Source organism: Lipophrys pholis, assembly GCF_963383615.2.
Source record: "Lipophrys pholis genome assembly, chromosome: 12".
Lineage (NCBI taxonomy): Eukaryota > Metazoa > Chordata > Actinopteri > Blenniiformes > Blenniidae > Lipophrys > Lipophrys pholis.
The window spans coordinates 24,792,169-24,931,888 of NC_137641.1; the positions used below are offsets into that span (position 1 = coordinate 24,792,169).

The 139,720-nt window shown below is 39.5% G+C and overlaps 5 protein-coding genes across 8 annotated transcripts; 1 reads left to right on the forward strand and 4 right to left on the reverse strand.

The window, feature by feature from the left end:
* Window positions 1–5,917: 5,917 nt before the first annotated feature.
* crhbp (corticotropin releasing hormone binding protein) lies at window positions 5,918–12,560 on the reverse strand. Its single transcript, XM_080476388.1, has 7 exons — window positions 12,337–12,560; window positions 12,153–12,246; window positions 11,363–11,520; window positions 10,735–10,945; window positions 10,242–10,387; window positions 7,163–7,280; window positions 5,918–7,085 (listed from the first exon to the last, which is right to left on the reverse strand). Exons 1-7 carry the CDS (start codon window positions 12,436–12,438, stop codon window positions 6,931–6,933), a joined length of 984 nt encoding a protein of 327 aa, XP_080332514.1. The 5' UTR covers window positions 12,439–12,560; the 3' UTR covers window positions 5,918–6,930.
* Window positions 12,561–24,445: 11,885 nt separating this feature from the next.
* On the forward strand, window positions 24,446–80,453 carry pde8b (phosphodiesterase 8B). Of its 4 annotated transcripts, none has more exons than XM_080476910.1 (22): window positions 24,446–24,754; window positions 46,312–46,368; window positions 55,821–56,011; window positions 58,171–58,230; window positions 59,479–59,536; window positions 59,844–59,932; window positions 60,229–60,307; window positions 60,493–60,633; window positions 60,717–60,805; window positions 60,891–60,945; window positions 64,804–64,855; window positions 65,534–65,611; window positions 66,280–66,356; window positions 67,891–68,055; window positions 69,391–69,436; window positions 70,466–70,595; window positions 72,060–72,258; window positions 73,195–73,412; window positions 73,515–73,653; window positions 74,833–75,000; window positions 75,188–75,317; window positions 77,800–80,453. In XM_080476910.1, the coding sequence occupies exons 1-22, from the start codon at window positions 24,707–24,709 to the stop codon at window positions 77,907–77,909; spliced, it is 2,379 nt and encodes a 792-aa protein (XP_080333036.1). In that variant the 5' UTR covers window positions 24,446–24,706; the 3' UTR covers window positions 77,910–80,453. The 4 variants fall into 4 exon arrangements, with proteins under 4 accessions (XP_080333036.1, XP_080333035.1, XP_080333037.1 ...); XM_080476909.1 differs by lacking the exon at window positions 24,446–24,754 and adding an exon at window positions 28,443–29,314; XM_080476911.1 differs by lacking the exon at window positions 24,446–24,754 and adding an exon at window positions 45,773–46,200.
* Window positions 80,454–83,627: 3,174 nt separating this feature from the next.
* wdr41 (WD repeat domain 41) lies at window positions 83,628–92,869 on the reverse strand. The gene is made up of 14 exons (XM_080477707.1): window positions 92,665–92,869; window positions 92,470–92,545; window positions 90,702–90,817; window positions 89,803–89,851; window positions 89,582–89,710; window positions 88,731–88,793; window positions 87,914–88,025; window positions 87,725–87,787; window positions 86,793–86,897; window positions 86,500–86,687; window positions 86,302–86,423; window positions 84,422–84,507; window positions 84,128–84,261; window positions 83,628–83,991 (listed from the first exon to the last, which is right to left on the reverse strand). Exons 2-14 carry the CDS (start codon window positions 92,515–92,517, stop codon window positions 83,851–83,853), a joined length of 1,356 nt encoding a protein of 451 aa, XP_080333833.1. The 5' UTR covers window positions 92,518–92,545; window positions 92,665–92,869; the 3' UTR covers window positions 83,628–83,850.
* A 13,559-nt stretch (window positions 92,870–106,428) lies between these two features.
* Window positions 106,429–110,110, reverse strand: otpa (orthopedia homeobox a; the record flags this gene model as incomplete). The annotated part of the gene is given in 5 exon segments (XM_080477598.1): window positions 106,429–106,555; window positions 106,557–106,686; window positions 106,689–106,926; window positions 109,135–109,538; window positions 110,074–110,110. Coding segments are annotated over 5 exon segments (936 nt in total).
* A 6,182-nt stretch (window positions 110,111–116,292) lies between these two features.
* tbca (tubulin cofactor a) lies at window positions 116,293–129,326 on the reverse strand. The gene is made up of 4 exons (XM_080476645.1): window positions 129,156–129,326; window positions 122,156–122,261; window positions 119,646–119,732; window positions 116,293–117,345 (listed from the first exon to the last, which is right to left on the reverse strand). The coding sequence occupies exons 1-4, from the start codon at window positions 129,206–129,208 to the stop codon at window positions 117,265–117,267; spliced, it is 327 nt and encodes a 108-aa protein (XP_080332771.1). The 5' UTR covers window positions 129,209–129,326; the 3' UTR covers window positions 116,293–117,264.
* Window positions 129,327–139,720: the final 10,394 nt, after the last annotated feature.

Sequence of the window (139,720 nt, forward strand, 5' to 3'; positions counted from 1 at the left end):
GGAAACTCAAAGGTGGTGGCAAGTTGTGCTATTTTGCGAGCAGATGGTGCTTTGCACAAACCATTACAATGCAATTTGTGTGTGATTGGCTGTAATCGAGCATCATAATCACCCCAATCTCCTGTGGTAGGGTGACATGCAGTAATTAGGTTTTTTTATTTATTTATTTTTTCAATTTTTAAAAAGGTTGCAATCAATCCCAAGTGTCATTTGAAATCTTTGACATGTGGATATTTATATTCTAACTTTTGTGATTGGCTTCCACTTCCACACACAGTTGTTCCCACTTATTGTTTCTTTATTTCCTGCGGACGTCATGTTCAGGAACCAAGTTTTCAGCTCCCGGAAAACTTTTCCCAACAGATCGTAAGCATTGAGTCATCATTCGTGACCAGATCGTTGCTTCTCGTGTTGGTACAGTCATGACATCCGGGTAGTGCGGAGAAAAAATTGCCCTAATGAGGCAAAGCAATTAAATAAGACCGGAGTGCCTGCAACTCCAGATCAGGAGTGACTGGTAGATTTACAGCCAACTGGCTTAATCAGAGCATAGATGGGAGGGTAAAGGGACGAAACATCTTGTGTCAGGTTTGTTAGATTAAACCATATTTATGTACATGGCGAGGTTAAACAAATACGCAAAAAAAAGCAAACAGATCACCACTGGTGTGTTTGTGAATGTGTGAGCCTGTTTACGTGACCATCAAAATCGGTTTATTGGGAATAATCAGAAATGGAAGAAACACAAGAATCTGCACAAAGTGAAGATGTAAAACTCGGTGATAAACCAGGGATCATTAACAAATGCTTGACATTGTCAGCTTGAAATAAAATGTATGAAAAGAATGTGCGACAAATTGTAAAGATTCTTGTTGAAATTGGATATGACACACATCAGAAATTCAATAATAGTAAAATACTGTCAGTTCAGCATTTGTTATGCTGTAAGACTGAAACGTCCGGTTACTTTCAAAACATCTCGTCTTGCTGGAAATTGTTCTGCCTAAAGTGTTAACATTTGGTGTGTTCATTTAATGTTAATTTTAAACCTGAAATGTCTTCTTGTCTTTTGTCCGTCTGCTAACATTGGGTATTGTTGCTCACACCAAGCATTCACGGACCAGGACTTTGATTTGATTTGGTTTCTCCTAACACAATAACTCCTAATTCAGATAACTGCTATTACCCAATGAAGCATATCGCATTGCACCGTTTACATGATGACTAGGAAAATCTGACAACTTGGACAATGATTAGAGCTCTGAGGGTTCTGAAGTGGTTGTTGTACATTATGTAAGTACATTTACCTTATCAGATGTCTGATTGTATGTGACCATCTTTTTTCAACTTTTATGTTCTTGACACGATTAATTGCTTTAAGCATTTTTGAAAAGTTTAACTAACCTTTACCTCACCTGCGCCTCAATCTAATTGATTTACAATACGGCCCTATCAGCTCTTACCTTCTTCTTTAATCTTTTCTGATTGTGGACACCTACATTGACAAGCAGTTATGAAGTATACTTGCAGCAACTAGCATTTAATTTTGGGGGCGGGGCTTCTTGGAGACATCCCAAAAAAAGACCCAATATGGAGCTATTCGTCATGATTTGAAGAACATCAGGTTGTGAAAACTATGTGAATGTATTTACTTTCCACTCAACATGTTTTGACAAATAAATCTTATTTAAAGGCATTGTTTAAGAGAGGATTAATACTATATAATAATAATAATATATATGTATATATAGGATCTAAATACATCAGTAGTCAACTGCAGTTGTTTAGGAATAACTCTTCAATAAAAATAGAATCGAGTGAAGGACAGGACAAGGACAAAGGACCAGGCGCCCGGACAGGACATAAATCACGACTCCTATAGGTTGGGTTTGATGTATTTAGAGGTTTTTCAGGACAGTTTCTCCTCTTCACTTCAAGCGTCACCCGTCCAAATCTGTGACGAATGTCTTTAAAAAAAATATATAAAAAAAGTGCCTGGAGCGCTTATCTCCCACATGCTGTCTGCTACCCTTGTTTCGTCACTGTGTGCGTCACTGTCAGTGCCATAAGTCCTCATTAGTGGTGACCTGTGTGTGTGTGTGTGTGTGTGGGGGGGGGGGTTATTTTCTCTGCTTACTTAAAGAGTCAGCGGATGAAAGTTGATATGGACTTAAGTGTGCCTGTATTCATCTGAATTATTGCTCTTTGAGTACAAATATTGCTGATTTCACTCCAAATTTCTAGTTCAGAATGAGAAAACCCCCAATTGTTATTCATTTATTTAAAGCACCTGATTTGGAAAAATAAATAAAGAATTCCAAAGAATTAGTTTATGAAAGTGTTTCATTCCGTAAACATCCATTTTTTTAAGTTGGAGGGTGAAAGTAGCCACATTTCTAACTTTCTCCAGTTGTACAAGGATTTATTAGCAAATATGTTTGGCAAAAGGGAACAAAATGCATTTGGCAGACATTTGCAGGTTACTAGTTTGCTATACACATTGCTATGTACATTTTAATGTTTCAATATATATACCATTAATATTTTTGATTTAAAAAAACATCTTTTTAACACATCTATTGAAAAATATATCTCCATCCAGTGGATTACTTCTACAATGAGATACACATTTGCTTACTATAGTCGTGCATATCTTCTGTAACCATATGTCGTCATATACATGTGTATGTGCATTGAAAAATACATTTATAATTACATGCATTCTACTGATATTTAGTCTATTAATATAAATGTGACTGCCATGATTTGACTTTGAAACAAAAACATCTGCTTCATGTTGGCAACAAATCTGGAGAAAATCCGTTTCAACTTAATTTATCAGAATCTATTGGTTTGGAAAATGCAAACAGGTTTTAAACCACCACTGAGTAATTGACAAATTATTGATAATCTTCCTCTGAGTGACGCTAGATTGAAATGTCAGCCTTAATTCTTCAAGTCTGTGGAGAAACGGAGCGGCTCAGCATTAGCATCGACCAAACCAGACCCGTCAATCCAAAACACACTTCTGTGAGCAATGTTTTAACTGCTTCGTGGCGTAAAATACAGCCCTGTGCACTTTAGCTCATGATTTATAGAAAAGATGTCGTAAACTGTGTGTAATGGTTCGTAGAAAACTATCTAATGTCTCAGATTATTCACGTCAAGGAGCGAATGCGTCACCGGGCTTGTTCATTTATCATATCACTGAGCACATGAGGGACGACATCGGCTGCTTCGGGTTGTTACACAGCACAGCAGGACACTTTTCAAATATAGGACTCAAAAACATATTTTTTACAAATATTTGTATTTTCAACTCGGATCAGTTGAGGTGTACTGTGTCAGTGGATGGCTTTTTTATTGTGTAAAGATAAATGTCAGTTTGTAATCATTCAGAAAGGTCTGAACTAATCATGAAACGTGGTTTCAACCAATCAGAAATGTTCTGATTTGAGTGTTTCTGTGCCATTTACTGAATATAAAACAGTTTGTGAGCATTTTGTTTGATTTGATATTGAGGTCTTGAGCTAATCATAATAAACCTCAGCAGGACATTTGGGAAACATTGTGGGATTTTTACTTTAGTGGGGTTTTTTTTTCATAATGTAAACAAACATCATTAAATACTAATTATAAAAGAAAATCTGATGCAAATTGGCCAATTTAATCACCCATGTTTCATCATTTGTCGTGTAAAAACTCCTCTGAATGGGATAATTGTCTTTGTGGATTCTACCAAAATGTTCTACCAACCTGTTGTAACGTCCCATATGCATATGATGATGATCCACTCACTACAATCAAGTCTATTATACCACACCCATAATGAAAGCATCCTCTAAGGCCAGAATTTGACATATATTTCATCGACATATAGTACTTGAACTAGGTTCACCAGTTGACTGTATTTGATCAAATACTGTGTTGTAATTTTCAATTTTTTTTTAAAACATATTTTCAGACATCAATCATGTACAGTGATGACCTGCCATGAAGTAGTAGATGGAAGTAACTGTAAAGCTGAAGTGTTTTATGTTATTTTCACAATCTTCAGAAATCTGGCTTAAGCAATGTCTTATTGTTATGCACTCTTAAATCAAAGATTCATATTGTCATTAAATTGTTGTTCATTTGGGAGACATAAATAAGCCACTTGGCCTTGGCTCTTCCACCCCAGTTCTAAAAAAAACCCCAAAAAACCCCAATAATGTAGAATTCTGTTATATGACATATCAAATTAAATAGGACTGTGGTTACAACAACATAAAAGCCATTTTGACAATCTGCAACTCCGACCGAGCGATGAGATTGAGTTTCCAAGTGTTAAGATACAGTATATTTAGTGGCATCAGAAATATGATTAACTTAGACTTGCTTCATACAGACCAAACCCATTTTATTTTTTGTGGGGGAGGGGGCACCAATGTATGTCTTATTGGTTGCATCATTGCTTTTTGTCTTATTTATTGTGGTTTTCCCATTTTGTTAATATGTCTTCACGTTTTAACCACACTGCCATCTGTGTGAGAGTTGTGTGTGGGAATTGCTCATAAAAGGATGAATGAGGATCTCAACCGAACAGTTTCACTGGAAGCTCCCTCATATGCACGCCTCCCGCTGCCGTACTATTTGAATTAGATTAGTGAAAGACCACGAGAGGTGTTGATTAACACAACACACATGCACAGTTTTTTTTTTTTTTCCACTGTGAGGATATGAGCAGGTTGTTCATCACCAGGCTGTGGCCACAGGTGTCTATCAGTGATAGTGCACCTACGGGGGCTTTAATCACGGGCCGCCCCATTGGTTTGCTCCCTCCACGTCATTATTTTCAGAGATATCGCCTGCTGTTTTCCTTGTAGCAACAGTGAGGGGCAGTTATGAACACGGTGACGCCGCTGCTCGTCGGAGGGGTTTGGCACAGACGCACAGCTGAAAACCTGCACGGTGTTAACTGGTGTTAACTCCCGAGACTGAAATTTAATAGCAGGTGTTTAGTGGTATGTGACTGCAGAAAGCTTGGAGTACGTTACTGTAAAGGCTTAAAAATGCATCTTTGATGACCTGTGTGACGAGTATGCTTTGTGAAAATTGTCTTTGCAATTGTAAATATTTTATATTTTTAATTCAGGACTGATATATTTTATTAAAACACATGTTAGAATGGACTGTGATGTAAATGTAATGAAGAACTTAGGCTTTATATTACAGTAATAGGCTCTAAAAGACTTCTTTCAGTCCATTTATTCATTTGATTCAAATTAATGTTACTGTTGTGGCCTTAGAGTGAACTATACTTTACAATCTTTACAACCTCATCAGCAAAAACAAGCCGGGGGTTCACAGACTCTGTGCTCGGCTCCACCTCAACACTCTGCCCCTGGAAATCACGAACACGAGTGAAGACGAGGCGCAATCTCTGCGAAGTTTATCATCCACAGCAGCAGGCTGAAGTTCCTAATAACAAGTCAGAGAGCACAGCTCTCACATCAGGCAGATGCCCAGCAGCAAGGACCCCCGACCTCTGACCCCTGCACTGCTCCTCTTTCACAACATCTCGGGGAACGTGGCTGTGGGACATCTCACATTCCACTAAAAACACAACAGGGTTTGATGGCAGCAGCGGTTTGATGGAGGGGATTTGCTGAATGAGTTTATTGCAGGGGGAGAAAACTAGAGGAAGACCACAGTCTATGGTTTTTGTGTGTGTGTGTGTGTGTGTGCTTCATCACACCTTCACTTTAGCCTCATGACGAGCTAAATGTGTTGAAGACTATAGCCTGTTGGATCATTTTAACTTTTGCATTGCAGTTATAAAAATGTGTTTAAATAAAATATAAGTATTAGTTTGTTCTTCATTTCTTTGTTTATATGAAGATTTTTTTTTTTTTTTAAAAATTGAGAAATAAGGTTTGTTGGAGAAAAGACTTTTAGTTTAGTTTATTTTTCACAAGTTGCACGCTTAACAAGAAAATCATTTCAAACACAGGGTCATAGACTTTTCTCCAAAAGATCATTATTCCTGAGATTATGTGCTCTTGACTTCCGGTGCTGATTTTCACTATTCATGGTTGTTGCACAGTGGAGTTGTGGTTAGTGCTCATAGTGAGCGTGTTGTAGGTTCAAATCCAAGCCAGGCCTTTCTGTGCAGAGTTTGAATGTTCTCCCCTCGTGTCTGTGTATTTTCATGAACTGATGACTCCAAATTTCCCTGTAAGATTATGTGCGTATCTGTTTGCCTTGTTAACCAGCATAGAAGATGGATGGATGTAAAAACAACACTTCAATGTGGAATAATGCCTCTAGATTAATATTGGATTTTTCTATACGTAAAGCTTGCATTTAGTGACGATTCAGATTTTTCTTGTCATTGTCAAGAAACTAAAAAAAAAGACAAAAGAAGCCAGTTGAATGCTTTGTCATGCAGTAAATTTTTATTACAAAAGTGATTTTTTATTTATTTTTTAATCAAATTTTACTGCTTCATGACAATATGTATTTTATATTTATCATCTTTCTCCGGGTTCTGCTGTCGATGTCTATAGGCAACGACTCAGGGCATCATGTTTCTTTCATCAAAACACACAGGTGACATTCATTTTAGCACCATCAAGTCTCCTCACAAACCCGTAATGCCACAACCATGAGTCCTGTCCTCATAATTACATGTTGTACACAGAATAAATTAAAACCACAATCCTAGCAAACACTAAAAGAAACTTATTTGGTCCAAAAAGAGATTAAAAGATGAGTAAAAGCAACAAAAAAAACCCTGTCAATTTTGTAATTTTCTTTTATAACAGAACCTTATTTTCCGTGCACATTTGTGTCAGTGTCTCTGGGCTTAGGGTGTTTGCTACAACAGATGGTTCTGCTGCTTTCAGAATATAGTAAACAAACAAACAATGTTGGTGGTCAAATGGAGACTTAGTTGCTAAAGCAGAAATCTTCCACGTTGTTGAGTTTGATGCTCTGGAGCTCCTGACTGTCCAGTAGCCTGTAGCTGAACGACACCCGGCTGACGAACCTGCCGCTCGACACCATCCTCACCACCGTGTTATCACAGCCGATCTTCATGTGGGCTGCGGGAGAGAGGACATTTATAACTGTGACTTTAATGGGGGGGGGGGGGGGGGGGGGGGGTCTGCGATTCACTCACTGGGTCCCGTGAACGTGATGCAGAGGTCGGTGATGGGATACAGCTTTGACGTATCGATGCCGTTTCCTCCCAGGAGCTGCACGAAATCCCCGGACTCGCCACATCCAGGGATGGACCGCTGTGGAAGTCAACCGACATGTAAGCGCCGGGAAAAGTCAACTCTGCTTTATTTACAGCGACCAAGGGTTCAGGGTGAAGTTGATCAATTCTACATAGACGCGTTCACCTATTTCTTTTTGGGTTGTTTTGCTTTTGACAAGGACATTTCCATGCTTTCCAGAGTCATAAAGGACCAGAACAGTGACCAGTAGATCACCATTCCCCCATATTTATAGATAATCATGAGCCCCATGATTATCTATAAATATATATATATACTGCTCTGGTTTTTTTCTACAGTCCAAATATGTAGTGTTTCATTATATTTCTGGGATTAGTTCCTAAAATGGTATAAAATATATGATGGTTTTACTGAATTATTGTTTGTATATATACTAATATATTGTCGGTGTATTTGAAATTATTGAAGGTTGTCATGGAATTCACCAATTCTAAAGGCAAAATGAGCAGATCGGTGTATTGAAATGGATAATCCCTCTGCTGGTGTGAATTATAAGGTCGTCATCATTTGGCTGCTCGTTTCTGGGTTGTTACAGCAGATGAAGTTCCACATGTGAGAAATGGCACAGTGTTAAAGTATTTCCTGATACAACCAGCAGTGGAGTCATACCCTATCTTTGGATTCACTAACTTACTGACTTATTTTGACCTTTCAAGAGGCTCATCGTGTTCTGTAGAGTCATACAGGACAAAGAATGTGCTGTTCGTCCCAGTTTTCTTGGACTGAGAGAGAGAGAGAGAGATCTCCCCAGATCTCCGCCTCATTATGATCTACCGTCATGGACTCATAAGTCACATAAAGTATTATGATTAATTGGAAAAAAAAAATGGAAATTAATTTGAAATCATGTATATTTCTTCTGTTTGTTAGATCTGGGGAATTTAGTGTAAATTTAGAAAAGTCCTTTCTTTTGAACTGTTCATGTTGGACTGTGGACATTGTGCCACGTGACTGCATGTGTTTAAATTCTTAAACAGTCCATAGTTGTGCTCCTTTGTCTGTGGATGTGTTTAACTTTCTCTGATGTGCTCAGCAAAGAAACATTTATGTCATCTTTTTCAAGTGTCAAGAAAGAAAAACAACAATCAAAAAAAAAACCTCTTAAGTCAACAACCCATTAAGACTTAAATGACGTTCAAAGCTGCAGTTTTTAAACCCTGTGATTGTAAAATGGATATGGAGTCGACATATCCATCTCTGCAGGCAGAAGCACTCGATTACACACCTGGAGTGCAGATGTTGCTTCACGTCTTAATGGTTTTTATACTTCAGCCAGCCGGAGCTCCTCGAAGAGTTTAGCAGACCATTTTGATGCACCTGTTTCTTGCCAGTTATGACGTCTGAAAAAAATCTTAGGTCACTGGTATACGAGGTTCTCGTGTCTTTAGAGCTCTATAAAATGGACTGCATCACATATCCTGTGATGACCTTCTTATTGACGAGTGACCAAACCTTTTGACTGGACGTAGAGGTGCTGGTTCTACTTTTTTTAATTTTTTTAAAGACACTTTTTTATTGTTTTTCAGTTAATGTTTAAGTACGGATTTAAATAGCATGGTGCTATGCACAGAAAACGGTGCTCTTTATTTATTTATTTATTTATTTGACATTGTAAAATGAATAGAACAACATATTAGAAATATAATTGATAACAATATTAATAAATACTATGCCCTGATTAGCCAGAAATATACATGAAGCCACATTCTTGGGAATATTGTTTCTTACTTTTCATTTATTCGTCCAGTAAGACTTCAAAGAGAGCGTCTTTGTTCTTATTTAAATTTTGATCTTAAACAGATTCCAGAGATCATTTGTGTACCATTCATTGTCAAAGAATTCATGTCTTTGGTTATAGAAAAATATATTATTATACAACTGAATTTTACACCTATACAAAGACAAAGGAGGCATACTTAAGATAGTCAAATTTTATGGTGGTCATCTTTTATGGGACCTCAACAATATGAATGTAAGCATGAATTAAGATTTTTTTCTATTTTTTTTTTTTTTGTGGTAGCAGAAAGGAGTTCTTTTGTTATCCCAGTCTGACTCTAGGTCCAGTATTAGCTTTCATTTAACTTCTCCAACTCCCGATAGTAATAGGAGCAATGATCTATAATTTGATCAAAACAAATCAGGTTTTTTTTTAGCAGCTTAGCATCCCACTGCATGTACAAACCAATTAAAGCTACGTCCCTCTGACATTTAGTCCAGAACAGTTAGCGTGTGCTGCATTTAAAAGAGCCTTTTCCCCACTAACAGCTGCCAGTTGCTGCATTAGCTGAAATAAAAATGTTAAGTTGTAGGTTATATACAAGCTTATAAAAGCTAAAATCATCTATAAAGCTGAGGGGAACTATGAAGTCATCCATTAATCCATTTATCCATCTTCTATACGGCTATATTGGATTTTATCCAGCTGACTGTTGGGGAAGGGCATCTGCACCCTGGACAGTATAACAGTCCATCACATACAGAGAGACTGACGACACAATCACATCTACGAGTCAACAAAGAACCTCAAACCGATAATTTTACATTGTGGGTATAAACCAGAGTACTCAGAGAAAACCCATGCATGCACATGGAGAACATGGAAACCTATTATTATTATCATTACACTGTTGTTTTTATCAATACTTGCTTAAACAAAAGTTTAAGATTGATTTATTTACGATGTTGCAAACTAATTTATCAAATATGAAACATACATTCAGGTTAAAAAAAATACAAACATGAATCCATGTTTTTACCATTTTATAAAACGGGTCAGCTTGTTAAATAAATGTGGGTTTTATATTTTGCTGATGCATTTAAGTGGGTTTAGATCTCAAACAAATGTAAGTCTATTGTGTTAAATAGGTGAAACATACCTTGGAGAAAAAAAACAACCCATTGTTGTGAGAGTCAATTGGAGCCTGAGGCGGCATTGAAGTGTGTGTAATGACTGTTCACCTTGGGGAAGTTGTTGTAGTGTCCCAGGCTGAACTCCGAGACGTCGATCTCTACTGGATATATGATGGAGAAGCTGCAGTTTCTGTGCTGCTGTGGGCTCACCATTGTGTAACTGCCCTCTGGTGACTGTGAGATGACATTACATGCTGCGGAGAGAGGAGGAGGAGGAGGAGGAGGAGGAGGAGGAGGAGATGTGTTGTGAAGACTTAATGAATAATCACATAGATGCAATATTGAGAGGACACTTACACACAAGCTATAGAAAACAAAAGAGTGGCTTAGAAAATATTGAGCTGCAAAATCTGGTAATCGTGGAATTGAGTGGCCTTCGGATTTTCCTTTCTTTTACGGTCTTTGTAGAGGGGGCACAGTTCCAACTGATAACTGAAGCCCTCCTGCTGGGCTTGTGCTGTCGCCACAGAATCACAGTGTGCATGGTTCAAATCAAATGTGCGTGTCGTTCTTTATCCGTGATCAGGGTGGTCTAACTCACGGAAAGGGTTGATGTGTTTCCTGACTGTCAGGGTGAAGCTGCTGCCGGCGTTGTGAATGCGGAAGAAGACCATGGCCACATTCTGAGAGGAGCGCACGCTCTTCCTCAGCGACCCCGAGTCGCAGTAATCCACGTAGCGCTCGTACACGGGCAGAGGGTGATCCTGGGAGCTGGGGAACTTATCTCCTTTCATCACCCAGCCGTCAAACATCTTCATGAGACACACAAGCCAAAAAGTAGGTCACCAAACACGGGTCTATTGCATGAGAACATGGACAACCTTAACAAGTAGTTTGGGCTGATCAATGAGGACTCTTCTGGTTTAGAATATAAAGATGCACTAAGATGCTTGGAGGCCAGGTCAGCTAAAGTATGAACGTTAAACACAAGTGCTTTAAGTTAAAGGAGCTTTTTGTCTGATCAGGAGGCATTGCTAAGCTTACACAGGCAGGTCAATCAACCCCAGTGGCGGGCAAACAAACACACGCTGTACCACAAAACAAACTGAAGACTAAATAAGCACAGGATGACATAATAAGCTTCAGTACAGCAGATGTTGGGGTTATTTTTCGATTCTACTTTTGTTTAGAGGTTAGAATTGGTGTTTTTGAGGGACTTGTCATCTTACTGTGATGAAGTCTCCCCCTCTGCAGTCAATGTCAACATTGTCGTAATCCACCGTGATCACTTCATTAGGCTCTGCCATGAAGAAGGCGGCACAGCTGAGCTGAGGACGCTCAGCTGTGAAGGTGAACTGACCCTCCACTGCAACCATGTCCAGACAACCTGGGAGACAAACACACCGTCACACATGCATGCTGTTAACACATTATATTCGCTCTCATTCTAAACTCTCAAAGGTCATATATTCATATTTTACTGGCATTTTTGTTTCTTTTCAGGGCAATAATTTATATATATATATATTTTTTTTGTTTTTGTTTTTATTTCAATGTCAATGCTTTTTTGTATTTCAATGAAAACAAATAATAGAAAAAAATTAGCTGAATTCCAACCTCAGACAAAAGAAGAATTACAGAAATCATGGGGAAAACACAGAGCCTGATAGTAAGGCGTTAAGAAATTCAATTTATCATACAAGCATCCACAAAACTAAATACTTCTCTGTTTCATTTTGTACATTCATATAACAGACAGCTGAATATAAAATCTTTCAGTAAGAGTCTGCCACTGTTTTTGCTGGAGCCACGCCAGCAAAGTGAGCACGTTTTTGATAAAAAGAGAAACTTTAGTGACCATATAGTTCAGATAACATTGTGCAGACCATATATTCTTCCTTTGTTGATATATTAAAGTGTAAATGTTCTATTTCGAAGAAACGCTAAATACATGTGAAGTATTTTTTTTTCTCTTCTAAACAATCAAAAGTGCAACGCAAATCTGTTTGCATGACTTACGTAAAGGTCGGCGAAACAATAACTCCTCTGGTATTTCTCTCTTGAGTTCGGCGTTGAAAAATGAGTATAAATCATCTTTTGAGATTTCGTTGGTCTGCAGCAGAAAAACAAAGTGCAAAGTTTTCGACAAATATTTGCGCGCGTGCATCCGTGACGCGGTGATAGAGAGCGAGGCTGACCTTACCTCAATGTACCTGGCGTCTCCCTTCAGCACGGACAGACACATGAGCAAGAAGAAGAGTCGCTCCCGGAACGTGCGCTCCATAACCACGCGCATCTGTGACATGCGAGGCGCACGAGAGCGGACGAGCGGTCTGAGCTGCTTGCGCGGCCGCGCGCCGCTTTTTATAGGAACAAACCCAGGAGCGGAGTCTCCCACCTCCCCGCATCTTTAGCGGGCTGTTGCGTGGCGGTGACGAGAGCAAACATGAAAGATGGGGAGAGGAGGGGGGATGGATGGACAAGGGGGGAGGGGGGGGGGGGGGGGGGGTCTTAACATTAATGACTTATTTTTTTTTATTTTCAGGTCTGCAGCTGATGTGAGCTCACTTGTGCCCTCTGTAATTGACTGATCAACTTTTATGAAGGAATGAATGTAACTCCAAAGATTACACTGAGATCAGTGGGCAGGACAAAGAACCTCAATATCATCTAATGCAACTGGAATTGTTTCAACATACTATTCTGTAAGTTACTTCAAATTAATAAGTGATTAGCGTTGCCAGTCATCTTTTTAAAGTATTTTTTATAATGTTACAGTAAGTCAAAATTAACTAGTTCTGTGTTGATTGTGTTATTGATGTTATGATGTTATGAATGAGTTAGGGCCACAGTGGTGAGCTCGCGCCTCATAGTTAGAAGGTTGTGGGTTCAAATACAGGCCCTTTCCCTTGTGGAGTTTGCATGCTAACCCTGTGTGTTGTATTCCGAGTTCTCTGGTTTCCTCTCACAGTCCAAAAACATGCATGCAAGGTCATTCGATGCTGCTAAAATTGCCCCGAGGCGTGGATGTAAGTGTGTGTGGTTGTTTATCTCTGTGTGTTTGCCATGTGGCAACCTGCCCTCGCCCACTGGGATTGGCTCCAGCAACCCCGAACAGGATAAGTGGTACAGATGGATGATTGTGTTACTCTATTTTGTTTTCCATTATAATAACAATAATAACTAATAATGATATTGTACTATAACAATAATGTAATGTAATGGCCTGTAATAACATGTTAGTAATGATATCATATTTAGTTTCACTCGTGAAGTTCAGTTAGCTGGAGGAAGATGCTACATAACTCGGATACTAAACCAAACATAAATAGAAACAGAACCACTGAGACGATCGACCAACACGCACACAGCAGCAGGCAGCTTTCATAAAAGGGAGATAATGTTTATTGAGGACGTCTAATAAAAAAAAAATCAAATGTTTCTTTATATTGCAGGATGACTGAGTTTGTTTTAACTGTTCCTCCCTCAGTAAACTGGAGTATAGTAAAATAGTAACAGAGCTTCCCTTCAGCTCAGTAGGAATCACAGAGATTCACTCGCCCACTGATATTACTTCAAAAAAAAAAGGTCAAACGATGCCTTTCTTCTACTAATCAGTCAGATTATCGAGAAGTCAACAATACCAGCTGATGCACATAAAAACCAAAGAGGATGAAGATTGTGATAAACATAAAAAAAATTTAAAACATAAAACAAGATTGAAAAACTGTTTAGAATTACAATTATAAAATGAAAATAACATTGATAAATAGCACAAATACAAACTGATATCCTCTAAATTACATTTTTAGAGGGCACAGAAGTGTAACATCGATTTTAAGGCAAACAATGGGGAAAAAAATATGGGATACAGTTTTTTATATGCAAAAATAAACCACACACAGCTGTCCAGTTAAGTGATATAATATCATTTTATAGACATCAGTTCGCCCTTTTTTAAAATTCAATGTAGATCTTGGATTTCTTACAAACTGCATTTGCCTGGTTTAATTTGACTGACAGTGATCACTGATACAGTAAGAGATGGGTCAGGATGTGTGATAACACTCGTATAACAGTTTGTGGTTATAAAATTATACATTTTATCACCACCCTGAAATTTAATTTGCATTTTCTTGAGCTAATTAATAGTGTCTGCAAAAATTCTTGCAACTATTTCATACGTATAAATGAGTCTGTGAAGAATATTTGCAAACAAAAAACAGTAAAACACATTGAATGCAGCGTCTGCAGTTTGACTGAAACGAAAGATGAGATCAGGAGGAGATGAAGATGGGGTATATGGTAATTCCTTGTATATATATATATATATATATATATATATATTGACTATAAAATTGGCTTGGTGAAGAGTTTACGTAAACACAACGGCGACGTCTAACTCGTGTCACAACCTGCTGATTTATTAAGCTTCACTTCACACCAGGAGTTCATTCACTGTGCTGCTTTCACGCCCTCCGTGTGTGATGTGGTCATGACAAACACCCCCCGGGGGTCCGTCAGCACTGGGGTCTGGCTCATTCTCAGAGAGTGAGAAAAGTCTGGTTCAGAGTGGTGAACAGACACTTCCCGTGCAGGGAAATTCTGCACATATCTAGCTTTTTATGATTAACCAAGGAATAAAATACAGCATTAAGAAAACAGGCCATGTCTTTATGTTTTGGTCAATTCTGGCTTAGAGTACTATTTGAGTCCCCACGTGTAAATGTGTAATTAAAACTAATAAAATCAATCAGTGATGATTATTTATTGTTTCCACAGTGATTAAATAAATGGATCAGTGTCATCAACATAACGTTTTATTCTTTAAGCAACGTATTGAAGTCACGCTCCACGCTGTGTAGGCTACTCATTGAAATACTTGATAGAATCACACATATTTCACCATTTGTAGCTTCAGAATCCTCCTTATATAAAACAATCCATGATACAATTCATCTTAAAGTTCTTCCAGAAAAAAAAAATGCACACATTAACAGGGGAAAAGGATATTCCAATGTAGATGCAGGTATAAGGTAATGAACAATAAAGTTATTGACGTTTTTTTTCAAAGTGAGCATGACTTTTTGTAAATACTGGGCATTTTAAAATGGAAATATTGTAACTTGACATGATCAAACATAATGCCACATATATTAATTTTACATTTTAAGGTAAATGCACCCAGTGAGGCCGAGGAAGATACAGTATGCATTACCAATGCAAATAGGGGAATCACTATTTAAATCAACATGAAAAGTGTGTGAACGGTCATAATTGGTGCCGCTGGTCTCAATATGTTTAATCAAGCATTCTGTGATGGTCTTCAATAACCGACAATAATATTGTTAGGAAATGTTGAAGTTACCAAATATAGTCACGTGCTTGATGAAGGGATAATGGAGGGCATGTCTCTTTTCAAGAAGTTGCTTGATTATGAATATTTAACAAACTGATAAAATAATGCACTTTTTCCAATGTTGATGTAAAAATAATCGTGATTAAATATGTACTGTATTTCCAGCTTGGGGGGGGGGGGGGGGGGGGGGGGGTAATTAACAGTCGCAAAAAATAAGTGAAAAGACTGAACAGCTGTAAAGTTCCTTCCTGCATTCACAGACTTTATTGAAAATCAAGGACACAACGTTCCCGTCTGCACCTGTGCTCAGTCCCTGCAGGTCTGCCAGAGCCTCGGCTCTACAAAAGGTCAGTCCATTCAAACGCTGAAATTGGGCCTCGGTGTAATCCACACTCAAAACAACATGTTTGCTTCTGCGAGATAAGCTATATGTCCTGGGCTATTTTTGAAATGAGAGAAATCAGAATGTCCATTAAAATATGACACACACCCAGAAGGCAAATGGCATCTTGTATATATTTTTGGGCAATGTCACAGTAATAAAAAAGCAAGTTTTATTCTACTGGCAGTCGTACAATAGAAAACATTATGCTGGAATAACTGTTACTTTTCATAAACATGGAAATGCAGAAAGAAAACAAACGGATACTGGATTATTAAACGTCTATAAAAAAGTAAATTAGGCCTTACATTGTGTATTTATTCACAATTAGCTTATCATTTCTATGTGTTATATTGATTATAATTAAAACCCTAATGAAACATGCGGTGATGTCTCTGAAATAAATTTATATGGCAGTTGCCTTCAAACTTGGGTGTAAACATACTTAGTATGTAGTTCTCCAGCTATACAGTAGAGGCAGAAGGGACCTCCATCATGTGGCGAGGATGCCGCAACGAATCATCAACAGATTGTCGCTTCTACTCCGGCAAACACAGCCGGCCTTTCTTTTGTAGTTTGCTCGTGAAAATTCCTTTGAGGCATGAAGACTGATCAGTTTATGATATACTCTGCCACCCTCTCCACCCACTGCAGGTCCTTCCTGTTCTCTGCTGTACAGCCGGAGGTGGTGTCATCAGGAGACGCTGGTGTTTCTGCTGTAGATGGTTGACTTGCTGCACAAATACTGACAGGAACAACAAGACGAGATCACATATTGGCTTTTAAATTTTTTTTTATTTTCATTACCTCTCTGGCAAACCCGGAAGAGTGTTGGGTTCAAAGGTTCTTCATAAACTGCTAAATATACTGCTAAAATATCCATTAGTATGTTTCAGATTTAAGACAGAATAAAGCCTCTCTTTGGTCTAAGCTACCTTTTTCCTTATGTGTTATTTATTTCTGTTATGATAGAATCGGATTGTTTGTGATGTACACAGTGTGTTTATAGCAAAAATAACAGCTCTGATATGGGAACCTTTCTATTTAAATCTTACAGATTGTGTTTAATGCAACTCTTTCTGTTGTCTGTGCAGCAGATCGCTTTGGTACACTCAGTGAAAATGCATTCTTGATTAAAGGCCTAAAAACACATTTAAATTAGGTTCCTATCTTAGATCTCATCACTTTAGCTCCTGCAGCATATCACAAAGTCCATTTTCATTTATTTTTGTCTTGTTATATGTGAACAATATATTTTGTGGTGACCACTCACCGTGTTTGGAGAAGCTCCTCTGTCTCGTATAGTAAGAGCATCAAGCAGGAACCATATTTCTCATGAGGACTGATTGTTTTTCATGACAACAAGTAGACTGTTGCTGTTGTATAGGAATTCTCCATTAAATGTAAACGCAGCAATGTTTTGTTTTCAATTACAGACCCTCTTTTCATTTGGCGCCCAGGTTTGAGGTGGTTTGAAATTTCACTTCAAGCTATGATCTTTGAATTTGGCCCTAAAAGGCTGAATAGCTGAAAGCGTTAAGTTCTGTTGAGGGAGCTTCATCAGACTCCCTCACGTCAGGTTGTGTCCTTTCTGGAAACAATCTTTCTGTGGGACGTCTTCTGATATAACTAATGTCTACAATGGCAATGTGACTTCTTCAGATACGTCTTTGTTATTGTAGGGTGAAGGATTCACATCTGTTTGTACTTATTTAAAATGCCTCTAATTCGGTATGCCTGGCACCTACGCATGTTTGACCTAAACTTTACATTACTGCTTTAGGCAAAAGCTGTCAGATAAAATCGATGCAGTTCTCGAAAATTTTGCATGCTGCTGCATTTTTGCATGAAGCCACTTTTCCTGGTGTTCCACAGGGCTCCATCTTGGTCTCTTATTTTTCTCTCTCTTTACATTATTTTCCAAATCTTCTGTGCAAGTGTTGCACAGTTTATTCCTATAATAACTCTCTTGTTTTGAACTTCTGGCACCCTTATGGTCTTCCCCAATCCTGACCTCAACCCCATTGAATGTATGTTTATGGCATCAACTCGAGTGTTTTGTCAGACTTTACAAACTTGGCCAACTTGAAAAACTGGTTGCCGTGTGAGTTCCATTCCATAGAAGTGTGTGAACGGGCTGATGAGCAGCATGAGGAGGAGGTTTAGGCTACCTTTGCATGAGCTTCAAATTAAAAAACACTGGGAGATTCTTAACTTTATCCCTGCGAAGAATAGAATCTTTCTCAGAGATAAAACCTAGTAAACATTGGACTCAGTTTTGCAGATTCAATAATCACGCCTGTCTTTTGGGGATAGCCACCTGTTTCTGTGCAGTGATTTCCCCGAAAAGCAAGCATTTCATTCAAAAATCAGCATTCCTCCAGACTTTAATGAAAAACTGTGAAACACGAATACACATGTAGCAGATAACAGAAGCAATACAAACTCAGATCAAGCTGCCTCACAGGGTCCCGAGCCAAACGCTGTGACTGAGAAGTCGTGACCTGACTGTGAGAATGCCTCGTATCTGCTCCCCTCTGACACTGATGAACAACCCCCAGATCCAGGAGAGAACACTCACGGGAACTTACACCATGTGCTAAGTTTTACTTCCTCCCGTTACGCTATATTTTCATTAATAAAAAAAGAAAAAAATTGGATTTCTTATCTCACTGTAAACTGCCAGACCTTATTGATGGCCTCTAGGTGATACAATTACATGAAACATTTTGAAATTTACTCCAATAAAAATTCTCTCACACACCTGGATGTACCCCCCCCCCCCCCCCCCCCCCCAAAAAAAAAGGAGGTACTTTCTTTTTCTAGAAGACAACTTCCTTTGCTTAATGTGAACATCAGCACATTTCTTAAAATTAAATGTCTTAACATTATTATCACATCACTACTATCCTCATCTACCACCAAGCATACTCCATTCAAACTCAAATAATACACAACATAACATAAGTGTATTTGGTGTGGGGGTTTGTGCAAATTTTAATGGAATCAGGTTCTGACACTTAAGTCTTTACATCCCGCTGCATTTTATCCTGAGAAGGTAAAGATCTGTAACTTCCTGTCGACCTTAGACCTCTCCTGTATCTGTACAAACACACACAGGTTGAAGCCGACATGGTGTGTGTGTGTGAATGTGTGTGTGCGTATGCGTGTGTAAGACGGATTCAGTGCAGCCATGCATAATTCAGATTTGCAGAAACAAAGGCCTGCTTATGCCATAACAGAATTAAGCTACACATTCTTGTGAGTTAAGCAGAAGAGACTGAAATCCAGCTTGTGAGTAAACGGGATGGGAACACATTCAGCATCTTTATTCCTGAAGCGTTTTGCTGCTTCTAAGAAACCGACAAGAATTAATATGGTACACAGTTTACTGCTTTAATGGTAGCGTTTTTATGTCTTTATCTGATTATTATATACAAATTGATGATGATGATGATGATGATGATGATGATGATGATGATGATGATGATGATGATGATGATGATGATGATGATAGGTTCTTTCCAGCCTGGGGCAAAAAGTTTTCGTTTCCTTTTAAAATAAGTGCTTCATTCTATATCCTAACTGTTTCTGATGATATTACAGAGATTGATATTGTCAAGCAGGATGAAAATGCCAAATGTAGATGGCACAAAAGGGATTAGGTGATGAAATCATGAACAATATGTCTAAGCCCTAATGCTGCCCCACTCCATCAAACTGGACTATTATCTGCTGTCTAAATTGCTGCACTATTTAACCCAGATTAGATTTTTTTTTTCTAAATGTATATTTTATTTTTTCATTTTATTCATTTACTCTGTAAACTCTGTGCGCTATTGGTCCTGAATAACACATTTCGTTTACATGGAGAAGCATGGAAATGAATAAGACCATGAAACCTTGAAATCACCTCCTGTACCTCTTACGCCCTCTGCTGGTATAATTATGGACCTGCAAGCGATCCAATCATTTGTGGAGAGGGATCCAACCGAAACTCTTATAACTACTTTGAATTGTTTATATTCTTATCTTCGATATTAATGTACAAAATATTTGCAACAGAAATATTACTCTTACCAGCCACAACAGATTAATTTTTAGCATAAAACTATTAACCGCTTTGTTACAAATTGATGTAGATATCCAGTAAGTGGCGCTAATAAACTGTGTAAATTTTCTCCAACTTTGTTCTGAAGTTGAACTATTATTGTTAATATTTCATGCTTTCACAGGACAGTGCTGGTCAGGTTTGACCCACTCCAAGAATCCATTTGAGCATCACTAAAGCTTAATTTTCTTTTATGTAACCCACACTAATCTGAAAATCAAGTTTGCCCTTTGTAGTTTGTAGTACATTCGTAGTACTTGTGAGCATTATATAGGAAGTATTAGCATTTCAAATATCATTATTTCTATGCATTTAAGGACCCTTTAGGAAAAGTATCAGATTTAATGGTAAAATAATTGTATACATTTTCTGTTGTAATAAGTAAAGCTTGAGGAAGAAGGTCAAAGGTTAAACCTGCAGAAAAAGAAGAAATTACATTAAAAGGTTTGTCTCCAAATAATGTGTTTGCAAACTGAAAGATTACATTATTGCTCTCACTCCTGCAGCTCTGTCGTGTCTCCCTGCAGCTTTCACAAAATAACATATAAATAAATATTTTAATGTATTTTGTTGCATAGCAGACGGCCTTTCAAAGGGACTCCTGTGATCTGAGTTGACAAATGTGACACTCGAATTAAAGAAAGGAACAAAAGTTGTTCAACTAGAATGTGTGTCGCATCCTAACACGTCACCTGGATTTTACTTCAGCTGATAAATGTTGATAGATGTTTCTAACCCCACGTCTTGGTAAGCTTAAAATTTAGGAATGAAACGTGAATAAATCCGAATAAGTAAGTCTCATTCATCCCATCTAACCAAGACAGATTCGTTTGCTTTTCCTGCAAATCGTACAGCTTTACATATATGTTTAATACAACAGCTAAAACAGCTATTAAATCTAAAATGGCTGAAACCGCTAAAAAGGTTTTGTAAAGCTAAAAGGGCTGCGTAAACATTCAAAAATTCAAAAGGGCTAAAAGGGTTAAAAACAACAATAAACTGAAACAGCTAAAATAGCGCATGAAAATGTGGGCAGTTCTTTATTACAGTGTTTCATTTTCCTTCACTGATTTCATGGACATGAAACTCCCGTTATCTTTTTGTTATCCATGTTTTGTAGCTCAAAACCAATGTTATTTGGCGGAAAGGGGACAAAACCGTCTCCTGGGTCGCCGAGGTTTCCAATCTCTGTGCTAATCTTTTTGTCTCGTTCATACAATGTTCCATTCCTAAAAGTCTGTTTGCACACTTTCTGCTTTTCTTGCACTTGTTAAGCACAAATGTGTTTCTCCTCTTGTGTCACAGAGAAGGAAACAAAGCCAATCCACCTCCTCTATTTGGCTGTTCCTCGGTTATGGGCCCAAGTCTTCTGAGCTTTCTGGATTTACACTTGCGCTACATGACCTGTGTGTGTGTGTCTACTTGTGCGACTTCTGTTTTGTTCAGTCTTTATAACCTCCCTCATGTTTTCACTGGCCCGGTCACATCTGGCGTAAATTAGAGGCAAAGTAAGAGAACTGGTCTTTAAGAAAGAAAATCTTGAATTATATAAATGATGTTTAACCAATAAAACTAAAAAAAAAAAAACAGTTTCATTGCTACTACAAGGACGAGGACTTTTAAAGAATGATAGAATCATGTAGTTACAGTTACTGACACCTGACCTAGTTTTGTGTAGAGTGTGACATCATAGGAGACGCGACCTGTGATCGGGTCATTTTTAGCATTATTATTCGACACTCTCTGCTCTGGTCTTCCTGTGTTTCCACTGAGGACAAACCTGTCAGTGTTTTTTTTGCCTTTCGCGCTTGTTGCCTTTGGTGTGCGGACGATTGATTCAGCCTCCATTTGCCGTCAAGCTGGACAATTAATAAACCGGACCACATGTGGTCACGCATCACGCAAATGTCGTGCGCCAGAATCACAGAGCCAGGCTTTTTCTGCATGCAGAAGGAAAAAAAAGAAGCTCTTTGTTGATATAAAAACAACCTCCACGGTGACCCAGTCCTTCCTCTACTTCATCCCCCACTTCTATGAATATGTGTGTATTCCCAGAACACTGTTCCTCGCTGTTTATGCAGGAGAATGACCTGACTGGGCTCCTCTGAGACCAACTAATGCACTCAGTGACCCATCAGGAGATAAATGTCTGTTCTCTGCTGAAACAGATGGATCAATAAGGTTTTCTTCACTGCAGAACCAATCTAATTTCCTCCGCAGGCAGGAAGTTATTCCTTTATGTTCATGTGTTTCATCCTCTGCCTGATTAAAAAATCATTGGATTCGTTTTTTTATTTACATTTCACACGTCGGCGAAACCTTTTTGGAATTGGGGTTCATCTGTAGATGAATGTCAACATGAAGTTTCTGTTTGAATTTTTGATCATTTATACTCACCATCTGTCGAAAGGAGATATTTTATAAAAGTCGTGGAAGAGTACTCTTTAAACACAACTTTTTCACAGCGAAACCTTAACATTCACAATTTTTATTACATACAAATGCAAAAAAAAGGATCAAAGGTGCATTGAAATAATCAAAATTACTGTCAGTTATGAAAGTTACTTTCATGTTATAAGTGGAGAAGATTGATTCCGTTTTTACTGCTGGTTGGTTGTGTAAACTAACAATTTTCTATCCATCCATCTTCTATACCACTTCCTTCTGCTCATCCCAGCTTTACACTTAAAATAGAGTAATAATTATAATGTACAACTATAAAAACTGCCCATAAATGTAATTGTCATTAAACACAGTTTCATCTCCACTGGATAAAACTGGGATATTCTTGCTGTGAGTCCACTGCACAACCTTGATATGCAAAACACTGTAACGTGATACGTCTGACAGCAGGAGGTTCACGTTGTGTAGTAGTTTATTTTTACATTTGGAGATTTAATGTAGTTACTTACTTACATGCAGTATCAAAAATCGGTACGTTTTGACCTTCGGATTATAACAATAGTGCCAAAGAGAGGAATCAAACCCATTTCAGTTCAGTGGCGACTTACAGCTCAGTTTCATTCAGTACGTTCTGAAGAGGTTTTCAATAATAAACAACTGTGAACATACACAACTACGTTTTCAAGTGGAAACGTAAAACTTCCGTTGTGTTTTGGGCGTCCGTTTATGCAACGACGGTGCGTGGACCAACTGAAAATGCGACTTTTTTTTAAAAATGTTCCGACTTCGTCTCTGTGTAAACAAACAAAAACACAACTTTTGTGAAACTCCACCACTGTGTGTGTACTCTATGGCTGAAGTAAACAGTTCTTCTGCACATGCTGGAGGTGGATAAATAATAACAGTGTCGTGATCCTCAGTCCATATCCTCCTGGGACTTGGTAGGTTTACAGTTGACGGTCACTGTAATAGCAATCTGTCCATACGAATGTCCGTGTACTCGCCATAGTTAGAAAAAAACTAAACAAACAAACATCAAAATGTTTCTCGGTGAACATGAAACTTTTCTGAAACGAAAATGCAAAAACGTCACATTTTCACTTGAAACGGGGCAAAAAATGTGCACCTTTGTTATTAATGATATTTCCCCCAGTGGACAAATTCGGAATAGTTTTAACTTTATTGATCAATTGCAACTAAAGCCTGTTTTTGTCATTTTTGTCCCCCCCTCTGCGATGTCATACATGACCGGATTAGGAACTCTGGCAGTCAGGATTTGGCCCACGAGCCTGATGTTTAACACCCCCCCTGTTTCTTTATGGGTCATCTGGCTTGTATAGCAAATAACTTGTACCTTAAATATTCAAGAAAAGTATCAGATCTGAGGATTTTTCTGGCAGAAGTTCATTTCAGTTTTATACCATAGCCTGCCACTTCTATGACCAAAAAAAACTAAACTAAACTAAACTAAACTAAACAGTTTCAATCCAGTTTCCACAAAGTGAAATTCGAGTGGATCTGCACATTTAACGTCTGTATATATAACTTTACTAACTGCAGCCTGTATTGTATAGGCTGTGTGAAATGAAATTCAATTAAGCTTCTTTTTTTTTTTTTTTTTGCTCTTTTAGCTTTTGTTTTCCTGTTTTCAGTCATTTAGGCTATTTTATATTCATGAGCAGTTGGGTTTTTTTGTAATTGGACCAGTTTTACCATTTTTAGCTGTTTCACTGTTTTAGTCTTTCTTTTGATTTCCTCCTCTTTAGCTGTTTTCATCTTCATTAACCGTTTTTACTGCAGTTCAGCCATTAGCACTTACCTCCACTGTATTACTTTTAAATAGAAACGCCTCAACCAGGTTCAGTTTGGTGTTTCTTTATGATTTAGTTAAACTAAATTCACTCTCAATTCGGTTGCCCAAACAAAACATTGTTTATTTACTGATATGCAAATCTCTCTTTAAATAAACACAGTAGCAGTAAACCAAATAAGTTCCAAATCTATTTGAGTTGTAGGCGTGGATATAATATAACATAACTCTTCCTCCAGGTTGTGCTGTAGCACGAGGACGCTAGGGCCGCAGGGACACCGAGCCTGCCCGCAGCGATCTGAACCAAAGGAGGTTATAAAGTTCAGAGGCCGACATCCAACCACCCATCCCGGGCTCCGTACCTGTGGAACGCCGCCAAACCTGGTGCGCACGCGGAGCGTCTCCAAGCGCATTTGTTCGCTGTGCAGAGCGTGAAAAGGTGCGCGCGGTTCTGCTGCACTTACCTGTTCTTCTGTATTTCACACGCAAGGACAAACCATCGTGAGGAATGAGTGGACTGTCAACAGGGGAGTTTTCTCAGAATGGACCTCTAAAGGTAGGAGATGACTGCTGTTCATAAAGTCCTTATTCATAGTGGTGAAGAATAATGGAGGTGGGGTGGGGGGGGGGGGGGGGCTCTTCTGAAGGATCCGGACTCTTTCTGTGCTTCATTTTCATTTCTTCATTTATTAAAGCAATAAGGTGTCCAATCAAGTCCTGCAATGTGCTTTAAACGCAAAATCTAATACTTGAGAATACCAACTTCGAGGAGGAATATAATGATAAGTAAAGATATTTAGACAAATGGCGTCTATATTATTCAATACTGGAGCCATTACTACATAAAAAAAAAATCACTCAAATGTTCTTATTGTTCTATTACTGTTGAGGTTGTGTTGAACAAAACATTACTTTTATCCCGATTTTACACTTTCACCTCATTTAGCATTGAAATTAACCACAAAATAGTTAAATGTTTTGGGAAAAGTACTTTATTTGTTATTAGTTGTGTTAAAAAAAAGAAAGATGTGTTGTTTCTCTGAAATACAAACATGAAAAAAGTGAATTTCTATCAATTGCAACAGTTTAAAGTAGATAATTGAGGTCCAAACTGGAGAAAGAATGACTCTTGGTGCTTCTACTTTATAAATAAGTGAGCAGCTGTGATGGTGACATGCATGTGCATTGTTTACCCTCTGCATTTTTAGCCATCTGGCTTTGGTATTGATTTAGTTACTGTACGTTTGACCCACTTGTTGAATACGGGGCCGACCACCAGAGGGCTGCCTCAACAGAAGATGATTTAATACTGCTGACAAAGTCAAATAAAGCAGTGATGAAGTTTACACTTTGTTGAAAATAGTGAACACCTTCACAAATAATAATGTGACAATATTTTTTAACTGTACTTTTAATAGTTTATTGTAACAATGAATGTACTTTTACAGCAACATTTACTCAAACCTACTGTTTTAAGACAGATGTATAGAGCAATAGGAAAATCTTAAACGGCGCAGCTCTTAACATGGATTCCCTCTTTCTTTCTCTTTAAACGTTGCTGCTATAACAGCTTTAGGCCTGCTCTTCCATCTCTTATTTCCATGGTATCAGTCCCAGGGGATCTCCTGCCCAGTCAATAAATCAAATCGGACTCTTTGCACAGTTATGTGGTTCATGCGGCTGGACTGGAGGAGGTGATGCTGATGGCCTTTTTACTGTCACTCTCTAAAATTACATGCTTTGCCTCAAATCCAGACCGTGATACTACCCAGACCTGCTCCTATAGTGACACACAGTCCTGGAGAGCTTTTCAGAGCTTTGAGGACACTGTCAGATTAAAGTGTGTGTGTGTGTGTGTGATGTGATCTGTTGCTTGAGATGTTAGAGGAATAATTACCTATTATTAGCCGCAAGACTAACACGCATCTGGTCGTTAATAAATAGATTGTAAAAGGTTATTATTTATATGGTCTTTTACTGTTCTGGCCATTCTGAAATTTGAAGAAAACACTAAGCTTTTGGTGAAAACAATGTACAAGGCCACCGTCACGAGGCGTACCCGAGCGTTGCTTTCATTGTAGCTGCGATAAACACCACATTGTGACACAGCAGCTCTACGGATACATATTTGTACATATTCTGGTGGCAGTGTGGAATAGTGGGCAGCACAGAAATAGACAACTAGCAGCCTGTAATCAGGATACAAGGAGGAAGGTGATTTTATGGAAGAAGTGCATGGTAACATTTTGGCACTCCGGTTATGAGGCTGATAACACTAATGTCTCACAGTAAGAACTGATTTATGTAGTTTGCAGGTTCTTTTGCTGCCTGTAAGGGTTTTCCCTGGACATCTTAGCATCTTAGCTTCTCCTCACAATGCAAAGACCTGTTTGTTGGGTCAGGTTGACATTGCCCAGAGCTGTAAATATATCTCTAAGGTCATACTTTACTTTTTACCCAGAGTCGCCTGGGATGGATTCTAACTTGACGAAAGACACCACAGGAGGTTGATGGGTCCGCATCTTCACTGCTCTTGTCATAATTACCACAGTCACAAGAGGTCACACCAAACCTGCTGGCGAGCTGGCATTTTATTGCTTTGTCAATCATGGGCAGTTCCACCTTTTATTTGCATGATGTGGAAAAAAAGAAAAGAAAAACTTCCTGGTTTGTTTTTGACATTTTACACACAATTGACTGATATACGACTGCGACTGGAACATTGGTTTTCCACAGGAAGAATTTTGGAGTGGGTTGTAACTCATGGCTGAAATATTTATACATGATACAACAAATATAGAGTGACATTGTTATGGGTTGGGAGTCGTGTTTCTGCACTCAGCAAACATTTGCTCCGTGCTAAAACTCTGCCGCCGTGTGCAACTAATAAGGAAGTAATAAGAGTCGACGACTTGGGGGGGGGGGGGGGGGGGGGGGGGATCTGTGTTGAAAGACACTAAAATAGACAAAAGAGAGGAGCCATGAGAAATACCAAATTGATGCTTATAATGCAGACAATTATCAACATTATTAATAAACTGGATAGATTGTCCTTTAATCTTTTGCAGGCGTCCATATGTCAATGATTTGTCACAACTGTGGTTGATTTCCATGTTTATTTTGGTTTTTAGATGAATATTCTAAAAATACTCACGATGCATAAAATGAACACCTCTAAATGAAGCTAGTAATTACAAGTCATTTAGATTTCAATATCAAGGTCAGCCTTTATCATATTTAAAGTGATTTTATTTTACTTTTGAACACTTCAAGCATCACTATTTAATCATAATGTTGCAGTAGTTTGTTTAATCACTTTTTTTAAATGGGACATTTATTACATATGTGTTTTCTTTGTGGTCTTATTTTTAGCTTGCAGTGTTACTAGAACTCAATCCTAAGTATTTATACACTAATGTTAGTCAGATTTGACAAAATCTTAAACTAACAGTGGTTTATTGAGTCTTTTTATGTCTGCATCATTTTGTTGAACTATTCATCAATGAGATTCAGCTCATGTATCACGATTTAAACCATTGAAATATATATGTCATAATGAGAATGCTGATATGCCATCAAGAATAAATGTAGGTTTTGTTTTTAAATGTTCCATTATTTGCCCGAAATGATATATTTTTCCATTCTAAGTTGATATATCCCAATTTGTTTCATCATATTATATCATTTTGTGTTTTATCTATTTACTTTTTAGTAATTGTGGAGAAAACATGGCATTTCAACCATTTCTTACCTTGTGATAAACATTTCTATTCATATTTTAGGGTTTGATTGACAATAAATCTTGAAGCCCAATAGCCAACGCTTTGTAACTATAAACTTTCCCCTGCCTTCCATGACTGACCTTTTATTGGTCAAAGGAGTCATTCGTTGATTTAGAAACAATCAGTTGATTATTCATTAGTAAAATCAACTGTTGTTGCTGTTTTACCTTCGTTTGTCACCCATTTATTGCACTGTCAGGTTTGGATAAGGTAAAAATTGAGCCATTATATTTGAAAACGGCCAGAGGTGTGAAGTTGTTCAGGCAGTGGATGTTATTTTTCATATATATATATACATATATATATATATGTATATATATACAGTCCTTCACTTTGTGGTTTTGTGTCTAATTCAGTAGATGGAGGCTGAAAAACCTTTGGAAGACCCCTGGAGTCAGAGCATGGCCTCCTGGGAGATCAGAGGGTCATGCTGGAGAGATAGTCTGGGAGTCATATAACGTTAGTGTGATGGGAGAGAGAGAGAGAGAGAGAGAGAGAGAGAGAGAGAGAGAGAGAGAGAGAGAGAGAGAGAGAGAGAGAGAGAGAGAGATGGACCGTGGCCAATGACCTGAGAGTAGAATAACTGAAGTAGAGAGACAGAGGAGAGATTCCATAAAGCCAGAGAATGGGAGGATGAGCGCAGGAGCAAAGCCGGATGTGAAGCGATGATGAAGAGCAGCAGCCAGGTGGTTTAGTCCATTTTATTAATTTTATCCATTAGTGCGGGTCATTTCATTGACGCACCGGCGGGGTTGGTACAGGCCATCAGGAGACACACGTTGTCCTCAATATGATGTCGACATCCAAGATTCTGCAGTAGCGGAGCGGCCGAGGAGCGGAGGGTCCGGATTCATGGGACGCGCGAGTTAAATAACCATCCACACGCCGCGTTTCCCTCCATTAATGCCCTCACACGGAGGAGTGCGGAGGAGAGAGCGATCCCAGCCCGGAGAGGAGGGCGGACGACAGAGAGGTGGTGGTGGTGGTGGTGGCGGTGGCGGTGGCGGTGGTACCCAAGCGTCGGCGTTTATTCCCCGGGACCTGGCGGAGGCATGGGCTGCGCTCCCAGCATCCACGTCTCCCAGAGCGGCGTGATCTACTGCCGGGACTCCGACGAGTCCAACTCCCCCCACCAGACCACCACCATCTCCCAGGGCACCGCGGCCACGCTGCACGGGCTCTTCATCAAGACCGACGCGGCTGAGACCATCCCCTCCGTCATCACCTACCAGAGCCGCCACTCGCGCAACAACTCGTGCCGCGATCGGAAGGAGAACAGCGCGGGACACGTCCGCATCGAGGCCGAGACGCAGACCAGCCACACCAGCGTCAAGGTACGGTGGAGCGGCACGTGAAAAAAACAAACAAACAACAACAACAAATGTGTATCATCATTATCATCATCATCGTCAGCGGTCGTGAGTGGAGTCGAACCCTTGAAGGGAAGGTTTATCTGTTGTTGTTTGTTTTTGTTTGTTTATCGCCAGAGGAGGCCCGAGCCTGCAGCTTCTGCTCAGATTATAGATGTAATTCATTCAGTCTCCTCTGCGTGCATTAATGATATTCATTCATTGTGTTACACACGTTATGGCAGAGGGCGTGCTTTTTATAGGTCTGGCGCGTGCACGTCCTCGCAGGACGTTTCTCCCGCACGTGCAGGTGATGGGAATCTGCTTCACTGATGAAGATGCACTGCAGCCTACATAACATTGAGCTGACGTACAGAAGTGTCCTCTGCTCAAGACCATATGAACATGTATAATACTTTACCACACTATACTTTGTAGAGCTGAAAGCAGATGTGGTGTTATTTTCTTCATATTTTCATATTTTTTATAATATGTATTTGAATATAACTTGAGTATTTGGTTAATCGTTAACTATTTCAACCTGGCTTTCTTCACATTCCAACTATTGTAACAATTCGAGATCATTTCAATAATCGTGAATAGCAAAGTTAGATAGTTTTATCCAGGTATATGAACAGATGGTGGCCCAGCAGAACACCTATTCAATTCAATTCAACTTTATTTATAGAGCATCCAATACAAGTCATTTTAGTCACCTTTACAGAGAAAACCCAATAATCTAGTTTGCTATGTTAAAATCTTGAATGATTTTACACTATATTGTAGTTGGGAGCAGCTGTAAGCTTTTATTTACGCAACAAAATGCACATTGCACAACACCGGATGCTTTCTTTTCTCTTTTCATTCTTTATCAGTCAGTTTGTTATATGTATATTTACTCTTGAGTGGTGAAAAGTACCATGGCATTTTACTATTGTCAAGCTATCACATTGTGATATTTAACTAGCCTGTTGTAAGCAGAGATTTTGAGCATTTTTTCGAGTGAGTGCAGAAATTTTGCAAGATATTGCAAATACCTTTGCAATATACCTTTGCTTCCTCCAAATTTTGAGCCATGTGATCCAAGTCTGTTGAGATCCTTAAACTAAGTAAAAAGTTGGTACTGGGGACAAAAGAAGTTTTCAAAAGTTTATCACAGTGAGACATCTTTTGTGATAAATGTTGATATTACCTCTGCTTTAAATCTATCCTCATGTTCTGGATGTTATATACTCATTTAAAAATGGTTTGTAACACTATGCTGTAGTTGTGATCAGATGTGATGCTTTTCTCTCACAACTAAATAAAAACCAACTGTACTGTTTTTGTTAAACTTGGAAATGTAAGTAGTTTGACTCATATATGAGTTCCTCAAACTTGATAAATAAGAATGAAAGTTAACAAAACGTTGATGCAGTTATTAGGTGTTTTTATGTGGTGCCCATGCTTGGCATAACTTGAAATAATTTACAACATGTTGATGTAATTGTAAGTTGATGTAAGGATATGTTACAGTTTTTCAGTAGTTAGAGACATTGGACATTATCCTGAGAGCTTGCTTGACTATTCGCTATTATTTTTTTGTTTAATAAAAGTCACTTTTCATTCGATTTTCTTTAGAATCAAGCACACAGGTTCAACTTTAAATGATTTAACCTGCCTTCTAAACAGAAGTAAACTTTATCGAATTCATTATTGCGGCACACACAGGTTAAATGGGTTGTAACACACACAGCACAAACTTAAGTCCAACAAACTTCTATTGTTTTTCATGCACCAATTGTTAATTGTATTAATCAGACATGGTTTAAAATCCATATACAAGGGCATTTTTTATCCAATTAAACTGAGTTGGAAGTGAGTCTGTGCTTTGGAAACAGTCAGATTCTCCTTCATGCTCCTTATGTCAGGACGTCCACTGGAGAAATTAGGATTTTGCTTTAATGCACATTTATATCTTACAAATACACATTGTGCCACTTTATAAATAATTTGGAACGACATACACTGCCTATAAATGGTGGGAATTGTCATCGTGGCCTTTAGAAAAGCCTTGCCCTCTATAGAAGCTTTCTGTTCCGAATGACGTGGCCAAAAAAAAAAAAAACATTCTTCTGATAATGAATATGCCTCTTTCAGGAAAAACACTAATTTTAGGTAATCATGTGTTTCTTTATCACAGAAGAAAGTTATTGAGCTGCTTTGGACTGTCACAGTAGTGTGAACTATGACTGTTTGAATGTCCCATTTAGTTATGCTGAGATCAAGTTCTGAGATTGCTGTTACAAACCCAGTCACAAACACAAAATCATTAATGGAAGTTTTTCAGCTTTATAAACAGCCATAAATCATTTTTGTATTAGTGGAGCAAGAACAACAACAAAAAAAAAGATATTTGAAATACCCTGCTGCCACATGAAGCTTGAAATGTGTTGATGTTGCACCACTATCAGCAATACATTGAGTTTCACTCGTTTTACTTAGTATTTGGAGAAAATGAGTGTCACCTCTCACGTTACTGCACCTAATCGATACATATCCCCCATAGTATTGCAGTTTATAGATCATTGTTTATTATCTTCAAGTACAGGCGTCCAGCCCCAAGGCAAAGCTTCCCAGAAACAGACTACACGCTGTCAAATGAACAGAAAAAAAAAAAAAAAGTGCATCCAATTGGTTAGGCAACACTGAGTGTGCATCAAAGCACCAAAAGTCAAATAATCATCTGTGGTTTGACAAGTCGGGTTGATAACTCACAGCTCTGTTCTTCAAGTTAAGAAGCACTTCTAATGTGGTCGGCCTCCTGGGCGTTTATACAAAAGGAAGAAAGACACCACAGGATATGTAACAAGTTAATAATAAGTTGTGATTATGTCACACAAGTTAAATATGAGCAATTTCCTTTTATTAATTTATTGAGAAGCTGTAGATCTGTTACCTAAATGGATCATCTTTAACACAAATGTCACCAGGAAGTTTTAAACACAACTCAATTGTTTCAGATAAAACTTTGAGTTTTCCCTCTTTACAAAGTCAATAAGAGTTTTTTTTTTTTTTTTCTTAAAATTGACAAATCTCATCACTTCTTGCACCAAGTTGTTTATTTCAGTAGGTTAGATATTAAGTGAGCACGAAACTCTCCAGCTAAACTGGAGATCGTCACGCCTGTTCACATCTTGTCGTATATAGTTTGTGTGCTTTTCACTCGCTGATGGATCCCTCTCATGAGGAAGCATGTGAACAGATACTTCTTCATATTTATGATCGAACCCCAGAGGATATAGCTGTGTTTTGTTAAGAAGTAGTGTAGCAGATGATCATGTCATCAGACTCTCAGAGTACATTAACCCTGTCGTGCCTGGAGGACTTTCACACAGCCTCACGGAATAAAGTCAACAGGGAATCACAGATATTTTGTCAAACATATTTGATTATGCTCAGTATTGCATGCACTTTCAAGCTTGTAGTAACATGCACATGGATTATTTTTTGACCTTTTATAGGTCTGTTTTGTGAAATTTGATCATTTTAATGACTGAACTCTTGGCTTTCCGAAGTCCCATTAAGTCTCATGCACTTTCATCCTAACTTTGTTCATTTTTAAGCAAATTTTTATTCTAACATGGATGGAATTTGCTACAATCTCAGTTTGATCGCTTGACCGCGATGCAGCACCTTTAAATACGCTTTATAGTTTTTGTGTTGGGTTTGTCAGCTGTTCCTCTGTTCACTCTCTCTATCACTCTCTATCACTGAGCACCGAGAGAGGATCAATGATGCCATTTATTATTAAAAGCATCTGCCCTACCTACCCTGCAGGATCCTGATAATCCGCCATGATGTTGATCACGCTCCCGTGTGTGTGTGTGTGTGTGTGTGTGTGTGTGTGTGTGTGTGTGCACATGTTTATATACACAAGTCATCTGTTTACCCCTCTGGTCAGTACAGCAGGGGTGTGAACAGTCACATGTAAAGGAGCTGATACTTGGTCCCAGTACAAATATCCCCGCAGGACTTTACGCAGAGTCACATTCATGGGAATATACAGAAGAGTTCATGAAGTAGCCGCCTTCTCGGCGTCGGCACCGCCGCCGCCAAACATTCGGAACGTCTGCGATCAACAAGGCGTGTTCTGTGTTGTGAGAAAACACCTAAGAGCAGCCAGAGGTGGCAGAAGTGCACGCATTATTTGCTTCATTGAGCTTCTTGTCTCGAGAAGCTGTTCAGTCATGTGACGAATGTGTTGAGGCAGGAAGACCCAAGCGGTGGAGGAGCGTCCCAAGGTGCCACCTTTGACTTCTAGCAAAACGGTCCAGCAACAGGTGGACCGAAAAGAAACTGTAGCCCAGGCAGACTGAAAATGTTTAGACAACTGGCGATAATTCATGCACTTTTGATAAGATGCTGGTGTGTAGACTTAAAAGTGTGTAGTTGGCCCACTGTTGACAGTGGAAACTACTTCTTAGTGTTTAGTTTGAAACCAAGACTGTTTCTTTGCATTGTACATATTGTACATAACAGTGAAACCTATTTGTGTTCTAGATATTATTTGTTTTCTTTAACATCATTGGAGGAAAAAAAAATAAAGAGTTAGATAAAACCCTTAATTTGGCCAGTGGCCACCCTGGTAATCTGTTTTATTAATATATTGGACAGATTTCCAATCCATCACTGTGCTAACAGGGAAAAACAGAGAACCATAAAACACTCATTTTTGCAAGCAATTAGGAGACAGCAGCTGATCTCACATCCATGTGTTTAGATTGTATAAAAAAGCCTGGAGCTGCACACAAACTCCACACGAAAAAAGATAAAAAATAAAATCACAATCCCAGTCACGAACGCACTTCATGTTGCTGTGATGTAAAATTGCGAATCACTAAAGTTTGCTGAATGTTTGAATGGTGGCCCAGTGTTTTGGTGAGTGTGGGAGAGCGGGAAGCATGTTTGCAGTGAGAAGTTAGATCCTTTTTGCCTTTTTTTGCTGAAATAGTGCAGAGATAGATTTAAAAAAATGGGGAAAATACAGGTCAGAATATGCAGTTATGTGGTTCACGCAGCAGCCATTGCACTAAAAAAAAAAAAAATAGCCACGATGCTGTTTTCTGTTCTATTCGTTCAATCAGAGCAGTCCTTTAATATTTCCTGGTTAGGAACTGGTTTGAACTCAGGTGGTTACCACTGAAACCTCACATCAAGTACATCCCTGGTTCAAGTCCGGGCACGAGGCATTTCTCTGCCAAGTTTGCATGTTCTTCCTACGGATGCATTGGCTTCTCCAGATACGCAGACTTCTTCTGTTTATCCGTCAGTGTCAGCTGGAAAGTCTTCGCCTCCATGTCACCTTTACAGACACAAAGCTTGTTTAGAAAGTGGGAGAACGAATGGATCAGAAGTTACACGACCATTTGGGTTCATCTAACTAAAGTACTTCCTTTCAATACTGACACCAGTGCAAATACTTTACCTTACTTAAGTGGAATAGGTATCTATACTTTGCAGCTTGAGCTGATACTTTAACTTCTACTTAAGTATTTTTAAACCCCAGTATTTATACTTCTACTTGAGTAATGAATGCAAATACTTTTGACACGTCTGTGTGTCTGTTTACATGATTTCTTGCTCACAGCTGCAAATCTTTTTCATATCTGATGCCTTCTGATCTGATCAAGCAGGTATAGAAAAGGGAACAGCTGGCGTGTCCAGTGGAGTCACGAAACAAAGAAAGTGTAAAGTAACATCGAGAAATTCCATAAAACTTATTGTGCACGCTCTCCAGGTTGTCGTTTTGGTTTAGACATCAGTTATGTAACTGTTTATACTAAAACTCACCGTGCCCGGATCCTTTATGGTGTTCTCAAAACACGACACGCGTTTACAGACTCGTGATATGTTTACATAATTACTCTCACGGTACACCGTGCCTCCCATTATTGATCGGCCGCACATGCATCAGTGGTGAAAACATGATGTAGCTCTTCATGCTATTTGACAGAAGCCTCGCACACGTTTAGAAAAAATTAAATAGAAATGCCTTGACGATTTAATTTATTTGAGTTTGCTTTTGTGCTTTTGGATGAATGCTGTGACTTCACTTTCTTTCTGCTGCCTTAATAGCAATCAAATGTCCGATACTTAACTTAAACCGTCTTATGAACTCATGAACTTTGAGCTCGGTGTGAGTCCTTGAACCTGAGTGCGCTAACATGGCGGACGGCCGCGGATCAGGTGGTGAAGCAGGTCTGTTTACTGTCACAGTTTTGTTGGCAAGACACTGAAGTTGCTGCCGATGGGCGGCCGGACACTTTGCACAGCAGCTTTGACAAACCAGAGTTGGTGAAAGAAGTTCAAATTGTACGTTGTTTAAAAAATTGTGATAAGTAGAAGCAGCATGATTGAACTATTCTGGACGTTTCTGGACACTTTTAGTTCTTTTGAGTAACTCCTGTTTCAAAAGACGTTGCTCACCACTGAGCTCATCACATTCAAGAAACAACAGGGTCTGTTGCACTTCGTATATGGGTTATATTCCATCAAATGATGAGAACTTCCTATGGGACAGTTAAAAATATAACATCAGGCTGCAGTTGGACACCTCTCCTCGCTCCTCCTCTTGTATGCAACTTAAAATAGTGAGGAATTCTTTTGATTCAGAGATGTTGATTTATGTGTATTTACCACTACCTCCTGAAGAATCTGGCTTTTGTATAGCTATTGTAGTAAACTGCAAACAATTTAGATTTTTATGACATTTGTGACATAGATAGATAGATAGATAGATGATAGATGGACATTCGCCAATACATTTCAAATTAATATGCAGGCAAATCAAACACAGAATACTGTTCAGGGGGTTAATTAGGGGAACTCTCTGGACAAAAAGACATTTTGAGCATTAGAGAGTTTTGCCGAGTTTGGGTTCATCATTACAATCTCAAGATCTGCCGGAATGTCGGTGTTTTCATAATCATTTTCATAGATATGTAACTGCAGCTACTCATCAGACAGTAAAACAGATCGCTCACGACAACATTCAGTCAGTTGTCGTTCTTTACGGACTTGTGATCGCGGCGCCGCTGCGAGCAGGTCTTGCTCTTTGCAGCGTTTTCAGGATGTCCTTCTGTGGCTGCAGTCTACATGTAAGACGCTGAATTTCATCCAGGCTGCGAAGTGGAAAATAGTTTGAATGCTGGACCGAGATGACTGTTTACACACAAGGAAATTCCCGTAGGTGTGTGTTTACAGGCATGTCTTCTCATTGAGACATAGTCTGAATTTTTAGTCTGCACAGTCATGTTTCCGAGCTCCTGGTGGATGGTGACACTGAGATATTTGAAAGGGAAGGGAGCTTTTAGGTTTACAGGACGGGGGGTCTAAAAACTAAAAACCTGGGAGACTTTGTACATCATTGCACATGAAAATGTTGTTCGATGTCTTGAGTTGATTAAAACTAAGTTGGGCTAGTACTGGATTTTCTGGAATTGTACAGTGCAGTTAGTTAAAGCTTGATTGTCCCAGGCTTCTGAGCCTTCTTGGGCAATTCGATACCTGCAGAGCTGCTTTTTACTCCTGTTCTGACTCTTTCAGATTAGCTTTAGGAAAAACTATTGTCGTTGTTAATATTTCAATCAGCCTCTTTTTCCTGAGTAATCTCATTAATAATGATTTATCCCAGTCCTCCTAACAGCAACTTGGAAAATGTCCCACTGTAAGTAATGTTAGCGTGTGATCAATTTGACCTTACTTGTTTAATACATCTGCTCTTGTCCATGTTTGTATTTCACTTTAGCCGTTTTGTTGTTTCTCACAGTCAAAAGTTGAGAAATCTATTTATTTACATCCAGATTATGGCTGCATCTTCCTCCAACTAACTGATGAAGCTTCAGCTGAAGTAAAGACGGGTCAGACAAGGGATTAAACGTAACACAAGAGTTACTCTTCCAACTATCAAGTTACTTGTTTCCAGTTGTATATATAAAGTATCTACTTTAAACTACTAAAGATGCTACCATGGAGGTAACTACACAGGTGTGTCGAGGACAATATGTTGCCATGCCGATACAACAACCTTGTTTTTTTTACACATCCGCTAAAAACGAATGTGTTGGAAAATAGTCATAAAAGTGCTGAAAAACAAAGGTCATGCAAACTCCTCCTGCCAAGCTACACAAATGTATTTATAACTGACATTTTCGTCCACACAGACCTTCATCAAGAGCACACATCCACTTTCCCAGTTATGAATGACTTTGTGTTGCTTGGCAGGAGTAACGTGCCGGACCTCTATTTTTCAACACTTTGAGGTCGGAGTAATGAAGGACGAGGCTGACGTCATGTGACTGTGGTGTAGTTTGTGTTTAGCCTGAAGTTGGCTTTTTATTTCTGCTTGTTAGGTTTAGGCTCTAGAGATCATGAAAGTTGAGCGCAGCTGTTCAGAAGATTAGTTTTTGTGATTGTCAGAGGTCGTCAAACCAACATTTAAACTGAAGAAATCCAGGTGACATAAACGTCACATGTTACGCTTATGTGCATTGGCTGTTTTGTGAACAAATATTACTGGAGAATTTCTACACTCGATAACATTCATTCATTCATTCATTCATTCATTCATTCATTCATTGAAATTAATGTAGTTTTGTAGTGCCTTAATATGATGAACAATTGTCAAAGGTCAAAGGCAAAATTTTCTAAGTTCAGAGAAGCAGCTCGCAAAATTTCCCCCTCAATCATGTAAATTAACAAAAACTGACACGGGGGAAAGTCAGCCTCAAAACAACTCAATGGAAAATATAAACTAAAAGAAGAGCAGTGACGAAGCTCTGCCTGAAGCGTTCCTGCCGTTATAAAGTGAAATGGAGCGATCACACTGCATTGCCTGTCCGATTATATTATCCAATGAATTAATATTGTATAATTTCACAAAGTCAGGCATTAATAAGTTGCGAATTTTACGGCTTTGGCAATAACTGCTCCGCTATGGTAAAGTCAGCTGCACTGCAACTCTGTGTGTGTGATTGGCCAGGCACTGCAAACTCCGCCCCTTTCATGTTCATGTGCGCTGACCCTGAATGGGAGAACTTGGATCTATGTGTCGGGAGCCCACAATAAGCACTTGTGATAAAGTTAAGTCACAACAAAGGATCTGATCATGGCCAGTTTCTGAAAAGATGATATAAGTCCAATCGTTTCTCATTCGATTCATATGGAGGTAAAAGTAGTAGCCAGTTGGTTTCTGCTCGTATTTAGTGTCTGTTTGTGGTAACGTTGTCTTTTTTAGTCGTCAGTAAATTCATAGCAAGAACAGCCCAAAGGGTCAAATTTAGAGGCGAAATGCCCCTTTCTGTAGCTAAAAGATTACATTTCGTGAAGCAAATCTTCCTGTTCTCAATCCATAATGTAAACTAATTCACCATCCAACACATTGAAACACCTTTAGGAGAGCAGATTAAACACACACTAACTTATGTGAAGTTAATTGGATTCTGAAGGATAAATATGCAAAATGTTGCAGGAGACCTTTGCGATGAAAGAAATATTTACTCCAAGCCATAGCAATGCGCACACATCATATGCAATGACATTGCATATGTAGGCGCATGCTGGCAATTCAGGGTATATTTGTACGCCGCCTCTCATAGCCAACATGCACAACAGTTCTACAAAGACAATAGAATTAATTAGCTGAAATGGATTCAACAAGAAAGCAGCAACAAACAAACCAAAAAAAAAAAAATGAAGTCAAGGTGCAAGCAAGAATCCATCCAGGAGAGGAGGGGGAGACATAAAGGGGGGGTATGAGGAGAATATAGCGTGCGGTTAAAAGGAACAGGTGTATGTAGTGAGGTTATTGAAGTCTGCCCGCTCACCTGTGGCAGCAACCGCTGCAGCAGCTGGAGAGAGAATCCATTTTTAGATCCAGGGTGACTTAAACATCCCACATATGGTTGGACGATACCGCCACGATTTGATCATTCGTGTATGAATTGTGGAATAAGGGTCCATCAGTTCTGTACGGATTGACGTAAAACTGAAACGTACTTACTTTATACCAAGCAAGAAGCAAAACGAGGTGATCAGTTGGGAAAATGTAGGATGTGTTTTGGAACTTCACGTTGGGCTCATGCGGCTGGAAACTGCATTTCTGAACTTTTGATTTTTTTTTTCATTTACGGCAAAAATAACAAAACAAGCATCCCGACCCGCTTCCTGCAGTTCTGCTTTGTTGCTGCTGTCAGAGGACAGAAAAGAGCCAGAACACACTCTTCACCACAAACATGGACAAAACTGGGGATAAAATAAAACTCTGGAGTTATAATTTATTTGAACACAGCATTTCTGCACTTTTGCTTTGGTGTCAGAAACTATGTCCAAGAGTGAAAGCAAAAACAAGATCAAAATATCTTATTTGTTCGACAAATGAAGTCAACTTCATGACATTCGCCAAATATGTCTGACAGATCTAGGTACTTTATAGATCTCATGGGGGAATTATTTCTCCATATTGAACCCGTCTTAACTAAACAAACTGGGACCACCCGGAACATCCGAGTGGGAAATTCCAGGTTGGACCTTGTTTAATTGCTTCATGGGTTTTGGAACCTCTGCTACACAATTTCTACTTTCTCTTCACGAAGACTACCTGAACTCTCAAGTGTTGTTTGTCATTTTACAAGTATGTTTGGCCTTTTGCTTCACCTTCCAGCCGAAGGTCTGGTCACTTTGTTATTGTTTTAAGATTTTTATGTTTCCATGTGACCTTGTTGTGTCACTAACTTGTTTTTGTGTTCAATTATTCTGTCTTGCTTTGTTGCAATTTTACATAATTAATTATTGTTTTGCAGATTTCTGTTGTTTTGGGGCTTCTCTTTGATGATTCTGCATCTCCTTATCATTTTGTATCTATTTTTGCTTCTTTTTTTGTTAGTTTGTACGTATTTATGTTCTTATATCATGTTTCACTGTTCTGCTTGGCGTCATAGAGCTTCGCTGTTGACAGGCGGTGTCTCGGTTGTGCTCACGATCTCATTTTAATGTTGCTTTTTGTCTGTTGATTGTTACTGTGAGACTTTCTGTGGTCATTCTGCCTTTCTTAATGATCATTTTGCTTGTCATTGTTGTAATTTTGCCTCTTTTGGTTTTTTTTATCACCCTATATGGTCTTTATGTCTCTTTGTGGTCACTTTTAATCTCTGGGAACATTTAGACTCTTGTTGTGTGTTTGTCTCTGGTGATCTTCATGGTCCTTTTATTATTTATTCATATTATTTTGTGGTAATTTTCCTATCGCGTTGTTCCTATGATTTTGCCATCTCTGTGTACTCATTTGGTGTCGTTGTAGTCATGATATATGTATTTCTAAGTCAATTTGTGCCACATTCAGAATAATTTTGCATTGTTTTACAATCATTTTCTGTCTTGTATTAATTGTTTTGAGGGTTTTTTTAGCCGGTCATTATGTATCTCTCTGATCACATTTTGCTGTGTTTCCTACACTCTTACTCACACTTATGAGTTGTTAGTTAAATCTTTTTTACATATCACTTTCCGGTCGTTATTTCCGATTCAGTAATCTTTGCATTCCAACTCCATCCATGTCACTTCTCTTTAACCAAAGTTAAAGTTAAAGAAAATCCTGGTTTTTAATCTCAAACTTACAGTACAGTTTGTTTTTTGGGTTTTTTGGCAGCTGATTATGGTTGGTTACTTTTACCACCGATTGCTTTGTAAACATAAGAAAGAAATGATGAAAATACGCATCAACACTGACGGTGGATACATGCAACTGAGAATATTGTTTTCGTGACGTGGCAAAAACAGGAATAAGGTTAGTTCTGTCTAAGACAGTTCATACTTCATCTCCTGGGTGGAGATGGAAATAAGAAGTGATTGTAGGTGGCATTATCCCCACCCATTTCAAATTTCTGACACAATAGTTTTAGGAAACCGCATGAGAAGAAACTTCAGTCTCAATGATGTGTTGAGAACAAGCTGTGAGAACTCCCAAACCAGAGCAGAGAAGTATGATGACGCCTTTGTTTTTCTCATAGTCTTGTGGGAGAGAGTCCATATTTCTTTGTTTTTGTGGTGTATATGTAATAACCGTAATTGTTGATCACTATTTAATTCATAACCTTTGAGAATAAAAAAAAAAAAAGAAGAAGAAGCAGGAAATGCTCCTCTTGCGAAAGTACAGCTTTTTGAATGAACATTGCTGCCTTTTTAATGTAACAAATAAGTTTACTCACCATTTAATAATGTAAAGCATTCAGGGTAGTGCCTTGATTAAGTTAAGGTTTTTAGTTTTTCCAGGCCTCTGGCTGTATATTTGGTGTGAGTTAACAATGCCACATGGGAATCAAGTGTACAAATTACTTTCATTCTGCTTTCTTAATTGTCCTTACAGACTCTTTCATTTGATGTCCATTGGTTTAATCACCTCTGCTCAAATATTCTCCTTTCTGCATTTTCTTTCTTTTTTTTTTTACTTGCCTAATGGCTTTCTGAAGATTCATAACTCAAACATACAACGAGCTGTCAACCTTCCTCCTTCCTCTTCATCTCCATCCATCTGCCTTTAACTTTAAGAGGCTTTAGTCCATTTTTTCCTCATCCAGACTCCTTCACTCACTTCCCCCTCCTGTCTCTTTGCAAGTATTTTGTCACCTACTCTAAGAAGTGAAGGCGACCAGTGACGGCTCGCTCCGGCACTTCCTCCATCATCTCCAAACCCCGCGGTCTGATCTCTCTCCAAATAACTTCTCCCAGTGGTGACGCCTGAACTCTGCCCGTTTTCTGCAGCTTTCCTTCCTGTTCTGTTTCACATCTGGTTCTGGCTGCTTCGGCCTCAAAGTAAAACACAATTACTCATGTTCAGCTCTCAGCCCCGCTGATATATTTGGAGCCCATGCCTGCTGTTGTCACCAAAGCACTTAGCAGGGATTTTCTTTTTATTACCAGTCTTTTGCCTTTGACACTGAGCCACCAGACCTTCCTACCATCCCTGGATCCGCTCTTTTCAAGGTTGACCTCAATGTTTTGCTGAGTTAAGCCACAAAATGGTCACTGGCCGTGATTCCTGCTTTTTTTTTTTTAAGACAGTCTTTGTGCTCAGTGGTGTGAGGACCGCATGTCGGCGACAACGCCACACTGTCATCAACAAAACACACCTTGTATAGACGTGCTGGGTTCAGTTTGAGTTGTACTTGTATGTTACTTGCTACTTTTCAAAACAGCAGTGGAGTTCCTTTACTCTTTACTTCGTCCATTTCAGTTGCGTTTTCTCATAGTTGTTTTATTATAGCATGGCTATAACGTGTTACACGGGTTTTTATTCGCATTGTTCGGCTCAGTCTAACGACTGATAATCCATTACATTCGGCTGGAGTCACATCAGTTAGTTAGAGGAAGATGCTCCATATTCTGGCTGTCACTGCACCTTGAGAGAAGCAGATTTATAAACCTACGATGACAACGACAACAAGAAGAAGCAGCAAAACATTCAAGACAAATCACCAAGAGCAAACAGCTCTAATGAAGGGAGGCGAATGTTTATTTAAGGCTGCTGATGCATCACAGCTACCGTGGACCCGCCGTGATGTTAATGTTAACGACAGTGAGACTCAGTGGGACGAAAGCTTCAACTATCACTGAAGCGAACAGCTAAGTTGTTGAGCAGGACAGAGAGACAGCAGCTCCGCAGCTTCCGACCAGTAACAGCTGCTCTTCACTGGCAGGAGCAGCTTTGAATAATGCTGAGGATAAAAGACGCGGGACAGAAGGAGACACACTCAACATTGGCAACATCGTCAATTAATATTCTTTAACTGTAACGGCGTTGCTCATTTCGCAATGTTAAACATTTACCGGGATGTTACTAACAACAGTAATGGTGTAACAACAACTTAACACTTATGAACATCGGTCTCAATGTCATTTGTGTGTATCCAGTCTACTTTTGATCGACTGAGATTCTTGTGTTGTTTTAATGTTCTAACTGTCACAGAACTAATCTCAAAGAGGAATTTGATAGATGGACAGTTTAATTTTGAGATTTAAATACAAGATTTTACTTATTCTCTTTCTATTATGTTTAATGGTTGGCCATTGACAAGCCAAAATTAACTTAATTTTGGCTTGTTATGTTTATTTGTTTTATGTCTTTATGTAAATTAGTTGTTACGGTTTGAATAATTTCATTTGTGACCACATGCCCAACATAAACTTTCAACTCAAATTCAATTCAATAATGTAACAAAAAAATATGTTTATTTCCATTTTCCATGTTTCCAAGTGAAACTCAGATTTATGAAAATTCCTAAATTAGCATCCTAATTTTAAAACAGCCAGTGCAGATAATTTTGTGCTGAAGTAAAATTTCTTATGCCTTCGTGCCTTCTTTTAGTGTCTTCATGAATTAATCAGAAATCAGTCAATATTAGCAGCATTCAATGTTGTATGAGGCTTGAAGGCTCCTTCCTGCATTTCTAATAAATCCAATCTAACCACACACAATGTGTTTTTATATTATTGAACCGGGTTATCCGAGAAGTCCCACTTTACTCATGAGCTTTAAATATCGAGTTTATTCATATGTGTGTGCGCTTATTTGTCTTTTCTTATGTTTTTGTGATTTTTACGAAAATAACATGAGCAGAAAATTCTCAGTCACCTGAACTTCCTCCTGAAAGGTTTGCAAGGCTTTCCGGTGACACCAGAGACTAATAGCGGCTGGCCGAGACCAGATGTGGTCAAAACGTGTCCACCTGTAAGCCTAATTGCCTCTGACAAATAATACTGTAATGATAGGAGGCTGAGTCACCAGCTTCAGCCTACCTCAAGTAGTCATGCAATTTGTCGAGGTTGTGCATCGCACGCATCACTATGGAGCTCATGTCTGCAGTGGAATTAACGGAAATCTTCGTCCTCCTTTTTAAGTCTCACCATTCTCTTTTTGTAATGAGGCATTAAGGTTTGTTTTTAGTGGGAAAGAGACGTTATTGTAGGTCATTAACCCCGCAGTTATTAGCAGCGGTGGCAGAAGTACAGATATTGATCCAGCTTATTTACCTGAGAAAAAGCTTTTTCTTTTTGCTTGTCTTGAATGGTGCTCAAAGTATAAAAGTAATGGGATCCTTTCAAATGATATTTCTACATGGGAAGCCACAGAGCAGATGGAGATTTCAATTTCTAATTCAGGGTGATTTTAAAACTTGTGTTCAGTAGTATAAATGCAGAATAATGGGTTTTAACGTGTTATTAGACTTTGCAGATGAATTATGAAACCTGTGTTAGACGACTTTCTTTTTCCTTTCCTTTGCCTTTGTTAAATAGATAAAGTCCTCTGAGATTAAATCATTTATATTCAAGGGAATTCAAGGCCAAGATTGAACGAAACATTCAGTAACCTTTCTATAAGCCATGCAAATATCCATAATTAATAAGCATGTCTTTTCTATTGTTATTTTCTTTCTTTCGAAACGCTGGTACAACTGGAGTCATCAGTGAATTATTGGAGTGTATATTGAAGATAGTTGGATTCTTCTCCATACACTTAGTGCAACAGTGTTTTCTTTCCACTGGAAGTTCTCCTTTTTTCCTTGAGTACATGCTTGCATTTTTTGCATTTATTTATTCACCTTTGTTGCCTTATCCATGCACAATATCAACTCTAAAGAAGAGGGGATGATTTATATATTGCAAATTAAACTGAAATATGAGATCCTACAAATAATTTTAACCTTACATTTGCTTGCAAAGGATTCTAAATAGAACTGCAAAGTGGTGTAAGGATTAGGTCTCTCGCCTCAAGAAGGTTGAGCTTAGGGGGGGGATTTCCTTTTATTTATTCTTGTTCTCCCTGTGCCTGTTTTTCTCTGGGTGCTTTGACCTCTTCCTGTTGTCCACAAACGTACTTTGAGGTGTGGAGTGTAGGATCGAATCTAGTGCTCCGTTACAACCCTGCTGTAAGAAATAAAGTCATGTAGACGATAAATGGATGGGCATTCAATGGACACATATTTTCAACTGCCATGTGAATTGTTTCTGAAGCATTTTAATTGAATATGAAATTTGAACAATCTTCACGTCATTGCATTCTGTTGTTGGAGTGTTGCATGAAAATCTGCATGTGAACATTGTTACAGCTAAAAACTAAATGGGAAAACAAACAAACACATGAAGCTCATTCTGCAGGACTTTGCACCAGAATGCCTGTACACATGCTGATTAATGGCTGGGCATGGCACTCAGTGCCGTGATGTGCAGTATGAGACAGTGTATTATGCTACACTGCTGATTCATTGTGTGTTTGGACTGCGGTGTAAACACGAGCGTGCATGCATATGCTCAAAGGATGCACATGGAGCTGACTTGCTTATTCACACTGGGATGACGCATGCGGTTAAGTTGAAGCTGCCCAGACGGGCTGCAAAAAAACACACGCACACGGCACACATATATACACAGGACAGTGTACGACGCGCCTGCCATGGGATTATGCAGGTAAACCTGTGAGTTCAATCTGTGGCTGGTGACTAATACCCTGCAAAGAGGTTTTCAGTGGACGGCTCTGCTCCGGGCTGCTAATGCTGCTCAGACATATTTATGTGTACAGTACAGATACAAGAAAGAAGTAGTGTAGAATCCAGATGTGCAGTTCTTTGATGTTTTAAAGGGGTCATTGTCATCTTGTTTGAGTCCAAACATCTACCTTGCAATCGAGGAAATACTCAGACTTAAAACTGGACTTAAAACTGAAAGGAGGTGGCGAGAAAGAAGATTAAAGGTCTTGGAGAAAAAGCAGGGGCGGTCAGGTTGTGCAGGAAACAGGAAAACAATATGCCAATATGCTCCTGGACATCAATGGTAAAATGGTAAGAAGTGTATATTTCTGTTATTATTATTAAGCTATGTGTGTGTGTTTTATGTGAACGGTTTTTGAGGAAACTTTCTAATCTGTTTGTCACTGTTTTCTTTGTCTGCAGGTTTCATCCACAGAAGAATGTGTAGGACCTATGAGATTGACCCAAGAGCCAATTCAGGTAGGAGGAAATATATACAGTATGCATCCTTGGAGTGATTTGTACATTCTCTGTACTTGTGCACCTCTTGAGGCTGACTTTTTCTGAAACAACAATTATAGTCATATGCATCATTTGCTACTTTACGTTACGTAACGTACAAGTTCCGCGTCTTCTTTTTTTTATATATATATTACTGCATGTACTGGCACTGGATCGAAGCATAGGCCAATCTCCAAATATTTCTTAATAGCCTTTCTCTCACACTTTCATCTGCCGTTGTTTATGCAATAGTTATTTATATACACAAATTCCATGTACACTTGTGCTCTTTTGACAAGTTCGGGTCACTTTGGGATTGTATATATCGTCCTACTGGGAAAATCAGTTCCAACAACTTCCTGGGTGAGCAAAGCAGAAATCCTTTCCAAGTATAATGTTTACAAGTGAGTACATGTAAAGAATAGTTAACAAAAAACAGAGCTTTTGAGATAGCAGCCTTTAATAGTCATTGTTGGAAGCATGCTTTTACGTGACTTCAGGTTTTAAGCTTAGATACACAACTACATACTCGCTTTACTTGAGTACAAGATGCTTATATGGATATGAATAAATAAATGATAAAAGCAGGAAAAGGGATGATGCAATGTTACAGAGGGAGCAGATGTTTCTCTGGTTGAGCAGGAGTGAGACTTTAATGTGGGACAACCGCCTCAGAAAGACATTATTACACCTTATTTACATCAATCAAAATTTTTTGACAAAATTCATGCTGTGAAATGAACTTTGAAATTACCTCTTCAAAGGCTCTTCGAGTTGAAAAACTAATATTTGATTCATAAATAAGGCAGTGCCTTTGTTTGAAATACTGAATCTTAATTATGGGCAATAAAATCATTTATATCAAATTTCACATCAAAAATAGGGGATAAATTCATTTTTATAAAGTGATTTTAAGCTGACAAAGGTATTCTTTTGTAATGATTATTCAGAATTCTAGGATATACATTAATTTATATAAAATGGTCATTTATAGTTTTGGGATAAAAGTCGCGATTATTCAATTAACTGAAATACTAAAGCAAAGTCATGTTGGAACTGTCATTTGTATGTATAACTAAGTCAAACATAACCCCAAGAAATATTGAAATGAATTACTGAGTCACGATTATGGGCTATTAGATATTTATGAAATATAATGTCATATTAGCATTCTTCCATTCATTCATCTTCTTTATTGCTTCATCCAACTTAGAGTCTTAGACTGAAGCTAATCCCAAATGAATGTGGGAGGTAGTGGACACGTCACCAGTCCATCTCGCTTCAAATACAGAGAGACAACCAACAGCACACGTTCACACCGACGAGTAATTCAAAGCAGGTTTTCTGGGAGGAAACCGAAGTAACTGGAGAAAACTCACCCGTGCACAGGGAGAACATGCAAACTACACAGAGAGAGGCCTGTCAGCCCGGGCTTCAACGTTTTCGCTGCGAGGTGAGAGTACTAAGTTATACTAACTTATTTAACTGAAAAACGAGATCGTAGTTATTATGGGATATGAAGTCAGTTATGTGGGAAACGACATCAGAATTACAGGCTATTAAGTCAATGATATGGAACTTTAAATCATAGTTATTTGATGTAAAGTTCTCACTTTAAGTTGTAAAATCTCATCGATTAGATACATAAGTTATGGGTATAGAATCAGTTTAACATCTTTTTTTTTTTTTTTTGTCTATATATTGATTACTTGTCTTGAATTGTGATTTTTTTTATGTTTGTGTGGTTTTATTGTGAAAGCACTTCGTGAACAACTGTTCTTGAATGTGCTTTCTAAATATAATTCTAAATTATAATAAAGTTATAATTTACATATTAACATCATACGTCTAACAATGTAGTAATGATAAAGAATATCAAAATTCTGAGATTTCAGAAAATTAAGTGTGAGATATAATTTAATTTAAAAAACATGGTTGTCAGAGATTTCATATCAAGTAATTGTTTTTTTTAATTCACCTCGTTAGTTCACATAGTTATTCTCTTTTTACATCTGCTGTGCATGATTCACTCAAAATAATTTTTTTCTTATTCTCCTATGTTTTGTGGATAGGGAGGCGCCAAATGATGGAAAAAACCTAAAAAATCGGAAATCTTTTCAAATGCAAACTAAAACAATAAAGACAAAGTTGCAGAACGTTTTGGGAAAAATTATCCTCAGGTATAATAACTCCTTCTTCTGGTGTTATCGTAGCATTAAAAAGTTGTGAGGGGGTGTCTTCTTTTTGTTTTGTGTTGCGGGGATTTAAACCATCTGAATTTACATGATTAATAGTTCTGGCTCTGGCTGTAACCTCTTTACTGAGATGTTTTTTGAAGTAACTGCGCCGCGTTTGGTCTGATTTTGGAGGCTGTTCTGCTTGATCCCAGATGCCCTCCAGGCACCTTGTGTGTCCTCTAACATCTCCCCGCCTGGGATTGTGTCTTACCCCCTCAAGACCTTAGTGATGAGGCAAGGGTAGATAGGACTGAGTCAGGGATTGTCTGTGCTCATCCTCTGCTCGGGGATTAGGATGTGCGCTCGTAAGGTTTATCCTTATGTAACAAAGAAAGTAAGAGCTCCTGGACTGGAGGTTACCAGCTGGTAACACAAAGCATTCCTCTGATCTGACGGCTCCCACTCGGAGAATCGGCTACTTTATTAGGTGCTCATTTATTGCTTTGATTTAATTTGCCTGGGTTTCGAGCTGGTTTGACTGAACTCCAGGGGTTTCTGAGTTCAGCCCAGCGAGGTGATGTGAGCGGCCTGGCATGCCACTCGTCTTCATGCCGAGCTGCAGGATCCTGCTCGATCCCGTCGCCCTCCTCCTCTTGGTTCATCTCGCCAAGAAGCATTGAAGCAGGAATCTCTGGCTGCATGCAGGCAGGTGGAGAGGCTGAGGGTTTTTTGTTTTTATTTATTAAAAGAAGTCTTGTAAGATCTCATCTCATGCTCCATAAAACCCTTAAACTGTCGCCCCCCCCCCCTTCAAAAAAGAAAACACAGCCCTCTTTAGACTTGTACCTCCAGACCTCTGCTGGATGCGTGACCGAACCCGCCCCTCTCCTTCCACTGAAACAGAAAGATGAAAAGAGAGATAAAACGCTATGCAGGAGAGAGTTATACATTGGGAGGTTTCTCTGACATTTACTGCAGCCTCGCAGCCCTGGAGAGTTTCAACTTCTCCACAACCCGCCTCCTTCGCCTTATCTAAAGATTCATGCGTTTGAGTCATTACACAGATAAGTAAATGTAAAACAAGTCATATATTATCATAACTCTTATGCATGTACGTGCATCTTTTTTTTTATGTGCTTAAAAGGATTACAAGTTGTGTCGTTATTTTAAAATACTGCATTGCCAATGTGTTTAACCTGCAGGGTGTCTGCAGTACAGCGGAACCTAACAGGATTAGAACAAACAATTACAAATGGAGCGACAAGTCTGTTAATCAATTGGCACATAAAAAGTAATTTAAAGCATGTTTTTCATTTATGGAATTAAATGAAAATCATGCACAAGTAAACTTTAAGTAAACCAGTCTACGTTTTTTTTTTTTTGTTTTTTTTTTTATGTAAATAATTTAGCATTTATTTGCATGACCTCTAAATCCTGGGTGGATGTCCAAATGTTAACAGCTTGATTGAAATTTACAAGGCCTCAGACCGCTTAATGTAATAAAGTCTGTGTGCAACAATGTGCTCACGTGGCTGCTCACTTTTTATGACCCAGTTACATAAAAAAGAAACTAAACAAAACAAAACAAGTTAAGTAAAGTATTGCAATAATAAAGAATGCACATCACAATATCCAAAACAAGCCCGTTTTATTGTAGTGTGATTATGTTGGGTAGTGATGCGTCACTTACTTTTGTCATTCATGAAAACATCATCAATGTCTTTCAAGTTCAAGAGCTTCTTCACCCTTTAATAATACACTTCTGCTCACAGGAAGACAGGCCAGATTGATTCGGCTTTCGTTCACAGCTATAACTACACTTCTTAAAACAGAAGTAAATAATGTTTTAGACCAGTGCACATACATATTGTATGCATGGATAATAAATGTCATTTTTCTTGTGACGAACCTTACATGCAGTGAACATGAGATCACTGACTGACCAATAAAACATCATGTTCATACATGTCCATGAAAACGTTCCAGTCATGGTTCTTCTGTGTTCACGCTTGCATTTTTGGTATTGGACCAGAAGACACAGAAACAGCTCTTATGATGTATAAAGTTGATCTGTGGGATTATTATACTAATATTGTTACCAGGTTAGAGCTCAACAAGAGCTTAATAAATCTCTAAACAGTCACAAGAATTTTAGTGTCACACAGAAAGCAAAGATCTGCTTCACACCTGTTGTCAACATGTCCGATTGGTTGAGGCATCGTATTTACTACATTTATGCTGGAATAAAAATAGAATGTAGTTTGTTAATCATTGGTTTAATTAATTCCTGCCTAGCTGTTATCACAGTTCTCGGAGCTTCATCGGTTAGATGAACTTGCATGCATGTTTTTTTTATTTTGAATAATCTCTGCAAAGTGCCGTAAGGTTTTGTGTTTTCCTTTGCAAATATATTGTATATATGCAACAATTAATTTTTCTTTTTATAAAATAAAATAAAGTAAAATAAAATAAAATAGAAATTTAATTTAATTTAATTTAATTTAATTTAATTTAATTTAATCAACAACTACAAAATCAAGAAATATAACAAAATTAGCACAAATAATAACAACATCCCATAAGCGATGATCAAAATATTAAATACGTATAATTAATTTAAATTAAATTGAATTAAAATAGGCAGGTTGTTTTCACAGAAATGTTTGTAACGTTTTTCAAAGTGGCCACACTACAGCTCCTCCACCGATGGAGCGCTCAGTGTCAGTTCGCGCGGCGACACCTCTCTGTGTTTGGGAGTCTCCCGGTGCAAGACGGCATCTGGCCGGCATGTGCAAAGATGGCAGATTAAGATTTGAACTGTTGCGAATGTGAGTCAGCTCACAGCGGCAGTCAAGGATAAGCCGCGTCAGCTGAACACTAACTGTGTTTTCATACAAACCACAAGGCAGAGGGGACTCTTTGTAAAGACAGATTCTTTCAAAATGGAAAAAAAAAAAAGGTGATCATATGGGCTGCCGTAGCCAGATGATTGTGAATTTCGGCGTGGCGTCTTACAGATATGATGGAGCGCGGCCACGAGTTTAAATCTATTTCACTTGTGTGTACATGAGATGGGGTATTAAGACCAACGGCGCCTCCTACCAGGCTTATCATTGGTGACATGTTTGGGTGGCGGGTCAGAGATGTGTGCGGTCTGTGTCGTCCCAGGGCCCGCTGGGTACGCTGTGTGTGGAATTTCACATGCTAGCACCGTGGTTACACAAGCCAGCGCCGGATCAAAGACTGTAGACCTTTCGCAGGCACTCACCAATGCAACCCCGTTTTCTCCCTCCTCTGTCCTCGTCTTCTTTTTACGTCTTCGTTCGCCACTCTCACCTGTTGTTTTTACACTTTTTCTGCCTTTCGGAACCCCCGAGAGCGTGTTCCAGGAAGGTTAAACTGCAACGACACATGAGCTCTGTGGTGACCAATGCTGACATTCAGAAATGGGACGTTTTGGTTTCAGAACAATCAGTTCGTGGATGTTGAATGAATTCATACTAAAACCAATGCAACAGCTTTGCTTTGCTCCTTTCCTGGACTTTAGATATAAACTCAATCTGGCAATGTGACTATTGACAAAGTCAATCATTTCTGGAACACACCACCTCTTATTTTGAATTTCATTCACTAAAAATATGTAAACATACAGAATTGATTTGGGTGATCACACAGTTATCATTTCACGTGATCTTCACAGATGTAGTGTGTAAGATTTGTATAATGCCACTTGAGGGATTAGTATCTTCCCTCAATTTAGCTCTCATAGTTTCTTTAGTTTGCTGCAAGTTTGTTTTTTTTCTTTGTGTTTGTTATTTCATACAAAAGTGTTTACATTAGCTGAGTCTTTTTATCTTTCTGGAATGAGGAAACACTTGACGGTTGGGGGACTCACAACATCACCTTAATTGTAATGATATATATATATACTGTATATATAAAGTGCAAATACACTGGAGAGGGGGGGTAAGATTTAATGAGCTTTTGCTTTCTCCTACTCCTTTTCGAAAACACATTTTCGTCTGGATTTTCCGACTTCAATGTATTTTGTTTTTTGTTATATCCAAAATAAAAATGAATCAATGAATGAATTCAATTAAACAATAATTGTATAGCAACAAATACAACACAGTCATTTCAAGGTGCTTTTTACAGAGAGAAACCCAACAAATCCACATAAGCAGGCATAAGTGACCGTGGAAAGGAAAAACTCCCTTGAGAAGGAAGTGAATTAATTAATTATTAATTATTGAGTTTAATAACTTCAGTTGATATTGATGTTGTGTAAAGCAAATGCATTTGAGATTCAGTCATGACAGTTTTATAATTATTATTATTTTTTTTCCATCTGTTTAGATTCATTTTTAATGTCTTAATCCAGACGTGTCAAACATGCGGCTCAATGTCCAAAATCTGAATGCAAAAGGTTTAATCTGGTTCCTGGGATGATATTGGAAAATGCATAAGGAAGACTTTTAGTGCAATTTTAAAAATTGTGGTTCTACTAGGGATTGCACTGTCTCATTACGTGGAGGTGAAGAAAGAGTACTAAGAACCAAAACAGAACAGCAGGTGGCAGAACTGATGAGATAAAATACTTGCTAATTAAATAGCATTATCGTCAGTCCTACCATGAAAATCTGCTAAACTTTCAGAAATCCTCTGTTGTGGCAACTGACACACTTTTGACCATATTAATGTCACTGCAGGTAGGATATCATTGCTATTCTGTTCTTAAGGGAATTTCAATTTGTTCATTGTAGATTTTGGAGAATTTGTGGTAAATGTGAACATTTTCAATGATCTATTTCATTTGCACTGAAACTGAGGGGAAAACATTGAATTTGTTGGTTATATCTTTACTGGTCCAGTCCCACGAGATCAAATTAGAGGCTCATGTGGCCTCTGAATTCAGAATAATTTGACACTTCTTTCGGAAGCAAAAAAAATCATGTTGTGCCCGCCCACACACACACACACACACACACACACACACACACATGGCCTGACATGTATGTTTTTGTAGACCCGTGGAGAAAACCGATACAGCCTGAGAAAGAACATGCAATCTCCTCATAGGCCATCATTGTCAGACCAGGTATCTTCTCGCTAACTCTGCACGTTTCACATTTAATCAGTGTTTATAAAGATCCCCTGACGTCAGCTAGTGCAAATGAATTCAACTTTAATGAGCCACGTTAAAGAGGAAAGAAACGACGGAGAAAGTGGGAATAAACTTTAAAGTTTGAGGAGTGAAACCTTCCAGCCAGCAGATGGACTTTACAGATCTTTAGTGAATCTTAACCCAACTACAGTTTGACTTGCCTTGACTTTGTGAAAGTGACTAATTTCTAAGCCAAACTCAAAGTTTTCACTGATCCCGCTCATTGACACAGGCCCCATGCGGACGCCATCCACTGATGTCACTGCACCAGATTTTAAAACCGTGCAGGAAGCCTGCAGTGTCGATGCTTTAGTTTTGATCATACTTGTTTGCACTCACTCATTTTTTTCCCCCCCCTCTCTCTCTCTCTCTCTCTCTCTCTCTCTCTGTCTCTGCTGCACCTCCATGCTCTGCCTCTGCCACTCTACCTTTTGTTGTCCTTAGAGCGAGTCAGGAGGTGATGTTGCTGCGAGGCAGAGCAGAGTGCTATTGCTTCTGGCTGCGGCCCAGCTGCTTGTGTGTGTGTGTGTGTGTGTGTGTGTGTGTGTGTGTGTGTGTGTGTGTGTGTGTGTGTGTGTGTGTGTGTGTGTGTGTGTGTGTGTGTGTGTGTGTGTGTGTGTGTGTGTGTGTGTGTGTGTGTGTGTGTGTGTGTGTGTGTGTGTGTGTGTGTGTTGTGTTTCCTCGCCGCTGTAGCAGAGGTGGCCGGAGTGCTCTGTGGTTAAAATACAGTGTGGGATCAAAAACACCAGCCGGTGCTCTGCAGGCTCCACATGTGAAACACAGAATTTCTTTTTGACTTCTCGGTTTTAGCTTAAAGAATAATACAGCACGAGACGGTGGCGTCACGGTGACGTCTACGTGCTCGTGATAATTTAACTGCTGCTTCCATTCATTTCGAACTCCATTTTTAGAACTGTGCGGGGCGCTTGGAGTCCTCCCAGGCGTGCTCTGTGCAAAGAGTAGAGGTGCAGACTAAAAATGAACAAGCTGTTTGGAATTCCTAATCCGACAACTGCTTTTACATTTTGAGTTAGACAAACTGAAAAACAAGTAATCTGCATGTATATTAGAGTTTTCATTTTCGATTGATAATAACAAAATTAAAGCAGGCAAATCGTCTAAAATTATATGAGATTCCCTAATACTGCATACTAGAAAATATAGATTAGCGATCTCTGTCTGTGTGTATATGTACACACACGTGTGTGGGTGGGGTCTGTATATAGATAATATTCTTACATAGATATACACATATACACACAGACCTTACATACATACACAGACACATACACACAGACAGACACACGCACAAACAGATGGTTAAAATTATGTACAATGCATCCCGCTAAAGTACAGGAATTCATACCTCTTGAACTACAATTTGTCACAATATATCTAGAAATATAATCTGATATAATCTGACCAGACTCCCTGTCCCTCCTGGAGAAAAGCGTCCCTACAGCATGATGCTGCCACCCCCATGTTTCACAGTGGGGATGGTGTGTTCAGGGTAATGTGCTGTGCTGGTTCTCCGCCACACATTGACACGTTTTGATTTACTCTTAACAAGTTCAAGTGCAAATGGGACTTCTTCTGGTTTTGCTTCAACAATGACTTCCTTCTTGCCACTCTTCCATAAAGGCCCAATTTGCGGAGTGCATGACTGACACTTGTCCTGTGGACAGACCTGAGCTGTCGATCTCTGCAGCTCCTCCAGAGTTACCACGGTCCTCTCGGCTGCCTCTCTGGTCAGCGCTCTCCTTGCACAGCCAGTCAGTTTAGGTGGACGGCCACGTCTTGGTAGGTTTGCTGTTGTGCCGTGCTCTTTCCATTTTCGGGTGATGGATTGCACAATGCTTAACGTAATCCTGCTTTAGACTTCTTCACAACTTTGTCCCTGATCTCTCTGGTGTATTTCTTGGTCTTATATATACTGTACGTTGTCAGCCTCGGAACTGTGGAAGGAAATCCACATATAACTTGAAGCCTGGATGGAACAGCTGCTTCTTGTCCAAGCGCTAAATGCAGTGTCGGTCAGTAGTAGTCACAGTAATACAAGCAGCCATGTGTCTTCCTTCACGTTTCCTCAGGTCCTGCTGGTGTTCGCTAAGGAGGACAGCCAAAGCGATGCCTTCTGGTGGGCCTGCGACCGCGCCGGGTTCAGGTGTAACATCGCCCGCACGCCCGAGTCCGCAGTCGAGTGTTTCCTCGACAAGCATCACGAGATAATAGTCATCGATGGGCGTCACTCACGCTACTTCGAGCCTGAGGCGGTCTGCCGGTGAGTCTTGAGAGGCTGCGTTTGTTTGTGTCTTCGTGTCAAATGCCCAGCATGTGCCAGAAAAAAATGTTTTGACAATTTGGGTGTTCAAATTTGCCCACTGTGCTTCAAATAACACACATATTAATATCAGTGTCACATATGTTAAGCCAATCACGATTTAGGATTTTCGATATTATCCGTCATAGCTGCCACGGCCATTAAATTCTTTACTTTGGCCATCAAAGGGTTGACATTACAGATACAGATAGTTCACCCGTCTTCTCCTACACGCGTAATCCAACTTTGGGGGATGGAGTCTAATGGAGAGACACCAACTAACCAATGAAGCATATCATTGGATTGTGGGAGGAAACAAACGCTAATCACTGCCCCAAAAGGCAACCATCGGTAGAGCTCTAATGAGTAGCTGATGTTTTACCAAAATGTACTTGAAAACCCGTCTTAAACCAGCTACTCATGCAGGACCATATTTAGTTATATTTAAGCTTAGTCAGCGTTCTTTCATTTGTTGAAAGTATCGTGTTTTACGCGTTTAGCTGCTTCCAGATTGCGACAGAAGAAGAGACACTGTGACCGTGTGAACACAGATCATTGCCCTGCTTGTCTCCTCGAACGCTCCTGCTGGAGCAGATTAAAACAATCTGTGGATGTTATAGCAATAAAAGATGATCATCATTTCGTCTAATAAAAACCAAATTAGCGCTGAGTTAGATTGTGTTTTTACCACAATGAACTAGATTTCTTGTGTTGTGCTTTGGTGTGATTAAAGTAAAATCATCAAGTGCTGAGATTTTTTTAGTTTTTCCCACAAAAATCAATTTTGTACCACATTGATCGGGCTCAGTATGATTAAAGGCTCTTTGTTAATTTGTTGTGGAGGGCTTGTTTGGTGCCATCTGGTGTTCAGTGGAAGCACCACAGACCTCTTTACATACAGTACACCCAGCTATCTGGATTCAAACAGGTCGATTCAGTTCAGAAAGTGGCAGCTGATACTGAAGTTACAAAAGAGGGATGTTTTTATGATATTGAACTGCAGGTTGTTTGTTTGTGGAGATGAAAGCTGAATTGTGGCCCAGAGAGCCAAACACATGAAGACCCTTGTATGTCTCAACTTCTTTCAGTTTATTTTTTTTTCACATCGAATTCCCCCGGGCCAGCCTTTTACAGAATCATTTGATTGTAGAACAACTCCATTCATTCCCTGTTCTCAGCTGTTAGCTGAAGCCGAGCCGGTCACACTGGCCTGCCTCCTTTTACTGTCGACGCTGCATGAGCACTTCAAGATTTATTTAGGACGTTTTTTTTTAGTCATGCTTTTCGTTCAAATTTGCACGTCGTTAACTGTTTCCTCTCTTTCCTGCCCAGTTCCTTCAAAATATTTGCTTGGTTTTCATGTCGTCGTCAATGATTAATGCAAATAACGAATGAAAGCTGGATTCCCTTCAGCCTTCTGACATCTGTTTAAAAGACAACTTATTCCTTATTATTTTAGCTGAGACTCGTGACAGCTCGTTCTGTTAGATTTAGTCTTTTCTGCAGACCTTTTGGGTTTCAGTTATTGTTAGATGCAGTGCTGACCCATCCAGAGCTCAACACAGACAGCCACCGCCGTATATTTTGTTGAGTGATTTATTGTAAGTGCTTCATTATGTCCCAGAGTAAAAGAACAGATGCATTCGTCTCTCCTGTCTCCTGATTGCCACGGCTTGGCTGCTCCTCCCTGTTTGTCCGTTGCTCTGTCGCTCCATCACCATTTTCTCCTCCCCCCATCTCTCTCTCTCTCTCGCTCTCTCTCTCTCTCTCTCTCTCTCTCTCTCTCTCTCTCTTCCATCATCTGTGCCCTCACTCTCCGTCACTGTCTGCTCATTCCTCGCCTGCCTCCTCCTCCTTCAGGCCACTTTCCCGTACGCCCTGCCAGCCGTGTGGCTTTGTGGCCGAACCTCTAAAGCACATGTTGTGTTTGGTGTTTCTGTGTAAAGCGCAGAAATGTTCTGCCGTTCCTCTGTGGTCATGACATCAGTCCCAATTTGCCCACATGTTTATCCTGCCCGAGCCCGGGTCCAAGCCGCCTCTCCTGAGCTCAGAGTGTGGATGAAGTGAACTCCCGCTGACACCCCGGCTGGCTTCTAATCAGCATTCGTTTCATTTCACAGGATGATCCGCGCTACAAAGCCCTCCGAAAACACAGTTATTCTCGCTGTTCTACCACAAAAGTAAGTTTGATTTGGTAAATATCTACATTCCGTGTTATCTCGAGAGGTATTTGTGTGATTAGGCTTAAAAAAAAAAAAAAAAACTGGAAATGTTTGTTTATATTAAGCTTAAAAATATTTGTGAAACTGAAAACATAATCTTTATTACCCCTGGAGCACTGACCATGGAGTCTTTATTTGTGGGTGTTGCTTTTGCAAAAATAAACACTTTTGACAGATTTACTTCATGAAGAGACCAAAGTTTAAATAATATTTCCTTATTATGATGTGACGTTTATGTCACACTTAACAAGTAGCCTTTCTTATTGGTCTAAGTGGACACACTTATTTTTATTGTAAATTGAACTGATCCCCTTAAGTCCCTTGTAATAATTTGCTGTTCAAATTCCTTATTTATCTGCTCAGTTGATCCATTTGAAATATATAGTTTTATCGCTTGTGTCTTCTTTAGACTCCTCCATTTGTTAAAGTCCTATTTTCTTATTTATTGGCCAAAAAATCTCCCATAAAAAAGTGCTGATCGAAACGTGACATCAGCCTCATCATGCTGCTGGCTGCTGATGAGCCAAGAGTTTCTCCTCAGTGGAGTTACATAAACACGTGTGTCACATTTATACGCCGATGTTCGCATAATAGCTGAACAAACAGAAAACCATGATACTTCTCATCTCCTTCGTCAATCAATCAATCAATCAATCAATCAATCAATCTTACTCATACAGCACCTCACATTGCTCCACAAATGAATGACAAAACATTAAAAGATAATGTATTTGCAAACATACACACCGATACTTGCATATATCTGTGTGTACCGTGCGTACACCCATTCAAATATATAGAAAAAAAATCACATTAAAACTACTTGGGGACCTTTACTGTATCTAAAAATAAAGGTTATTCATGCAATACTACCTTAGTTTTAACTTTTGTTAACAACAATCAATAGTGATTTATAAGAGAGCTTGACCTCAATGACACTTTAAAGTGAACTGAAGACAAAATAAAACATGACAAATGGAAAAACGTAACGCAATCAGCCTCATCAAGTGTGTGAAAAAGTGGAAGGAAATACAGAACTCTGTTTGGTGGAATCACTCACACTGTATCAGGCAGGATACAGTCACTTCACAGCAGGAAGCTGTTTTCAGGGCCTTTAAGTTATATTGTTTTCTTTACACTGGAGATATGTGCATGACAAATGTTTGTGGTTTGTGATGGTAATAATTCTTTTTTGTCATTGTACAGACCGCCTGACCAGGAAGAGCCATCTGTTCTTCCTCTCCTCTGTGCTGGATTTAGCAGAGTACGTTCAACAACTTGCCCACACTTTGTGACTGTGTTTATGTCAGATGAAGGCCCTAATGTGTTGTGCTCGCGTCTCCAAAAGGCCTTTCTTTTTTTTTTTTTTTTTTCATACTCTGAAATAGCAGCATGTTGCCAGTTTTCAAACGGGCCCTTCTTGTCGGCGGTGCTTAATGGTGTGAAAATGACGTAGAACATTTCAGAACAACTTGCTACCAAGTGAATACTGACTCATTCAATTTTCCACTCCCCTCTCTCACTCTTTCCCCTTCTCCTCCAAACACCACTTAACCTTGTTTGGTCTCCAGAGGTTTGTGGAGAACAGCAGTGTATCAGCCTGCTATAATGAGCTCATACAGATTGAACACGGGGAGGTGCGCTGTCAGTTCAAACTCAGGTACAGCAAAGAAAAAGCGACACGAAACCATGCAGACGTTCACCGATTCAGCCAAAAGATTATGACCACCTGCCATTCTTTTGGGCCATGGCATCAACTTAGGGGACAATATGTTCCCTTGCTGACATACTGTCAGGTTCAATGATAAAGAGATGTGTGTAAAGCACTTGCCCTGTCAAGTGGTCCTAAACTTATGGCTGATCGGTGTGTCTACATGACCATACACACACTGTATACAACTTGGTGCAGAAACATTTTTTCTCATGAGTCATAGTTGGGGTTTCTTTCACCCACAGGGCTTGCAACTCGGTCTTCACTGCTTTGGAGCACTGTCAGGAAGCTGTGGAGATCACCAGTGAGGACCACATCATACAGGTAGATAATATACATACATGTGCAATGCAACGCAATCCAATTCCATTCGCTTATACCCACTTGTTATTGACGCGCAATTGTTTTCTAACTATAACACAGCCGTGTCGTTGTTTTTATTGTTCTCAATGAGCAGTTTCAGGAAATCAAACAGTCATGACTCTGTAAATCAAATTGTTTTGTCCCAGTACGTGAACCCGGCATTTGAACGGATGATGGGCTATCACAAGGGCGAGTTGATCGGGAAGGAATTGACTGAACTTCCCAAAAGCGACAAGAACAGAGCAGACCTGCTGGACACCATCAACACCTGTATCAAAAAAGGAAAGGTCAGTCACCTATCGTGAAGCGTCCATCTTCACCCGTCATGTGATCCAGTGTCCCTGACTGTTTTGCTGTCTCTGGATGGCAGGAATGGCAAGGTATTTACTACGCCAGGAAGAAGGCGGGTGACAGTATACAGCAGCACGTGAAGATAACGCCCGTCGTCGGCCAAGGAGGGTAAGGAAAAAAAAATCCAGGAGGGTCATCATGAGCTCAGCATGAATTAAAACACTTATTTGAACTTGCTTCTGTCTTCCTGCAGGAAGATTCGACATTTTGTAGCTATCAAGAGGCCTCATATTGACAACAATAATCAGGTGAGTCAAGTTGTCTCATAGAAAGATAATCACTGCAAAGCAGGAACCTTAGAAAACAGAAAAAACATTTGGTTTTTTTGCAGATGTGCAAATCTTACAAGTTTTCTCTTAGATTATTTCAGTACTTGGTTAGCTCAACCCCATCAAGTGAAAGACTTTCTTAAAAAAAGAGAGAGAGACAGAAGTGTTGAGTATAAGACGTATCCATAAACTGTATTTGTATTGCACTTCTCATGCATGTCAGTGCAGTTCAATGCGCATCTCAGAGGATTTACAAAGAAAGTCAGGACAAGAAAACCGTAAAGACAAAACAAGAAAAATCAGGGTGAAATGGTTGCAAAGAGTGATTATTACAATTCAGTGGAATAAAACTGTAATATAAATATCTCTCAAAAGGCAAACAAACAAGATTAAATATTAAAATGGTAAAAGCAACATCAAATTGATGTGAAACGATTGTTAAATCTGAATTTAAATCAATTTTGATCTCAATTAAAGCCATTTTGAGGAATAACTTAATGAAAAAATTTGTAAATTTACACACGAAAAATCTAAATCAAATGATAAAAATAATAAAGACAAACCTTCGTTTCAATTAAAAGCTTTTCAATGTTTAACATTTTTAAAATTGACTTCATGTTAGTCCATTTCAGGATGTTGTGTCAGAATATTATATGACAATCCAGAATGCTCATCAAATTTTAGAACTCACATGCATTCTGGAATTCTCACACACTCCAGACTATCGTCATATCATATTTGGAGTTCCCAAATATGGTTATTTAAATGAACAAGAGTTTACACATCTTACTAAAGAATCCCCATCCTCATTTTGCTTGTGCCCGTTGTGCTGCCTCAACATGAGCAGCACACTTTGGCCTCGATACACTTTATGTGAAATTTGCCCAAAACTCTGATTTGTAAGCTCACAAGATAAATCCTCTGCTCATAAGCCGTCTGGCAGCAAAAAGTCATTTGCCAAAGAGTAAACTTTAATAGTGAGTTAGTTTTTTTACTTTTTCTTTTTCTTTTTTTTGTGGAGCCTAAACAAAATGTCAGTCATCGTAATGCCTCAGTACAGCTTGGCCCAGTCAACCCTCATGAACAAGTGAACGACTTGGTCATGGATTGCAAACTGCTGGCAGTTCCTTTTTACATAAATACTTAAAGTAAACTGGAGGCGGGAGTATCAGACTTAAATAACGGTGCACTGCAGCCCCAGGGGCCTCCAGCTCACCGACTCTGAAGCAGGTGTGTCGCTGTGCTCAGCTGGGTTCTTGGCCAATAACGTCATACTACGCTAAGCTACGGCTAAGCATCAGGATTCCCCACTAAGGCCTAGCGAGGCTAGCAGCCAGGCGCCAGGGCTATTTATACGCCTGGCAGCGCTACACAGGGACTAGCTTTAGCTCGCTGCTCTCTTTCATCATGTGTGCATAAGGTGAGTCAGCCGTTGGCGTCTGCCTGCCAAAGCCACATGGCTTTCATTCCTGCCGCCTGGGATCGGGAATCCTCCGACATGGCATGAGCTGATCCCATTCTCCAAATCATGGAAGTCATCCCCCACAACCCGAGCTGTGTGCTGGGTTGATTAAACCGCGTCACGATCGTGGCCCTTTAAATTCTCTCTCATCAAAACGTGTTAAGAAGGAACAAACATAAAGACCTGTTGCACAGATATGATGGTTTTTACATTTGATTACAAGCAGGGATTCATCAACTTTCACCTTTTACATTAGTGGATGTTTTGAAACTGGAGATTTACGCACCTGGCGCGAGGGCGCTAAGTAAAGTAAAAGCAGGCGTTTTTATTATCACCAGTTTTAGTAGTAATGTGATTGAATATGGTGTCACAATGTTTCAAATGAAAAACAGTATTGAATGATGTGGCAGTAAAATGTGCTTTTCTAAAGCAAAGGGTAACAAGACATCAGAGTTTAGGTCAATATATGATACGCTGTTGTTATTATTGACACAAAATCTTTAGAACTTTTGCAAGCAGCACTCCAACGTGTCACACAATCTTCTGTAAAAGACTTCAAATTGTACCAAACTCCATGTAAAGTGCTGAAATAAAGTTTCACTTGGTTGAAAGAAATTCCCTATTCTACCAAGATGAAACTAATTTACAAAATAATGAAAAGCAAAACACAGAACTTAATCGTATTTACTATTACTTTACAAAAAAGCAGCTTAAGAAGCTGCACAGCCGTCAGGTGATTCCACATGAGCCAACGCCTGCTGCCAACAGTCCTGCAGCGAAACTCACAGTGCCAACGACAACGTTAAACAAGAGACTTTGAAATAAAGCATCATCCCGTTAAACTATTGCAAAGTAGGGAGTAAAGTTCAGTATTGAGGGCCACTTTAAAAGTGAGTCATGTAGCGTGAGCTGTATTTTCTCTTCGATGCTATAATCCGTCCAGCAACCCAAGGCCACAGAGGTCTTGTCAGGATACCGCTGGTACTTCTGATCTGATAGCGTCTCCCCACTGAGCGCTGAAAACCAGACATCACTTCTCGTCTTCATCCCGCCCAGCCGTTTGGCTGTGGAGCACAGATTTAATTTCATTGCGTTGTTTAGTTTGGAGTATTTGTCCCGTTCAGGTTCACTTTTGTTTGACTCTCAAGTAATTTGTCAACTTTTTCCAAACTTGTGTCCAGTTAAGTCCAAATATGATTTTATTGTAACTTTTTTATTTTTATTTTTTTAAGTCTATTTGTGCTTTTCAGCCCGAGAAGCTTATTACAATGTGGCCAGCTACATCTAGCAACCTTGGATGTCATTAGAAATGTTTATGCTGTTTTAATCCTATTTACTCAGTCTGGGAGGCACAAGAGACCTGAGAGCGAGAAACCTCAGATATTATTTAACTGATGATGATTTATTTGATTCCAAAGCAATCTGCCATTGAAATCCTGCCGATATCTGAGCTTATGAGAGATTCGATCACAAGTCCTTGACTTATTTTCCAAGATGTTTTGCTGTAAACATTAATCATTACATAAATGTGCATTCCGCTCTGTCAGCAAGTTGTAGAGGTGCAGTGACTCACCGGGTGAGGAAAATCTTCTTTAACGAGATTAGAGGCTCTACACCGCCACATTAACATAACCTGTGTGTGACTAACAGGATGTACTGTACACGCTGTCACCTGCAGGAAAACAGATTCCTACAAACCTGGGGGAACGTTTTCAAAGAGAGCAATACTTCAGTTGTCATTGGTCAACACATCCTCAAATAAAGCAAAGAAATAAAAGAATAAACACACGTAGTAAGAAAGATGGAGACTGAGAAGATGATGGATGGTATTGCCACATCCACAATTCTGGGCTTTCAAATGTGTGTTCTAAAAGTATTTTCGCAGAATGTTCATCCATCCTTTCTACTTCCTTCATCATCTTTTATAACTATTTTCTCAACTCGGAATTCAGCTCTAGCTGACATTGGTGTCATGTCACCATGTCTCGGTCAATCTTGTGGCTCATATGTGGAGAGATGGACAATCACCACAATCCCAGCCAATCTAGATTGGATTTCCTCAGCTGGCTAAATGGGACATTTTCTTTCTGGACATTATTTTAAGCCATCACACTTTCACATATTGTGTTTTTCTTTCTTTTTATCTTCCAAGTTATTATTTGCTATATCGCTCCAATGTGTCTGATAACTTCCTCCACCTCTGCTTCTATAATGAAGACTGTCGAGTTAAGAGTTTGAAGTTTACGGCTTTAATCGACAGGATCTATTGTGTGCTGCGTTCAGGATGCAGGTTGATTATATCTGTTACAGAGAAAACTAACCAGCGAGGCCAGATCCTCCTAACCTGAATTGTCTCCTGCTTTCTCGTCGCTCAGGTCCACAAGTCCAACAAAGAAGAGCGATGCAGCGGCGAGCATTCTCAGTCAGGTAACTTGACACATTCAGGACTGCTTTTTAATCACGCGTCGCATCAACAGTGTTTAAAATGTACATGGTTCTAATGTTGTCTGTGTGGTCTCACTTCGTACTGATTTAGCTTTAGCATTATCCAAAGCGGAGAAGAGAAGCTCTTGTTACACTTAGTGAGCTCGATACATGACACTTTCTGTTTGAGGGCTGCTGTCTTTCTAGTTTCTGGCTGCTGAGTTAGTTTCAGCGTCAGCAGAAGATGCAACCTCAAAACAAATCCTGTTTAGTGAAAGCGAGGGACGTCAATGGACCTGAACTAAGTCCTGTTAAAAGCTCCCTGAAAGACATGAGCATTAGCCCGTATCCACAATATCTGCATCACCAACACTTGACGGATTAAAGTCTTGAGACAAAAACCTTTGAAAAGTTTTTATTTTGTGAATGAAATAGTTATTAAAAAAGGACACTTCTTCGCTTCTATATCAGTATTAAATGTCGAACCCTAACCCGAGAATATTTTACCCCAGGCTTGTCTTCGTTAGTCACTCTTAGAGTCCAAAAAACATCTACTAGATTTTCAGCTGCACTGTTATGAAATTACATTAATTCCTGACGCGTCACAGGATCAGTAAAAAGTGCATCACTTCATTGGACAATACTCAATGTGCATTTATTGTCCATTACTTCTCCCTGCAGAGTGCCACTCTTTACGTCACCGAGACCGCAGGAAAGACTCGATAGACGCCAGATCGCTCAGCTCTCGTGGTAGTGACGGTAAGCCTTTTCCAAGTGCATTATCTTTTTTCTTTTCTTTTTTTTAGAGCCACAGGTCGAATGAATGGAGCTCCACTTTATGCGGAAAGGATAAAACAATAGAGAGAGTGAGTAAGATAAATGCAACAAGGTGAAGGAAGGAGCACAAAGGAAGAACGGCTTGAGAAAGAAATGAACAATGGAGGGGGGAGCGGGAGGGGTGTGTGGTGGGAGATGGCCAGCAGTCACTCAGTGAGTCAGACTGTGTTATGGTAGGTACTTGAACTAAAGAGATCCTAAAAGGAGATGTTGTGGGCTGATGCCATGCGTGCCTCCCTCCTCAAATCGCTTTGACGTAGTTTCTGCTATTTTCAGGTCACTCGGCCGACGTGCTGCTCCCTCTCTGCTTCACGTGCTGCACGTTTTCCTAATCGAACCACTTTCATTCATCTTTCACTTCCTTTACACGTCATACTCAGATTTACTTTTCTCATCATTCTCTCCTTGTGTTTCTCTCATAAACTCCTCTTTCATTCATAAGTCTTCCTAATGATGGGCGGATCCCTACGAACTCCTATTTTAACATAGATGTATAGTAAATAGACTCCATAGGATTATAATCAGCGGGGAATAAAATGATTGTTTTTTTTTTGTTTTTTTTCATTTTCTCATTGTTTTCTGTATTGCAGCTCCCAGTTTACAGAATCGAAGATATTCCTCAGTCGCCCGGATTCATTCAATGACAATTGAGGCTCCCATCACAAAGGTATGGCGCTTTTATAGATAATGCCAGATTCCAAAAGGTCACCATTAGCAGAGACAGCCATATCTTACTAGGTGACTTATTTCTCTTATTTCATCGGTGTTGTCCAGTTTTTTTAGTGTTTTCACAGAAAAAGTATTTTCAGAAATAGGTACAATCTAGTCGGAGGTTTTTTGTAAACTTTTTTAAGGGACCAATTGTAATGGTAAAAAGATGACCTTGAGATCACTGTGTTGGAGTTCAGCTGAAGAACCTCGTTTATTTAACGTGTTTTCACCAGTTTCAGCAGTGTGGAAGTTCTTTACACTTGTTGTTCACATCCACTCACTGTCTTGCCAACACCGCTGAGACGAGGCGTGGGTTCGAAACTTACAACTTTGTGACTGGAGGAAGACACTAATGAATGAGCCATAGCCATAGCTCTGTTTTCCTTGAAGTGTTTGAAGGCAGGATGATCTGGGGACTCTGATTGTTTGGGGAATGTGAAAAACCTTCACACCTTGATTTGGTTTGATTCACTTTCCCACTGCTTGTTTAAGGCACTTTTGCCCCAAACTAACACTGACTAGGATTTAAAAAAAACAAGAAAAGCACAAGTATATATAATAATGTGACCACGTATTGATAAGTGGCTGCACTTCGTCATTGCTCTCTCAGCCTGTTAGCTATTTTTTTATTCCAATTCAAAATGCACCAAATACTCTACGTCACTCTCTTTGGTTCACTTCCTGTATTTGCTATATTTTCCACTGCAAATGAACTGCACCAGATGTCCACTCATTTCTGATGACCACATTTAAGGAACTTCATATTTACGTCATTTTAAAGTTTAAAAGATATATTTCTTAAATGTTACCCTCCTCTTTTAATCCTGATCTTATTTAATAGAATTAAAACCAACCAAATGTGTTTTGTTTTCTGAATTGTAATAAGAGGTGTAATTTACTTTTTCTCAGTCAAAGTTACATTGGCAGATGTGTTTTGTCCCTAAACATTTCAATGGGACCTTGTCCTCTCTGGGACTGTTTCTCTGACCCCTGGTGACCAGTGTAGTCAATGTTTCGATGCTCTTATTTAACCTTGCTGAGTATTGTTGGCAGACTTCCATGAAATTAAATGCTAAGAAGTGAAATCCGAGAGGTGATGGCTCTTCTCTGAATTCTCCGTGACTGCTGGCATCATGATGGGATGATTTGCAGGAGCGGAAGCAGCGTCAGTCATAACACTGGTCAAGTTGTGAGTTGGCTCATGGTTTGGTACTATAGAGCCCCACATTATTCTCGCTATGTCAGATTGTCTCTCTGTGGCTCCCGCACCGAGCCCTGTGACGGTTCTTGAGTGTTTGAGAAAGAAGCTTTATTTGGCTGTTTTGCCCCGGATGAGATTTCCACAGCATCACATGCTTAATTCCATGACACATCCACAAACAAAGACGCACTTTGTCATAACACGGAGGCTCTTTGTACATTTATTTATGTATTTATGGTTTAAAAGTTCCACAGCAGATTCCAGGATCTTATTTTGTCCTCATACCCAGGTAATAAATATCATCAACGCCGCCCAGGAGAGCAGCCCGGTCACCGTCGCCGAGGCTCTGGATCGAGTGCTGGAGATTCTGAGAACCACGGAGCTCTACTCGCCTCAGCTCGCCTCGAAGGAAGACGACCCCCACACCAACGACCTAGTTGGGGGTCTCATGAGTGTAAGGAGCAGCAAGTACACTTACGCGATACGATTTAGCTTCATTCATAAGAATAGGCCCTCGAAATGCTTTATAAGAAGAAGAAAACGGATTTTGTGTTTTTTTCTAATCACATAGTAAAAATGTTGTCGCATCACGCGTAAATAAATTGAACGTGCTTTCTTCTTGACCCATAAAATATTTGCCAAATCTTTTGTAGTGTTTGAAGGACGACAAGACTTTTTGTTTGTTAGCTTGTTAATTATGGCGTGCAAATGTGTGTCGTTTGAGGGGCTGTTTCATGTCAGCTGATAGAATTAAGATGGACTATAAATCATAGAAAATCTAAAAAAAAAAACTATTAATAAACTCCGAACTCATATTTTTAGAGGATTCCAGTGGTTTTTCTGATAATACAAGCCTGATTCTTTTAGTTCGTTTGATCTAAACATGATCAGACAAACATGAGATTATGACTTAAAATAAGCTGACATTAATCTTTGTTCCTTTGAAGATCCCCTAAAAAGCAAATGTTGATAAAGTTAATACTTCACTGCTTTTGAGACATTGGAGAAATGAATGTATGTATTGTTAGCTTTAGTCACACATCACAAAATAGGAATTAGCTGACCAAGTATGTTAAATATTTCATGCTTAATCTAAGCTGGTAGCCCGACTTGAACTGTCTTCTAACGGTTGACAAAATAGGATAAATAGCAACATCACCTTAAAATACCATATCAGAAATGGGAAAGAAAAATTAATTGCTCATAAATCATCGAGTCAGTCAAGATGTCTGAGATGAGACTCTTGTTTTTCTGTTTTTCTACTTCACTTTAAATGTGAACTGTATAATCTGCATCTTCATCAACAGGTGAGGATCCAGAATAAACAAATAAACAGCTGATTTGTAAAAAAAAAAAAAAAAAATTCCTTTATATTGAACGTTCATTCCAGCAAAGTGGAGCAAACTAGTTAATTTGGTGGTGCTGAAGTTCCCCCAGTTAAAATCAGTAAAAATAACGCAGCTGTTAGCAGACGGATGTGGGGAATGTGTCACGCCTGGAAAACTTGTTTCAAACCACTGAAGAAGATTGTTGCTTGGAGTGAGGAACTTCTCATTGATGCTCCATGAGGCTGTCGTTCATTTATGTGGACATAATGAGCCTTTCTCCTCCTATTTGAATAGTGTTGCTGTTGCCACAGTGTTGTTGGAGGTGTAGTGTCAAACAACGACAAACTTGTTGCAGCATTTTATGATTGACAAGTTTGCTTTAAATGTGACCCAAACATTTGGACTTCGTAACTGATTAATCAATTGATTATCATATTTTTGTCCTCCTATTTCCCCTCCAGGACGGGCTGCGGCGACTCTCTGGGAATGAATATGTTTTCTGTAAAAGTAAGTCTGCAACCGTGGTGCAAAAAGACTGGTCTTGACTGGAGATTAAAAAGAATCTGTCACTTTGAATTCATCGTATTTTGACCCGGAATATCATCTGTGTCAAAACAACTTCAAAACTCTTGGACAGTACAATTCAAATGGGGCCATTGTATACGTATAGAACTGTAATAACTCAGAGGACAAACGCCAAGACTCGGCCATTTGAAAGAAACAACTGCTTTCGTATTTTTTAGGTGTATCATAAGAAATAAAAAGTCTTAACATATAAACTAACAGGTTTCAAATATATGGTTTTTTTTAATTCAAGTCGAGTGTCTTTGAATTCATATGTCTTATAACCTGAAAATTATATAAATCAAACTTTCACAATTTGACAAAATTATTGAAAAAAATAAACTCTTCCAGTATATTGTAATTTTATGAGACGTTTCTATTGGTAGCAAAAATAAGTATTAAAGAACAAGTGGGTCTACCGGAATGTTATTCTTCCTCACATAGTTTTTTGAGATCTGCTGTCTTGATAGAATCTCATGCATAAATATTACAATTAAAGTGCCTTGATTAAAGCAGAAACATGTTCTCTTAGCTCTCCACAATGTCATTGTTTCCATCTGGGTTTGTTACGCGAGCCCATTACAGTGATTAAAGCCACAAGAACACTTAGCGGGGAGAAGATCTAAATCAAGTGTCTATTTTCTGAGAAATCGTCTCATTTTTCATCAAAATGAAAACTGTATTGGTACTTGAGAGCGAGACATCCGTCAGCACTCGTAGGCTTCTTTAAACAATTGTACTGCTGCGCGCCGTCTTCCCACCACGGGCTCAAAGATTCCAGATTTATAGAATGAGCCACTTATCCGGTGTGTTTGCACATGTGTACAGAGCCAAGATTGGTACGGTTATTCATTATTTACCCGTCAAACCCCACACAGCGCGCTCCCTTCAGGCCCCTTTTATGGTCAAATAACCTTGAACCGCTGTGTGTGCCGCGTGTGTGCCGATGCCTTTTGTCTCTCTGCCTGCCAGATATGAGCCAGAGCCAGCTGGCGATTCCAGTCACTTTGAATGATGTCCCTCCATCCATCGCCGAGATGCTGAACGATGAGGAGTGCTGGGAGTTCAACATCCTGGAGCTGGAAGCTGCCACACACAAAAGGTACGGGGGCGAACGGCCCTCAAATGTTTTTTGAGTTTGGAAAAGATAACGTCACACGGTAATGGTTTCATCTGGCAGTCAATCTTGTAGGTACCTAATGTATCTGTTGTGACTTTACTTCAACTTTTGTAACTGCAAAAAAGAAGGTGAGTCGATTGAGCTGAATCGTCCTCACGACATACAAGAATGAAAAATAAAGGATCAGATTTGTGTGAATGTGCATGTATTTTACTTTCATTTTATTTTATTTTATTATGCATCAAGAAGGAAGGTTAATGTCATTTTAACAGAAAATATACTTTTCTTGTTGATTCAGCTTTAAACTCAAGGGATAGTTGACATAATAGAAAACAGGCCCCAAAACCAGCAGAACAATAAGAGTGACACTGTTGCTCTGGCCATGACAATTCCTTAAATGATTTTAGTAATCTGATCTGAGGCGTTTTAGACATGTGATCGTTCAAAGCTCTGGTTTAGTAGTTTGAGATCATTCTCAGATTTCTTTCAGAGTATATATGTGTAAAGTGACGTCAAACCTAAATTTCTTTTCGAATTACCAAACAGTCTCAGCACAAATGTTGTCCACTTAAGTTGTGACTGTGTCGCTTCTGTTTTTCTGTAAATTTCATTTTTTTATACTCATGAACCAATTTGAAATAGGGAGATAAATCAGATGAACATGCAAAAGCAACAGGCTATTGAGGAGAAATGTACAGTAGGTCTATTACTTGTTAGCGAGTTCTCATAATCAGCTATATTTATCTTATAGAAAATATCACATTATTCTTTTTACGTAGTCTTTTGGGGGTTTTTTTTGGCTTCTTTTTCTTAAATGGGTCCAATATTGACAACTCAGATATATGAAATTACAATTGTAAAAGCATTTTTATTCCTACACTTCACCTCTCAATGAATAGAAATTCATAGAATACTAACCATTCTACGTATGCAAGACAAATAAAGTCTGGCTATTTTCATGTTATCTATGATAAATTAGAGCTATCACAGAGTGCATCCTTTTTTTTTTTTTTTTCATGAAAAAAAAATTTGTTTTATGAAAAGTTTTATGAGCTTTTTATTTCATTTTCCACTCCTGTGTCATGTTAGTCACGAATGCTTCATTTGCACAAAGATTTGCCAGGCATCAGTGAGTTACTCCCTGAATCGTGGTACTCACAAAAACCACGTGAATTTTACACTTAATTTTGGCAGAGATTTAATAAAACTGATGATCACTTGCAACTAAAATGACCTGTTGTTTTAATTATTTCCACTTCAAGTTTGCCTTTTATAAATAAATGAAACCTTTGATCAGAATTAAGATGACTATTAATGGTTTAAAGTAGTCACGGTTAGAGTAAAGATAAAAATAAAAGAAGAAACTTCTAAAATCATTCATAACACACAAGACATCAAAAGTTCTGTACATTTATTATTGATCCCTGTTTCTGTGCTGCCTTGCAGACCTCTCACGTACCTTGGGCTGAAGATTTTCACAAGCTTTGGCGTGTGTGACTTCCTGAACTGCTCGGAGGCGACGCTGCGCTCCTGGCTGCAGCTCATCGAGGCCAGCTACCACTCCTCCAACTCCTACCACAACTCCACCCACGCTGCCGACGTGCTGCACGCCACTGCCTACTTCCTACGCAAGGAGAGAGTCAAGGTTGGAGGAAAACCCCATCATGTCCAATATGGCCAACGTGCCGCGCTTCCATACGTGTTGTCCAACTGCAAGTGCCAGTTAATTACACTGCTGACAGAGAGAGACAGGGAGGACATGCAAACTCCCGAGCCGGAGTCTTCTTACTGTGAGACGAGACGACTAAAATAAAAACCACACCATTATTACACACACACAGATAATATATGAATAATATCTGTTTTCCCAGCTTGACAGTGTTTTAAGACAAAGTTGCCAGTCAGTTGTGTTTAAATTGAAAAGATTCCAAAGATTATTTCTCATTTTAAGGTCCATGAGATAACCCTGTTATAATAACCAAACAAAGCCTTTATCCTATAAACAATGCTGATAGAGGTCAGTATTTTGTACACCACCTTCAACAAATGTCGCTGCAAATCTCACATCAATTCGGTGCTTGTTTTGAGAGATGATTTTTTTATTAAATTAAAAAAAATGCAGTTCTATGGAACTGCATTTTTTTTTGGTTGCACCCAAGGTTTTTTTTGGGTGGTGGGTGGTGGTGGTGGTGGTGGGGGGGGGGGGGGGGGGGGGGGGGGGGGTATGGAAGTTGCATTTGTGCAAAGAGCAGAGCTAAACATGTAGGTCAGCATGCCCATGATCTGGAAAAAAAACAACAAAAAAAACAATTTAATTCCAGTTTGGTATATTGGATGTTTGAAGTCTACAGAAATGTCATTGTAAATTTGGCAAACAGGATTCTTAGTAACTTTAAAAGAACCAAAGAAAAACTACTTTTTGTGCATTATTTTATATAAATCGCTCAAAGAGACCCTTCAGAGATAAAAAAAAAAAAAAAAAAAAAAAGGAAAAATACATTAAGACGTCCTAGTATCTGAGAATTTCAAGTTGTTGCAGTGGAGTTCTGACGTCACTGTTTCTTTCTGCCGTTCGCTCCAGAGCAGTCTGGACCAGCTGGATGAGGTTGCGGCGCTGATCGCAGCGACGGTCCACGACGTGGACCACCCGGGCCGCACCAACTCCTTCCTGTGTAACGCGGGCAGCGAGCTGGCCATCCTGTATAACGACACGGCTGTCCTGGAGAGCCACCACGCAGCCCTCGCCTTCCAGCTCACCGTCCGCGACGCCAAGAGCAACATCTTCAAGAACATCGACAGGTCAGTAGAAACATGGAAGTTACCAGTTACCTTTAAGAGAGTCAGTACGAGAATCAAATCAAAAACCCTGTTTTATCTCATGTGTCCCTTCACCGGTGACAGGAATCAGTTCCGGACGCTGCGACAGGCCATCATCGACATGGTGTTGGCCACAGAGATGACCAGGCACTTCGAGCACGTCAGCAAGTTTGTCAACAGCATCAACAAGCCAATGGCGGCCATAGAGGAGACCAGCACGGGTGTAAGCGAGAGCGCTGGCGTTGGTCCAGAGAAAGAGCAATGTAATGACTGGAATGAATTCATAAAGCTACTGCAGTTCCACCAAAAAAAACAAAACAAACATAAAGCTGTGACGGCCTTCTGTCTGTACTTTAGCGTCATACAGTATTTTTTGTTGTTTTGTGCTTCATGTTTAAGTCAATGTCCTTATCCTCAGTAGTTTGAAGCTACACTACTATTTTTGTCTTCTTTCTCACAAAAGCTCTTGAAGTCATGTGAGAAAACGTCCGTTGAGTTTTGATTGACGATGCGTGGAAAACGTTTTAGCGCCATTGATTATGCACATAACTAAAGAATGCAAGAAAAATGAAAAGACTCTTTTCAGAATTAAAAGTGACTTTATGGGAATTAAAGAAATCTTCATGATTAAAAGGACAAATCGCTCGAGTAGATGTCATATAAAAGATGTAGTAGGAGCCAAGTCACACCAAAGTTAAAAGCTGTGTAGTAGCATCGACAAAAATCACAATAATAAATGCAACAAAAGCATTATTCAATATTAATTAATTCACCACAGGGCTGCATGATATTACGTAATAACTATGTCGTACGCAATAATGTTGGAGTGTCACGATAAAAATGCAATTTGCAATAAAGACAAAACACATTTTTTTGTGTTTTTTCCATCGAGTGCACATTTGTAGTTTCCACCGTCACAACTGTAGTAGTTTGGAAACATTTTGAGTTTCCAGAACATAAATGTACAGTGCATCAAAACATAATATAGCACAGCCGGTCAGTTAATCTTTTGCGATATGTGCATGTTGCGCATGTTCGTATTGTGCATCCCTAATATTCCTATATCCATTTAAAAAAAAAAAAAAAAAAAAAAAAGAGTTCAATAATTTGGGGAGAAAACAACAGATAAGCTGTCAACCTTTTACATTTTCTTTTAAAATATAAGTACAAAATGTAGATTTATAATTCAAATTTGAAATCTCTGTAAAAGTCACTGGGAAACGTCTAACTGAAAGGCTGAATCTAGCAAACCCTCACGAATTCGGTCCATTTAACAGATTTTCAGTGAACGTAGTAGATCTTTCAATATGTGTGATTGTGCTGCTAACAGAGTGTAAAGAACATGGTGTGCCGTGTTTTCCCGTATGTACAGATGCTCATGTACGCTGCGTGTCTCCCACAGAGCATTAACAGTGACTGCGAGGGTCAGGCCAACATCAGGAACTCCCCAGAGAACCGCCTGCTGATAAAAAGGATGCTGATCAAGTGTGCAGATGTGGCAAACCCCTGCAGGCCTCTGGAGCTCTGCATCGAGTGGGCCGGGCGGATCTCCGAGGAGTACTTTGCACAGGTGTGGAGGCAGCGCTGACACGGCGCCGACTAATTGAATGTTACAGTGAGAAAGCGTTTGTTTATTGTGTCATTTTGCATCGTTTATTTCAACTGTCGTCTTTCACCATCAACTGCATATTTATCCTGGGTGATTATTTACGTCGACGCGTCCTTATTGTCTCTTTATTTCTGCGTTTGTCCCGCAGACGGACGAGGAGAAGAGACAAGGGCTGCCAGTGGTGATGCCAGTGTTTGACAGGAACACCTGCAGTGTGCCCAAATCTCAGATTTCCTTCATAGACTACTTCATCACTGACATGTTTGACGCCTGGGATGGTGAGAGCAACACCTTTGCTTTTTCTTGGTTTCATAGTTTTTTTACTGCAGGGCAGCAATGATTGTAAATCCAGCTGCAGACTGTTGAAGCTCTGAAAAATGGAACCCAGCTAATGTGTCTAGTACCAATCATGTGATAATGGCCAGCAACGTAATAATTTGGGCCATTTTAGATTTAATAAATTCAACTTGCTAATAGTATACTATAATATTTGAGCCAGTGTTTAATAACATTTTACCAATAGTAGAATCATGTATTAAATAATTTTAAAAAATTACTTCTTAAACGTAATAACTGTCAGTATGCTTTTGCTTTGATTTAAATGAATTAAAAACATTTTTAATTTAATTTAATTTAATAAAATTGAGTTGAGTAAAATAAAATTGCAATTGACACAGCCAATGATTTGAAGTACATAATAGTATTTCTTTGAAAGTTTGCGTACCGAAAATTGATGTAGTGGATGAACTAATCACCATATTTTAGGATACAAATATGGTTATGGTTGAGTAAAAACATGTTTAATATTCTATTACATTATTAACAAGTTATCACCTTTAATAACACAGGATTGATTCATGCGTTCACTTAGTGACTGATAATTACATTGTCGTAATCTATTACTGACTCACTACTGCAATAGTATTAGTATAGTATTTTATTAAACATTGATTTAAGTTGAGTTTTTTTCTCTTTTTTAATTATATATGTACTATATACCATAAGGATTTTCAGTAGGGATTACAGCAACATGCTGAATGAAGACTGCTCCACCTTTGTAGCCTGCAAATGTTGATACTCCTAAAAATCTGCTCTCAATAACATTGATAGATACATGAGTTAATAGTATATTAAAGGTCATTCAAAAAGGAATGCTGACTTGTTGGAAGCGCAGCTATATTGAGCTCAGAGTCATGGGATTATGGTGCGTTTCATCTTTAGCCAAGCTCAGCTATTCACTTCTGTTCAGACTTCAGCAATTACACAACTGGTGGTTAACTGTAAGATTATTCTACTCAATGAAACGTCCTCACAAGATAATCTTTAATTTTCTGAGAAAATCTCGTTGGCTTCTTGTCAAATTGACTCCAGCGATGGTAACTTCCTGTCCATGACACAACCACGTCCACCCCCCCCCCCCCCCCCCCCCCCCCCCAGCGCTCTATAGAATGAATGAAACAAAGAGGTTAATTCAGTCCGACTGAAACAAAACCTGCTACAGTCACTTCCCCTGCCCTCCGAGGATCCTTCGTTTTTCTTGGCAGATTGCAGGATAGGAAATTACAGGAAAGGGACGAAGAGGAGGAGAAGTCAGGAGAAGTGGGAAAGGACAGATTGGTGCTTTTACCAGCTCCCTATTCCCACTGAATTCCCAACTTAGCATCGTCTTCCCGAGAGGAAACTTGTTTACTGTCAACACGGCTCTGATGTCACGGAAAGATCCCAAATGCCAGTGGGACACACGGAAAGTGCCGGAGTGTCAGGGGAGGGGAACTTAGTGGTGGTGGTGGTGGGGGGGGGGGGGGGGGGGGGTGTGCAGAGACGGGATGAGGGTTCGGGTTCACTCGGATCTGCTGAGGGACGAGCAGTCGAGCAGAACTTCACATACTCGTAAACACAAACACACACATGCAGTCACTTCCAAATGGCCGGGGTCACTGTCGGGTCACAGCAGGAGGTCATTGTTACTTCCAGAGATGCAGAATGTGGGTCGCGGTTCATCAACACGCCGGAAACAAGGATGTAAACAAAACAGACTCTGTGTGTGTGTGTGTGTGTGTGTGTGTGTGTGTGTGTGTGTGTGTGTGTGTGTGTGTGTGTGTGTGTGTGTGTGTGTGTGTGTGTGTGTGTGTGTGTGTGTGTGTGTGTGTGTGTGTGTGTGTGTGTGTGTGTGTGTTCAACCTTTGATCCACAGAAGGCCTCCTAATGTGGGAGCAACACTGCAGAGTGTACATAACATTAGCCACCATGCACACACACACACACACACACACACACACACACACACACACACACACACACACACACACACACACACACACACAACTTTTTATTTCATAATTACAAATTTGTATGATAACACATTTCTACAATTACAAATATATATAAGTATATTCAATCGTTTTTTTAGACAAAATGTATTGCTTTTTTATTGATTGCTTTTTTTTTTTTTTTTATCTCGTATTCATGGTTATATCTCGCTACTTGGTAGGTAGATACTTGATACTCAAAATACTCATTGTAATTCACTTCAAAAGTCACATGATCCACCAGAATCCTGTACTCGTTGAATAAATGAATGAAACTTAATATTGAACGGTGGGCCAGTGGTTGGCGCCCGTGCCTCACAGAGAGAAGGTCGAGTGTTCAAGTATGACTCTGGGTCTTTCCCCGGGCCTTTGCTGAAACTTTCCTACCTGCTGGTGGATCTTCGTCAGTGTGACTTTGTGCCTAATGATCATTATTTGTCTCTCCTCGCAGCCTTTGCCAGCCTGCCTGGTTTGATGGAGCACCTGTCAGAGAACTACAAGTACTGGAAGAACTTGGACGATATGAAGTGTAAGAGCCTGCGTCCTCCCCCGCCGTCCTGACCGCCTCAGTCCGAGTGGGGCAGGACAGTGAACGCAGCACCGCGGTGGAACAGTTCAGTCTCTTTGAGCTGCGATTCGATGGAGCTCCGCCAACCTCCCAGGGCGCGAACACCCGGTCCGTCAGGGTTGGGGAGGGGGACTCCTGAGAGCTGACATCGTCCCGATAGACTAACACCGGGGGAACCGTTTCCGTTTCAAATCACAGCCTCTTTTCTGGTGTGTCTCCAGCTGGACGTGGCGTCCTGCCGGTGGAGAACAGGTTGTCATTTGAGGGCCCCGCCCCCCCCTGTCGTGACTCTCTATTGTCACTTCATGACCCCCGTGAAGTATTCCTTATAGCACCTCTACGAAACTGTGTGACCCTCACGGCTCACTTGACAATCTGTACCATACAGTGTAACATGCAGGAAACCTGCACTTTAGCTAAACAAGATCTTTTTCTTTTCTTTTTTTTTTCCCTCCTAAGCTCTTTATTTAGCTTGTTTTGCTTTTCACAGTTTAAAAAACAAAAAAAAACCACACCTAAATTTTCCTGAAACAAACTTTTTTCATGACATTTCTGTACAAGTTGGTAAAAGATATTTGAAAAACAAGACAGAAGCTACAGGCACTGACTGTAAATGAGCAGCGGATGTGAGTGCACATCGTCCCAACTTCCTTTTCGAGTTGCCAACTTTTGAGGCCGCTCGGCTCGTAGATTTCACGGAATACAGTGTGGGAAACACTCTGACTCGTGTCTAGGACCAAATTGTTAATTTGTGCAGGATAGAGAATTAAAAATAAGGAACTCTGCGTCCAGTTAGCCAAGTACGACGATGCAGTACCAGATTTTCTAAAGGTCCAGCCTAGACAGAGGTGCCGTCAATGTAGGGCTGTTTAATGTCAACTTTTTACATTTTTTTGGTTGGGGGGGGGGTGAGTGTTTATTGCTGGATTTTTACATCACGTAGCTGAAGAAGAGATTGTTAAATGTCTCACCAGGTAACTCACTGTTGTACTTTATTCTATATCACCATTCTTTGTGCACTGTGAAAGCAGCTGTAATGTCAGAACAAATGATGGGACAAACTTATTGCACTGTATCAGAGCTGTTTAGCAATCAGACACTACATCCATAGCTTCGTGACACTAACTGTAGACACTTATACCCAGAAAGAAAAAAAGTGAAGAACCACATCTTACTAGAATATCTGAACAATTTAGGGGGACTGGCTATAGCGAGAAACCCAGCAAAGTATTTGTGGACCTCCTGGCAGTGGCCTGCTGAGCCACATGTTCTCCACCTCTGCCTCTCAGCATAGCTCTTCTTCACTTCACAACATAACCATCCCATGGCACGTCGAATAAATCGCAAATATATGAAAATAACCCAACAGTCAGTGGGAAAGGGAAAAACTCCCTTTTACCTGGATGAAATCTCCAGCACAGCTCCTCCTACTATCCAAAAGATTTGTTGAATCAACGTAAAAGATGTTGATATTGTTCGCTTTAAATGCATTTACATGCAACAACTACAGGGTATTTATCTGCTTCACATGTAAAAATAAGTCTCTCATAACCTGCGAAGTCAACAATTTATTCATAAAACTGGCTCACGAGCCACATTAGTGCTGTAGCAGAACCAAACTTAAAGTATTGATGTGAAGATTGATACCAAAATATTCTTACGATACTATGTATGCCTGTTTTTGGATGGAATATTTTCATCAAAGTAAAAAATTGCTATTTCTGAAAGAATATTATTAGCCTTGGCGATTTTAGTAGCTCTAATTCAAAGGAAAATACCTTTAACCCGTCTCTCTTAGGATCAGCCTCACACGTTGGGGTTTTGTAGAAAGTATATCAGTATCATAACAGTATTCCAGCGATAGTTTTACCTGGATTGGGATCAAAAATGAGATTGTGGCATCGCACATCACTGATCTGCAGAAGGTGGCTCTAATGAGGGGAAAATTGTAAGAAAAAGAAATAGTTTAGAGAAAGTAGATAGAATTCCTTTGAGGTGCTCGCCCCCTGGTGGCCCTGTAGAGTTAATACACAGAGAAGTGTACACATAAAACTGTATTATCTTAGGCAGCCAACTAAGAGCTGACCCAGGATCATTCCAAATAAATCAGCTTTATCAGCGTCTTATATAAATCACCTTGCTCAAGGTTTTTTCTCTTGAAGGCGATGTAACCACTGTTGCTGGCCTCGCTTCTATAAAGTTTTATCTTTTAACGAGAAATCAAAATGGTAAATCTATGCTGTGCAGAGATGATGTAGTTCCATTCAAACGTGTTGGCAGTTCCATATCTCCATCCCCATGAAGGTTTGAGATTGAAGCAGGAGGACATGTAGCTCTGTGTGTAACAGTATGCGTGTATTAACCCGGAGGACACACACCGCAGTGTTAACCAAAGGCACAGAGAGCTTTTTACAGGTGCCTTATTTTCTCATTATCTTTACAGACACTTTAGGTGTTTTTGTTGCGACAGCTTCGCCACTCCTGTATACGATAAAAGAAAATATCAAGAAAAGCCATATGTGTCCAAGATATTTTTCAAAAAAAAACAAAACTTAAGGTCGGGTACGTTGCTTCATGGTCTGTGCTGCAGTTTCCAGTGTTGATGGCTCTTCCTGTGTTTTGTACAAATGTGACCGAAGGTAAAATCTAGCAGAAAATGGAATGGAAGCATCTCTTTACACCTGGCATTTAAATGTGTCTCATATGAGGAGAAGATTTTACTCTACTTACATTCACGCCTCATATTCACAACAAGTTCCACTAAGATTCAGCTGAGATATGTAGCCTCGTATCATATCACCTGTAGTTTTATGAAGAACGTCTACAGTCCTACCGCGTAGCTTCGAGCACTTCCGAACCACAATTACCTGTAACTGCTATGAAAAATTATGAGACTCAATGATCTTTTTCTCAATCAGGTCATGGGATTGGCCATAACACCGGTTGCAGCCTTAAGACATCCATCCATTCATCTTTTCTTTAATCGGTTCCAAGTTGCTGTAGCGAGAACATTACAGATTAAGAAATTTAACTTTTTCATTCTCACAGTTTCTTCTTCAAAAAAAACAAAAAAATAAGCAGTAATTGCGTGAATCAGACATCGAAGGTTAATATTGAGGCAAAATAGATGAAGAAGAAAGATTAACTAAGAATTTTATAGTAATTTCAGGCAATTTTAGTGTCACTAATTGACCTTGAATACGTAATTTCAGACAGAGAAGAACCGGAGTGCCAGAGAAATCATACTTTGGGAGAATATACAAAACTCTTCGGAGTAAAATCCCTAATCAGCTCACTATGATGCACGACTCAAATCTGCTTGTGCTTCATCAAAATTCAGTGCAACATTTGAAAGCACTCTCAGCTCACTGCAACAAGACTCTCGTTTGACGTTGCATGTTCTTCCTGTGTGTGTGTGTGTGTGTGTGTGTGTGTGTGTGTGTGTGTGTGTGTGTGTGTGTGTGTGTGTGTGTGTGTGTGTGTGTGTGTGTGTGTGTGTGTGTGTGTGTGTGTGTGTGTGTGTGTGTGTGTGTGTGTGTGTGTGTGTGTGTGTGTGTGTGTGTGTGTGTGTGTTTCCCCTCAGTCCTCAGCTTGTCATCTTGACTGACGGACCTCAGCAGGTCCAAGTGACCAACTTCCAGATTTAGTTCCTTATAAAGATGAAGAACAGACAGATTAACTGGTCCATGAAAGCATCATGCGCTTGTTTGCACATTTACAACACATCTTAATGCTTCGTGTAAGGGGGATCTAATGCGCATTTCTTAACTGTTGTCAATCACGGTTTTAGTTCTGAATCTTCTCACATCCATGTTCAGTGTTTTCATGATGAAACACTCATTAGTTGTTTTGTTTGTTTTGTTTCTTACTGATGATGAAGGTCTTAATCGACGCCTTAATCTTGTCACTTCTCACAGTTTTAGGTCTGCCATTGTTGCAATACACTGTAAACTGCCTAATGTACCTGCTGTTCTTGTAAATACTTTGCCAATTATCATTTTCGCTTTGCATTTTTCGATATTTTGCTGATTTTTTTTGTTTTGGATGTTAAATGTTCCTGTTGATTTTCCCCGACAAGACAGCTTCTCGCGGTGATTTGAAACGTGAAATGTTTCACGGCTGCTGCCGCTGATCATGAGACGATATTTTTGCTAATCTATGATGAAGATTTCTATTCACACAGACGATTTGAATATTTCCGATCCACATGCCAGACGTCCCTGCCTTTATTATTCGAGAGGCGACATATGATGAGATCAATTATATGAGATGACAGCCGGTCCTTGAACGCCTCACTTTGAGACGACTGAGGCAGAACCAGATTATATAACTGATTATTATGTCATGATAAGCCTTCATCACTTCCAGTGATTTCTATCTCCTCTCTCTCTCTGTCTCTCTCTCTCTCTCTCTCTCTCTCTCTCCTCTGTGACACTGATGGCCGTGACAGCAAATACGTGCCAATTCTGTGTTTTGTATCATATATAAACAATTAAAAAGTCACATTATATACGGTACAGAAATTATTTTTCAAACAAATTCATCATTATTTGGCCATGAGATTTGTAGCGTGTGTTTTTTGAAAAGATCTTACTGCCCCGAGCTTCGTAGTTACAAAAGCTTTACGTTTAGAGTCACCTGAAGTCGACCATGTTTGTTTGAGAAGTTTCATGTATATTGCTCTCTCTGGATCATGTCTTATTTTGATGTTTTCTGTCAAACACAAAAATGTATTATGAGAGAGAATTAAAGCGTTCTTTAAATACGGACTCCTCATTTTAATGGAAGCTGTTTTCTTTTTTTTCTTTGTTCCTACAGTCACAAACATGTCTGTCTGGTTATCTGCACTTAAATTGGCTGTTTTGGTGCTGTGATACACGGGCGACCTGAGCAGGGTGTAACCAGCCCTCCAATCAGCTGTGATTGGCTGCAGCCACACCACAACTAACTGTGACGTGTTAATGGCCCTTTTTTAACTACATTTTAGATACTGTATTGATCATTTCATTGTATTTAACTTATCCTTTTCATAGTTAACGGCACATGCTTGGAGCAGGAGCTGATCGGGGACTGAATTTCCTTAAAATGTGTGTTTGTCAGGCAGACTTAATAATCAGCTGCGACAGATTCAAACCACAGTGACGCTCGCCTGATTCTGGTTTTGAAGATGTAGACGTATCAATGACATATTCAGTGGTGTTTCCCACTCGCACTGCTGGAGATCTACCGACCTGAAGCTTTTCTACATGGAGTTTCTCTTCAGATGTTTTTGAATTCACACTGCTAAAAGTGGTTTTATCAAAATTCTCCAACTTTCTCCCACAACCCAAATATATGAACGATGTTCCCCTCATGTTGGTAAGAACAGACCCAACTATCAATATAGGTAAAGCAGGTGGATGTTTAACGCATAAAAAGAAAAATGACTGTATTTTAGCTCGGTATCTTGGAACAGTGTCTATTTAGTTGCTTCCTTTTACAGGATTCATTGCAACTGGCAGCTTATAGATGTTGCCAGTTTATGCATCTAATTCTCACCCAAGTCGCCGACACTGGAGGCCTGACTGGACATTGGCATCTGCATCTTCAATATATTGGCCTCTTCCACTGTTTTTACTTAATGTATCTAAAAAAAATGTTGCACTGAATAAGCTTTTTTCAAACTGACTCCACAGTTAGTAAAGTTTGTCTTAAGAACAGACGAGAAGTCTGCAGTCGCAAAACAAAAGCATGACAATTTATTTTTTCCGTTTCTCAGATGAGGTATTTACTCTGCATTTAAGGTTTCAGCTCAACACTTCAGTCAAAAGGCAAACAACATCATCAACAGTGAAAACAAATGTAAACAACAAATCGAATATTCACAAGATTCACGTGCAACGTCAAGCAACATCCATCCCACAGATTGTTATTTCAAGACTTCAGGGTCAAAGGTCACAGTCCTCCGTTCAGCTCCAGTTTCTGGAAAAGCGCCAGGCTGCGCAGGTGAGACTGTCGCTCTCCGTTCTTCCACAGGATCAGCAGGTGGTCGGCCGAGCACGTGACCAGAGCTTCCTCGCTGAACCTCACGAACATCTGGGAAGGAACACGAGATGTTTCATTGAAGCAACAACTAATAGTACATTTTATTTCTAATGCACTTTTCATTTAAAAAATCTCAAATAGCACTTGTCACATGCGTTAAAATCTGAGGCCGCAGGTGGATTCATACCTGGACTGCCCCCGAGTGTCCGATGAGGTCTCCTGTTAGCTCCAGCGTCCTCATGTTGGGGATGTCCACCACCTTCTTTGACGGAGGTCCAGACTGTTTGTTTGATCGGCTGAAGGACCACATCCCAAAAAACCCTGATCAGAAAGTACAAGATGTCATTATTTAGTCACCATGATAATAAGAGCAATCCTGCCTTTGTGTGTGTGTGTGTGTGTGTGTGTGTGTGTGTGTGTGTGTGTGTGTGTGTGTGTGTGTGTGTGTGTGTGTGTGTGTGTGTGTGTGTGTGTCAGAGACCTGGGGAGGTCGGTTCAGCAGGTAGAGGAAGGTCTTGGATCTCCCACATCCTCACGCTGCCGTCCTCAGAGCACGACATCAGCTCACTGCCGGAGAGAGAAGGAAGACGTTTGAACAATCTTCAAAACTCCCTTCATCCCCTTAATCAGTCTAACTTTACATTACATGAAACTGTGGGGTGAGTGTGTGACACACTGATGAGCCGTGTTGTGAATAAACTACTAAGAAGTTTTTGCTTAACTGAAACACCATGACTTTAAGCATTACCGTATTGTCTGGACTATAAGTTACACTTGAGAATAAGTCGCACGTGTCCAAAAAATACAACATGAAGAAGGAAAAAATAAAAAATAAATACATATACAAGTCACACTAGATGCATTTATTTTCCATGCATTCAAGCATTTAGCTCACCATTACTAATGGTGAGAAAACAATGGCATTAGCCTTCTTTTTTTCTCCCATTACGGTAACAGTCTCTCTCATTCACACTCTGAAATATGTATCTGCTGCTTGTTTCCATTTTGTATGGCTTGTATATTCAAATTTCTAATTTCTATTTCAAATTCTGCTCAAACACAAGTAGTAATGGAAGTTTTTCCAATCGTATAGGGTTAGCTGTTTTCTCCCTGTCATGCTCACTAAATTCCACTGTTAGCATCAATAAAAGTACCTAAGCTGTTACTAAACTACTCTTCACTGAAGGAGCATCAATCCTTTCACAAACATGGCAGATATTTCAACTAATGTGTCACATCAACTTTAATATAAACATTAGAGGGTGATTAATAGGGAAGACGTGAAATTATTATTTTTTTTCCTTACAAGTAACTGTAATCACTCATTTAAGTGACTACTGAAAAGAACATAAATAATAATATAGTATTGGTAATCAAGTTCGGAGAATTTAACGTGTGTCTAACTGTCACAAAAAGCCGTTTTAAGAAGACTGAATTATTTTAAATTTTTCTAAAAGAAAGAAAATAATAACATTTTCATCTCTTATACTTCCATGGAAATATGGATGGACTGAACACACCCAGGTCCTGGAGGACAAAGTTTCACAGAACATTTTATTTGCAGTTGCTCCTCAGATATGGAATCTTCTCTTACACCACCTGAGGGCGCCACAGACTGTCGATGGCTTTCACACAGGACATGATACTTTGTGCTGCACTTTACAAAAACTGTGCGACTTGAATAGAATAAATCAGAAACAGCTGCTACTTTAAAATGTAAAGTTGATGTTTGCTTTGTCACTTTATCAGGTAATCTTGCAGGAATGGAGCCTCTGGGTTTGGCTTTGGCCCACAGGCCATAGGGTTGACCACACTAACTTAAATAACACCAGTGAGTGAGTTCAACTCGAATCTCGTCTTAAACACAAGAAGGTCTGGATTAGCTGTAATGCTCTGCTTTCGAGAACAGAAGAGATTATATTTGTCTTTAACATTTCAAAGGGAAACTGTATGATGTGCTGTCGATAAAGGCATTTATCACATATTTAAAAATTATAGCCTGCAACTGTTGCACCTGTAAGATTGATGATTTGACTGTTTTTTTATATGTGTCTTTACCAAATATTAGTCTTTTTAATTGACTAATTCCTTTTTTATTATGATTTCCTGTCAAAGTTCACAAGAAATAAGGAATCTGATAACAGCAGACAAGCCAGTTACCCCTCCCTCTATCAAAAACATCCACCTCTGCTTTTTCCACAACGGCACATCCTGGAGTAAACCACATGCAGTCACAGAAAAACAAAACATGCATATGTTCTCAAAGTAGGAAGACAATCACTGGTGAGCTGGAAAAGAGAGCAGAAGTTGATTTTGTGACATTATTTCTACAATGCAGACTGAAGTGCTGAGACAGCGTACCTGTCAGACATCAGCATGGTGTGCAGCACGTTGGAGTCGTGGGCCACCTTCCTGTAAGCCACCACCGTTTTGGTCTGAACGCTGTACACGTAGAGGCCGCTGCCCACGGCGGCAAGAATGAGCTACAGCACAAGATGAAACGTTTGATGAGGATCAGAGCAAAAACGACAGGATGTCATCTGCAACGTGCGTCCTCACCTTCCCGTTGGTGGTCAGGTGCTGGACCGACATCTCGCTGGGTTTGGGAGGAGCGCTCATTCGTATCTCCGTCTGAGCGCTGGGCTGCGACTCCTCCCACAAGATGTGCTCGTAGGCCAGGATCTTCCACTCGATGGCGTCCCACAAGACCAACTCGCCGGCATGGGAGCCGGTGGCAAAGAGCCCGTCTGAATGGGCCAAAAGGAAGACGCACACATTCCTTTCCCTTCAGTTATAAAAACAACGGCTGTCTATTTTATTTTATTTTCATACGTTCAAGTGAACATGCTGACCGTTGATGTTAATAAGAGCCCGTATCTGGTCCTGGTGGTCGGACAGACGGCGAATCTCAGCCACAGATGGAGATGAGTCAGTGGAGGCCGTCAGCCTGTAGATCACTGGGAACATGAAAAAATTAGAAAGGTCCTTTTAGAAATGTGGCTGTCAGCCATTTTCATTTCAAGTCCTCTCAAAATGGAATGCTCATGGTAGTATTTGCTTCATATGAGAGTCCTGTGAAGACAGTCACGCTTTAGCAGAGGGTCATGTATCCATAAGTTAAAGACTTTCATTTCATTTGCAAAGTATTTTCACTCATAAAACTGTGACTATCCGGACTTCAAATCCACGATTCGCTAAATACGTCTTCAAAATATGACCACCTGCACATTTACAACTCACCAGGTCTCATATTATTTATTTCATCCAATCCAATATTTAGTTAGGTATTAAAGCAGGACGCACAGTCGTGAAATGGTTCGCACGGTTTGAGTCTCGAGGGGCCTTTCTGCGTGGAACTTGCATGATCTTCTTCCCCAAATCGGAGAGCCAAATTCTCTTCCTTTCTTTTTTTGCTGATTTAGCGCAGTTGTTCTTTCTTACACATATATTAGTTTTAAAGTTTTAACAGAAGTTATTGACATATTTACACATTCACTTCCATAAACAACGTGCTCTGTGTGACGTCACACCTTGTTCTGAGCACGCGGGTTACCCTGGGGTCGAACGGCGTTCACACTGCAGTCAGACGGAGGTCGCGTTTAAAATGTAGAGTGAACGATCAAAAAAAATTGGATCTTAGCAAAAAATCGGAATTCAGCATCAAGACGTGCAGTGTGAAGGTCGCTTAAGTTGCCTGTATACGTGTGTGTGTGTGTATGTGTGTAACCTGTGTTATACTGGCAACCTGTGCAATGTGTAACTTTTATTGTGGTATTTTACTTACCAATGTCTTTATCCATAGCAGCTGCAATGCAGTTCTTAGGCAGCTCGATCATGGCGGTTATTCCTGCAGTAAAAAAGGAAAACAAGAGTTTAATTTGAAGCAGTTTGTGTGCAAACAGCAGCATCAGAGGCGAAAACAGTTGGTGCCACAACAGAACGTTTTTCTGTCTTTTTGTTCCCCCCCCCTCACCGGTGTCACTGTGATTCTGTTTGTGACACTGCAGCTGGAAGTCTTTGTTCCACACGCACAGCTCTTCCCCGCCGGAGATCCACAAGCACAGGCGCTCCAGCACCAGCAAGCACTGAATGACACACACAGATCAGCAGGAGAAACACATGCTATTTTTTATTTTATTTTAACACCAACACCTAGAATACCAGAGGAGAAGAGGAATTAAAACATAATTAACCTTTTGATGCTGCAATTAACCTTCATCTGCGATCAAGAGGAGGAAATTACCATTTTCTATCTAAATTATAACTGGCATAAAAAACCTTTAGTGTCAAACATTTTAATTAGTATGTCTCATATACTGCCAACACTCACTTAGCTGCACCGTCTGATGAATGAAATAGTTGAGATAATCTATTGAGACGGGCCCAGACTTACTGTATATACAAGGACCGAAAGATTTGCACAACTATAATTAGAAATAATAAAACAGTTTCCTGCCAAAAGACATCCTCATTTTGTTCTTTTTAATTCTTTCAGTTCATGTTTTCATTTGTCAGATGTAGTTTAGTGTGTAAATAACTGAAACTAAGACAAAGCAGCACAATGTAAAATGTAACAAGCATTTTATCAAGGTTGAAAGGGCCACAGGGATAACACTCAATACTCCCCTTAAAGTCTATCTACTTTGAACTTAATTATTTTGGTTGATCACTAAATTTCATCTTTCCACATGACGTTGAAAATGAAATAATAAGATTAAACCATTCAGGTGAGAGGTGACAGTATATCATCGTAAAACAAGATGCATTTTATCGGGAAAGTGTTGCACTACCTTCACAGAGGACTGAAGGTCTGAAATGGTCTGAACTCTGTTTCCAGTATCAGGATCCCACAGCTGAAGAAAGAAAACGTTCAGGAGAAGACACGGTGGAGCAGTGGTGAGCACTGTCGCTTCAGTGAGAGGACTTCGGTTTGATTCCTGGGCTTTCTGTGTGTCGTTTGCAAGTTCTCATTTTGTCTTATTTATATTTTAATAATCAATTATTTAATTTTTGTTTTCAATTTATATGAAAAATAGACATTTTGAAGCAAAAAACCATGTAAGTGCTTAAATATTCTATGAGAATAATTTAAAAAATGAAATAATCAAATAAGCTGCCACATCAGCACAACCACCATCTTGGATGGGTACATGCTTCACCACAAGCGCATTCATTTCTATTGAGGAAGAAGGTCTAAAAAGACTAATTTATTTTCTGCAAAAGCGGCTTTGAAATTCAAATAGGTTATGATTATTTTAATTGTTTAAAGACCTCCTTCCTCAATAGAAGAGAACGTACTGTACTGGAGGTGAAGTGGAACCTCATCCAAGATGGCAGCCATGCTGATACTTTTGGCTCCAGTAGGCAGCAGGAATCAGTGAGGAATTATCATATATATGTCTATTATAGAGAGCAATGCTGAAGTTTGGCTTTCGTTATCCTTATCGAAGATGAGGTGCCGTGTTATATCAGTTTTGCAAAGCTTTCATTCCGTGTATGTTCTTGCTTTGTGCTCATCCAGTGAAGTTTCCTTTAAAAACAACAAACCCAACCACCACTTCAGCCTCACTATGAGTGTGTTTGTGTGATTGCTTCTCGGTCAGACTGTGCCTGTGTGCATGTTGCTATAGTTTGAGGATACACTGAGGCTCCGGTCTGAAGAGGCGGTGATGAGCGAGGTGTGCGACGTGACCTCATTGTGACTGGTGAAGGTGGTTATGGCTGTAATCTGCTGGGAATGACCTCTGAGCTCCTGCAGCCTCTCGCCCGTCTACCGATCAAAACAATGAAAAAAAGAAGAAGAAGAATTCAGCAATCAGCAATCTCACAGTTTAAAGACATGCGCGGCGTTTGGCGCCTTACCTCGACGTTCCACACCAGAACGAGGCCGTCGTCCCCCGCTGAGGCACATCTGGAAAGTATAAGAGGAAATGTAAGCGCTGGCTCCTGAACGCTGAGGAGATTGGCCATATCTTCAGCAGGTTGACTAGTCAAACAGACCGGGACAGTCTGTATTTATGTCGGGATTCATTTCTCGTAGGTTCCATCTCCACCTGAGGAAACTCTTTAGAAACATCTGTCCCGAGGCTTATCACCTTAACTTGCCCTCTGACCCTGAACCGCACTCACCGCCGGTTCCCCAAAATCAACAGACAGGATGAGCAGATAAAACAAAGAGATAAGATGAGAAGAGAGGAACTGTTGAGGATACATTTTCGGACTTCAAAAGCAATCTGGAGAGAATTTTCTGGCCTTTGCCCCCGACTGTGGACCCGAGTGCGCAGAGGACGAGACCCAGAGGAGGGGGTTATTACTGGAGGAGACCAGGCGTAAAAGCAACCCCCTGCCTCCTGACACACACGCACACGCACACATACACACACTTAGCTCGGTTATAAATCCCAATCTGAGCACTTATGCAGACCCACTCTACCATGCCGGTGTGTAGTGCGTTTCCCCACAAAAGCGGCAACGAGAGGTTAGCAGGTGCAAAACCTTTATATATGTGTGTATGGACGGCATTAAGAGGCTTTGGCTATACTGTACCGCGCACACACAATCACACAGTGGTGATGATTGGGCTCTTGTCATGCTCTGTAGGTCTGCTGTAAGGTGAGGATCTCCTGTCAATCACAGAGGGATAGAGGCCAGCCAAGGGTAGAGAGGAGAGAGGTTAGAGAGAGAGGGGTGGTGGTGGTGGTGGAGGAGGAGTAGGAGGAGGAGGAGGAGGAGGAGGAGGAGGACGGCTGTGGTCTGCTTACCTGAAGTCATCAATCTGCACCAGAAATCGAACAATGTCAAAATGTCCTTTCAGCACCTGCAGCTCAGTGAAGCAGTTTTTGGGCTGTTCCTCTCCGATGCACAACACGGGGCTTTTCTGCAGACACGCGAGGGAAAGTGGAGATAAACAGACTCCAGAGTCGAGCCGAAAGAAAGCCGGAGAGACGACGGCCGGGAGGGAAAACAGCGTATTGCGTCTTCAAATTACACTTAAATAGCATGTTTCAAACAAACTGCATTTGCTTTATTACCCCTCAATTTTGTCAATTTGAAAAATAAACACTGAATTAAGTTTCTTTTTGAAAAGCACTTTTAATTAGGTGTGTTTTTAAGAGAGACCTGCAACATTCAGTGGCTTGAGGGAATCAAGTACTAGGTTATAGATTCCATTTTATAACCTAATACTTCCAGGCCAGTTCCATTTTTTTGCTTGATCAATAAAATCTATTAGTATTTTGGAGAGAGGGTACAGAAATCCCTGGATATTTCAAAATAATAGTGTGAGTGAAGAATATTTCTAGACTTTCAAACCTTAAAGTTCGTTTAACAAGATAGGATAAACACATTTATTTGCTATTTTGGATGAGGTCTTTTCAGCCAGTATAACATGTTAATCAACAGTTAATCATGTTTTGGTTGTTGAAGGAGAGCTTTGCCGCTTTCCATGAGAGCCGAATTCAGAGTTCGACTTTATTGTACTTTTACAAAAGTATTGGCAGGTTTAATTATCTGTTTTGAGCAGAGAAATTTAGTTTGTACAATATGATTTGTGAAGACAAGATCATTATCAATACTAAAGAAAACTGAACAATTCAAGTGGACATGAATTTAACTACTTATATAATAGTTCTAGACTGTGGCTTTTCTGATGTATTTATTTAGGACTCAATATAGGACTGGTAAACGACAAATTCATTCCACAATGATGCACATCTCAGATAAAACACCGATGATTAGTAGGATCAAGCATTACCCCACCTCAGTGGACACTGAATGATACTAAACACAAATAAATCACTTTGATTCTGAACATTTAAACATGTATTGTCCGTAAAGCTGGTATAAGTGAATACGACACAGCAGAACTCAAAATCAAAGCTTTATGTCTTGTTTCTAAACAAGTTTTTTTTTAACTCTGCATATTGAGAACAGATGATATTAAACATATAAAATGTTACATCTTTCTTAAAAAGCAAACAGTTCAGCCTGCAAAAAAACAAAAACACCAAATGTGTTGCTGGAATCTGTGCAAGTCATTGAATAGTTTGAATTGTTTATTTCTAGGTCAACACATAGAAAATACAAACGCAAACAAAAATACTGTTTACTTTGTATGGTCAAGAAAGGGAAGCAGGAGGCTTATGTTTGCCTTTCCTATAAATTCATATGGAATAACCTAGAATATGTGCAATTTAGAAACAAAAACCCAAAACAGCAAACAGAAGAAAGATCTAAAGAACATAACAATACTATTCCCTTTCTCTCATTGTCTGAATTGTAACCCATAATTACTTCTATGTTAGAATGTGTAAAATTGTTTGATATTCTACATTTGAAAAAGTAGTTTGAAGTAAATAAAATGCTTCGAACTAAAAATTATGGCAATTTGAGTGACAAAGGTCATGATAGGATACTCAACTTATACTACACTTCACATTACATATCAGGAGCACATAACGTGTGCAGGTAAACGTTTTTGAGCATTTTAAGCAATTAAATTGCTTTAAACAGGTGTTTATCTTTTCTTACCTCCACTGAACTCTGAGCTTCACGACCACCGAGGATCCACCGAAGCATGGCTTGGATTTTTCTCAGCAAATGTTACCTGTTGAAAAAGAAAACCCGTTTATCCGTGTTTTAAACATAGATGGGTGTTTATGTGTGTTTAACAGAAAGAGGAAACAAGACGTCGCGAGCAGACGTTGCACAAACACAACATCTCACCAGCTGTCATCAGAGAAAAACGCTTTCGCTTCTCGTCCTCTTGTCACTTTTAGAGGATTTGCCGATGAAACCACCAGATATTTCAAGCAGATCTGAGAAATGTGACTTTAACTGCGTCGTATTTACGCTACATGTTGTAAAATGTGATTTTCTGTCACGACCACAACATACCGATCATGTGACTCCCGCTACGGAAGCTTCCGGGGGACATTAATATGCGATCGCGATTGATAATATTGATTAACGAGTAAATACCGCTTCATATAATCACGTTAACCATTTTATGCTCCTTATAAGGGTTTAAGAAACTATTGCGACTGTACAATTGTGTCGTTCTTTTTATTTTAGATATATTTATCCACTGATCACAATACATATCAACTCTTTTCATTGAATTTGCCATATTGTTTATTTATAAATGTATGGATATGTTTTAATGTCATCTTTTTAAAGTTCAATCGTAATTTTACTCTAGAGAAAATCTCTAATATCAGTTTATGGTAATCCTGGCTAATAGTAGGGCATATGCTTCCACAGTACATTTCAAAGAGCTAAATTAATAATGAGCACCCAATGAATTACGCCAATGAATTATAATCCCAATTCATTGAACGTTTGTATATATATGTGAAATGTAAAAATCCTTTTTAACTCTCAAAAAAGCATAGATTTCACGGTTGGTATTCTAAATAATTCGACCAAATAAGTAACATACTGTATTCATAATCAGCTAAACTATGTAGAACTTGTGGCTCAGACCACCACAGTGTCATATATATTGATGTGTCCCACTCATTAACATTTATTGCCATGTATGGTGTAAAAAGTATCTTTGGTTTTGACACTAATTTCCCCCAAAATATTTCACTTGCGTCTTTTAGTGTTTAAATTCAGCATGTGGCAACTAGATGGCAGTGTGTAACAATCCCACAAGATCAGGGAAGGGCCCATCACCTGATTTGTCAAGAAAAGTCATTGAGTGTGTAAGTTGTTTCCTCTTGTATTGCTGTAAATTATTAAATATTGATTCCTTGAACAGTCGAATTAAAAATCATTGACTTTATTGCATTGGGTTGCATGAGTTCATCTCCCCCTGATCTGTGTTCCTTCTGCTTTTCCTCATTTCTACATTTCTTTCCCATGACTTCTGCTTAAATGCTGGCCTCCTCTTCATCCAGCTCTTCTTCCTCCTCTCTTCAATCCACCCGTCTCTCTCAGTGTATCCCCTCTTAAAAAAAAAACACGCACACATAGTCACAGAGTCACACATCACCCACTCTGTGTCTCACTGCTGCTCCCCCGATTGAGACGACACGCAGTGTAGGGCCTGTGACCTTCATGGTGGCTCAGATCTGCTGCTGGCACTGATTTCTGATTTAGTGTCGATCCGCCGCGCTTGTCAGGGGCTGCGAGGTGCTTTCCATGCGGTAATAGAAAAGCTCAAGGGCAGCTGGAGAAAGGAGGAGGGTTAGGGAGTGGGATTGGTTGGGCTTTAGATGTGAGAATGGGCCAGGCTCGGTTTGTTTCACTGCTTTATCTGTCACCCATCTGAATGGATGTGGGTTAAATGTATAGATTCCAGGGGAGTGGTTTGAATCAGTGTATAATTAATTAAAAAGAAATAAAGAAAGATGTGGGGGAATGTGATCCAAGTATCCAAAGCAACAAAACCCTGCAGGTACACACAAGGCTCTTCAAGCTGTTTTGAATGAGGCATATTTATTTAGATAGAAGATTTCACACTGGGGCTGTGAAAATTAGTTTTTAGAAGATTGTTCTTGAAGTTTATAGGAATTTTTTTATTTTTTTATTTTAAAAAGACATTTAACCCTTATAATTCTATCATGTCACCACTAACAGGTTCGGGTCATAACTCTGAGAAAAACAAAAACTACCAAAAAAAATAGTGATTTGTGTAAATATCTACTAATCAATAAATGCCAAATGGATTTCATTTATATAAAATATTTTGAACTGCCCCAGCAGTCCTCAAAACCCTTTTCATTGCCACTTATACTCACTTACACACACCAATAGTGACCATGTAGGGCATTCAGTACATCCATTATGAGCAATGTGGGGTTCAATGTCTTGCTCAAGGGCTCGACAACATAGGGACATGGGGGAGAGGGGGGATCAAACCAACAGTTTTGCAATTGAGTGACAACATGCAGTGGTCCCCGGGACTTCTTCTATAGGGTCCAATCACAGACAAGCTTCGAATGCGTTTCCGATATTTATAATATGCAGGAAAAAACACACAGTAATATTGAACAGCTGTCAGATATTAAAAGTTGAAGTCATGTTGGAGAAAAGGGCAGGAGTACTCACTTATTACACATTTTCTGGGCAATTCTACAGCCATAAAATTAAATATAACTATAGTCATCCTTGTTCTAAAAGAGTTAAATGATCAATAAATCTAATATTACTTGGTCGCTTGTGATTTCCAGCATAGATCAGCATATTTATCTTTTCTAATGTGTCACAAAAAACAAAGCAAATCTGAAGCTCACAGGAAGTTTTAACTAACTAAAAGTTTTCGTTGAGCCCGGCATGAAGATCACCAAACTGTGTAACTGTGACAACATTTTTTATTTTTTTTTATCCCTGAAGGACAAGAGGATGAGGTGAAATTTTATTACAATCATCCTCACAGCTGTCAATAAATGCCTCCTTAGCGAAGGCAGTTCTGAAAACAATGACGGATAAACAAAGTCAATTAGATTAATGGTGTGGGAATGTACCCATCCATCCAGGAGATGTAGGAACACTGTGAGGAATGAGCAATGTAAGCAAGGGAGCGTTCTCTATATTTTGAGAATAAAGTTGAAATACAACTTGAAGGAATGATAGAAAATTATGGTTAAAAAAAAAATATGGATGAAATATTTGGATGATGGATGAAATGCCAGTGTAATGTCAGAGCACAGCAGCTGAAATAAAGAAAACAAAAGATTGAAACATCAAGAATAATGATGAATGTTATAATTATAAATTTTGAAGAAATAGTCGTAATGCTGAGTCAAATTTTGATCAATAATTATATACAGGGGTTTATCTGTTTTTAATCTTCATTCTAAAGTTTTAAGACATTTAGTCTTTATTGGTAACATTATTAATATAAAAAATGTCTCCTTGTATTTTTTTCTTCATAATATGGTTCTGATCGTTAGTCTTCATGAAAATGAGCTAAAAATCTTGACCTTTGAGGATCACTGAATGTCTGATTCAACCTTCATAGAGAGCTTTTTTTTTTTTTAATCATTTACACCAAAGTGGAGCTCGTCAACCTTGTAGCAGCTAGAGAAAGTCCAAGAAATCCAAAAAGTGCAGATAAGATGACGAGGTAGAGATTCTGGTGTGTGTGTGTGTGTGTGTGTGTGTGTGTGTGTGTGTGTGTGTGTGTGTGTGTGTGTGTGTGTGTGTGTGTGTGTGTGTGTGTGTGTGTGTGTGTGTGTGAGGTGTCAGATATGACCAATGGTAGGAATCAGCTTGAAGGTGAAGTCATGATGGCCACTGAAACACCCGCAGCACTAGACACCAACCGGGAGTCAGTCAGAGAAGGGGGGAGTGGTAAAAAGTCCCCCCCCCCCCCCCCCCCCCACCCAACCCCACCCAACACCAACACCCTGCCTGTAAGGAAAACAAATGGTTATGATGATGGAAGAGGAATTAAGTTGTAATTTAACAATGGGCCAACAACAGTATTCAATAACAGGGCTCCTTCTCGGAGGGGCCTTGTAGTGGAGAGAGGCTCATTCCTGACCAACACACTTCACTGTCCCCCTTCATCAGGTTTTCACTGTGTCCTGCTTTACCCACCGTGGCCTCTGCCTCCCCTCAGCCCTCAGCACACGGGGCAGCGCCCCATGTGCGCCCACATTTAATGGTATACAGCGTCTCTCCGTGATTTCAACACCAGCGTGATCTCAGTGTAATCCTCATCCTCCGTGACGTCTGAATTATGTATCCAGCAAAAATAATCTTATTCTAACATTTATTGAAGACTGCTAAGACAGCACAGCTACTGTGGATACAGAATAAAGTGAGGGTAAACATGAGTTTGATGAAATAGTAACAGTTGAGGCTGCAGCCTTTTGTTCAGCTTGAGCTGACAGTCAGCTTCTGAACAGGACAAAGAGACTCAGCAACTCTGCGACTCTACACCAGTTTCAGAGTATGACAAATGGAACGAGCTCCATGCCTATTACAGCTCGTCATTGTAATAGTGATCAGCTATTAAGTCAGTGCCGCTAAAATGAAGCAATGCTTTCTGGCCATTTCTGTCCTGCTTTCTAAAAACCTTTTTGCTCCAAGGGAAGTGCCTCATTTTTAAATTTTTTTATTTACTAACTCAGTACTCCCAACCAAATATCACATTTATATAGAAAACTAGCATTAGCCAATCCCTGTGATTAACATGGGCGGCATTGAAAGAATGTTAGTAGAGGAGCAGACTTGGGAATTTGCAGGTTCAAATCCCACAGCTTCGTGTCACTCTTGTGGGTTCCTAATCACCCTGGGGCGTAGTTTGGTTTAGTTTAGTTTAGTTTAGTTTAGTTTAGTTTACCTCACTTATGCTGCAGCTTCATTTAAGAATGGAGAATCCAGACGACAAAGCCTCTCCCTTCCACCAACTGATGTAACTTCAGCTGAACTTAATGAGTGAATCAGAACTGAGCCACACAGCCGTGCATAACCCAAGGAACGTATATCTGACTTAACGCCTAAAGTAACCCTGTTTTCTCATAAAGAACTCAATGAGGAACAATGCAGTTTTAATTCCCAGGATTTAATCTTGCTTTTCTTTATGAACTCTGTACTGAACTGGGTCAAACAAGCTCATGAATTCAAATACTTCTCATCTTAAATGGTTAAATTTGATATTTTCTCGCAGATAGAACATCTAATTGATGCCATTAATTTTGTTTTAAGCAACAAAAAAAAAAAAAAAAGTTTATTATTGTGAAAATGGAGCTATACTTTGTGCACAAACATCTATTGCAATTGACCGTATGGCCACTTTTAAATAGTCGGCCCAGCATGCTTTACTTTCTTAGATAAAATGTCTTATGTAGACAACTTTTCACCAAAACCCTGCAAGAAAATTATCCAATTTAAAAAGTGTTTTTAAGGTAGAAATGATAAAGCTATACATGATTTTATCTGGATTTCTTTTCTTAGTGTTTCCAGTCACAACATGATCACGTTCTGCGAAAAAAAAAAAACAATAAGAGCAAGCGCCATGTAATTTTGTCTTTAACTAATTTTCTGAGATGGGAATCTTCCCAAATATGTAAATAGACAATTGAATTAACATGTGAAGTTTTTGTTTGTTTGTTTTCTTTTTGCTTGGTCAATATTTTGTTTGTAATTCATACGGATAAGTACAGATTCAACTTGTATTGTGTTTTGTGTCTGTATTTTCTCACTAGATTTGGGAGTTTGAAACAATTTTGAATCATAAATACTGTTAGTATGTCAGGTTTATAAATGTTCTTTCATTAGTTTGCTCTCCGGCTCTGATCCTTTAAACTTGTATGAGTTTGCCTGTAAAACCACATCAAAACCAAACCAGGAAGCGCTATTTGATTAGAATATATATGACACTTAATGGTGGTCTGAAGCTGACCAGGAAGGAGGCGTGGATTTCAGCTTCTGTCACTTCGATTTGTCACATGAGCATGACTGTAATTGCTGTGTTTCAGTCATCGTAGGTTAATTATCAGCCTTGACCTACAGTATTACATGCACACATACAGACTCAGCATATACAGGAGGGTGGAGGGATTATATTTTAAACTTATGAGGCGTCGGAGCCCGTCAGGGTGAAGCTGCCACTTTCTCTCCTCTCTGTCTCACCACTGTCGTCGTCCCCCCCCCCCCCCCCCCCCCCTCCCACCTCCCTCCCTCATTTGGTGACCCACTAATGTTCTGTTCATTTTCTCTTATGAATAGATAATGGGCAGAAATCAAATCTCTTCATTTGCATGTAATACAATTAAGACCTTTTCAAACAATGACAAATGGAGGGAGCAGTGAGGTGTCAGTCAGTCTCGTCAGAGAGGAGGCACAGACAGCGTCGATGAACCTCTCCGTTTTAACGAAAATTAATAAAACCTTTAAATGGGATTTTCTCGCCGCCATCTGGAATAACAATCACCAAGACACTGCTGGACTCAGCCTGTCATATGAAATTAAACTACTCGTGAATTTGGATTCATAACATGAATGTGGAGCTGCTGACATGCCTCTACCATCTAAAATACAAAAGATATGATTCTTTTCTATCAGTAATGCTGAGATGTGCATGGCCTCAAATGACTTCTCTCACCAGCTCGCAGGTTGATTCAGGACAGATGAACTGTGTGTTATTTTTGGGGCTCATTTTTACTTCACAAAAGTCTCTTTCTGGACACAGTGGCAACTGTAAGCCATGTCTGAAACGATACCACTGGCATGTCTAATGTTTATCTTAATCTAATAGAAAAACAAATGAAACAGTTGCTGGTCTGGCTCTGTTTTATGGAGAAAAACGTATTTACAAACAGATGCAAGCTGGTCAAAATGGCTGAATGGCTGTAAAAGGAGATGTAAAACAACCTCAGTGAAACACATGATGGACTAAAGACTCAAATTTAAACACAAAATCACTCAATGGTCACAATCGTGCAAAAATAAAGACAAAAGTCAAGAGGAGCATCAAAATAAACCAACATTAGACATAAAACTACTGAACTGAGACCAACAAACTACCCTGTCATAAAACAATCACAATGAGTTACAGTTAAGAAGGGTGACCAAACCAGAGCAAAAACCAACCCAAGTGAAAAAATTACTTCTAGACAAGGTGAAATTATTAACAGGCAAGAGGCAGTTCAGGCAGTCTGGTCAAAATGACCATATTCAGTTAAGAGACACAAAAACAATCCCAAAATGAGGTGAAAAACAATCACAACTGGACACAAAAAAATGAAGAAAATGGGAGATAAAATACCATAAAACATGCAAAATAACAAAAATGAAATACAAAACAATCCAAATGTGACAAAAACTTATTTCAATCAGCCAAAAAGTCGCTACAAACACCAAAAGTAACAGAAAAACACTATTTTCAGGAAGCAGCAAAAGCATTTGATGCAACAAAAACAATGAAAAGAAAGACAAAAAGAATAAAGGGAAAAAAGTAAATAAGAACTGTGATTTTAAAAAAAAGAACACAAATTGAACAGAATTTAAGTGTAAGCAGATTTTGTAAAAACGTTGAACTATTCTTGTTACTTTTTGGGGGGAGAGAGATTATTGTGAAAATAAGGCGCTGCTGCTTTTGCCTGATTCATGTTCATCTCATTTTATTCTGTCGTCTCCTTCTTACTCAAACACAAGCATGTGGACGTAAATGTAAAAATACACACGCACACACACACACACACATATACACACATACACACACAAACAGGAAAATTAATGAGCTCTCATTCATAATCCAGGATAGAGAGAGCCATATTCACCCTTGGATGGTTTATTGACTGATTTCATTTATTTGCGTGGAATAAATAGGAGGTAAACATTGGCTTGCGCTCACATTTTCCTGCGACACACTCGCTGCACAGCATTCTGGGAGAAATGATCCCACCAGCAGCAGGGTCACTGATTGGCTACCTCGTCAGTGTGTGACAAATTACCCAATGAGAAATAGGTTAGCCATTTCCACAAACTAATTAACCTGGGTGATAGTGAAACAAATTATTACATTTATGTAATATTATTTCACATCTGTCGCTGGACTACAAAAATCTTCATCCCGTCTTTTTTCCGGGCCCCCGAATGCCTTTTTTCTTTGTGCTTATAAACACAAGCAGACAGCAGAAGAGCTACTATACATCCCAGTGATGCAAAGCAACATCACACAAAGCTAGAATACTGTAACTATAGATAAGAATTAAGAGGTGTGGTTGTTCCTTTTTATATTTTACATTATTCTTTTTATTTTTTGCAACTTACAGACTGTTTGTTTGCAGGCTGAAGTGTACTTTATACACCCAAGAAGTACGAAGGCTTCATACTCACGGAGGTGTCCAGGTCCAGGACAGATGGAGCGTGACATGCTGCGGTCTGCTTTGGTCGTCGGCAGAAGCTGCAGCGCAGCACACGGTGACGGAAGAGGTGAGGATGGACTCAATAATGGCAGCGCAGAAGTGCACTCAGCGTCACAGGACAAACATCCTCTCTATGGCCTTCTAGATGACCGTCCATCTCAGGTCCTGGATGGTTGGCAAGTACCCAGAAAGCATCAGGACTCCACAAGGGAGACTGGAGAGCCAAACAGACTGAAGGGAGTGGGTGGTGCTGGGTTGGTTTACCAGACAGTCAATCTCCCTCCAGACTCAACCTCACCAAAGATGATCCCAATGACAGTGGCGTTGTGTGTGAACTTCAGGAGCTTGACCGACTGAAGGTGCAGCCGTCGGTGGAGAAATGATGCAGCCTCGACGGGATCCAGTGCTGATGGTTGGTGGCTCAGAAACATGCTCTCCCAGCCTGATACACATTGACATGCCAAGTTAAGAGGACAGTTGGCAGAAGGACAGTTAGTAGGGCGGCAGAGGTATTTTTTTTAAACTGCATTCAAAAGATATTAGTTGATTTCTACTTGTCACAGTCGGCAAATCAACCGTTGTTTTCCAGTAAATAGTACCCGGTTACATGCACGAGATATCTTACCTCTCAAAGGGCAAACATTGTGAATTATCTTCCCCAACGGTTAAACCAAGAGCACTTCAGGACTCTGGTGGGATTTGAACCTTAAACCTCCCGGCCCTTCAGATGAGTTGAAACCGTAACTAGGAACTCTACGAAACACTCAGTTATCAGCTGTGTCTCTACACCAATCCAGATACGTTAAAAGGCTTCCAGCCATGTCCAAGCAAGCAGCAAAAGCTTTAGATTGACCTTTTCTGTCATACTTTGTTTAATGTTTGTATCCTCCGACCTCATGAAACCAGGCACTAACTACTGCACCACTGCTGTCAGTCCCTCGCCTCTTCTCAGTGCTACAGTTGTCTCCATGACGCTGCCTGTCAGCCGAACAGAGGCAGTGCGAGTCTTGGGGATTAAAAATAGATGGACGGTGATCACTGGTTGTCTCCAACAGCCCAAGAATAGCTGCACAGGAGCACTGAAACACAAAGTGTGAGCTGCACCTCACTGACACAACCGCCATCAAGCTGTCGAACTCACAGAGACGCACCAAAGTATTAAGGAAGTAAGTAGAGTTTATTGATAAAGCGCTTTTTATAGATTAAAAATCACAAAGTGTTGCACATAAAATTGGCGCAATAAATACAAAACAAAAGGAATTCATAAAGTACAGTCAAGTTGGGACAATCTTATGTAGCAAATGTCGGAATCGTTTAAATGGATCCTGAAAACATATATTCATTATTTCGAGAAGATTCTTCTCATCGGAAGAGTTCTAATATCTTTTTCATTACTGTTTTTGTTGTGGAAATACTTTTAATTTGAAACAACGCAGCTTCAGTAAGTTCAGCGTCAGTGTCCGTGTCTGGTGACTTCCTCGTTTCTTCCAAACTCACTACGGAGAGTCAATAAGAATCACATGAAGTATGACGAAATAATTATGTGACACATTGAAATAAGTGCTGCTTGTGTAGGATTCTTCCATTTTATGTAAATAATGACAAAACATGAGGCCTCGGATTCAAACTTCTCGTATAATCTATAACTTACAGTGATGTGTTTTGCCCTTTTGAGTGAAATGACGCCTCTTTTTCACCAGACTTGTGGTTTTTCAAGAATATGAAGGATTGTGTATATAGACACATATTTGTGAGTAATAACACAGAAAATATGTGTAGTTCTGGTCAGTTTTATACTTTTCCTACAGAATCTAATAAAGATAAAAGGTACATATTGATGTTAGTTTGTTATTTTTGTAACTTTAAAAAGTTTTGGGTGAAATTTGACCTTTCAAAGACTCTTCAAAATGTGCTAACGTGGCTGTCCTATAAAGATTTGCAATAATGAGCTTTTTTCTGCTGGTTGGTAAAAGATCCTTTAAGTCATTCAAAATGTTCCACAACACTTGAAAAGCTTTGGAAGTAATCTGCCTCGGTAGTTATTTGCAACAATAATCCAACTGTGAAATTTACAGAAATTATGAGAAATGTTGAATTGTGCACAAAGAAGCGTTTACTGCATTTCTTTTTATTTAAGGTGGCGCCTTCATGTTTTCCTTGTTTGTTGCTGTTTCGCTTCCCTGAAATAAGTCATGACCATCTTGAAACTTCCTTTCATTGAATACTTTAATAAGTAGATGCAGCACTCTAAAAGAAGATGCAGATATATAAACACATGTAAATAAGAATCTGGTAAAACACACTTTTAACACTTCAAAACGTATTCCAAACCCTTTAAAAAGGTTTTAAAACGCGTTAGTTGATTCCTAATTTTGAAACAATGTTCGCTGAAATTTCAATTAAGTTTAATAAAATGTTCCATTGCATTTATTTTTGCTCATAATCACAGAAAGAAGCTTTTACAGTATTTTTTTTTTTTTTCAGGTGTATTCCTGTATTCTTTATTTGTTGTTCTATGTAAAGTATATGGACAAATGATATGTTATTAAGCATTGCAGGTGGCACATTTAACGTTTTCATTTGAGGTGGACAAAGACCATCAATATGTGTACAATTGTGCTGTTATGTTAATTATGTGACTTTCACTAATTTCTTTAGGTTCTAAAATAAATATAATGTGGATAAAAGTGATTGTTAAGGTAATAAATTCAATTTAATACTTGTACACGGTTTATATTGTACTTGCAAGCAGATTCTAGTGTATGATCAAAAATGAATAACACGTCTGTTCAAACACTGTGAAATGTGAGTTAAAACTATATAAAAGATCCCAGATTCATTAAAATGGTGTAATACAGTTCATTGTATTTGTGTTTGTGGGTTTTTTTTGTGCATCAATGAGCTTGTTTGTTTTATCCTTTGAGTTTGTTGCACTATTCCAGATATTTCATGAATGATGAGAAACACTTTTGGTGGTTTACGTTCAAACTAATGACAAACTAGGCTGTGGAGAAAGCCAGGGTTTGTAAGTTATTACTTTATCTTAAAGGCACTCACAAGTGGAGGAAAGTGTATAAATAGATAACAAATAAAAACAATCATGTAAAATAAGGTTTTAACACAGTAGTTTGTGTCTTTTAACACTTAAAATGCCTTAAATGTGTATATTTTCTCCATTTGAACACTAAACAGTGGGATGTGACTCATTCTGTTTTGCGGGCTTCTTTTTTTGGACTTTACTGGATATTAAGCAGGTAATAATTTTGTATTTTCAGCCCCCAAAAAAATTAATGACGAAAAAGGGAGAAGACACACCTTTGGCTCGTTGCTCATTTGTCAGCTTGGTCCTTACTGAGATTGAGTTTGACACCTCTGATCTCGCCTAAATTGCTCATTTATATTTGAGCATTTAGTGTGGAGCTGCTCCAGGAGGACCTAATGTATACAGTGGAGGGTTTTGGGGTGTTTTTTTTCTGGATATGGCTGCTCTCCAGCTACAGGAAGTAAGTTTGTCCACCTGAAAAAAAAAGAAGCACAAAATTGGAATTGTAACAGTGTTTATAGCCTCTGTTGTCATGTACAATACTTTTCAATTGTAAAACATCCAACTATTTCCAAACGCCAACTCATGTATCTTCAAGTGTCCCGAACTAAGAGTCAAAGACAAATGATACTCTGAGACTTCAACGGTTACTGATTTTAAAAGCAAACAAGATTTAAATGTCAACTTGGGTCAAATTCATCTTCTACTATAAGAAATTATTTGGACTTTTAAATTATAAAAATTTAGTTTTCCTGTATATGGTAACTGTTTACGTCTGAAAGGTAATCACAAATTCATTTTGGCCTCAATTTATACACAAATAGCATCACTCAGAATTTTTTATCTGATTCAGCAAATCATGAACTGAACTGAAAGTTGTGCAAAAATGAAGATTATTTCTATTTCTATATCGCATTTTAATGACAAAATAGGTTTGCTTGTATGTAAACAGATTGTATTTTAAACCTTAATATTGTATTTGTCTCTGTACATTTGAGCAACTCTTACATAACACCTAAAACAAACACCTCACAGATAATCACAGTAAAAGGTAAAACTCCTTCAGAACAGTAGTACATGGGAGAAGAATATAGCAAAATGGTTCAATACCATTGAGTTTTCTTGGATGAAAGCTATTTTGATTTGTGCTGACTAGATTTACTTGCACAAATGGCATCGTTCATAATCTTAATCTGACACATGAAATCATCAACTAAAATATGTATATTGCAACTATTTGAGGAGAAAGACTCAATGTTTACTGCTGGATGTAAACAATGGGTGACATAAACTTCAAAAATTTGGGTTTTCTTAAATATTATCAAGTTAAGTTACATTTTGTACACAGTTTACCTCTGAAAAGTAATCTTACATAAATGAATTACGCCAGTGCCACATTTTGTTGCTGCATTTTCACTTTATTTAACACAAGGTGAAAATAGGGTTAAATCTGAAGCATGAAATCATGACTGAACTCAAAGTTATAACAGCTTCAATATAAAAGATGATTCCCGTGATGTTTACTTGTCTGACCCGTCACTGATGTGTTGTTGGGTTTCATTTAAGCTGCATACATTCTAGTTTTATATCTGGGACGTTTCTGCTGTCCATTTAAAACAATATATTTTGAATAAATTGAACTTTTCTGACAATCTGCTTGAAGACAAGAAGGGTGATTCTGATGTGACATAATTGAAAATGATTTTTATTTGATCATTTACATTTAATTGATATAAACATGTTCATGAAACAAAAATGGCTCAAACATTTAAGAAATTCATATTTGATAAGAAGCACAGACATAATTTTGGAAACAGAGGTTCTCACAAACTGACCAAATGGGAACAAGAGTGCTTTCCGCTACACAAAACATCCTATATAACAGATTATAGTTAGGTCGTTTTTCATCTCTTAAATTGTATTATTTCATCCCCTCTTTTGCTTTGCTTTGGACAGCACACATGCATTCAGTCCCCATTTCTCCCCCCCCCTAAGTCTGTCCTGATTCATTGGCAGTTTCCTGCTTTCTTTCTGGTGAATCTTCATTTAAACCTCCAGGTGCCCAGTGTGCATCCCTTTGGCTCTTTCGAGTCACATGCTGCACAGCAGATGTAAGGGGGGGGGGGGGGGGGGGGGGGGGAGAGAAAAAAAGAAGAAGAAGGAGAGGGGCTCTGTATTAACCTATTTTTGTGTTTGAAAGTATCCACAGAATTAGTCTTCAGAAAAGGAAAAAAGAAAAACATCAGCCACCAAGCAAATGTCACTGAAAGCCCTGCAGAGGGCTGCACGTGGCGACGAGATAAATAAATAAATACCGAACAAACAAATAGGTTCTTTTAAATAGACAAATAAATAAATAATTGACATAGGCTACATGCGAAATAATAAATTATAGCATTAAAACTGAACCAGCCCTAATGAGGCCCAACGGGCCCGGTGGAGAACGTCAGTCCTTCCTCTGCTTTGTGGTTTTGTGAGGAAAAACGCCGGAGCGCGGCCGGTGCTTTGCGGTTTTAGTAAGTATCCTGGTTCCCGGTGCCCGGTTTGGATGGACTGGGTGAGTAAGAAGGGAGTGATCTCTGTGTGGAAGGGGGGAAAGAAAAGCTCTTGACGCCGGCCCTAAGTGAAACTCATGGATACTGTGTGCTCCAGCGCTTTGCGGCGCAGCGACGCGATGCTTGTCCCTCTCCAGACGTCACTGTCCGGGGAACTACACAGCTGAGGCGAGCCGGTCACGTTGTTGGGCCGACAGGGACGCGGGGACCATTCCGGGGAAAGTGGGTTGGTAGAGGTGCGACTGCAACCCGGAGCCATTCGACGACATGTTAGATAGACCCATAGAGTTGGGCGGCGGCCCGGCGCCGAGGCTGCACTGGACAGGGACTGCGCCATGGCCTGCTGGCGCCCCAGGGCGGGCGGCAGCTGCAGCTGGGACACACCGGGCATCCCCGCGGTGGCCCAGCGGGTGTCGTTGGCGTGGAAGGAGCACAGGCTGTCGCCCATGGCCGGGAACTGAGGCAGGCCGTGGTGAGTCGGCAGCAGCGTCCCCGGAGCGCGGAACACGTTGGTGGTCTTCTTGCGCTTCTTCCACTTGGCGCGGCGGTTCTGGAACCAGACCTGCGGGGACAGAGTCGGGAGCTGAGTCAGGAGGAGCTGCGGCCATAATAATCACTGCTGCTGGAAAGCGCCATAAAAGGTTACGACATCAGTCTGCGATCATCGCCAAGACGCACACAATAAATCAACTGAGGGAGGAAACACGGATTTATGTGTTTTTCTTAGATCCTGTGATATAAAACAACTAACATTACTCATATTTAATGTCATAGCCTACAAATAATAGAAAAAAAATGAATGCAGTGTTTTTATGCTGCAAGAAAAAAAATATTTTGGCGTGGCGCATGTTTTCAGTTGAAGGTTATAACTTCATCAGTTTGATTCAAATTAGTTTCGATTAAAAACAAAAACAACTAAACTGCCTACATGAATATTTTCATTGTTTCTTCAAAATGAGCAGTGCAAAAAAAAAAAAGAAAGAAAAAAAAAAGCATATTTTCCAAAGGACGCCACTATTACGCACTCACACAGTGGAGATAATGTTATTGCTGGGAGAGCGGCAGTTTGCTCTTTATTTCCCGGAGTCCTTGGGCTTCTTCTGTAGGTTTGGATGTAAGCGGGCGTCTATGATTAATGTGAAGATTTGCTTGAGAAAGTGGGGCGCAGTAATAAGAACGGGACAATCTCAGTCTCGTCGCCCCCTCCTTCCTTTTCCTGACGTAGCCAGCCGTGAAATCCGGCCTGAAATGCATTACACCTCAAAAGGAAAGAAAATGCAATTCCTCATCCCTCCTTTATTTCTTTTTCTTTTTTTTTAAAGACAGAGCGCCCTCTCAGCGCGTCCGGCATTAAGATGTGCAGGCTGCTGACAGGCCCGGACCGGATTCTTATTTCCAGCTCTGTCATAATAGGAGATGAGCATCATTTCACTAATTCCCATTTTATGTAAATGGTGGAGAAACTGAATGGGCCTTTGCAATAATAATAATCATGATTATTATCCGGGTATTATATTTCACATGTGAGCGACCCAACAGTGCAACCGTCCCAGTCTGCAATCTGGTGCTCTTTTTTTTAAGTGCTTTGAATTTGTGCAGAGGTGCTGGGAAATATGCCATTAAATATGTTGTTTTTAAAAAAATCCAATAAAGTACAATGACGTAGTTTCATTATGGGCATGTATTATGAACTGTTCAGAACTGTAAAACTGGAATCAGAGACTGTTAAAAGAGTTCGATAAAGATGCTTTCAGGTTTTTGGTTTCCTGAAGATTAATTTTTTACAAAAACTAGGTGATATTTACAGATGTAATGTTGCAGAATTCAGTTAAAAACAAACAATATAAGAATCTATTTTTCCGCAAAATAAACAAATCGCCTTGAAATATCGTAAATTGAACATCAAAATAGAAAAAATATCTCAACTATACAAGGATTTCATGTGATTCTTTTTTTTTTTTCAAATGTGCATGAAATTATAAAATGCATAATCTGTTTGGCTGTGATGTTAAAACGTTGGTGTTTCTAATGGGATAATGCGTGAACCACGTGTGTATAATACACACACAATTAACTTAATCTAAAAACACACAAATAAAAAATTTGATTAAAAACATAAAATTTATATAGCAGCAATAAAACAGGTGTAAAAACTCAGTGTTAAAAATATAATAGATTTTGTTTGGAAATAGGAAAATTATTTGTAAAATGTAGAATAGGTTACCAACAACATGTATTTTCTGTCGCAAATCGTTTCAGAGCAAGATAATTAAGTATTTTTCTAAATTGGCACGGATTATTTTTGCGCAACAGCGTCCCTTTATTTTACTTTTGAATAATTTTTTAGTTAGAATTTCACAATTTTAACGCCGACTCTGTGAAGCAAAACAGTTTAGAGAACAGATGGTCAATAATTATACTATATTTTATTATTAGTTTAAAGGGTGCGTTTCTGTGGATCCATGCAAAATTTGACTCCGTTATTTTGCAATTAAACTAATAATAGTGACGTTATTGTGGATGTTAACTTTTACTGCATAATTTGGTGTGTTTCATTGTAAATGTGTTTATTTAAAGACAATATAACGCAGAATTAGTTCGGCCTATATTTATCTTTAAGTGGTGTGTGTTATTTCACATTTGTTTTTTGTCCTTTTGATTCGCCTCCGCGTCGGATTTGATCCTTTTTTCTCTGCCGGTAAATCGACTCGCTGTTAGTTTAAACCTGCTATCCTCCCATCAGTTGAATGAACCTCCCTCCGGTTCCCACCTGCACTCTGGACTCCGTCAGGCCGACCCTCAGCGCCAGCTCCTCCCGCATGAAGATGTCCGGGTAGTGCGTCTTGGCGAAGCTCCTCTCCAGCTCATTGAGCTGCGCCGGCGTGAAGCGCGTCCGGTGCCGCTTCTGTTTCTGGCTCTGCTGCCCTCCGGACTGGTTCGGGTTGTTGCTGTTCTGCTGCTGCTGTTTCTCCTGCTCCTTGCTGTTCACCTGTACCGGGTTGGATCCTCCGCCGCTGCTGATGTCGTCGCCCGGGAGCATCGTGGCACCCTCCACCACTCCGTCCGGGCTGGGGCCAAGCTCCCCGGAGTGTCCCGGGTCAGGCCCCCCGCCGCCCAGCCGGCACTTCAGAGCCTCCCTGTGGCCCAGGAGCTCCGCCGCGGCATCCTTCATCCCTGCAGAGACAAACCACAGCGGGTTGAGACCTGAACTGTAAGACACCGTCTCTGCACGGGACGAAAAAAAAAGAGACAAGGTTAGCACCAGTGCATGCACCAAGGAAAACTGCAAGCATGCAGATACTTGACATGCGAGAATCCAACATTATGAAGCCTTATTTCGCTGCAGTACAAATGCATGCATTAAAACGATGCAACACAAGTGCAGAATCTTTTTTTTTAAATATTATTTCAAAGCAGTGATCGCAACTCTTAAGTGACACAACCACAACATGCACATTACAATCTGCTCCTTAAATACTCTTCAATTCAATTCGAGCTCACTGATATCTTAGAAAATTGTTAAATCAAATTACGCAGTAATGTAATAATAATAATTACTTTTCCAATGAATTAAGCCAGTTTAGCTCACTTCAGTCACATTAAGATAATATAAGAAGCAAATTGACAATTTTCACAGCTTGATTTAAGATTAGAAGTTCCTCCAGCTTACAGTAGAGTTGAAGACCGGAGTTTGGTGATGTTAACTCACCGAGGCGAGCATCCAGGAGGTCGGCATGAGATAGCATTGCGCACCGCTCCAGGGCGAAATGCTATTCCAAAAAAAATCTCTATGACTTTAACCTATTTAAGAAATATATATAGCCTAAATGAAAGCAAATTCGGTTTGTGGTTAAAAGGGGGGTTCGTTGCATTATAATGTAGTTTAGAGAAATGGGGAGGCGCTTAACAACGGAATGAACCCATGAGCTTCTCCAAACGAGGACCAATCAGAGCTGAAGCCTGAGGTATGTCAGCTTTAGCCCGAGACCCCCTGCACCCCCCACCCACCCACCACCACCTCCTCCTCCTCCTCCATCCTCTCACATCCACAAGTTCATTCCTCCTCATTCCTGTAATTGGCTTTGATTTCTCCTCCAAATTACATCCAATAAAATAACCTGATTTAATATCTGAGCCAAAGCTTCGACCCGTTCGAGAAATGTTGGATCACCACAATATTTGTTTAATTGTGCATGCTGTTCTGCACTTGTTTTTATAGCGAGGCCACTCGAATAAGAATTGGAGTTATTCACATGAATATGAGCCACATGGCTGCATGAAGAGATGCCACATATATGTCCAATATGATATGAAGTGCAGTTGTTATTATAATAGCTCTTTTTTTCTTTTTGTGACAGTTCTTTTTTGTGTCCCCATGATGATATACACGACCTTTATTTGTGACACTAAACGCCTCCTTGAGACCAAGTGAACCTCCTCTAATATCCTTGATTTCCCAGTCAGGCAAACAACAAACTTTATACAGCTAATTTGAACCAGCCTCATTTTCAAGGCCATTACGCGTTTATGTAATTAGTGTCGAATCTATACGCTTTCCCTGCAAATATCGGAGTAAAAGCAGCACGAATTAGTGGTAATTTACTACTATTTAGTCCCAACTGTCAGGAGATGGGAGGGACTCCGTGTAAATGATGTGGATGGAGTTGAACATGAACTGTGGACACTCCGCTTTGATAAAAGGACGCAGTTAATACACTGTGAATAAGTTGGCGGTTCATACGTGGACAAACACATAATTATGATGAGGACACTTATAGGGAAGATCCCCTTGTACATCTAATTACTGCAACTTTCACAGCATCGCTGAATGAAATCATTTATTTTAGATCGTAAAGCAGAAAATAAATAAATGTGCGCACTTTGAATGAAGGAGTCGATTTGCACGTTTTCACGCGTGCACACACAGAATGATCCATATTTTGGGGCACCCCACCCCACCCCACCTCCCCCCCAAAAAAGAGAAAAAGAAAAGAAAAACATCAGACGTGCTTTTGGACAGATGTCGGGACGTTTTTTCAGAGAGCGGGGTTATTTATTATGTCCTGGAAAAACCGCACAAAGGAGGCGTCCGAGCGTGAACCCGGGGCTCCGGTGGCTTTCTTTTCTTCCTGCTCATCTTTTATTTGACTGCAATCTGGAGGCATGGCCGACAGACTGGGAGGGATGGATGAAGGGGAAGATGGAGGGAAGGATGGATGGATGGATGATGGAGAGGAGCCGAGTGCGGGAGTCTGTTCGGGGGCGCGTCGGGATGCGGAGGAGATCACACTTTGCGCTGCTTCATGTCTCCAGATGAGGACAGGAAGAAGATGCGCACTTTGGAGATATTTCTCATCCTCTCCTTTATCGGGGCTCTGTTTTCTGTTTTCCGGACTTAAGGTAGAATTTACGAGACCGGATCTTTTCTTTAGGAAAAAAAAAAAAAAAGTTTCCTTGTTTTGCAGGATTATTATCAAAATGTAAAGTTTATCTCTTCTATTTGAGATGCGCAAACTTGATTCTTTGTCTTTATTACGCTGTTTTGCTGAACTTGGTGCGGTGCGCACGCAGCTGTAAGGATAATGTTAAAAATCAGCACAGTGCAGGATGATGGATTGGACGCTTCACTTTACGACTTTACAAGAGCTGCACGCTTTTAACGCCGCAAAAACACAACTGAGGGACTCTTGCGGTTGCGTCAGGTCAGAGTTAACCCAGAGAGTCAGACCATGAGATGTCAGGGAACACGCGACATCTCTGCAACAGAAGAGCTCTAAATTATTCCATTAAAAGAATTTCTTTTTTATATATTTTTTAAATAGTATAAAATAAATAGCATAGAGTTTAAACAATGTATTTCGGTTGAATTTTCATGAGAAGCATTTTGTTTTTAAAAGTTGCAAAAAAATTTAATTTACATGCAAAAATTGGATAATGAAAAAATGTATGGGATTAAAGGCGCAGCTCCTAAAATAACGTGGCATTTTTACTATAAATAAATTCTTGTGTTTTTGTATATTTGCTCTTTGACAAACCACTTTATGAAAGTTGTTACTCGTGTTGTGATCTGCGTGTTTAACTAGGACGGATGTTTTCATATAACAGTATGAGATGAAGGTTTGTTGTTTCTTCTTCTTCGGGGTTTAGAAACAATGTAATTGGTGTAAACACGAATCCGAACACAGTTAAAGACACACTCCTCATCGCGCAGACTGCTCTAACAGGCCCACATCAATCTTATAAATAAAAATAGACAAACAAACAAATCCGCCCCTCGCAAGTTAATGCGGTGCATCTGAGTGGAAAGTAGACGTTTTCACGCGTTGTGGAGACGCAGAGTGACTTTTTTTTTTTTTTTAAATAAAACAGCAAGCATCAACACAACACTGCTGTGTCTGACGCTTGGTGATGAAGGCGCGTTTTGTGGAGAGGAGGGATTTGAACCCTTGACCTCCTGGTTACTGTGGAGACTCTCCAACCAAACTGTGCAGGTGAATTCCGCCCCCCCCTCGCTCTCTGATCCGCCTTTGCAGTCGGTATTCACTCAATTAGAGATTTCTGAGGAGAAAAACAATCGATCTTCCATCTGCACAAGCTCCAGTTTAACAAATGAGATTCTTGTTTCATGCAGCTGATTTGGTGACAGTCTGGGGGATTAGGAGTAATAAGTTACTGTGGTGAGGAAGAGAAGAGCAGCTGCAGCGGTTTGCCGTGCTCCCCCCTCCGTCCAGCTGCAAAAAAATAAAAAATAAATAAAACTTTGGCACGCGCACAAACTTCGAGAAAACTGGAGTTGCATGATGAATGACACGTGAGGTTTGAGCGCATCTCACGCGCTTTTACTGAGAGGAAGTTACGTGATTCTGCAGATCAAGGACTGAAGGTTAGATTTCTTGTGCAGGAATTCTCAATTTTTTCCCCTCCATAAAATCCATATATCATGCAATTTCTGAGTACTTTAAATATAAAGAATAATACTCAAGTAAAATAGGAGCTGCATAATAATTCAGGTGAGGATTTGTGTTAGCATTAAAATAATATCATCTAATTTGGTTGTTAAACAGTCATAGGATTGAGTGTTCAGCACTTCTTTGTTAAAAGACAATTTACTCAATTAATACACATTTTAAACAAGGGCAAAGACTTAAACTGAAATATTCTAATCAGAGAGAACATGTAGTACAAATGAGGCATTCACAAAGCAACATGGATAAAGCGAAGCTCTGGAAGCCCCCACGGTCCTCTACTGGGAAGCCTAAACATCCTTTTAATTACAGCTCCTCCAAAAATAACATCTAATTTCGATCCATGATCGATAACGTGCCACCTTTCAATTTTATTTTGTAATTTGCCAGGATATGGGAATAGTAAAACCCCATCTGAACTATGTACAAACCGTTCTTGTAAAGTATCTGGGGATTTATCCCTGAATTCCACGTAATTAAAGCTATTTCACCAGATGAAACCCCAAATAAATCTATTTTAAACCAAAGTCACTAATTATAAAAGTGCATTGCACCATTTACATTATTCCCCAAAAATTAAGCTCTCAAAGTAATTTTTTTCAAATAAATGTTTTATGATAAGAATTGTTTTTTGCTCTACACAATTTCCTGTCAATTTCTTCTAGGACACCGCATTAGAAGATAAATCCTGCAGAAAACAGAGAATTAAACACCAGCTCAGGGTTTGAAACTTGAACTTGGGGTCATTTAATTCCAACATTCTCTAATGTAGCTCCACCAGAAATAAGATATTTCATTCTTTAAGCTTTTTTTGTGATGTTTTAAGATAAATAGCGTTCATTGCAGCGGCACAATAAAATTAGTTATTAAATATTCTCTAATGAATATTTTGTCATTTAGAATATCTGAAATGCTCATGCAGTACTACAGAGTACCTGTAGGGGCACTAGTACTCACCATCTGCTGAAAGAGATTTACAATATATAGCAGGAAAATTCATAGTTATAGAGGTCAAATAAAATATCAAACAGCAATCAGGAGAACGTCTCCAATTTATAGATTGAGTCATCAAGAATATACTAATTATACCACAGTATGTAAGTTCAGCCTGTAAGGTACTTTAAGAGCAGCACATTTGTTTTCTATATGAGAATGTACTTTTTTTTTTTTTAACCTTGCTAGAATTGTCTGTACGTGTCTGCAAGTATGCAAATTCAGAAGCTTTAACAGATAAAAACCAACCTGTTAAAAAGCGGGAAGCAGTTATGCATTAAAAAAACAAGACATTTGAATATGTTTTTCAATATTTAAAGATGATTTGAGGACCAAAATAAAGCAGGTGACAGCAGTTGGTCGACCAGAAGCTGTTTTAGAAATAATTGGACCAGAAAGGCAAAATTCTCTAATGACTTGATGCAGTCTAAAGTCGTTAACCATTTTAGCGAGAACCCAAAATAAACAACCAAAGGTGAAGTGGAATAAAGTAGAGTTTGGGCGCGTTCACATTTCCCTGTTTGATCCGGACCAGAGTTCTTTTCAGGGACTTTCTGAGAAAGTCCAGTTCATTTGGGGAGATTTGAACGCTCTCCTGGGCTCTGATCTGGACGCTTGTCCCCTTGACAACGTGGGTCTCGGTTCTCATGAAAGCGAACTTTCCAGTGGGTGGGATGAGAGGAGGTGATGTAGAGTGCAATGAATTCTGGGTAGGAAACAGATAACGCTAACCACGCGAAGCAGACTCAAAGTTGGAAAATATCTTGCGGGCAGACGTGGAGTCGTGAGGAAGAAGCAGTGACAAAGGCTCTCATTGACATCATTGGCTGAACACTATATATCCCATTTGTTTGTAGTCACAAGTTAACTAGCCTAGCCACCACGGGCTAAAGCGGCGGGACTTGCGCTTTCGATCTGGACCAATCAATGAGCCGTGTTTCTTCTTTACTTCCTCTCTGGTCAGTGATTGTTTCGGCAAACAGCGCCCCCACATGAGCAGCTGTTGTAATTGCGTGACGTTTTCCAGGCGGTTTGATCTGCACTCAAAATGCAGCGTGAAGGCAAACTGACCCAAATTAAGGTATGAAGCCCACCCCCAACCCCCATTCTTATGGTACAAGATAAAACATTCAACATCTTTTAATTGTAAAAAAAAAATTTTTGTATTTGGGGATTATGTTTTACCTGATTTTCCGAAAATTGAGATAGCAGACTTCCACTGCTAACCAGGCTAGAAAAGTCCAGGAGTTAACCGATCAGAAATCCCTTTTCATCACTAGTTTGGGTGATTTTAGAAAAGTGCGTTGAATTCACCGATTCCAACGTCAATCTTAACGTTTCCAATGAGGCTTCATAATACTGAAGCTGTTTAGATGGTAGACATTAAGTTATTCTAGGTTGCATTACAGGCTTTGGGTTGTTACTCACCAAGACCAAAGGAGCTCTTTAAGATCTCAAAAACACTTTTGTGACCCAACCACAAAAATAATCATATAAAAAAATTTAAAAAAAGGAAAAGATAATTCTTGCCTCCCGGAGAGTGCTTGTATATGGAGCATTTTTCAAATTTGACCAACATTTGTCCCTCTTAAAAGCAGAATTTTCACATGGTACCGGAGTAATGCAGCAGTCACATTGCATGGCTGCTTCCCCTCCAGCCGGCGACACGCAGCAGAGCAGCCTGCACGGGTCCTCTGGTCATATAAACCCAGGTGTAGCGCCCCGCCGCTGCATCTCATGCCTCAATTAGCGCCGCTGCCCTCTGTATGGACTCGATTAGGCCGTGATTTATCCGAAAGAAATATAATTATACCTCCAAATAAAATAATCAGCATTGAAGAGCGATTTCCTTAACGAGATGGAGCGGGGTAGATGTCACGGAGTAGCAGCGCCTCATTAGGGCGGTAATGAGACTTTGGGGTGATCCCGATAATTATCGAAATCTGTAAAATAAGGATCAAGTCAAATGTAACCTTAATTTGTCTGGCAATTGAGTTCATTTATTAGTATGACTATTTAGGAAGGACTCCCTCAGCCTTAATATAAGGTGTCGTTATTTTAGGCCATTTGGATAATAGATGTAACTGCAGCGGCGACATTAGACAGGCCTGTTTTGTCATTCATGGCCATAAGCAGCATTCGTCATTTGACTGACAGGGGAGCCCAAAGTGCTCTTGTCTTTATTGTAGGTATCAAGATGCAATCCATTTCACCGCTGTTAACAGGAACACCAGCAGCTGAAGGTACAGTGTGAATAAATCCATCAGTTACTGTTAAAACATGTGATTAATCGATTAGAAGGGGAAGGGATTTCCATTTTAATACACATTTCAAGTAAAAAAAAAAAAAGAAGCACTTTCACCTTTTTTTATATCACATTGTGAACTGATTATCTTTGGATTGTTCTTTCACGAACTTGTAATTAGCTACTTTTTGTGAAATTTCTTCACATTATTAATTAATCAGCATTGAAACAAATCAACAATTGCAACTCTAGCAGGGAGCGTCGAAGACATGAAGAAAAGTTGGAGTCTGGTAACGTCGGGTAGACAGATATGAAAGAAGCTAAATTCATCTAAAGAAAAATATAAAAATCAATGATGAACAGGAACCATTTTATTTCAACCAATCCAACAGATGCCCACTGCAAGAATCAATGTGAGTATAGTCAGGTTAATCAAGTCCAAGCTATGCATTTGTAAGGCAAGACAACCCACTCCCACCTTCCACTGTAACAAAGTGAATGTTTTACCGTTTTTTGGTGGGATCTTTACACTCGGGCGCAGCGCGATCAAATGCCGTAAACAAAAGAAATAATTACATCAAGACTCTTTGAATGGATTCAGTCGGGCTCCACGCTTTTCCAAACAAGGCCTGAGCAAAGGAATGAACATTTAAGCGAAGTGAATAACGCGGAGAAGAACAGAAACACATCAGACACATCATCCTTCAAGCTTCACTGAGTCCAATACGGCTTGAGCATCTTTGTACTCTTGTGATTCGGCCAAATCCTCTTCTGTTTCCTGAAAGGACACAAACACACACAGGGTTTTTTTGTTTGGTCGTGATCTATGGGAGATAACTCTTTAACCACTGAATGTGTATAATAATCAAATAATCATAAATGAAATTGAAGGGAAACTCATCATTGGGGTGTATATATGGTGGTAAAGAGTTGGACTGAGGCGTAACGTGACAGCAGGGCGTCCGTGTCCTTTTAATCAAGGTCACATCCACACGAGCCAAAACGGCTAATTTTTTTCTCCCCGGGGTTCTCAAAAGAAATTCTGTCCACACGTCACTATGAACACAGCTAAACACGAGGCTTCAGGGCATGTAGTACATATGCCAGGCCTTTAGTGGCGCTGTGACTCACCAAATACACAAAAAATGCAGAAGACGACACGGAGCATATAGAAATTTAGAAGTAGACTCCTGCTTGTATATAACTCAGAGTTATGTAGGTCAATGCTCCCGCTAGTATCAGTAGCTTCTGCAGCTCGGGTGATGACGTCATCATTTTTTTCACAGACGATCGTCATTGCCGTCCACACCTCAAAGCCGAGCCGGGCTTTTTAGAAATTCCCCACTCTGGGACTCGTGTTCTTAAAAACCCCACAACATTTTCGGGCTTCTCAAACGCCGCCTCGTGTGGACGGACCACCCAAGTGTGTTGGAGTTCCTGCGGTGGCTGCCGCACTGACAGCGCTGCTAATGAGCTGTGATGAGCTCGAGGACGGAGAGAAGAAAGGCTGCGTTAAGAGGAAAGTGGACGTGTGGCTGATTCCAGGCTAGCTCCCTCTGCCTGCCGTTCACGACTCTCATGTTAGCGGCTCGCACCCCGGCTGCCTCGATGCTGCGCCGCATTAATTAAGATGACCCCGACACATGCATGCTTATGTTTGATGCTCGCCATGTCAGCTCTATAAGTGCTTGGTTTAATGAGAGGTGGTACACATAGAACTTAGACGTTTGAGCCTATTCTGATCCATTGGTTGCCAAGAAACAACAAAATCTCAACCAAACAAAATGTTTATCTAATCATTTTAATGAACACTTTGCAATCCTTTAAAGATCAAGTCCTTGATGAAACAAGGATGATCTGCAGGAAACTATTTGGCTTTTCTCGTCTTCCTTTCAAAAAAGTCACTTACATGCAGACTGCAGCTCTTCGCCTGATATCTAAAATGTAATTTGCAGGTCAGGCCACTAGTTGGAAACACCTGAAACATTCCATTGTTTCAGGTGTCCTACTAGGTGGTATAGTGGTAACTACAACTTACGACAACTGTGGTAGCATATCTGGAAACTTGGATCTCTTGCCTCTAATGCCCATCCCACAAATGCACTGTGCTTACAATCGTGGCACTATTTCATTTGATGAGTCAATTCGGATGCTCTGTTTTTTTATTTTGTCAATTTCACAAAAGATTTGAATAGTTTTATTAAGCTCTTTCAGCCACAACTGAGACTTAAACCTCCTCAAGTCAATTCTAAACCGAATGTACCACCAGGAAAGACTGGTAATCTGGCATCATTTAAAAAATTTAAATAACTAAAGCAACCTTTAAGGTTTTAGCTTCTTTATTTGTAGAAAAAAAAAAATAAAAAAATACAGATTTGTACACATTCATACAAATCTTGGTGCCAGGGTAACTTAAACAGAAGAAAAGTCCAAACTAAGTGCAGAAAAAGCCGGTTACATTAGTGGAGAACATTCGTCAAGTTTCTCATAGGTGCAACACATGCTCATCCTACAAATGCATGCTCCTTTCAAATATGGGAATACCTAAACTTGTCACTTGAAGATTATTTCTTAGTATCTTGGCATTTCAATCTAACCTGGCTTTGTTTGAATGAGAAGGCTAAACCATGAACTTCCCTACCGGAGTTGACTTTATTCTTTTACAAAGCGGTTTATTTCTTGAACATATTAGAATACATTTGAAATACTGAGACTAGTTAGAAAGCTGCTTGACATTTCAAAAATTTAATTTATACGTTGTAATTTTCCCAAAGTTTTATTTTTGACATTAAATTGTAATAATACACTAATCAGTATTAAAACATTGTGGCTATTTGTGAATACTTGACAAATATGGACATTTAATAATATCAGGCCTTTCTATTATGTTCTGATGTTTTTTTCTGCACTATAAAGTCCAAAAGCTCCTAAAGTGTTTTTTGTTGTTGTTTTCTGAGCAAAAGAAAACTATTCGACATGATGGCACGAGGAAACTCATTTTCAACCAGTGGTGGAGAAATTTTGACGTGTATAATTAAAATGATATTAGAACCAGTAAAAATAACAAGTGATACTCACTATTAACTGAAGCAGATCTGCGTGTGCGACGACCAGGCGGCGGTGAGAGTCCCGGATCATCATTTTGGACTCCTGTAGGACCTCCACCTGAAAGCACACAGAGACCATGTCAGTGCCACTGCCACCATCTTTATTCATCAGAAAACTCCTGCTACTGTTCCTATTACTTTTATTCATCAGGAAAAATAAACACATTATTGAACGTGGTTGCTCCAAGTTCGTGGAGTTAATTCGAACAGCTCGACACGGGAATATTCATCCGCTGGATTTTACTGTAGCCTTGTTGCCGTGGCAGTAACATGCAGGGTGTCTCACACACACACAGACACAGACACAGACGGTTAACATCTCCCCCTACAAGCCGGCAGCGGTATGAAAAATGTTATTGAGTTATCGATCGGGCAGGGAGATGGGCAGCGGGGGACCACCTCGATCTGCCTGCACACCTGGATGAATGCAGAAACCCTGAAGCCGAGGGCGCGGTGATCAGGCGTAAAGAGGTATTACTACGCCTGTAGTGAAACTGTGTTACAGCCTGGGGAACTTTCACAGCCGCGGCTAATGTGGAATTCCCCCAGCTGGCACCCTAAAGAGCAGAGAAGAGTTGGCTAACGCTGTCAGACACACTTGCTCATGACAGATGCTTCCTCAGCTCGCCCCTCTGTTGAGCTGGAGAGTCAAAACACGGGCGCAGCTTCACACGTGTACATTACACGGTGGTGCACACTCGCAGCCCTGCCCTGCCCGCCTGCCTGGCTGTGTATGAGTTCATCCGAGTGCCTAACTGACACGCCGAGAGGCGGGGAGACAACGAGCCGACTTGGTTGCCGCCGCACATGTGACAAGGTGAGCCAGACGAGGCGGACGAGAGCTGAAATGCCGAGAAAAGTCACGGTGCCCTCCTGGTGCAGTGGAATGATCCCATCAGCGCTGGATAAAGATGACACTTACAGCGTATTGATTCCATTAAAATAAAAACCTCTAATCCATCCTGCCTCAGACCTCTCATCTCCAACCATAATCCATCTGGCCTCCCAATCTCCCCATTTAACACCAACCAAGCCTGCTGCTCAGCCGGAGCCACCCCGCCATGAATGAACAAACAAAACAACAACATGCACTGAATTTTAATGTCGGCTAATGTTAGCAGCAACCATAATCAGTCCGTGGCGTTCGCTGGCGTGCGTGACTCTGGCTGGAGTTTGGATTCGTATCAACATGGGAAGATTTCAGAGTAGTGATCCAGGTTTTATCGATGAATGGAAAGACAGAGTTTGGACCAGATTGTGTCTCCCCCAGCAAACACTTGCACATCCTGCGCCAAGTAGTGATTTTTGGTCGATTGTCGACGATCCTAATATTTCTTTTCTTTTTTTTACATAAAAACATATTGTCAACAGCTATTGGGACTAATAAACAAATACTTCTCTGAATAGTGAGAAGCTTTAAATCTTAAAACTCTGCCAGGTCTTTATATACAGTCTGCACCTGTTAAACCTTTTTCACTAAAGCATATTTTCTCAATACGATTGAATCTAAATTAAAACAGTTTCAAACTCAACTTATATTTTTATTTATCAGCTGAATGTGGCAGAACAGGAGCCAGAAAAATCTGATTTGATGAAACTTCAAGGAAACTTTCCATAAAAAACCAATACACGAAAACAAGACCATTACCACTCATTTCCAAATCGATCACACCAAAGTCAATATGTTTACAAACAAAGCGGAATTTGCTGCCATCAAACTGTAGATATTGCCTAAAAAAAAAAGCCAGACTTTCTCAAAGAAAGAGTATTTAAGCTACGAGAAGAATTTTAAATGTTGTGAAAGTGATTGCTAGTTGTTTTTCCAGTGCGAATCGAGATTTCGCGGGATCGAGTTTACAAACAGGATCCTGCTTCGGGAATCTTGGGGCGTTTCTGTGACCGCAAAATGTCAACAAACCCGGGGATCTTTCTCGAAATATAAATGCTGGAAATACGTGTTTGTCTGAGTGTAATGACTAATTTCCTTCAGAAAGGTATTGACAACCTATTAGAGATGTACATCAACTGAAACTGGGTCCTAAATTTTAAATTTTTCCTTTGTGAATCCTTGAGTAACTTTAAGTGTTTACATAATTAAACATGTCAAAATAATGTCTGCACAAAGAACCAAATGATGGAGTGACGCAGGCGTGGTGAGAATGGAGAGCGGGATATGGGCCAGTGATCTGCTGGGGACACTAAATTACCAGCATGTGTCAGTAATTATCAAACTCCTATAAAGTAACATGATATAATTACATCTGCATCAAGCAAATTACAAAATCACTAATGATTCTGCTCTCAAAACCTAATTCTTCATTATCACTGTGGACTGACCTCATTACGTGAATGAGGGGCGGCTCGAATCATCAAGATACAAACTGCTCCCGAACTAAGAGTAAAAACCTCCTGCACCACTCCTCAGAGGAAAGCATCTAAAAGAAGCTAAAGTGTTGTGTAAAAAAAGAAAAAATACTCCACCTGCTTCTTGATGACGTATTCATCCCCTGCCTCCGCTTTCAGGCGTTCAATCTTGTCCTCTTGCTGCTTTACCTCTTTAATGTACGAATTCTCCTCTTTGACAAGCCTGCAGAGACACAGGAGGAGAAGAGGAGGCCGTGGTTAGAGGCAGCGAACACAGTGTACCTCCATCAAACGTGGAAACATAAACGCACAGCCTCACAGAGAGATAATATAAGATGAACCGTGAAACGGAGGGCTGTGATGGTCACTTTTTGCAGACGAGGCCATCCATCCTCATTCCCTCCGACGCTCCTCTGACTGAGGGGGACACAGTCAGATCATCTCCCACAGGACGGTAAGATACACACCTCAATAACAGCCACCAAACACATCAGTCCTCCTCGCTGCTGCAGAGAGCAGGCCGGCCTCAATGTTACGCTTTGAAATTCAACGGACCTTGCATGTTGCACGATCTTAAAGGATCTAAAAATAGGAAACATTATAAAGGGTTTACTTCTGGATCAAACCTTTGGTGAAAATTATCAGGCCCGTTTGAGTCCACGTCTACTGAAATATCCTTCCAGACTCATATGAGGGACAAAATAAAGTCGTTTTGAGTCAGCCAGAAAGAGGCTGAAGGAGCTGCTCTGGAAGCCTTTCAATCTTTAAAAACGACAAACTGAAGTGCCGTCCAATGTTTGTCTTCACAAGAGTGGTAAAGAAAACTGACGTGACAAGCATAAATAGAATATCACATTAAACTAAAGTAATAAAGTTAAAAAGAGCTTCAACAAAAACGAGCAATCTTAAGTGTCACGCTTCCAAAAGACAATAATTAAAGAAAAAAAATATAATCACTATAGTTTGCGTTCTGATTCAACCATCAGTTGCTTATTAGCAAGGAGATTTCTCATACTGTGAGGGGCAAGGCTTCACTTTATACATCACAAATTTTTTCACCATAAACAAAAGTGGATTGAAACACTGCCCCCTAGTGGTTGGTGGATACATTTTTCCTTCTTGCTGAGTGAAGAGAAAACAAGGTCTTTGCAGGATGTTTTCATTGTTTGGTGGAGAATGAAACGACAAACCAATTTTCACGATGTAGAACGCTTGTATTGCGTCTATCATATCACAAGATTGAGTAATCAATGCATCAATCTCTAAATAATCTCTTGGATTAAAGCCCAAATGTGCCAACTAACCCTTCCTTGAACAAGTAGGCAAGCTAGAATAGGAAGATGTTCAAGATAATTTAGAAATGACGTTGCATAGTACTAATTTGGGCTCCACAGGCAATATGATGAATAGCTCTTCTGAAACTATAAGTATTCGTAACGGTCTGCAACTGTCGTCTTAGTTGCATTAAAGTTTCACCTTACGCTTCCTCCTTTTCATTCCGATTATTGCTCAAATAAATTTAAAGGACAAAAAAAAATTATTCTGAAAGTCGACCCCAATCGTACTGCTACTGCATTCATTCTGAAGCTCTCTGGCACCCCCTAGAGGAAGTCCACATCAAAAATGATAAACCCCATTGGAGTCTGGTCCGTTGATTGGCTAGTGTCAACAACTCAAGTTGAATTTTTACAATTTCCTGTTTTGAACACATTTTTGTCAGATAAGAGTAAGTCAAAATGTCTCCGAACTGAAAAAGCTTCTTTGCCTTTCAGTGTCTGTTAACAGCCAGCAGTGGAACAAACAAAAACCTCGTTGCTGTCCTTAAACTGAGTCATACCTTCCAGCACACATCTTATCAACATGATTATCTGACTCCTTTATTCCCTTCAACACACACCCCAAACACACTACCAGGCCTTTTTAGAGATTAATTGATCATCAATTCAATCCCTAATTTGGACCAAGTCAGGTGGTAAATGGGCCTCTTTTTCCTTGATTGTTAGTGAAAATGGGCTCGAGTACATTGATAAATTTTGATTATTTATCAATTACGGGCCAAATTGAACTAAATCTATTAAACAGGTTCCAACCCTGATTGGCATAATGGAGTTTGAAAATATCGCTATTGATAATGATTTCCCAGCTAATAGTCTTTTTCCGGCTGCGCCTGCTTGTTAGAATGACAACACAAATTTCATTTTTCATAAAATCAGCTGTGTGTGTGTAAGTGAGTAATCCTTCATTAGTCAGTCACATTACTGGAGACCCTTCCCTTCGTGTAGCTCCGCTCCTTTGCTTAGCCAAGGAAGCCAGCGGCACTTTGTCATATTTTACATCAATTACCACTCATTCTTGTACAGTTCCATCAAGAAGCTTTTAAACAGGCGCCGTATGCAATAGCAGCTCCTGTCTCCCACTCTCGGGCTTGACGCGGAATGAGTGATGCCACCCTGTTTAGAGTGGAAGAAGGTGGCAAAGAGGGGAAAGAAGAAGGCTGGAATAATTTGAATAAAACTGAAGGACAGTCTAATAACAAAATGTCCATTCCTCCCCTTTCCAGTCCTGATGTTAATTTCTTATTTCTCCCAGACTTGGCGCGCAGTGTGAATGAGGGGTGGGGTCGCGGCTGGTTTTAAATAGACCTGCCACCTCAGGCTTAATGGAAAAGGCAGCTCTCTGGAAAATAGAAAAAAAAGGGAATTAGAGCCAGTCGACACACACATTCGGCCGCCTTCTCCGGCACTGTATTTTTGAGCCGCGATGTAGTCTGCGCTGGGACCGGAATGACAAAGGCAAATTACTGTTGTCATTTTATTAAGGGCATCCGCCTCGCTAGGGCAGAAAGGCACTGACTGGAATGTGCAAAAGCCACTGGAAATAGGCCTGGCTAAAAGTGCAGGCAGGTTTCCTCTAAACTCCAATATATATATAAAAGGGGAGGGTGGTGGGGGTGGGGGCGGGTGCGAGGATGGGGAGAGAGAAAGGAAAGACAGACAGGAGGGGAAACAGGCTGAACAGGAGGGACACGGGATTATGAAGAGACAGAAAGCAATGACACTCTGTACATTTAAACGTAACAGCTTGATTAAGGGTTCGTGTCAGAGCAGTACTTTTGGTCCAGAGGGGGTGAGATGCATTATCTGCAGTCTTCAAACTGTATACTCGACCTCAAAAACCTCCGTACAGCAGGGAGGGACACCACCGGGCGATGAGGCACACTACTGTACACCTGCACTGCTGCTTTCCCTATAGTGACCCCTCCTGAACCCTCGGTGGCTTCATCCTGTGAGGGAGAACCCAGCCGCCCATCATTACCACCACGGGGAGCCCGTTAGTAATCTGACCCTCATCAAAACCAAATCGATAGCGCATTACACAAACGCCATTGACAGGAGGGAATTAGAGGTCCGCCTGATCGACGAGAGATACACTCAGACTATCACTGCCCTGAAGACTATTATCTCTCCAAGCCTCATAAGAAAACAATATCTTCTATTACGGCATGGTAAATTTGGCCACTGTACTAGTTCAGCACTAAGTCCAGTATTGATGCCAACTCTATAGAGGCTGTCTTAAAATGGTTGAGCTGTTAGTAGACCCTACATGGACACGATTTGTTCGCATATTGGATCAATTGAAATGTAATGTGGAGACCAAACCATTATAAATGAAGAAACTGTCCCTGCTCACACATATTTTGTTTTTTCCCCAGAAGTGAATTCAAATGGAAAAAGAAAAATCTGATAAAAGCTCTGGAATGCTATGGAAACAAAAGTCCAAACAATTTGGACAGAAATGTATAATTTGGCAGAGACGATCAATCTCCATCGGAGGAGGCTGAACTTCAAACAAAAACAGATCCAACATTGTTAGTGTTACACAACTTTTTCTGGAACAGAAAAAATTGTAATCAAAAGAAACACTTCTGTAATAATTCATCTCTTTAAAGCATTTGAGGATGTGTTGTTACCTTATTAATTTGTAGTTTTATTTTTAGGTTATTAAATGGTATGAAACAGCAAACATTAATACAAATGTACAGAGATTAACTCGATAGAAATTAAAAAAGCAAGGGAAAACTCAGGCACTGTGACTTTTGAGCAGAGTGAAAGGAAATGAATATGAGAGATGAAGCGGGCTTCTTGAAATGTTAACAGTTATGTATTGGTTTTATTGTAAGGTATTGCATCTACATCTTGAGTGGAGTTATATCTACTTAAGCTTTTTTGTGGATACAGGTAGTACTGTATGTTCGCCCCAAATCATCTTAGTGCAAGATGCTCAAGAAATTAGTCCTGTGATCAAACGTTTTTAAAACGGTTTAAAAATCTCGATCCAAAATTTACCTAATTTCCATAATATGGCCACACTTGTAATTTACATCCCCGAATAAATACACTGACTTCCCTTCTCTACATAAGTATAAAGACGCAATCTGCAAGTCTTCATCAAAGCTAAACTTGTTATAGATCTCAGTAAGGAAAAAAACTGGAAAACACTAAGAGCCCAAAATGAAACTTAGTTTTTAACTGCAAAAAATGTTTCCCCCTCATTTCAAAAAGGAATAAAAACCTTTCGGCTTTCAGACAAGTAATCTTGTTGCAAGACATCAAAACAAGGATGTTTACTAAGAAGCTGTACTTTGATCTGGACTTGTAATGTCTTAAAGTGGTTTGGCAAGTCTGACGTGTGACTATGTTAAAAAGAAAAAAAAAAAATGTAGAGGTTATGAAAAAATCTAAAACAAAATTTGGTGCAAATCAATCATTTAAACTAAAATTGAAAATTGTACAAAGCTAACATGTCAAATGTAGAACTCCAGTTGAGAAATGATTTCCGTTTGGAATTTGAGCTGTGAGAAATTGAAGTAGAAACTATAGTTGAGACTAAATCAGACAAGAAGCATTAAGATTTGGAGAACATGTTTTGTTATGCGACACAAGAACGACCCCAGTACACAGACACGTGAAGAATTACTCGCTGGATCATGAGCTGAAGACACAGAGGTTATTGTCTATACTTTGTTAGGAGGATAACTGCACTCCCCTCGATAATGACGTTCTCGCCGCATTAGACTGTCCTCTTTATAAACACTGACATTTTACTTTGATTCATTTCCAGTGTTATGAATTGTATTGATTCAGTTTTCATCAGCCATCAATTGTTTCAGAGAAAATCCACTTCTGGCTACGAGACCCAGCAGCCGACTCCATTGACTTTGCAGAACTGCAACAAAAGCCAATAAAAACATTTTGATACAAACCTTTGTATGGTTTACCCTTTTAGTTGTTGACAGTGAAATACACTCAAGTTCTCCATGTGTACTTGTAACGTAGAACTATGAAATAGACTCAGTACTACAATGCATTACATCAACTCGTCAGCAATTACATTTTGTAGTCATCTGTGCAAGTTGGGTCTAAAACCCCTCACAATTACACAGTCCATGATATTCACTTTACCAGATTAGAAAAACTGACAACCATCCATTTAAATATCACAACAAACCAACAAAAAAACAACATGACTCTATGAAGAAGTTCTAGGATACATCTGGTTACTGAATGGCTGATTTGGTTAATCTCGAGTACATATCTTCTTTGCAGACAAAATTTGAAAATCTGGAGTAGTGAAGACGGGCATAAACAGGAAATCTAATTATACAAACAACCCTGATGTAAGGCGACATAAAACAAATAAACTTATAGTAAATTAGCAAACCCACAATGTTAAAAACTAGTTTGTTTTTACATGGAAGACAAACGGTATTATCCTTAGGTTTAACAATAAGTACAAACTTGATGACCTGCCACCCATTAAATATTTTATTTTTTTGGTTGAGTCAACCATTTTACAGAGAAATAGTCTAAACATATGCTGTTCTGCTGAAATACAAGAAGAAAAAGATTATATGAATTACAAATCGTTGAAAAAACTTTGACCCAAATATCCAAGTGAAATGTTTAAATGTGAATACAAACCGAGTAACGCCATAAGAAACAGCCAAATATGACTTAAAACTCATAAAAGTATTCACTTTTTTTTTTTTTTTTAAGTTTCTAAGGCGTAACACCACATGAGTGCTTCACATAAACAGTTAAGAGAAACTCCCAATTAATTACCATCTGATATAGACTCAACTTTTACAATGTAGTCTGAACTGCATCAAACATGTTCTGGGGACCCCGGCTGCAGAACATCGAGGAGGTGGGCGAGGGGAGGATGCTGGCAAAGCTGGAATCCATCATGCACAATGCCTCTCATCCCCTCCACGACACTGTGGGAGCATTATCCAGCTCCTTCAGGGCCAGACTACTGCAGCCACCAACCAGGAAGAAGCTACCGCAGGTCATTCATTCCTGCTGCTGTTAATGTGTTCAACAGCCAAAAACTGAATGTGTAAATATCACTGTCCCGAAACTTTTGAACCGTGAATACTGTAAATATTACGATGGGTATTTTGTGTCCCATACTTGCTCTCTGTACTTTCGCTTGTGTATGTATACAGACGTATATTCATCTAAATATCATTTTATATATACGTCGTCGGCGTCTGACAGAAGCAAATCTGAATTGGTGAATTCAGTCTGTTTGTGGTTCAAGATCACGAAAGGCTTTAACATGAGTCTAAATAAAATAAAGAAGGTAGAGAAAAAGAGTCATTTCATTCCAACCTGGATGACTCGACCGCCATGACCGTTCTAATCTGCAACTGCAGTAATTTCTCATAAAAGAGAATCCACAAAGCAACGTTGTACTGCGCATCACTTCAGTTAGCTCTCAGTTAGCATCCGTAAACTAACCGGTAAAGTTACACCACAAGCCTCGTGACAAATGTTATCTGAAGTTGCAATAGAAGAGAGTAGAAGGCCCTGTCACCCTCACATCAGAAGCGTTATTTTATCCTGCTAAACAGATATGAACCGCCTGCATGCGCAGTCATTCACCATAGGCCGCGGTTTAACCCCGGTGTAAAGTTAAAACAGAAAACGCACAGAACCGCTCGACACGCACTTTCGCTGTGGGTGTGCTCGGCTAAGCTAGTTAGCGTTAGCATTCCTTTCGCTTACATGACACAATAACCAAACATTTGCGTGGAATGATGGGCGAGACTCACCTCTTAACGATGCCAGTTTTAATCTTAATCTGTCGTGTCACTACATCCGCCATAGCTGTCGTTTTGCGGTTATTTAGTAATCCCGGGTGTTGAGCGTTGTGGCTAAGCTAACTCTAACTGCGTGTGAATGAAGAGAGGCAGGCAGTCAGGGAAGATGAGCTGCTCCCAGATGAATGGATCGCAGGCTTTTAGTGGATAACGATCGATCGTTTGACTTCTGCAGGATAAACACAAAAGAGAAGTTAAAATAAATTATACAGCTCGATGTTGGCATAGTATTTCATTTACATCGTCAGGCATTATAGATTTTTTCAATTCAAACATGCAATATTTTATTTACCCATATTTTATTAGACATTGATCTTCGTCTGCATATTATGAATAAAAAGAGAAATTGGATTTTGTGAATTGTACTGGGCATGAATGTATTATGTGACATTATCAGAAGGCTCAAAGTAAGTTACTTCCTCTGTGATGTCAATTAACTATATAAACTAATCATACTTTATTTTTCTTGAATTAATCCCCTTGTGGAAACCTCATTTTCATTTACCCATCCTATTTCTAGGATATGGTGGGCAGCCACATTAGGGTGCTCTGGGGAGCTGGTGGGGGTTAAAGGCCTTGCTCAGTGAGTCACAGTTGTGACCATGTCTGTTGTAGGATTAGAACTTCCCATCCTAAATTTACTTCTGCAGCTTCTAGGCCACTGCTGCCCCCAAATGTGTACATAAAAATTCAAGAATTAAAAAAAAAAAAAAAAAGAATCACAATTTATTTGTATACATGTCTAGTAGGCTATGTGACTAATATTGCAGACTACAAAATAAGAAGTGTTATATTGTGTATCACCATTTATTCACTTAAAAATATATCAACAAGACTATATACCTTGCTGAGGGTATCATTAACTTGTCATCAGTAGATTTCTAGTGTTTCTCAAAGCAGAATCATATGTTGTTATCATTAGATAAAATAAGACCTATCCTTCAGTTTTAGTTAAATTTTTACCTTTGCCAACAAGCATTAGGCTGAGAAGGTTATGTTTTCGTCTGCATGTATTTATTCATTGGTTTGTGTGTGTGTGTATGTATGTATGTATGTATGTATGTATGTATGTATGTATGTATGTATGTATGTATGTATGTATGTGTGTGTGTGTGTGTGTGTGTGTGTGTGTGTGTGTGTGTGTGTGTGTGTGTGTGTGTGTGTGTGTGTGTGTGTGTGTGTGTGTATGTATGTATGTATGTATGTATGTATGTATGTATGTATGTATTTATTTGACCAACTTTTCACAAAGACTCCTCATCCAAATTGCGTGAAATTTTCAGGGATGATTCCTCACCATCCAAGGACCAATCATTTCTATTTTGGGATGTATTACCATTTCCGAATAAATCCTACAAAACTGCGAATAAATGTCCCACACAAAGCAGATGGTAGAGGCCCCTCATGGAGGAGCTCAAATGAGATCGTCTGTTGCCATGGAGACGCTCCCTGCTCAGTGTTTCACACAATGATCTTGCTACCTGACAGGCCAGTTAGCATCGATATGAGCTAACGGCTAACTTGGTTCTGCAAAAACAATATGGCGTGGACGAAGGTATGCACTCTACTGAGTGCTCATTCTAGTTTGTTTAGATTTTGACTATCCATCACACTTTGAAATGTTTCAGACCCATCAAATTCAAAATGACCAAATCCAGGATGGTTTCTATGTTAAATTGTAATATTATATCAGTCGCTGCATGCTTTTTTATTTACATTTTACACGTTGTCCAAAACCTTTTTGGACATTTGGTTGTGTCGGCCAGTCTTCAGAAACACAACATGCTTTGGTCAAGAACAGCAAACATGTCAACAATAATTGAAGCACAATAATGTGAGCATGGGATGCTCCTGAGTGTTAATACTAATACTTTAACACATTCCTCTTTATCAATCTGACCTGATTCAAAATGATGTTCTGCAGAGGTCTTATCATGGCCCCCTGAAATCTCAATATTAGACTGTGTATATTTTATTCATTGTAATACATCTAAATTAGCAGGTAGCTGTACTATATTTGCAATAAGTCTGCTTTTCAGATCAACTTTCTGTAAGAATTAAACTCCATATAAAGAGATACTTGACAATGTTTGTGAGTTAAGGTTCATAGACCTCAAAATAAGCCAATTTCTTCAGTTACACAGTATATCACTTAAGTTAAACAATTGACATGCCCTATAAAGCTGTGTTATAAAGACAGCACATTCAATATCATTTAAATCTTTGTGCATTTAATATTGATTTGTGTGATCTATGAAAAAGGAGTCAATTTCATAGTATTTTACAAGGCAGCCAGTGCCTAAAAAATAAATAAAAATACATGCATTATTTACAACCCAGACTTCTGCCGGCCAGGAATGTTGAAGGTTTTAACATATTTTCCATATAACACCAGGTTATTAGTGATATGAAGCAGATTTAAAACCCAACTTGAGCATCTTTAACCACTTGTCTTTGTGGGATCATGAGAGTTAAACCTTTTCACATGCTGTGAAACCTGTTCTGGAAATGTAAACTGTATATGGCACCAATAAACCTCAATTGCATATTTTTGGAGCTTGGGAGGAAATTTAAGTACCTTGAGAAAACCCACACACTTACAGGGACAACATGTACATTCAAAGTCGCCCTAAACCTTTGTTATCATTAGTCAGAATCAACTACAATTTTATCTTGAAACAGTAACTAATAAACATCAGTGAAAGCTGGGACAAAAGTTCAACCAAGTGATACAATTATGAAAACTGTGCTTAAATTGGCCATAAGATGTTCAGAATAAACTGATAAAAAGCAAATACGTCATTACCACCAGAATCTCAAAATTACAAAACAAGTGGTACTGTTTATTGCAATACAATTTCACATCAATGCATAATTGTTTTTAGATTCTGGTGTTCAGTTTTCCACATATCAAGCTTCAAATTCAAAATATGTTCAAATTGAAAGCACTAACCTGATAGTTCCTGCTCTATGCTGTATGTTGGCTTTGTTTCTGATGAAGGATGTGCAGCATTGCTGATTTAGTTTGTATCATAACACCCAATTGAGTGGTAATTTCTTTGTATGATTAGCGAAAGGATGGATTAAAATAGGGTATTTGTTGAAAATATTTGTAATTTTACAAGGTAAATAGACATTATATAACTCACAATATACATATAGAGTACAGTGAATATATAGTAAATACTTATTTACCAGCCAAATATAAAATGTATAATATCACACTTAAGAGGATATAGTGCAATTTTGATACTACATGGTTCATTCTGTACAACACTGCTGCATTTTTCTGCTCCACAGTCCTATTTGTTCTTTGGCCAATTTTATAATTTGAATCTAACTTAAATTCACATGCAGTAATTAAGAGAGATTCAGGCTTCACCAAATTATGCATTCATTTAAATAATATTAATAATGCTCCCAGGACAGTCAGGCCTGTGTACAATCAAATTTCCTTTGGTAAAAATTTCAATTGGGTCTTAACTTGTAAGGTTACAGTAAATAATTCCTCCTTTTGCAGAGTAAAAGCTTTAAAGTGTTGCACTTAATCTCTCGCTGACATCTGAGCAGACACACTGACAATGTAATGGTTTAAATTCTCATCCCAAAAGGCACATTATTAGTGAGAGAGATATGAGAAAGAAAAAAAAAAAAACAGGCAAACCCGGTAATCCTTTCTATTGCACAAATAATTATAATGAGTTGCTATTAATTTATATTATACCAAGACTAAATAGGTTAACATAAGAGGGTAGGAACCAGTTCATTCTCTCTGCAACCGGAACGATCTAATGATGTTAGATTAGAGATTTGCCACGCATTAATGGAAGTCATTATTTCGAAATATTCCTCTAACGCCACGAGATATGAGCTTGTCTAATATATATTTTTCTCTCTCAGCAGTCATGAATAAAGCAAGGTGGATGTGTGGGCTGCAGGCCTGCATGCAAAGAAGCAGCAGCAGCAGAAGAGAAATCCTATACGGGGCCAAAGCTGGTGTGATTGCATCTGAGAGGTGGGAAAACCCCGGGCTCTTTCCCCTGCAGCTTCATGGCCGTTGATTATTGGTATTTTCCGAGTTTTCCAAACTAATAAGTGGCACTATCAAGCATTTGGAAGCGCCGTGAGACTACAGACGGGCTGCTAGACTTAATTGATATTGAGCGAGGCGCTGGTCGGCGCGGACGGGGCCGCTGCTGGGTAATTTGCAGTTTAATCAGCGTTTGTAATGAGAGCCGCTGATTAGCGCGGGGTGGAAATAAAAGAGAGTTACAAGGAACGTCTGTCAGAGTCCGGTGATAATTCACGACTAATTGTAATGATTAGAGCAAACTGGGTGACTTTGGAGTTTTTCTGAACGCGCTTGCCTCGCCGAGTGCGCGCGCACGCGTGCAGTCTTTATTATTTTCGTGATGCGCGGATGCGTGCACGCGGTACAAATACCTGACATCAATTACTCGCTCGTGGAAAAAAAAACGTGTGTGTGTGTGTGTGTGTGTGTGTGTGTGTGTGTGTGTGTGTGTGTGTGTAGCCTAACTGTTTTGTTGTGACTAAAATCACATACAGATTAACTGTATATACTGTATTTACTTCTATTGTGCGCACTGCAAATCACCACTCTGTCTGAAGGAAGGCTTAATTAAAAAAAACCCCACCTGGAATTAAAAACATATTTTTAATATATTCTATTGCACTGTAAAAAAAAAAAAAAAAAAAAAAGTCAGTAAAGCAAGCTAATTTATTGCGGAGATGAAGATCAGAACGTTTACAATCTCACAAAGGGTTATGGAAGGAAGTGTTTCATGAAGGGCAACTAACAGAAAAATCTCCAATAGAGTCAGAGCACCAACTGTTGGTGTTGCATATTGAGTTTCCTCTATAGTGTAGGGGTGTCAAACATTCAGGCCCCGTCCAGTCAGATGACCTTATTGTGTCAACGAACCATAGTGTTTTTGTAACAGAAGTGGACATAACACCTGAACAGAGAGCAACAAAAAAGCAATTGGACTTTTCTCTTTATGCATCATTATACAATAATTTTACTCATCTGATATGACTCATTGCAGATAAATCTGTGCTGTATGTGGCCCTTCTACTAAAATTAATTTGACAAACCTGCTCTAGTGTATTAATGCGTAACAATATCAATAAATCAAAGGTAAATTGTGCTTGATGAAGAAAAATGGATCATTGGCTGCAGCTTGCCCACAGGCCATAATTTGAACATCTCTTGGCTATGCGGTTACACATTCACAGTAGTCATGAGTCATGAAGATTAGGCTGAGTTTAGCAGACAAGGACAACTTACTACCCACAGGTGACATTTGGCCCCCTCCACACACTTTGCAGCATGTGAGCCAGATCATTGTTTCATAGGATGATAGTCATTTTGAGCCCAGTTGAACTTTGTATCTAAGCTACTGTATTACTGAGAAAATGTCAAGGTGACAAATGTAAGATAGATGTATCACTATTAAAATTACAGACATACAATTAGTCATCTGCATTAATGTTGCTGCCGTGTTTCTCATTAATCTTTGTGGTGGATGTGCACTCTCAAGATTCGGCCTTCTGCTGTGAGGATGACATTTTTATGCCCTTAATGATCAAGTTTGCCTTTCCATGGTTTGGAGTAAGTGTGCAAGAAATGAAGGCAAGTCAAGGAAATGGCCTCAGGAGGCACAGAAACGTTACATTAGTGTGAAATCCCACATCACAAGGGCTTCTGTCCTCGAGGAAACAACATAAATTAGCTTAAGTCAATGTAATATTTTCAAAGGATATAAAAATGTCACGTGTGTGTGATTTATTTAATTTAATGATGCTAAGGTGTTGGAAATCTGTTGATGGCACCCTGTCATTCTTTTAAAGAACAAAATATATGAATAGAAGTCAATTGAATATTCTCATAAGGTAAAGAAGCGGAATGTGTGTTGTGTGTTATTTATGTCGTGGTTCCCAAAATCTGTTAACACGCCGTTGTTTTAGGGGCCTGTCATCTTAGAAGCAACAATGCTAAATGAATGGAAGTTAATGTAATGATCAAATAAGATATAGAGAAATAATATGTTTGTGTTTATTGCTGCTGTGAATCGGTTAACACACCCTTGTTATAGGGACCTGGCATCCTTGAAGGAAAAGAAATTAATGTTTCCCATGAGAAAAATTCATTAATTTTAAGGTTGGTATGTGTTTTAAAAGCAATATTAGGTTAGGGCTTTAGTGATAGTTACAAGTGAGGTTAGACTAAGTCTGCATGGAAAGGTATGTAAATCAATGCAATGTCCCATAAAAACACAAAAACATAATGTGTGTGTGAGCGACAGAGAGCGAGAACAAGAATGAATTGAAGGGATTTGATTATCAAACAAAACAACTAATTTACAACTGGAATTGTAGGAGGAGGAGGAGGAGGAGAGGGAGGAGGTGGAGAAGAAGAGGAGGTGGGGGGGAATCGTTGATGGACTGTGGTGTAGTGAGGGTGAGATGTATTCCTCGAGACGTGCCTCGGCCACTGCTGGAATAGCAAATGTGAAATTAGTGAGAAATGTGTGCATGAACGCCGTCGGTCAATTAGCGGGAAGCGAGAGGAAGAGGAGCAAGAGGAGGTTGGAGGCAGGAAAATCAGCTGGTATCTCATGGTGCAGAACGCACACACACACACACACACACACACACACACACACACACACACATACACACACACACACACTGGCAGCCACCCCCACCCGCCACCCTCACCCCCCTACCCCCCCACCCCCCACCTGGCCTTCTGTCTTTCCGCCCTCTCGTCTGAAGCTTTATGTGATTTCCTCTGAATGATAATAAAGTTGGGAAAAAACACCTTTGACTGTGATGACGACCAAATGGAAAGTGTTTGGTATTGGCTGTTTTGTATCACCAGAAATATTCAACCTGCTGAACCAACTTGGGGGGAGGGGGTCATTAAGAACAAACAATGGTAGATAATCCCTCCCTCTCATTTAAGTTTATTGCCACAGCACATGGATGCATGCAACAAATGACCATATCATCTTTTACATTCAAGACACTGTAAACTGAACAGATTTACCACCTTAATGTGTAATTAATGAGACATTTTCACTTTGAACCCCCAACAAACTACACATATATAACTTCTATCGCTACCAGCTTACCCATCTGGACTTCTTCATTTGCTTCGTAACAGTTATTTTGACGAAAACATTTATTTCTGATTTGCTCGCAGGAATAAGAAGGAACTTACAGTACAGCACAGTAAAGCTCTGAAAAGTTCACGATAAACACAGTTGTTTCAACATAGCAACATTTATAGATAAATAAAAAGGTTGGTGGACAGAAATAAATGTTTTTTTTTTTAATGAATGAAATGTGACTTCTCAGTGCAGTCTAAGGACTGTGACACCTCATCTGTGCTCAGACTGAATATTGAATCATGTGACGCAAGACAGATGTGCATGCATCAGTTTAAGCGTCAATCTGTTGCATTTCAGCTTTTCTATCAGATTCATGGGGGGAAAGCTTAAACCTCAAAGAAAGGGAAACTCAAAAAGCCTCTTCCTCCTTGAACTGACTCAATCCAAACACAGCCAAGTGATCTCAATCGGGTCGCCGCCTACTAGTGAAATAGTAGCATAATAACCTTTGAATAACTTTGTTGATCTGATTCCATGTAAGAGTAATTTCTGAACACTTTCACATTAATTGTACTTTTTAATTTAAAACAATTGAACAGAATCAGCACAGCAAGTCATTCCAACTTCAACCGTAGACTCAGCTGATTTTGAGGCAGGATGTCCTACCTGCCCTCCACACTCAAGGTCAAGACTAACCCAATTAATCTACAAAACTATAATGTAATATCCTCTCTAATAATATTATGATCTACACCAGCATGGCTTTGTTTGTCTATTTCTAGCGACCATACCAGGATAAATAACTTTTTAGTAATGCAAATGAAACAAGATACGACAGTCTGTGAAATAATCAAATAAAGAAACATTTAAAAAATAAGTTCCTCAATTTAAAAACCATATATTATATTCCTGGATTATGCAAATAATCTAAAGAGAAGGAAAATAAACATTCTAAACATTTTAAAGCTGATGCTCAATCACAAAATGTACAATCTCACTTATAGCTCAGCTGATAAATGGTATGTCATATAGTTCAGATTTGGATTTATTTCAAAATCAAGTGTGATGACAAAGAAGCTGTCCTTGTTGCCAGGTGGTCCGTGTTTCCCCACCCACCTCTGGAACCCCAGAAGCTCTAGTGTCTGAGGTGATCCACGACTTAGAAGACCAGCATTAACATGCATATTGGGCCTCGGTGGGCACTGCAGCTGCAGCCGCATGGAGGACCTGTTTGGTATCAGGTGTGATGTGCCACTAAAGTGACCTTCTCCATGTGATCCTCTGGTCTGCTACACAGGGAGACGGGGCCGAACGAGTCAGCGGGAGCCCGCGATCGATTCGCCAGCGAGAGGTTATCTATACGTGGTATTTTAATGTCACGGAGTCAGGCCAAATTGATAGTGATAAATATTTGCCGGAAGATTAGGTGAGGGGAGTGTGTCTGGGGCGCTCCATCTCAGACCTGTAACCCCGGCAGAGCTGTTCCTCTCTGTGTCGGATTAGCCCCATCCATCCAGTGTCAATGGCTGTCTTGTTGAGAAAATCAGTGAGTAAACACGGCTGACAGAGAGAGAGAGAGAGAGAGAGAGAGAGAGAGAGAGAGTGGGAGAGCAGCCTGTGTGTGTGTGTGTGTGTGTGTGTGTGTGTGTGTGTGTGTGTGTGTGTGTGTGTGTGTGTGTGTGTGTGTGTGTGTGTGTGTGTGTGTGTGTGTGTGTGTGTGTGTGTGTGTGTGCACGCGCTGATTACTCATACAAATAGACTCCAAACTCTACCTGGTTCTTCCTGAAATGTGTTTTCTCTGTCTTTCTCTCAATCCCCCTCCTCGACTTTCTCTCCCTTTCTTTCTCCCATATTTCCTCCCCCCCCTGCTGCCTCCACTGATCCCCCACCTCCCCACCACCACCACCACCACCCAACCACCACCACCACTGCCCCTGTCCTGCTGTTCCCACTTTGTCCCCATCAATCACTGCAGTATTGTGTCCTGGATGTTATATAGAGTGACTTAATATCCCCTCCTTCATCTCTATTCACTCCCAAAATCATTCTCCATGAGGGTCCAACGCTTCACTGGTGTGTTTGTGTGTCATCGTGCATGTGTGTGTGTGTATATATCTAAGAAGATGGAGAAAATAAAAGAGGAGATAGATTGAGTTTTTTTTTGTTTTTTTTCATCTGTAACTCATAGATATCATTCACCCATCTGCATGTAAACTAATAATTCTCACATGAGACTGAACGGTGAATGCGTGCATGCCAATGTGTGCCTTTGTTGCCCTGTATGTGATCTTCTAAAATATCTTATTATTGCCCTCTAACACAAATGCAACAGAAATCTATGCAGGCAGCATAACAGTCAATGTTTTAGGAAATATGATGGATAAAGTTCTGTCTTACTTAGACAAGAAAATCGAAAATGTGGAAAAATAGTTTGGTTATATTGGTATGAATACTGGAATTACAACTTCATCTCAGGTTATGTCAGTCAAAAATTTAAATTTTAAAAATCTACAACAAATTAAAATATAAAGGAGCATCGAAAATCAAGTGGGAGTTTTGAGATGAAGTTGAAAATTTGGTGATAATCACTTAAGGTGTTCTCAACATTTAGATCTTTTTGAAAAGTTTCTGAAATTACAGGTTTGTTCTACACATGTCAATCCTATTATCGGAAATTCCATATTCATTCATTCAATTAGAATATGTTCCCCTCATTGTTAACTTTTAATAATCTTTCAATTCATCCATTCGCTGTTGATATTTGCTAACTTTAATATTTCTTCCTGTTTTTCCCAAATTAATCTTGTGAAATACAGTATATGACAGCCACATAATACATGATAAAAAATGTTGTTCTAACCATTGAGCTGTGTGCTGGCTGTGTAGAATATTTGGAAAGATGATGAGAATGCATAGCTGTTCTGCTTTGCACTACTTATAAAACTGCATCATTTTGGCTCTTTGTTTTTGAAAACAATCTTCTACTTCCAGTGACTTTTGACAGAGTCAGCATTCTTTAAAGAAAATGCCCCGATCTGTCAAACAAGTCATGTCAAGGGTATATGACTTGTGTGTTAAGGTTAAATATAATCTATTTAACCTTAACACAACAACATTCTATTTTGAGATACGAATTGTGCCTGATTTGGGTCAGTTTTGCAATTTTATACACTTGAGTTTGTTCATTTTTGAGATAACCAACAAGCTATAACACTACCAGTCATTACGCAGCAAAGATACACACATATTATTACAAAAACATTAACGTGACATAACTACCGGCTGACTAATCATTTATTTATTTATTAATTATATAGCACTTTTTAGGTAAAAAAGTGTTTCGCAAAGTTGCGCATCATGAAAGGACCACGACCCCCAATT

What these genes read in the sequence shown, in the direction of transcription:
- crhbp (XM_080476388.1), bottom strand. Translation starts at nt 12,438, where the DNA reads ATGTCACAGATGCGCGTGGTTATGGAGCGCACGTTCCGGGAGCGACTC. An exon ending in GAGGGGGAGACTTCATCACA is followed by an intron (nt 10,946 to 11,362) that starts GTAAGATGACAA and finishes TGTCTCATGAAG; the next exon opens with ATGTTTGACGGCTGGGTGAT. An exon ending in CATCACGTTCACGGGACCCA is followed by an intron (nt 7,086 to 7,162) that starts GTGAGTGAATCG and finishes TCTCTCCCGCAG; the next exon opens with CCCACATGAAGATCGGCTGT.
- pde8b (XM_080476909.1), top strand. Translation starts at nt 29,033, where the DNA reads ATGGGCTGCGCTCCCAGCATCCACGTCTCCCAGAGCGGCGTGATCTAC. An exon ending in CGCTGTCAGTTCAAACTCAG is followed by an intron (nt 59,933 to 60,228) that starts GTACAGCAAAGA and finishes TTTCACCCACAG; the next exon opens with GGCTTGCAACTCGGTCTTCA. An exon ending in GAAGCTGCCACACACAAAAG is followed by an intron (nt 70,596 to 72,059) that starts GTACGGGGGCGA and finishes GCTGCCTTGCAG; the next exon opens with ACCTCTCACGTACCTTGGGC.
- wdr41 (XM_080477707.1), bottom strand. Translation starts at nt 92,517, where the DNA reads ATGCTTCGGTGGATCCTCGGTGGTCGTGAAGCTCAGAGTTCAGTGGAG. An exon ending in ACCTTCAGTCCTCTGTGAAG is followed by an intron (nt 88,026 to 88,730) that starts GTAGTGCAACAC and finishes TGTGTCATTCAG; the next exon opens with TGCTTGCTGGTGCTGGAGCG. An exon ending in ACAGAATCACAGTGACACCG is followed by an intron (nt 87,788 to 87,913) that starts GTGAGGGGGGGG and finishes TTTTTACTGCAG; the next exon opens with GAATAACCGCCATGATCGAG.
- tbca (XM_080476645.1), bottom strand. Translation starts at nt 129,208, where the DNA reads ATGGCGGATGTAGTGACACGACAGATTAAGATTAAAACTGGCATCGTT. An exon ending in AAAACTGGCATCGTTAAGAG is followed by an intron (nt 122,262 to 129,155) that starts GTGAGTCTCGCC and finishes GTGTCTCTGCAG; the next exon opens with GCTTGTCAAAGAGGAGAATT. An exon ending in AATACGTCATCAAGAAGCAG is followed by an intron (nt 119,733 to 122,155) that starts GTGGAGTATTTT and finishes GTGTGCTTTCAG; the next exon opens with GTGGAGGTCCTACAGGAGTC.